At 45.8% G+C, this 121,896-nt stretch overlaps 1 protein-coding gene and 1 pseudogene across 2 annotated transcripts; both read left to right on the top strand.

Moving 5' to 3' along the window:
- The first annotated feature begins 3,928 nt into the window (after window positions 1-3,928).
- Window positions 3,929-61,534, top strand: LOC120926656 (acyl-coenzyme A amino acid N-acyltransferase 1-like). Of its 2 annotated transcripts, none has more exons than XM_040336790.1 (5): window positions 3,929-4,049; window positions 48,555-48,672; window positions 49,367-49,846; window positions 53,340-53,542; window positions 60,910-61,534. In XM_040336790.1, the coding sequence occupies exons 2-5, from the start codon at window positions 48,579-48,581 to the stop codon at window positions 61,504-61,506; spliced, it is 1,374 nt and encodes a 457-aa protein (XP_040192724.1). In that variant the 5' UTR covers window positions 3,929-4,049; window positions 48,555-48,578; the 3' UTR covers window positions 61,507-61,534. The 2 variants fall into 2 exon arrangements, with proteins under 2 accessions (XP_040192724.1, XP_040192716.1); XM_040336782.1 differs by lacking the exon at window positions 3,929-4,049 and adding an exon at window positions 19,970-20,056.
- A 45,254-nt stretch (window positions 61,535-106,788) lies between these two features.
- Window positions 106,789-119,378, top strand: LOC120926647 (annotated as a pseudogene).
- Window positions 119,379-121,896: the final 2,518 nt, after the last annotated feature.

Below are 121,896 nucleotides of genomic sequence, written 5' to 3'. Positions count from 1 at the left end.
TTAAACTGTGCAATACAGTAGACTGTTGGCTTCCCAGCCAGTAGTCCTGTGGTAGGTTGCGTTTCTTTCCCTCAAGGAATGTATAAAATACATTCGCATATTAATACAGAGGAGTCGGAGTCGGAGTCGGAAGTACATAAAACTGAGGAGTCGGAGTCGGAACATTTATCTACCGACTCCACAGCCCTGCCCCCGCCCGGCACTTACCTTTCTGGGGGTCAGCCATCCTCCTTCCACGTCCCTCGATGTCTTCTCCCGCCCTCGATGACGCTTCAGCCGATCAGGTTACCTGTAACCAGAACCAGTGAACCTCTCAGAATGTGGGAACCCAGTTGATCACTGGGGCCCCTCCATAGCTTCAGTTGTCCCGGACCATGAGGGCCCAGAACCGAGAACTCCGCGTAGCACGTGCGCCCGGCCTGGTAGGCCATATCGCCGGGGCCCGTGATGTGCGCACACCCTGAAGGTGGGTGCAGCACCCGGAACCAGGAACAGAGCCCCAATCCAATGGCGTCCGCTCTAGAAGTACCCTCCCCCAGCATGCCCCGCGAGGGAGAAACTCCTCTGATTGGCTGCTGGCAAGAAGCGCTTCAAAACTGAACTCCACTGCTGCCCCCTGTCGCCCAGAGATGGAAAGGTATCTCTGGAACACAAAATGAACTGGCAGTACAGCCCAGCTAGAGTAGAGGCCTAATTTACATGAATTAGTTGGATGAGAGCTAAATAACTCTCTCATCCCCCTCTAAATTTAAGATAGCACCTGGACTGAAAGTACACAGGCGCTACATATATTACAGTGTGGTGTTGCTGTAGATCTCTTTACCATTGGGTCCCATATTTATACTGCTATACAGTTGTGCCAAGGGGGGTTCGAGACAATTTTCTGGGGTTGACAGGTAGAGTGCAGATCCAATCAATTCTCAGCAGCTCCTACGGGGTAGTGCTACACACGCATGCTTGGAAATGAAAGAATACATTACCATACAATACAACACATTACATCACTACCAAAGTTGTATTCTGTTGTACAAGAATTTTCATAACTTTAGTAACCTACTAGCTGAATACCCGGCGTTGCCCGGTCTTCCTATCTTAACCTTTTGGGGAGGAAAATCATAGTAATATAAATATACCCATCTTTTATATAAGGGTGTAGGTAAGGGTTAATTTAACTGTCATATATTTTTATTTGGCATATAAGTAATATGTGTACCAGGTATTATTGAAATATCTCCAGGCGTACAGAAGTTATGTGGGAACATACATTTCCCATTGATTTGCATGGGACTTTAAACAAAAACCCCGACCCTCACAAATGGGGGTAGTTAAATTAACTATCCTATAGTTTAAGTGGACATATAAGTAACATGTGACCAAGTGTTATCGAAATATCTACAGCCGTTTGGAAGTTATGAAGTAACATGTATTTCCCATAGAGTTGAATGGGACTTTAAAGAAAAACCCCGACCATGGCAAATGGGGGTGGGTAAGGGTTAAACCACCTATCCTATGTTTATTGCTGACATATAAGTAACATGTGTGCCAAGTTTCATGTTAATATCTTTAGCCGTTTGGACGTGATGCTGGAACATACATACATACATACACACACACACACACGTTGAGTTTTATATATATAGATTGGTTTTCAATATAGCCTCACTCTCATGCCTGTATTTATGGAGGAGCAGCATTGTTAATGCCGCGTACACACCATCACTTTATGTGATGAAAAAAAACGTCATTTTCTGTGAAGTAAAAAACAACGTTTTTGAAACTTCAATTTTCAAAGACGAAGTTGCCTACACACCATCGTTTTTTCACAATGCTCTAGCAAAGCGAGGTTACGTTCACCACGTTTTTCCATTGAAGCTCGTTTCATAACTAGCTTCTGGGCATGCGCGGGTGTAAAAACGTAGTTTTAAGCGTTGTTTTTTGCTACACACGGTCAATTTCTGTGAAGTAAAAAACAAAGTTTTGAAAAACGACACATAAAATTGAAGCATACTTCCATTTTTTTTTGTCGTTTTTCACAAGACATAAAACAATGTTTTCCCCCACACACGGTCATTTAAAGTGACGTTTTTAAAAACGTTGTTTTTTTTCATCACATAAAGTGATGGTGTGTACGCGGCATCACTCTAGGCTGCTTGCTTCTGTTTTGAACAGAACTCCTATCCCTCTCCTAATTTCCATCACATTGGGGTTAATTTCAGCGCAGCACCGACAAACACCAGGGGCCAGATTCAGATAGAGATACGACGGCGTATCTCCTGATACGCCATCGTATCTCTGAGTTCCGTCCGTCGTATCTATGCGACTGATTCATAGAATCAGTTACGCATAGATCTCCCTAAGATCCGCCAGGTGTAAGTGACTTACACCGTCGGATCTTAGGCTGCAATCTCCCGCCGGCCGCTAGGTGTCGCCTCGGTCTTTTACACGTCGGATATGCAAATGAGGAGAACCGCCGATTCAGAAACGAACGCCCGCCCGTCACTTTTTTTTTACGTCGTTTGCGTTCGGCTTTTTCCGGCGGATAGTTACCCCTGCTATATGAGGGGTAGCTAATGTTAAGTATGGCCGTCGTTCCTGCGCCGAGTTTCAAATTTTTACGTCGTTTGCGTAAGTCGGTCTGGAATACAGATGGCCGCAATTGACGTTGCCGCCGAAAACAATGACGTCCTAGCGACGTCATTTGGAGCATGCGCACTGGGAAATTTCGCCGGCGGCGCATGCGCAGTTAAATCGGCGCGGGAACGCGCCTGATTTAAATTGTACACTCCCCCTAGCCGCGGAATTTGAATTCCGCCGGGGGAGTTACGATCCGCCGGTGCAAGTTTCGAGGTAAGTGCTTTGTGAATACTGCACTCGCCCCGCAAAAGTGCACCGGCGGATCGTAAATCACATAGATTACGCGGATCTAAAGATCCGCTAATCTATGTGAATCTAGCCCCAGGGGCCAGATTCAGATAGAGATACGATGGCGTATCTCCTGATACGCCATCGTATCTCTGAGTTCCGTCCGTCGTATCTATGCGACTGATTCATAGAATCAGGTTACGCATAGATCTCCCTAAGATCCGCCAGGTGTAAGTGACTTACACCGTCGGATCTTAGGCTGCAATCTCACGCTGGCCGCTAGGTGGCGCTTCCGTTTGTATACGTGAGGAATATGCAAATGAGGAGTTACGCCGATTCAGAAACGACTGACCGCCCGGCGCTTTTTTTTTACGTTGTTTGTGTTTGGCTTTTTCCGGCGTACAGTTACCCCTGCTATATGAGGGGTAGCTAATGTTAAGTATGGCCGTCGTTCCCGTGCCGAGTTTTGAATTTTTTACGTTGTTTGCGTAAGTCGTTGGCGAATACGGATGGACGTAGTTTACGTTCACGTCGAAAACCAATGACGTCCTAGTGACGTCATTTTGAGCAATGCACGCTGGGAAATTTAGCGGACGGCGCATGCGTAGTTCGTTCGCCTGATTTAAATTTTTCACGTCCTCTAGCCGCGGAATTTGAATTCCGCCGGGGGATTTACGATACGCCGCCGCAACTTTACAGGCAAGTGCTTTCTGAATTAAGCACTTGCCTCAAAAACTTGCGGCGTCGTAACGTAAATCAGATAGGTTACGCGGATCTAAAGATCCGCTAACCTATCTGAATCTTGCCCCAGAAGTTACAAGCTCTCTGGATTTCTGGCAGGATCAACAGGTACTTATTTAACTGATACAACATAAAGCTTTTACTGTATATTCAACAGATAAAAAGGGAGCATGAGCAGTTCATTGTTGGGGTTTACATCCACTCTAGACTATTTTCCTTTCATACTTTGAGTGGCACAATTTTGCAGAATAGTCTCTTTAAATTTATTTGAGCGTGCTATGTTCAGTTTTGATAAACCTACTATAAAAAAAAAAAAAAAAAAAAAAAAAGCCTAGAGCACTCACTGGAGACTTTCCAAGGAGCTACTCGCACCTCCCAAATGTATAATCCTGTTCCAAAGGTAAAGCATAGAAAGAACAAAGCTACTCAGGACGGAGGACGCACAGGTGAGTCTGTATATTTCCGCACTGAGCTAACAGATTTAGTGATATATAGAATGATCTTGTGTTAGGAGGGGTTGGTTTTAATGAATCTGAATAACCTGTATGTCTGATAAAGCTGCATCGTTTTATAGGAAGGGGATCAGGAATGTCTGACAAGTGTCTGAAGTCCGTGGGCCAGATTCATGTAGATCAGCGGATCTTTAGATCCGCTCGATCTACGTGTTTTACGATCCGCCGGTGCAATTTAGCGAGGCTAGTGCAGTATTCATCAAGCACTTACCTCGAAAATTGCACCGTCGGATCGTAACTCCCCCGGCGGAATGCAAATTCCGCGGCTAGGGGGAGTGTACAATTTAAATCAGGCGCGTTCCCGCGCCGATTTAACTGCGCATGCGCCGCCGGCGAAATTTCCCAGTGCGCATGCTCCAAATGACGTCGCTAGGACGTCATTGTTTGCGGCGGCTACGTCAATTGCGGCCGTCCGTATTCCCGATCGACTTACGAAAACGACGTAAAAATTTGAATCTCGGCGCGGGAACGACGGCCATACTTAACATTAGCTACCCCTCATATAGCAGGGGTAGCTATCCGCCGGAAAAAGCCGAACGCAAACAACGTTAAAAAAAAGCGACGGGCGGGCGTACGGACTTGAATCGGCGGTTCTCCTCATTTGCATATCCGACGCGTAAAAAAAAGCAACGACACCTAGCGGCCGGCGGTAGATTGCAGCCTAAGATTCGACTGGTGTAAGTCGCTTACACCAGTCGGATCTAAGGGAGATCTATGTGGAGTCTGATTCTATGAATCAGCCTCATAGATCCGACCGGCTGGACTCAGAGGTACGACGGCGGATCAGGAGATCCGCCGTCGTATCTCTTTGATGAATCTGCCCCCATATCTGTATTCTTGTTAGCAATTAAAAAAATTGATGCAATGAGGCCAGCATGACAGCCAGGCAACCAGCATTAGGAAATCTCAGAACAAGAGCCTCTATGCATCTCCCATAATATAATATATATATATATATATATATATATATATATATATATATATATATACAGTGCCTTAAAAAAGTATTCATACCCTTTGTAATTTTCCACATTTTGTCATGTTACAACTAAAAACGTAAATGTGGGAGCGGCATGGGATAGGACGCTAGCTAGCTGAGCTCCGCCGGCCGTTTATCCTATCTACCCTATCCTACGTATATTTACGAGACCTTACTAGCCAGAACGGTCCAGCAGACCCCGGACTACCCAGCGGTTATGGCCCCACCGAAATCGGCAGGCCCGAAAATTGATCAATATCTCCGGCAGGAGAAGGATCCCACGGCGCAAGATGGCGGAGCCGCGAGGACGGAGGAAGCAGCGGTCGGCGCGGACATAGCCAAGGTACTGCTGGCTATCACCTCATGCCGGGAAGCTGTGGCAGCCTGCCAGACTACCCTCACAGCAAAGATAGAGGAGGTGAAGGTGGACATCTCACTGGTACGCCAGGACATGCAGAAATTGCGGGAACGAGTGTCTGAAGCAGAGGTGAGGCTGGGCAACGTGGAGGACTCCCTCCCCCCCATTCAACAATCCACTGAGGCCATGCAGCTACAGATTGACCAGCTTCTGCAAAAGCAAGACGACCTCGAGAACAGAAGCCGCAGATGTAATTTAAGGTTTGTCGGCCTGCCCGAGGGGGTGGAAGGGAGAGACCCGCAAGACTTCCTGGAAAAGCTACTCCGAGACACCTATGGCAGAGAGGCCTTCTCCCCCATGTTCGCGGTGGAGCGTGCTCACCGCATGTCAGGCAGACCGCCGCCACCCGGAGCACCCCCTCGCACATTCATAGCAAAATTCCTCAACTACAGGGACAGAGACGCTATCCTACGGCTGAGCAGGGAGAGGGGAAACATCCCGTACAACAATAAGATGGTGGCGGCCTTTCCTGACTTCTCGGCAGAGGTACAGCGCAGAAGGAAGACCTTCATGGAGGCCAAACGGCATCTGCGGATCAAGAACATGAAATACGCCATGCTATTCCCGGCCCGTTTGCGCGTGGAGGGAGAAGACAGGGCTCACTTCTTTGAAGACCCGGAGGAGGTGCTGGCCTGGCTGGAGCGCCAAGAAAGAATCAGATAAGTACCATGTCTCCTCCAGCTCGGTTATTGTCCCTGATGCCCCAGCCCCAAATGCCCACTTTGATTCTCCTTGCGGGGGTGCTGGGCCCAGGCCGCCTTCTTTGCCCTGGGAGTCTCCCCTAGTCTCTCCCCCTGCTGCACCCATATAGGGTGCCTTCACCTGACAGCTCACATCCCCCTGACCCCCACTGGTCGAATGCTCAGCCCCCCCCCTTAGTGCGGTGTCGAGGGCTCCGGACTGCATCCTGAACATTGCTCTCTGTCACCCGGAGCCCCGGGGCATCCAGAACGCCTATGCAGGGAGTGACCCCCCCCCTCGGGGGGCTACGGTATGCAGGGAATCGAGACTCAATACCCCCCACATAGACAGGTCCTCTGCTGGGGCTGCTCATTAATACGTCTGGGGGGGATGTGTACCTGGGAGGGGGGGCTCCCCCTCTGGGGCTTATTCTCTATTCTGATCTTTGGCCGCGCTGTCCCTCGTTGGGAGATGTTGTCCCACCTTCCCCTTTTAAAAAAAAAAAAAAAAAAATTTCTCTTTTTTTTTTCTCTTCTTTTTCTAGCTCTGTTACTCTAACCCTAGTCATGCTGGACCCTCCTGGCTGGGGGTCTAACCCGCATACAACAATGAACAATCACCCCCCTTCTTTTACTAGTACTGATCTAATTGATGCTTAGTCATTTCTAATTTGTAATTCCTCCTCTCCGGCGGAGGGAGGAACGCTACTAAAGGGCTCGCAACGGACAGCGGGCAGAGTCCTACACTGTGCGTATGCACGCAGCGGAATTCCGCCCTACAGGCAGCAACCCACTCTCGAGCCTGGGAGGCCACTGCCGCATGGTCACACATTGAGCAACCTAGCTGGACGCTATCCGGAAACGTGCTGGTGGCCTCCCTATGTATATCCTTGGTATCTGTATTTTTTCACGCTATACATAGGGTGCTGCTCCTGCCCCGTTGGCAGTTAAGGGTTCAAGCCCGCACCAGTTGGGGACAGTGCAGGGCAGGGTGGGGGGAGGGAGGGATGCACAAGTTATGGGTTACTGTTCCTTTTTATTTATTTTCTGTTTTATTTGAGCAAACCATGTCTGAAGGGTATTTCAAGGAGTCATTGCTAAGGTATAGGGCTATGTTACTGTTAGGACGTGGGAAAATGTGGTATGCAACTGAGAGTAGTCTGAATCCTGGGGTTCTGTACCGTCCCTGGTTTGTCCCATGGCCACGCTAAAGCTTTTGACTTGGAATGTCCGTGGGATGAGGGACCCTATTAAGCGCTCTGCAATATTCGCTATACTTAAAAAATTGAGAGCGGACGTCGTGGTCCTGGTGGAGACGCACGCGGAGGGCTTGGCCCAGCGGGCGCTCATACGCTCATGGGTGGGCTGGGGCTTTCACTCAGTCCACACCTCCCATTCCAGGGGTGTCTCTATATTAATAGCCAAAACGGCGCAATTTGAACTCCAGGATTCAGAGATAGACCCACAGGGCAGGTATGTCTTTTTGAAAGCTAAACTATACGGGGACCTGATCCTTCTTATGGCATTTTACGTCCCACCACCGTTCCAGTCTACTATATTGATTGCAGGGTTTGATTTTATGGCCCTACACCCAGACACACCGGCAGTCTGGCTGGGTGACTTTAATAATGTAATGGACCCCTCCCTGGATAGGTTAGGCGGAGACCAGCCGTCATCGGTAGAGCCACACCCCACAAGGTTCGCGAGACTACTTGCGGATTTCAATCTTGTGGATACCTGGAGATATAGCCACCCCATAGACAGGGCGTACTCATGCTTCTCGGCCTCACACCGCGCAATGTCCCGCATAGACCTCATACTGGTGTCCACGGCCCTTCTCCCTAGAGTGAAGGATGCAGGTTTTTCCCCTCGGTCCCTCTCTGACCATTGTCCGTGCTGGACGACATTGTCCCTGCACCGGGCTCGCCCGCCCCCGTCGTGGCGTTTGAATCCGTTCTGGTTGACCCTGCTCCCGGAGGACGCGGATTTAGCAGGAGAATGGGAACGATATTTCGCAGACAACTCCGGCTCCGCGTCCCCCCGGGCTGTTTGGGAAGCCTTTAAGCTGCATGCACGTATGACACTGTCGTCCCGTATAAACTCTATTAAGGCTACATCTGCGGAGGCATTGGATAGGGCTGTGGAACTAGCCGCGGCAAAGGAGAGGGAGTATGCAGCCAACCCATCAACTGACCTGGCTGCCGAGCTCCGGCTCTGCACCAGGGCGGCCGATCAGCTACACTATGAGAAATCGAAGCGAAAACTCTTTTTTCTTAGGCAGCGGACGTTTGAACATGGAGAGAGGGCGGGGAAGTTACTAGCATATTTGGTACACTGCGAAGAGAGGCCCCCAGTGGTGATATCCCTACGCTCTCCGACTGGGGATTTGGTGACTGACCCGGAAAAGGTGACCACTATGTTCCATGACTTCTTCTCCTCTCTATATGACACGATGGCCCCTGACTCTGACTCCCTGGCAGAGGACTTTCTGGTGGACCTGCCGATCCCCCGACTGACTGCACAGCAGACCCGAACACTGGAGGAACCACTGAAGGCGGAGGAAATCTCCGCCGCTCTGGCTGGTCTCCCGAAATCCAAGGCACCGGGGTCGGATGGCTTACCAGCCGAATTCTACTCCACATACGCTGCAACATTAGTCCCCAGGCTTCTCGCCCTCTATAACTCCATTTTCGATGGCTCAGAGCTCCCGCCCTCGATGAGGGAAGCCACCATAGTGCTAATCCCTAAGCCAGGAAAGGACCCACATCTGCCGGAGTCGTACCGCCCTATTTCCCTTTTACAAGTAGACATCAAGATTCTAGCCAAAGTGCTATCGGCGCGCCTTAACACCGTAGTCCTTTCTCTGGTACATGCTGACCAGGCAGGCTTTATGCCAGGCCGGAACACCTCCTTTAACCTCAGGAGGTTGTTCATTAACCTACAGGCCAACCATGACAATCCAGGGTCCTGGATAGTAGTAGCCTTAGATACTGCCAAGGCATTTGACTCGGTGGAGTGGCGATACTTGTGGACATGCCTTGCCAAATTCGGGATAGGTCCCAAATTCATACAATGAGTGAAGCTCCTATATCAGGCCCCCGTGGCCAGAGTACTGGCCAACGGGTGGCCCTCAGATCAGTTCCCTCTGCGGCGTGGCACGAGGCAGGGCTGCCCCCTGTCGCCGCTGCTGTATGCTCTGGCAGCAGAACCATTGGCAATTGCCATACGCACTCACCCAGGGATAACGGGCCTCCGGAGGGGGGACGTCGAGGAGAGGATAAGCACATATGCGGATGACACACTTCTATACCTGGATGACTCCACTGACTCTCTCTCCCTGGCGCTGGCCCTGATAGAGCGTTTCGGCGCTTTCTCGGGACTCAGGATCAACTGGGACAAGTCCCAAATACTTTCTCTAGATAGCTACCCAATGACCAGGGATAGGGCTCTTCTCCCACTACAGAGAGTAGCCGAGATCAAGTACTTGGCCAGACTCCCAGTAGGGGTCATGGGCCGCGTAAATTTAATAAAGATGGTCCTGCTCCCTAAGATTCTATACATGGTGTGGCATTCCCCGGGTGTATTTGGTGCTCAGGTGTTTTAGAATACTGGAAACCCTTCTTAAGTCATTTGTGTGGGGCTCCGCAAGACATAAACTCCCCTGGCATAGACTAAAAAACCCGACCGACCTGGCTGGACTGGCGCTACCCGACTTTAATGCATATTATCTGGCCGCCCAACTGTCACAACTCTTTCACGTGGACAAGATAGATAGGACTAGGTTCCTCCGCCTCCTGTGCCCTGCGTGGACTCAGTCAATAGGCGACCCCATGGTAGTGATAGCAGGGGGGGGAAGTCGGTGGGAGACCGCCACTCATTGCTGCACCATTACAGGAAGGTGTGGAGTGTGGTCTCAGACAGGCTGGGCATCTCACCCTTACACGGATACACCTCCCTGTGGCACAACTCTGCCCTGCCGGAGCTAGAGCGTATCGGGGACACTGAGGTGTGGAGTTCCAGAGGAATCTACTACCTATCCCATGTCACCAGGAACGGAAAACTCAGGCCCTTCGACGCGCTGCAGACTGAATATAACCTGCCCGATCGCATGCTATTCCGCTACGCCCAACTACGACACGCCTTTCAGGCCCAATTCCCCCAAGATGATTTGGCCCTAGCTGACAATCCCCTCATGGCTGCAGTTAAATGCCCGGACCCCAAAAAACTGATCACTCAATTTCACGCTATGATCACACTCCCGGGTGCAACGGTGTCTGCCTATGCCCTAAAGTCCAGGTGGGAGGGGGAGGTGGGCCCACTGGAAGACGACGAATGGAGCGACGCTCTAGACGCTTGTAAACTTGTATCCCCGAAGTTGTCAGATCGCCTTACGCAAACCTTTATTGTGAATAAAGCATACCTTACACCTCTACGGATCTCCAGGTACAAGAGGGACTCCCCCGCTACGTGCCCGATGTGTACTAGAGACACGGGCACCTTCTTCCACTTAATATGGCAGTGCACCAAGGTCCAGGCCTACTGGGAACAGGTGGTAAAATTCCTTCATGATAAAATGGGGTCCCCTATCACTCTGCAGCCCAAGCCATGCCTACTGGGAATCTTTCCGGATGTCAGCATAAATAAATTCCTTACAATATTCCTGCATGAAACGCTATTTATAGCCCGAAAGGTTATAGCACGGGTGTGGATGAGGCCGGAACCCCCAGAACTGTCCCACTGGCTGGCAGAGGTCAATGGTGTACTGCCATACAAGAAACTGGTCTACTCACACAGGGGCTGTCCAGCCAAGTATGAAAAAATCTGGGGGAAGTGGCTGAACTCCTCTGCAACTTGCACTCAGGAGAGATAGGAGGGGAGAGGGAGATTGGGTGGGGCGCAGGTGGTCAGATAGTCAACTCTACTGTAACGTATTTACACTTCGGGGTAACTGGGTTTAAAATGTTGTTGAGCTCCATATCGCCTATGATCAGAATGCCTAACGCTGACACTCCTGTACCTGTATTTTACCTGTAACCTTTGGACATGTGTTGTACCCGTATGCTATCTGTATGCTCTGTACATTGTTATTTTGCTCAAATAAAAGCTCTTTGATTCAAAAAAAAAAAACGTAAATGTATTTTATTGGGATTTTATGTGATAGACCAACACAAAGTGGCACATAATTGTAAAGTGGAAGGAAAATTATAAATGGTTTTCAATTTGTTTTACAAATAAATATGTGAAAAGTGTGGTGTACATTTGTATTCAGCCCCCCGGAGAGTAATGCAAAGTATGGACGTCGGAACAAGCGTATGTTTTTACGTCGTTTAAGTAAGTCGTACGTGAATGGGGCTGTGCGTAGGTTACGTTCACGTCATTGCCATTGAGCCGTCGTATCTTAGGGCGTAGATTCAACGTGATACTGAGCATGCGCGCGCATGCGCCGTTAGTTCGGCGCTTCATTTACATGGGGTCACGATTCATTTCCATTCAACACGCCCACTACCAGCCTACTTTGAATTAGACGGGCTTACGCCGGCCCATTTACGCTACGCCGCCGCAACTTAGGGAGCGCGTGCTTTGTGAATACAGTACTTGGAGGGACCGCAGGAAGAAAGATAGTTTCTAGCAGTGTCCACTTTAAGGTTGTAGGAGGGGCTGTGGGGGAAAAAGAGCAGCGCCGCTTTAAGGGAGAGGAGCAGCCTGGGGGGAAAGGAGGGGCTGGCTAACACTAGCCTGGAGGGAGAAAGTGATGTAGCGTCACTCCTCCATTTTAGCTGAAAGGGGAAGCGTCCCACCCACCCTCCCATGTGGTAGGCGAGCGGAAGGGGGAAGGCGTTGTTTGGGGTTTCTGGAGAGGAAAAAGGCAGGAAGTTTCATTACAAACGGTTGTACCCATAGGTGATATGAGGGATAGGGGTACCTTTCGGTCAATGCGGGTTGACCAGGAAGGAGTTAACGTGTAGGTCACTGTGGACAGGGGTACTGCCTCTGTGTCTGGGGTTTGTGACTGAGGCCATGGAGGGGGGCGTGGTTGAACATGAGTGAGTGAGTGAGTGAGGACGCACGCTGAAGGAGCTCCCGTTCCTCCATTGCATTGCTTTGCCTGCTTCATGCCGTCTCAAACTGAAATAGATATGGTATTTCCGGAGCCTGAGAAGCCTGAAATCTGAAACCTGAAAGCAGTGGCTCCCCTATCTTCGCATTGCCCGCTATCTCACTGAGAATCTCATCAATCCTTATTTAAAAGGGGGTAACCTCTTGCAGGCACGGTATAGTACTGTTTAGTTCTGTTTAGAACTGGCTACCGGGAGCTGTATCAGGGAGCGGGACACAGGTGTAAAGTTTCATCAGTTTCATCTTACAGGGTTCTGCGTGACGCCTGTCTTCCTGTCTGTCTGCTGAAACAGCTGAGCACGACTCAGAGAGTGATCCAAACGATTCAGCCCCATATCCGCAAAGCCGTGCATAGCCGCGCAGCCGGGTTTGTGGTGCACTCCCCCGGAGATCAGCTGTGGACAAGACGCGCTGAAGATCTGCAACAGCTGACACCTCTCCCTCTCCCTCTCTCGTGAAGCTCAACACCACACGCTGCATCTCTAAGGCTGTTTTCTATGACACTCACAGAGGGGACAGAGATCGCGCTACACTGCCCTGACTGGACTGGTAAAATAAAATAAAAATCTTACCTGTTAAATACTTGCTAATATTTGCTCTTACCAGACCTGCCCTGCTTAAAGTGATACTAGCAATGATTTCAGCAATAATAAGAATGATAAGAATAATAACAGAGACATTATAAATCGGCCCTTTCTGTCTTATATTACCTCCTGCTGCCTCCTGTCGTTTTTTGTGCTTTTGTGCTATTGTGCTGCTTTTCTGCCTTGTGCTGCCTTGCTGGTTGCTGGTAGGACTGATCGTGTGCAATTTCTCTTAAAGGGTCACTAAAGGAAAAAATGTTTTTGCCTAAAATTAATGTCTGCAAGGTAGACAGACAGAATAGTGTAATGATTCTGTTAAAAAACGAGTAAATACCTTTTATATTCCTTCATCTATATCACCTCCGGCATTTTAGTTTCTGTTCTCTCATTCACTTCCTGGTTTGCATCGTTTGTTCATGTAAGAACTACATTTCCCAGTATGAATTGCGACACGCCCAGTAATTCACACCTCCTTGAAGTCTCTAACACGTAGAGAGCGTCCTGCCGCACAGATGTAGTTCCCAGGAGGGGCTTGAGCACGTTACTCACCACCGCAGTAAACCCTCCCATCACGGTGGTGAGTAAAATCAGACAAGCAGGAAGTGAACAGAACAGAGAAGAAATAGAGCGACTTCTGAGCAAAAACAAACAATGAGGAAGTGAAAAGAGGAATGTCTGCAGGTAAAGGATGCTTATTATGAAAAAAAAATCCCTTTACAACCCCTTTAAATCTAATTTTGCTGTGGATGCTACATTTGTGAGATCTGCGGGGATAACTTTGTGTTGCAGATTCCGGATAGACGCAGTTGACATCCCCCCCCTGAAAATAACAAGTGGGTAGAGCTGCCCGTTGTTGTCAGTTACTAATGATACATATGACATGTGACATGTGTAAGAGAATGAGAATGTGATCTTTGAAGCCGTAAGACTCTATCTAATTTGCTTATTAATATTGAAGTGTCAGGGAGTCATGGCTAAGTGAGCTCCTGTCCAAAAACTTCCTTATCGGCATAAACAAGTGCACCTAAAAGATACAAAACGAGAGCAGTGACCCGCAGGACTTCTACAGCTAAAAATACTGCCAAAAACACAGCCAAAATTAAAGTGAAAAATACGGGGGAAAAGCAGCGCTTTTTTGACCTTTTTCAGGAGAAGTCAACAGGAGCCAGAGCGACAGTAACGCGAGACCCGGAACGCTCCACAAGTACTATACAACAGAAATCTCAGCCTGCTCAGTTTGCTACAGAGAAAGAGCTGTCAACCAATAGGGCTGTAAGCCACACAGAGCCGCCCGCCCTAGAACAGACTCTGAGCATATCTAGGATGGAAGATTCTCAGCACCCAGAGGCTCCAATGTTAGACAGGGATATAAGGGCAATGTTACAAGCGCTCCCGACTCGATCTGACATTGAATCCCTTATCCTCCATTTGGAAGAGACTCACCATCGTGACATCCAAGAAGTGAGGGGGGAAGTAGCTACACTTGCAGAACGAGTTACGACAGGGGAATCTTCAGCAATCACCCTGGAGGCACGGGTCACAGCCCTGGAAAGCTCAAGAGATCAGTATAAGGATACCGCTATCTCCCTTCAGCTCCACATGGAAGACATCGAGGACAGGAGCCGCCGCCTCAACCTGCGGCTCCGAGGGGTACCCGAGAAATTACCGGCGGAAGACCTAGGGGAACCTGTGAGATCCATTTTTCGAGAGGTCCTGGGAGAACCAGAAGTGGAGATTGAACTCGATAGGGTGCATAGAGTCCCGGGTTTTACATCAACTGATCTGATAAAACCTTGGGATATAATCTGTAGGTTTCATCGCTATATCCAGAAAGAGGTTATACTGAGATGCGCCTGGGATCATCGAGCGGTAGTATTGGGAGATGCAGAGGTAAAGATTCTCCCAAACTTGTCTAGGGCGACGCTCCGTCGTAGAGCACTCCTAAAACCACTTCTGGATTTGACAAGACAGAAGGGAATGACATATAGCTGGGGGTACCCATTTTCTGTTACTTTCCGTAAGGAAGCAGGATCGTTTACCCTTCAAACTACAGCCGACCTTCCGACGTTGTTTGAATTCTTGGAGGTAGATCCGGTACCAGTCCCTGATTGGCTCCAACTGTTCCCTCGTTTGACCGGTAGATTGGGACGCTCAGCACGAAGGGAGCCGAGGTCATCACAGCAATAATTAGGAGTCGAGGGGTACACTATACGTTGCATGAGGAGCCACGTGAGTAGGCTTTTTGGCCTCCCTATCCTTGAATTGTACCATACAGACTAACCTTGCTTAAGCCATATTATCGGGAATAAAGCCTTGGCTGATATGGTGGTAAGAATGGTAGTGGAATTGATGTGGTAATATGGTAACGACCTGGAGGACGTTTAGTCAAGAATAGACATTTTTTGGGGTGTTTTTACCCTTTGCCCTTTTCCCACTACCCCCCCCCCTTCCACCCCCTTTGCTCCGGTACTAGACTTTAGTCCCTGCTCCCCCTTCCCTGCTGCCCTTACCTTGATATGAAGTCCAATACAGGCTCCTATGACAGCTGGAAAACTACCCCGAATGGATATTAAGAAGAAGTTCTGTGGGGACCCGAGTTTGGTGGGAGGTGGGAGGGAGGTTGCTCTTATCCCTGTCCGCTTTTTGCAAAAAGCCAACTTAGACTAGGAGAAATAATTCAGATGTGTTCGAGGACGTTTCATCCTACCCCCCTCCCTGTCCCTCATATTTACTTTCGGGCCCCCAATATTAAGCAAGCTACCAAGAAAATAGTAGGTCCTATTTTTTATTGGGTTTAGGGGGTGATTGAATGTCTGAGGAAAGAGGGGAGGGATTGGGTTCGGGACTGATGTTTGGCGGACGATCCCTATCAGCTCATTGGGACTATACACAACCTTGGTTGATAGTTGGGGGATGAGCCCCGGGCGTATGGAGGGGGGGGTTAATAGGGGTTAACAGAGGGGGAGGGGAGTTCCAGGTCATTATTCATAGGGAAAGGTTTGTTTATGTTGTATATGCTTTATGGTTTATTTTCAATACTGCATTTATTCTGATTTACTGGTATATCCGGACTATGCTATTTTCAGCCTGGCGGTGTTCGCTCTAGACTTTTGAGTCAGGCAGAACGCCAGCTCATTAGCGGAAGGATATAGGTATTCGGTAGAATTATGTGTATAAAGGTAACGGATAGTGACGGCGCGAAACGTGGGAGGATTGGGAGCTTGTCGGTGGGCATTGCCTACCATCCACCCCAAGTAGGACGGTGCTCTATACCCTGGGAACCATTGAGAGTTCCCGGCGAGTACCTCTGCCTTAGAGGCAGTATTAGTTTCTTTGATAGCTGCACATTCTGGTGACAGCTTTTTTTTCACCCTTTTCTTCTTTTTTTTTTCCTCTCTTTGTGGCATCAACGGTAGTGCGACCATGGACTGCCTCAATATTCTTTCATTAAATGTGAAGGGTCTAAACTCACCTGAAGAAAGGAAAATGATGATACAGGATATGGGCCGCGCGAGAGCGGATATAGTTATGTTGCAGGAGACCCATTTTAAAGACCTTAAAATACACCCGCTTAAAAATAAACATTTCCCTTTTGTGTACCACTCGGCGTATGCAGAGTCAAGAGGGATTAGTATTCTTATTTAAGCAAGGGTCCCTTGGAATCTGATTGATGTACAGACAGATAAAGAGGGAAGATTCTTGTTCCTTAAAGGCTGTATTGGGGACATTAAGTTGACCCTCGCTAATTTATATGCCCCTAATACAAATCAAGACACATTTATTAAGGGTCGTATAGAAAAATTAATGCGGTACACAGAAGGCCAGTTGGTAGTAGGGGGAGATCTGAATGTCCCCCTAATACCTTTGGAGGATACATCATTAGGGACAGCCCTCAAAATTTCCACTCGCCTGCTAGCATTTGGCGAGTGGATTTAAGCTGGGGGCGAGTGATGACAGGGCTGCATGACCAATGTCCCTTCAATCTGTGCCTACACTTAGAGCCCCGATGCGATTGGGGGCTGAAGAGGAAAGGTGCATGCTTGAGAAAAGTAGTCTGGTGAGCCGCGCACAGGTGCTCTCCTTACAATTCTCATTAAGCCATGGGACCTAAGAGTATGACCTCTCTGAGCCTGCCCCCCTCCCCCCGACCAATGTAGCTGGAGAGCAGAGAGTAGGGAGCAGGAATTAATGAGTCAGGTGGAGGATTGCGAAAATTACCACTCTGGGTGTCCCAGGTAGGCAGTGCAGCGCTCACTGAAAGTTGCCCTGACATGACAGTGGCAGCCTTCCCGTTTGTACAGTTCTCTTCTCCTTGTGCTCTATGTAGGTGTCCAGCAGTTCAGCCTGAGCACTGCGAGCAGACTGGTCTCAATGTGTGCTGTGCGGTGTCAATGTGTGCTGTGCTATGGTGTCAACGGCTGTGCAGTTGTGTGGATCTCGGCGCTGGATTGTGCTCCCTCCCGCTGTGCTGCAGCTCCTCTCCTCACTGCCAGCCTGAATAAAAGGGGGAAGTAGGGACATGCAAGCGTGGAGCCGCACACACAGGCTCCTGATGATGAGATGAATAGGAGAGGGAGAGAGAGGATGGATGGATGGGAGTTGCAGAGGAGACAGCAAGAGAATGGGGAAGAGATACAGTTGTAGTGCCCTGTCCCTCTGGTCTGCCCCCAGTGCCCTGTCACTCTGGTCTGTCCCCATTGCCCTGTCCCGTTTTGTTAAAGTTGTTTTTGGTAATATTTAATTGTGTAACTTGATTCTGCATAAAACATTTAACAGTGTCATTCCATGAGATAATCTACAAGGGCGTGTTTAGGGACGCAATTAGGCGTGGAGCAGTGTATGAATTAGGTGGGGCAACTGGTGGCGAGTAACTCTTGAGGCCTGGCTAGTAGCTCGGGGCTTGAAATTTTGAGCCCTGATTAGGGACATCCTCTATGTCTTGGGGAGCGGGCAAACGTATTACAGCAGCATTACACTCCGCTCAATTAATTGACGTATGGAGACTTTTCCATCCAGGGGAGCGGGATTATTCTTTTTTTTCCAAACCCCATCAATCGTATTCACGTCTTGATTATTTTTTGGTCCCTCCCAGTCAATTGCAGATGATTAAGAAAACGGCAATTGGATCCATAACATGGTCAGATCACGCCCCGGTGACGATGGCTTATGCCCTGACTGAGTCTCTGTTAGGATAATTCTCCCCCTGTGATCAGTCAAACTTCAAGTGTTCGAGGAGCAAGATGTTTTATTTCAAATGTACCGGTACAGATGGATATGACCTTCATGCTGAGAAGAAAGCAGAAGTCACATACAGACACGAGGTATGTGTCCTTCTTATATGGTCAACAGGAAGTATACTATTGGCTTAAAGACCACCGGTGGCTCATGACGCAAACAGCTTTATTGCCAATCCAGTGCCTCTTTACAATTCGTAAAGAGCTTGATTTAAGGAAGTAAAACAAACAATAGAACTAGACAAGCTAAAGCAACGTGTCTTTTAAAAGCCATTACAGAAACTGGACTCCATTTTACATATTTATAAATAGTCACACAATGCACATAGAAAACTTTTCCAACATTCCCTCCTTTTGTGTGGCTATTTTATCTCAACACATTTCGATGATAGTCCCTGTGTTTTATGCACTTTCGGACTATATGTCATTAAGTTGAACTTCAACGTCCACACAGGTCTCCTCGGAGGTAGGAAGTGCTTGATACATTGTTCTTGAGATTGCAGTTTCGATCACTTTTTGTGAAAGTCCTCGAACACAGGGAATGCAGCAACTTCCGCAAGTGACCAGAACGGCCAAAGCCACAGCAATTGAGATGAAACATGATGCGATAAATCCAGTCCATTTTACCAAACCATCCTTCAAGCCAGTTTGTGAATGGATCATTAATACCTGAATTTTCTGCTAATTCATTCGATAGAGCAGTTAGTCCTTCCAGGGCTTTGGTCACAGTCCCTCCAGGAGCTGTATTATTAGGGATAAAGGTACAACACATGCTACCAAACATTTTGCATACCCCTCCTCTTTCAGCCAAGATCATATCTAAATGCCATTAGAGAGGTGGGGCCCAGCTGTTCTGCTAGACCTTTTACAGCATCCCTGGTATAGTTTACAAATTGTTGTTGGTTTTAGTATATATAGCTAATCCAGTCAACATTTTTATTTATAGTCACCCACCAGAAAAGAGACTCAAACCCAGCCGTTACCTGACTCCCTGGCCTTAAACTCATTCGGCACCCCTCGAGGAACTTTAATCTCATCTATGTAGATCTGGGAGTCAAATGACCCTTTGGGAGAGGTGTCCCTTTGATACCGTTGGTGACTCTTAGTCCACGGGTATTCTGGCAGGATTCTCAGGGGCATAACCAGCTGGATCATAGCACAATCCCCTCGGGCATTGGCCGGGATCCTAGCTCACTGTTTCTTATCCCCACACATCCACCAGACATCAGCTCTCTGAATGTCATGTTCCACCCAGTCACCATGTTTCTTGTTAATCCTCTCCGTACAGCAGTCATCAGGAAGTGACCCAAGATCCACCGTGCTACTGTTCTCCGGGAGTGCAAAACAAGTAAAATTGCCCAGATACGTAGAAAACGCTGGAGATATCTGAGGTCTCTGCACTGGGGGAAACAACAAACTCAATGTGTGACAGGTAGAATTTGTTTCTGGTTTATAACTCTTATTATACAACCGCAGCATACATTTTAAACCTTCTGGATATGTATTGTAATCTAGAGGAAAAGGGACTGTTGCTAAATGTGGTCTAGCTCCAGCACAAACAAAACAGTTTCCTTTTTTTAGAGTTTTAACCGTGTACCTTAACCATTCTAACCACTCATTTTCTTTCTTGGTAACTCGTCTCCAAAGCTATGGCATCTTCTACTGTTAGGTTAGTAAATCTTACAGTGTTACTCAGAACTTCTATCTTACTATGGCCTTCTACATTCTCTTCTGTGTCTACCTTTTCCTGTTTGGTTTTATTGGGTGGTAATACCTTGAGGAACAATGTACCTAAAGGATCTGTTCCCGACACCCATGCTCCCATAGAATATAACCGTTGATCCTTTATTTTTAGGTTCTTTTAATGTTATCAGCAATTGATTGCAATCTCTGCCATGGGTACAGGGAGAATTGGCTGCCTTTGTTATGGTGAGTCTTTCTTTTAAGCCATTTATGCCTAGAATGTTGTACCCCCAATCTTGGTGTGCTGTGGTCCACAGGGCCTGGTTCCATACTGAACAGTCAGTTCCACTTTGAATATAACAAACATATTTATCTGCCCATTGGAGCCTTCTTGCTTCAGTTAAGTCCCCACAGTCCACCATTTGGCAAAAATCAACTAAAATGGTACTAGTTACTCCTTCTATGAAGGTTAAGTTCAAGGCCTTCCCCGTACTTGCCCATTCTAGAGGTTCCTTCTCTTTCCAGTTTCTGCCTCCACGTATAGACGTGACGTCTCACCTAGAGTCACCAGTAGACCCAAGATAATTACTGTCCCTTCCATCCTAACCAGCTACAGAGCCCTGGGGGTAAGGTAATGGAGTTCTTCACCGGTTTGAGATAAGCCCCACCTTGTGCAGAACCTCCCTTTGTAGCCAGACTTTACCAGAGCTCTGCCGCCAACTGACCCTGCTCTGCCTGTAAAACCTTTTTGCAATGGGACTGGTGAGTCCAAGTAGACCTCTCTGCAATCCTTATTCCTTCCACATTTGTCCAATTCAATAAAATCCAATGCATTGAGAACAAAAAGTTTTTGAGTAGTTTGTGAAGCCATAGGCTGTTCATACCTTACTTAACATCTCAGTCATCCCCCTGTTTGACACATGAGTTACTCCATGTGTCAACACTGCTGCATACCTGAATAGGGATTTTGGCAATACCGGTTTTCCTTCAGGTGATGTGTAAATGTTATCTATTTCCAATATTGTTTCTCCCCGTGGGATGCATTCTGCTGCACATCAGTAAGGACTTATGATCTATCTCTATGATTTCCAGTTCTATCATTATTTGATGTGTTTCTTGTGCCGCTATTTTAGCCGCTTCATCTGCTCTTTTATTTCCCTCCAAGATTTAATCCTGTGTCACTACTGCGTATCTGGTTACATTTGTGCCATCTGGATTTTTTCTACTGGAGCCATCAAGAAAAAGTGTCATGTCAGGATTAGATAATAGTACATCTTTCAAATCACTTTGTGACAGTACCTTTTCAGCGATGGCAGCAGTACAGTTATGTTTATGGCCATCAGTAGAGAGTGGTAGTAGTGTGGATGGTGTAATGTTGGGGTTATTTAGCATCTGGGTAGAGCATACCAGTAAGCAGAGTCCACACCAGTTGTGCTTTTTAAGGGTTTGTTGACCCACTTTTATTAAAAGAAAGAAAAACATCCATCCAGAATTTCCCACGCAGGGGGTTTCAAGTTGCTACAGCAATAAAGAAATAGTCAATCGAAAATGCTGAGCCACCTGGCTCTCTTCAGAAATACAGCCCCTTAGGCTTACACTTCAGCCCTTTTGGCCACGTACCAAAGTACCTGTACAAATCACTGTACCTTCTCTCAGCTTCTGTGCTGCTCAGCCCACAGCTCTGGGTCCTCTGTCTATACCATGCAGATATGCATGCTTCTCCCTTGCTTGCCTGGACTCCTCGGGAGGGTGGAGTCCAGAACCCTGGTCTTGACTCTACTATGAGCCCAGGACCCACCTGCTCAATCAACCAGCCAGACTCCTGGCTGTTTCCAAAACCCGGTTCCAGGATTGGAGATTCCTGCCTATTTGAGAGTCCTGGGCGACCATTACCAGGACAGGGAACTGTACTATCACAATGGGTTTAATGTAGTACACCTCTGTATCGTTAAGTGAGGTTGTGTCAAGAGTATTGTCATACAGGAAAGGTGTCGTGCTGGGCTCAAATGTGATATCTTTTGTTGTAAAAGAATAACAGATACTGCATCAGGTACTATAAGTGTCAGCAGGTGATATAGCACTATAGATGCTGAGGCCTTAACTGCTTTGGCTGCAGCTACCACTGCCTGTACACAGGGTGGAAATTCTCTAGTTACACTGTCTAGTTTTGTAGAATAGTAAGCAATTGGCCTCTGGCGCTCACCATGTGACTGTGTAAGTACTGATGTCATGTGACCTTCCCTTAAATCTACTGGCCCAGATTCAAGAAGCACTTGCGCCCGTGCAACCATAGGTTGCGCGGCGCAAGTGCTTACTTGCTCCGGTGTAACGAGTGCTCCTGATTCAGGAACCTCGTTACACCGACTGCAGCCTAGGATATGACAGACATAAGCCTCCTTATGCCTTCATATCTCAGGCTGCATTCTTGCGTTGGCCGCTAGGGGGCGCGGCCATTGTGATCGGCGTATAGTATGCAAATTGCATACTACCACCGATTCACAAAAGTTGCGCGGGCCCTGCGCACGCAAGGTACGGAGTTTCCGTACGGCGACTTTAGCGCAAGGTTGCTCCTGCTGTAGCAGGGGCAACCAATGCTAAAGTATAGCCGCCCTTCCCGCTCGTGAAATTAAAATTTCACGTCGTTTACGTAAGTGATTCGTGAATGGCGCTGGACGCCATTCACGTTCACTTAGAAGCAAATGACGTCCTTGCGACGTCATTTGCCGCAATGCACGTCGGGAAAGTTTCCCGACGGAGCATGCGCTGTTCGCTCGGCGCGGGAGCGCGCCTAATTTAAATGATTCCCGCCCCCGGCGGGATCATTTACATTAGGCAGCCTTACGCCCGGCTATTTAGCATATCGCCCGCGCAATTTACGGAGCTACTGCTCCGTGAATCGCGGGCATTTCAAAATATTTGCGTGGGCGCAGAGCAAACATCGTTGCCCTTTGCCCACGCAAATATTGCACGGATCTACCTGAATCTGGGCCACTGTTTGTTTGAAAAAGGTTTGTCATATTCCGTTAAGGCTAGCACTGATGAACTAGAGAGTACTTGTTTTAGGTCAGTAAAAGCTATCTCTGTTTCCTCACTCCATTTAATAGCATCCTGTGGGGCCATGGGGTTACCATGTAAGGCATGGACCAACGGGGCAGTCTATATTGTATACCCATGGATCCAAACCCTACACAAATTCCTCATGCCCAAAAAATACATCATTTATTTTTTTGGTCTCGACACCTGTAGAAGGATTCGAATTCTCGCTTCATCCAGGTGCCGACCTTCTTTTGAGATATTATACCCTAAGTATTTGACCTGCTGTTGCGACAACTAGAGTTTTAGTGTTATTTACCTTATGCCCTTGATCATGGAGAAAATACAACAGAGCCATTGTATCAGTCCTACAAACCTCCTCTGAGGGAGACGCCACTAGAATGTGTCTTCATAGAGGAGGAGCTGGCCCATCAAGTCCCATCATGCCTCTGACTCTGGGTGTCATGCTTGTGGCTGTCAGAGTCTTGCTATGCCTCATGGGAATTGTAGTTCTGCAACAGCTGGAGGTCCGCTAATTGCATATCCCCGCCCTAGGGGCACAAATTGAGCCAAGTTTGTGGACATTGCCTGTGAAAAGATGGTGGGGGACTCACAATAGCTCTGGGGCAACCTGGTGGAGGTATATCAAAGAGGGGTGTTACAGGAGCTATCAGAACACGGAATAATCACCCCTGTTGTAAAAATGTATCTATTACAGAGGCTATACCCTCCTCTGCTTCCTTCTATGGGACTCCTCTGTTCCCGCCTCGGCGGTGTACTCCTCTACATCCTCATCTCCTTCAACACTTTGCACAAAAACCTTTACTTAAAAAAAAAAAATCCCATTGTTTTCAGATACTTCTTTGAATGTTTAGCATATTGTAAAACATCTAGAGCTGATGCAGTTCGGTAAATAACCATATTTTAAACAATGTAATCTTTATGATCCTGTTTTAATCCATGTACAAAAGAAATTTTTAGCCGTTGCTCATATACACTATTCACATCCTCAGTTTTGGGGATCCCGGAGAACACTTTAAAAACCTCTCGTAGTTTATTTAGGTAGTCACTGACACTCTCCTTGTCTTCTTGTACTGTCATATTTATTTTCTGCCAATCAGTCCTTTGAATCCATCTAAGCTGACATCTATTCATTAATGCAGTCAACCTGTTTCCTAAGTCTGGGCTATCTGGAGGTAATGGATCTCTTCGCCCCTGTCCGTCTGCTAGGCCGCAAGGGTCCCAATCCCCCTTTACGGAAGCCCAATCTGATCCCAGTACTCTCCTCAGGGCTCTCTCTACCTCCACCCTGTTCAACTTGTAACTGTTCCGTAACCCCTCTATGTTTTCAATCAATTCCGCTGGACCTAATTTTGGATGTTTTATGTGTTCTGTAGCCTTTTGTATGTCCTTCTCAGTCCATGGCCTGAAAACAGTCATTGTCAGGGGATGCTGTCCTCCCAACCCGTCAGCCTGTCCTCCCCTGGGGGTTGGGACTTCTATCAAAGGGTATTGTTCACCATCATCTACACCATACCTAATAGGAGGTTTACTTTATCTCTAGGCTATGGCTAGGGTTGCCACCTCATCCCTTTAAAACAGAACACATAGTAATTACACAGGTTCTGGGGCTAATTTAATGCAGATAAGGCACCAAGTGAGTTTGATTACCACCTTAGTCAGCCACAGAACCTGTGTAATTACTATGTGTTCTGTTTTAAAGGGATGAGGTGGCAACCCTAGCTATGGTTAAAGTTTCAAGGATTGATCTGTTCAGCTCCGAGATCATGCTCTTATCTGGAGAGATTAAGGAAGTAAGGTTAGGGTCTTGTTCAGAGGCGGTTCCTCTGACAGGGGTGGATGTCACAGGGACGGTGGTACTCTGGGCAGTGGCTTGCACCTGAGGGGGAGGACCTTTATAAGGAGGTGGTCTCTGGATGCTGCAAATTAAATCATCCTCTTTGTCCACTAGGGGAAGTTGGGCTTGGCATTTTTCTTTTGTTCTTCTAGCATGTTCAAGCCAGCATGCCGCCATTTCTAACTTACACCTTCTCTGATCTTAACAATTTAAGCTTTTTTCACCAAATTCTGACAACCTTTTACAGTTAAATTATTCTAAAAACACATTTTCTTTCCCTTTTAGCACAGTATATCACAATTTTAGGGTCTTTGTTATGCATACATTTCTTATCTCCTTCTAATGGTGCATTAGGAACACAACAGCAGCACACACAATACATCCCTACATTCCCAAAACAGGAAACCTATGCACACAATCTATACCTTCACCCCCCCTTTTTTTTTTTTTTAAAGCACAGTTTGTTTAAAACAAACACAGACAAAAAAACACAAAACAAACAAAAAACAAGAGAGAAAAAAAATGACCTGGTCTAAATTCACACGCGCACACACACACAAAAGAGCAAGTGTACTTAGCAATGTCTGAATGGGGGGGGGGGTGAGCCCAGTGTTTAAACACCAGATTGCAGACACTGCCTTAACAGAAAGGTTCCCTGTCAGCATTAATCGGGCCTTCCAATAACTTGTAAAACACTGGGGTAGCAATCCTTGTAAGAATACAGGGAAAAAAAAAATATCAAAACGCCCCACACTATGGGGAAAATAAAAAAATTGTTAAAACCTGTGTGTGCAGCAGTACTGTTGTTCAAAAAAAAAGTTAGGAAGGCTAACCATTAGAAAGATAGAAGGAGATGGTACTACACCACCTATTACAGAAAAAGTGATCACAAAGAAGAAAGTAGGTTTCGCAATCTGTTTAGATCACTCAGCTACTTTTAGCGCTTAAATTTTCGGGTCCGCAACCTACGACATTCGGTATACCCTTCAAATCTTTTTTTTTTCTGTCCCGGACAGCAGGCGACGTCCATTTTTACCTCAGGCAACGCACCAAATGCCTGTTTTACAGTGGACTATTAAGATGTCATACAATCAGTCTCAATGTCTGTTATCACAACTCATCAGCGGACTATTAAGATGTCATACAATCAGTCCCAATGTCTGTTCTATAACTCATAACCAGAATCAAGCAGAGAAAAAGAGAAAAAACGAATAGACTTAGAGAGAGAAAAAAAATTAAATGTAATTTAAAGTATCTTATCTCCCGAACACACTAGAAGGACTGGATCACGGCAGGTTCGGAACCAGATGGTTGAACCCGGGTCCCGGTAGCAATCGGCCCCTATTTGACCACTAATGTTAAGTGGGGGGACTTATTTTCTCAGTGAGTTTTGAGATCCGATACTCACCGATTTCTGATCGATCAGAACCATTGGACCCAGGCTTCACGCATTGGTTGCGGCTGGAAGGACCAAAATGTTAGGATAATTCTCCCCCTGTGATCAGTCAAACTTCAAGTGTTCGAGGAGCAAGATGTTTTATTTCAAATGTACCTGTACAGATGGATATGACCTTCATGCTGAGAAGAAAGCAGAAGTCACATACAGACACGAGGTATGTGTCCTTCTTATATGGTCAACAGGAAGTATACTATTGGCTTAAAGACCACCGGTGGCTCATGACGCAAACAGCTTTATTGCCAATCCAGTGCCTCTTTACAATTTGTAGCAAAGCTTGATTTAAGGAAGTAAAACAAACAATAGAACTAGACAAGCTAAAGCAACGTGTTTTTTAAAAGCCATTACAGAAACTGGACTCTATTTTACATATTTATAAATAGTCACACAATGCACATAGAAAACTTTTCCAACAGTCTCGAACAAAGCAGCGCCCGGTGTGGAGGCTAAATGATAGCTTGCTTCAAGACCCGGTAGTATTGGCCGAGGTAACTTCTGAAATCGACCATTATTTTTCTATCAACTCAACTGCAGAGTGTGATCCTGGGTTGATCTGGGAGGCCCATAAGGCCGTGATCAGGGGCGTGCTGATCAAACACGGTGCTAGGTTAAAGCGGACGCGGACTGCTCTACTGGACACTCTACTGACTGATTTAAAGACCTTGGAGATGACCCATAAGATTTCGCCAACCAGACAGTTAGAGACGGAATTAAATACGATTAGATCACAAATTACTGACATCTTGCAATTTAAAGCCAAAGCAGCCATACAGATCTGCAGGAGGAAGGGATACGAATGGGGTAACAAATGTGGCAAGCTGTTAGCTCAGTCAATACAGGCCCAACGTGAAGCAACGTACAGTCCGCACGTTAAATCTACATTGGGCAAAAAGATCTCACTACCCCACTTGATTTCACAGGAGTTTAGATCGTTTTATCACTCCCTATATAACCTTCAGGTACCTGCCCTGTCTGATGACTTAACGTTGGAATATCTCAGGCAGTCTCATATGCCGATACTGCCAGAGAATATTCGGAAAGCTTTAGATGAACCAATCACCCTACACAAGCTTCAAACGGCTATCAGAGACTCAAAACTAGGTAAAGCACCAGGTCCGGACGGACTGACAGCCCACTATTACAAAACCCTGTGCCCTATATTAGGCCCATACATGATTAAACTATATAACGTAATGGGTCACGGGAATTCATTTCATAATACCACTTTGCAGGCCCAGATTTCAGTCATCCCTAAAGAGGGCAAAGATTCGTCCCTCTGCGGGAGTTACTGGCCCATTTCTTTACTTAATACCGACTTGAAGCTGTTCACCAAGATTCTAGCTTCTAGAATTCAACAACATTTACCTAATCTGATACATTTGGACCAAGTGGGTTTCGTCCCCACTAGAGAGGCAAGGGACAATACCATCAAAGTCCTCAATTTACTACATATCGTCACTAATGGGAAGATACCGTGCGTCTTTCTCGGAACAGATGCAGAGAAGGCGTTCGATCTGGTAAGCTGGAGGTTTCTGTTCGCGACATTAAAGCATATAGGTCTTGGACCCCAGATGTTACATTGGGTGGAGGCGGCATATTCAGATCCGAAGGCCAGGGTCAGAGTAAATGGAGTACTTTCAGAGTCATTCACGATCACAAATGGGACTAGACAAGAGTGCCCATTGTCACCACTACTTTTTGCTCTGACCCTGGAACCATTCCTATGCCATGTCCGATTGAACTCGGACATCTCGGGAATTACTGTTGGGAATAGGCAGCATAAGATATCGGCTTATGCTGATGATTTAATGTTCACGCTTACAAATTCGCTTACCTCCCTGCAAGCCCTTATGAAAGAGTTTGAGGTCTATGGGCAAATCTCAAATTTAAAGATCAATTTTTTTTTTTTTAAATCCAATTCATTTTTATTTATTTTCTCATTTCATACATAAATATGCCTATTCGGCATCCATTGCATTTCAATTGACATACATTATACTGCATTTTTACATTCTTATAAGATTACAATGTACGTCTCAAATTTACCCTCTGCTTTCCTTTGTTTGTAAGCCAGGTGTTCTCTACCCAACAGGGAGTTGACATATGCAATCCATTGCTTCCCTGTGGGGACCCCCGGGGCCATCCAGTAACGTGCAATGAGTTTTCTTGCCAAATACAGCAGTCTTATTATCATATAGTACTTTCCTTTTGTGTACTCTCCAGGGTCAATGGCCCCTAACAAATATACTAGGGGATCCAATTGGGCACATAGGAGTATCCCTTCTTCCCCAACTATGTAATTGTGGTGCTGTTCTATAAGCCCTGTGTAGGATAAAGAGTTGCGACAGTTTGTGCGACGCAGAAATGGACACCACCGGGACAGATTTAAGTGCCCTCTCCCACTGGTCTCTGTCTATCTCCCCAATATCTTCCACCCACTTCCTACGGCTTCTAAGGGAATCATGATTCTGAATTGTTGCTAACAGTCCCTCGTCTATTTTTGTTATCAGTCCTCTCCGAGCTTCTGCTTGCAAAACCGCCGTCATCAAAGGCGACGGTGAAGTTACCACCAGCGATCGTATTTGTTGTTGTTTCTGTAGGGCATGCCGGAGCTGCAGATACTGATAGAAGCCCCGGGGGGCTAATTGGTATTCCCTGCACAACTGCTGGTAAGTTTTCAGCACCTCACCCTAGTACAGCTGTGAAAAGAACCAAATTCCCCTTTTTTTCCAGGAAGTGAAACCTGCTATATCCTGTAGCTCTTCATATCTTGGGTTATTCCATATCGGAGTGAATGGTAGCACACCCTCTGTCCCCAAAGTTTTCCGTAGTTCCCCCCATACCTTTCTGAGGAGAATTCCTGGGGGTGCTGACTGTGGCATACTGGGCAAGCCCATCTCAAGATGAGAGGCTGCCTTTAATGAGGGAGCCGTACCGGTTACCAAGTTTCTATTCGGATCCTCTCTTTCTTCCCGTCTCCATCCCGCCAGCTGTTGTATCTGGGAGGCCAAAAAATAAGTTTTAGGATGAGGTACCGCCAATCCCCCCCTATCTTTTCCATATTGTAAAGTGGTTTAACTAATCCTAGTTATCTTTTTCTTCCATATCAACTCCCGCATCTGGGTATCAATTCTTTTGAACCATTTATTCAATATCCATATCGGTGAATTATGGAAGATATATAAGAGTTGTGGAGCCCAGACCATTTTAATTAGGTTGGCTCTTCCTACCACTGATAGGGGGAGTTTGCACCAGCTGTTACATTTCTCTCTTTGTTTTACCAGTAGTGGGCCCAGGTTCAGCTGAAGATATTCATCCGTATCCGGAGAAACCACCACACCCAGATAGCAGAAACTACTTGATATAGTAATCTGCTCTGCTCCTTCCGGTAACTGCTCCCCCACCGGATCTATAGGCATTAATATTGATTTGGACCAATTTATACTGAACGCAGAAAAGCCTCCAAATTCTCCTTTTATTCCCATTGCTGTTCGAAGCGATGCTGCCGTATCTCCTAGATATATAAGTATATCATCTGCATACAAGGAGATCTTTTCTTCCCTCTGGCCCCTGCAGAACCCGACCACCTCCGGTGTAGTTCTAAGCCGTATCGCCAAGGGCTCAACTGCCAGGGCGAACAGCAATGGGGATAACGGGCATCCCTGCTGGGTGCCTCTATGTAGATCAAATGGGAGGGAAAGGTTATTGTTGACCCGGAGTCTAGCTCTTGGTTTGGAGTAAAGCACCTTTACCCATGTTATAAACCTATCTCCCAATCCAAACCTAGTTAATATTTCCAGGAGGTAGGGCCACTCCACACTATCGAACGCTTTAGTCGCATCCAGTGACAAAATAGCCCTACCCCCTGGATTATCCACCGGCACCTGCAAGTTCATATATAGTCTTCTTATATTATCGGCCGTTGAACGGTTAGGTATAAAGCCAGACTGATCTCGATGCACCAGCCTGTCTATAACCTTCGATAACCTTTTGGCCAGAATTTTTGCTAAAAGCTTAACATCTGTATTCAGTAAAGAAATTGGACGATATGAGTCTAGGGACAACTTATCTTTGCCTGGTTTAGGAAGTAGTATTATTATTGCCTGGTTTAGGAAGTAGTATTATTATAGCCTCCTGCATACTGTCAGGTAGGGTTCCTGTATCCACTGCTTCAGATAGTGCTTCCAGCAAGGGCTGCAATATAACCTCTCCATATTGAGAATATACCTCCACTGGTAGTCCATCTGGACCTGGGGATTTATGTTGCGCAGCCTCTTCCAAAGCTTCCTTCAATTCTGCCATTGTGATAGGGAGATTTAACATCTCCCTTTCCTCTTCGGCCAGTTGGGGGATGGGGCAGCCTTGGAGAAACGAGACCATCTTCGAATCTGCAGTCTTAGTTCTGGAGGAATATAGCTCCCTGTAAAACTCATGAAAATCATTTAGGATGTCAGAGCTACTAGTGTGCGTCTCCCCGGACTCCACCCTTATCGCCAAAATATTCGAGGAATCCCTTTGCTCCCTGGCTACTAATGCAAGAATGGGTCCCGTGTTTTCCCCTTCCTCGAAGTGGCTCTGTTGGTGAAAGTATCTCCTCTTTTCCGCTGCCGACAACAGTACCGAGTTGTACAAGGCTTGCGCCTCGACCCAGGACTCCTGATTACTCTGAGTGGGGTCTATTACCAGCGCTTGTTCTCTGGTTTTCATTTCATCCCGGACTTTATCCTCCCATTCCCTAGAACGGGCCTTAATGCCCGCCATTTCCCTAATTAGGCACCCCCTCAGAAATGCTTTTAATGTATCCCATACCACCCCTGCGCTAGCAGTACCCCTATTAAGTTGCCAATATTCCTGTAGCAGGCCTACCGTCCCATCTGGAGATGGGAGTAAGGTCAGCCAGAATGGGTTCACTTTCCACAATGGGCATCCCGTTGTAACCGTTGCATCCAGTCTAACCCAGAATGGAGAGTGATCCGACAATAATCTTGGCTCATAGGCCGAGTCCCTTACCCTTTGCATTAGTGCTTCATTTCCCAGGCCCATGTCTATTCGAGAGAGTCCGCCATGCGTGGCCGAGTGACACGAGTAAAATCTCTTGTCACCATGTCTCTCTCTCCACACATCGCGGAGCCCCACTTCTGAAAGCAATAAAGCAAACGTAGTTTTGCCAGCCATCTGTCCTGTCGCCTTAGGTATCAGAGACATTCTATCTAATCCCCGATCCAAGATGTTATTAAAATCCCCCAGTGCTAGCACAGGGATCTCTGGATGTAAAGCCATGAATTGTGCCAGCTTTCTCAGGGGTACCACAGAAAACAGGGGAGGAATATAGATTGCAGCAATGATACATATTAACTTATTAAGTTTGCATAACAAGAAAACGTATCTGCCTTCTTCGTCCACCTGTTGTTGGATACATTCGAACAAAACATTTGTAGACACCATTACACTGACCCCCCTAGAATGGGACGAATATGTGGAATGGTACTGCCTCGCATATTTGCGTGAACTCAACATGTGGATAGAGTCAGGCCGCAGGTGCGTTTCTTGTAAGCATATTATCTGAGGCTGCAGCCTATCAAAGTATCTAAACATTGCATTCCTTTTATCTCTGTCCCCTAATCCCCTAATATTCCATGTCATAAGTAGTACATCCTTCTTTGTTATCTTATTCATTGAGACTTATCAAAACAGGTTATGCTTAGATCTTCTAAAACAACAAAGAAAACAACAAAGGGAAAAAAAAACTTGCAAAATTTTCCTCCACTATGGTATTTAGTAAAGTGCTCTTAACGTGTAAAAACAATAAATCTGACTGTAGTCGTGTTTCTCTATTAATACACATATATCGCCACATTACTGTTTATGATTGTGTTTGTATATTACTATTTACTTGTGATTTATCCTCCCCCCCTTCCTACCCCACCCCCCCTCTGGCCCATCTAGGCCTACACCCGGGGTTGTACCTATGGCCTTACCACTCCTCACACTCCTCCGCTCTTCTCTCACATACCTCCCTATATCACCCACACCCATTCGCTCCTCTACTCCTTTTATACCTTTCCTCCCCCTCCCCCCTTTTTAATTGCTTTTCAATCCTTCTTTGGTGCTTCAGTGTATCTTCGGAGCTTCTTTTTGTGTTTTCAACTAATTTAAAATGCATGCTAAATTGTACAGCTTTTTGCATTCTGTGCACTTTAAGCATTGTTCCTTGTGACAAAAAAACAAAAAAAAAACAAAAAAATCCATACTCTTATATTACTACTACTAAATTGTGCAATTCTGTGAATTCTGTGCATTTTGTGCATTATTAAAAAAAAAGTCTCAAGGCCAGTCCTGTTCTTCACATGGCTTATATCCCCCCCCCCCCAAAAAAGGGTTTAAAGGTCTTTCTTATTTTCCTCCAGCCACCTTTCCACATTTTTTGGGGTATCAAAAAATTTAGTACCGTCCTTCGCCATTACTCGCAGGCACGCGGGATAAAGTAACGCATATTCTAATTTATGTTGCTGAAGAATTCGTTTGACAGGGATAAATTCTCCTCTTCGTCTTGCAGGTCTGGGGAAAAATCTTGATAGAATGAAATTCTTGTCCCATTAAAAAAAATATCTCCCTTTTCTCTGGCCTTCCGAAGCAAAGTCACTTTATCAATGTAATTAAACATTTTAACAAGTAATGGCCTGGGATATTTATTTGCTGGTTGAGGCTTAAAGGGGGTTCAGTGGGCTCGCTCAATACCAAAAAATGGTGAAAAGGATGTAGCCCCAAAAACCTCCCTGAACCATCCCTCCAAGAATGCTATTGCATTGTCTCCCTCACTCTGTTCAGGCATACCTAGTATCCTGACGTTATTTCTACGATTTCTGTTTTCTAAATCGTCGATTCTTGCAGCATGTATATCCATCTTTTTTTTCATATCAGTAATTACTTGGTTCAGGGGGGAAAGCTCATCTTCAACTGTACTAAGTCTTTCCTCCAAGACAGCCATTTTTTCCACCGTCTTACTCACCCTGTCCCCCATTGAGAAGAGCTCGCCCTTAATGCCTTTAAGTTCTGCATCCAGACCAGTTATTGAGTCTCTACAGGCATTAATAGCATGCAACAAATCCCTCAGTGTAGGTTCCTCCTCCCTTTCCGTGGGTACTCCCTCCATATTGGTCTGAATTGTCTTAGCAGGGGATGATACAGCAATTACAGCAGCTACAGTATTGGGTTTTCCTCCCCCTGCCCCTTTAGTACTCACAGTTTTTGCGTTGAGCTTCGCCGCCACGAATGGGCTAGCCAATACCTGGCCCCTGCCCTGGCTTTTCCGATCCACTGCTGTTCCTGCTTGGGTTAGTTGCTGCGGATGGGTCCCCTTTACCGGTGATAGGGTAGTTCGGGCAGCTTTGTCGCCGCTGCTGCAGTTGCCTGATTTTTTGCCGATCGGGTGTTCTTAGTCCCCTCCTGAGGTGGTTGTACTGCCTGGGTAGAGCGAGTACCTTGGGTTCCTTTTTGGGTTAAATAATGCTGGGCAAGTTGCTCCTCTTCTCCACCCTTTTTGGGCATATTAATATCCCTGCTTATTCTTTACAGCCCCTGTGGTGTCCACACTTATTATATCACCATGATATATTACCAGTATTTATTTCTGGTTATTGCCTTACTTTTTCTCCCTTGGCAGCCTCGGTATAAAAAAAAAAATAGGGACAGGGGTAGTTTTCCTTTTTAAACAAACAGACAGGGATGAGTATTGCCTTCTTATCGTAGCCCCCTGTAAGTATTTCCAGCCTCCCTCCTCCTTTCTTTGCTTATCAAAAAAGGATTATAATAGACACTGTTTTTTAATTATAATGGATTAATCCTATTTTATAATTGGCGGCAACAAAAGGAGCAAATCCATAGAGAGATAAGAAAAAATGGGACAAAATAGGAAAGAAAAAGAAAATGATGTGTTATTTTTTTCCAGTTCCTATGTAATGACTGTAGCTGCTATCTCCTTTCAATTTCCCTTCAGTTCTTTATTCCCTGTAGTCTGCTTTTGCCACACTAGGGAGTCAGAAGCCTTGGGGGCAGGGCCAGATTAAGAGCATCATGGGCCTGGGGCTGAGGATTTCGGTGGGCCTTTTTATGGAAATAAATAAAATGAGGATACAAACTATTTTTTGTTAAAACATATTAAAGATTTTAATTACCATTAAAGTGTCAAAACAGAAACATATTGAAAATATGTATTTTTTGTAAACAATAGAAAACTTCTTAATTAAATAAAACGATTATAAATAGAACATTCACAACAACCATTTTTTAAAGAAACGTAAACCATATAAACAATTTAACAATTTAAATATACGTGTATGATGTTTGGCTCATACAAATATGTTCCTTAAAGTATTATTATTAAAGCACCATAATCAATACAGCCTGCTGTTATGATTATGGTGCAGAGAGTAACTCTTGAAATAAATTGCAACCACTAGTAATAAACACACAAACAGATTATTCACTGAACTCTAAACTGCATTTAACCTATAAGAATCAAGTTGGCAGATTAAAATAAAACTACACATGAACTTTTCTTGCTTTTTTACTTGCAAATTCCTCAATTGTAGAGTCAAGATTAAGTGTGTTCAGCAACCCATTTTCAACGCACAACAGAGAAAGTGCATTTAAACGCTCCTGACCCATGGAAGATCTTAGTTCATTTTTTACACGTTTTAATGCTGAAAATGAACGCTCACCACTGCAGTTGCTGACCATTAAACACAAATACATGCGGAGGGTCACATATGTATTCGGAAATGCACTGATTAGGGATTGTGCCATCATAAAATTGTACATTTGAGTTTGTTGGCTACCATGAATGTCTTTATTTGCAGGTGAAGATTGGTACATTTTAAAAAGAGAGGAAAACTGTACAATTTCTTCTGCAAACCGGGGTGCAAGATCTTCAGGGTATATTGTCACGAGTCTACTGGCTCTGGAACGTAGACTATCATCTTGTAGAGTGCATATTTCTGATAGAAATCCAAATCTTTCTTCAATTGTGCTGTATGCTGCTTGCCTGTGCCTCAGTGATTCTGTCAGTTGTTCAATTATAGGATAAAAGGTATGCACTTTAAACCTCTCAGAGGGTGTCATATCAGTATCAGCATCTTCTGCATCACCATAGTCCCACCTCCTATTTCTTTTCACTTTCCTTCCACGTTGTAACTGATACTCCTCGCAGCCAGAAATATTTTTACCCTGCTCTTCAAATTCAGAGAACCTAGATCGGAGGGACTGCACAAAATCTTTCAGAGAGTTCAGCAGGTTTGTTGCTGTATGCAAATCTAATTTTGCATCTTGGAGACACTGACTGGTTTTGTGAAACCTAGGTAAGATGACAGACCATAATTCAACCATTATCCCAGTTTCCAGCTGATCCATGACATTGCTTAGGCCTTTTGCTTGTACACAGATCTCTCCCTTTGTGGCTTCATCACTCAAAATATTTAAAAGGACATCTCTGATGGTACTAAAGCCTTTTTGTAAGGCATTTACAGCATCATGGTGAGCAGACCAACGTGTATCAGCTAACCTTTTTAATGTCGGTATACCACATGGTTTGAAACCATTTGTTAAAAGATTCCACCGATGAGTTGAAGCAGAAAAAAAACAATACAACTGCTGTACGAAATTAAAGAACGAAACTGCAACTGGACAGCTGTTTACGGCATTTTGTCCCACAAGATTAAGTGAATGGGCACAACAAGGAATGTATTCAGCAAGTGTTTTTTTTCCCCGAATTAAGGCCTGCATGCCATTATATTTGCCACTCATATTCGATGCGTTATCATAAGACTGACCCCTGCAGTCTTTGATGGAAATTCCATTTTCATCCATAAATTTAAGAAGAGTGTTTATTAGCTCCATACCAGTGTGTCCATATATTGGAATGAATTTAGTAAAACGCTCCACTGGACCACTAGGTAGTACATAGCGAAATATGATGGTCAGTTGGTCAAAATGTGCTATGTCAGGGGTTGAGTCAACAGAAATTGAAAAATATTTGGCTTTATTTATCTCTTTTACAATATGCTGTAGCACCTGCTCACCAATCAGTTCAATAAACTCATCACATATCGTTGATGATAAGTAGGATATGTGACCTCTTCCCTTGTTGCCATGCTTTTGAATATGCTCAGCAAGAAATGGATCATATTCAGCTAACAGCTCAAGACAGCCCAAATAATTTCCATTATGTACGGATCCAATAATTTCATCACTTCCTCGAAAAGGAAGACCTCTTGATGCAAGTAGTTTTATAACACTCAGGATACGGCGAAGTATTTCATGCCAATATTTTTTCTGCCTCTCAAACTGATTAACAAGACCTTTGTCTATTCGTTGGCCAGCATTTTTTCTCATGATGAGGTTTTCAATTGCTTTTCCATGGCCAGCACTATTTTCATGGCTACTTAAATCTCTTGTGGCATGTCGCCAATCTGAATACCCTTTTGAAGCCAAATGGATTTCCTCTTTTGAAAATAGCTTGCAAAAAACACAAAAAACGTTGCCAGTTTTCGGAGAATAACACAGCCATTCACGCTTAATTTTTTCTCCATTCAACTGTTCTCGGAAAAATAAAGACTTTGTACAGTGTCTTGTAAAAGTTTCACCTGGAAATGTCTTTTCTGAAGCTCTAAAATCACTGTCCATATGTTGACAATCAACTCCTTTTTGGCAAAAATATTCCCTCAAAGCATCACAGATAATCCAGTCTCCAATATCATCTGAATAAATTTCCTCTTGTTGTTCTGAGTCCAACTCAGTGGATCCACTTGCTCCTGCACTAGTTTCACTTTCATCTGATGCATGTGAAACAACCAAACTTGTTGTACTGACATCAGCTGCACTGGTTGAACTTGAAGCTGAAGCAAGTATATCAGTTGTTCCACTTGTTCCAGGTGTGCCTTTTCTACAAAATTCTGTATTTTTTTTGGTGCTAGACAAGAGTTTTTGGATTTGTTTTTCTTCCTCTTTCTTAGCTTTCACTTTCTCCCAACCACTACGTTGTTTTTTCATCCTTGTGTGAAAAAAATAATAATTCAATGACAGTACTTTCTCCAGGAGCTCCTTAAAGTGGTTGTAAACCTTTATTTTTGACTTTTACCTACAGGTAAGCCTATAACAAGGCTTACCTGTAGGTATAAAGAATATCTCCTAAACCTGTACGGTTTAGAAGATATTCCCCTCGCAATGCGGGCGGCGCATGCGCAGGGGGGAATCCACGGCGAAAGATCCGGCAGCCGCCGGACCTTTCCGATTTTAAATCTCCCGCGCGCGGGAGTGACGTCATCGCTTCTCCAGCCAATCACAGCTCTGGAGCGGCGATACCCGGAAGACACGCCGGAGCAAGATGACATCTCGCTCGGCGTGAACCAGGTAAGTGTTGTTCACCTCGTTTTGAGGTAAGTATTTCATAACCAGCTATTATGCGGTGCATACTAGCTGGTTATGCATTTTGCCTTGCAGGTAAAACAAAAAAAAAAAATTATATATGTGGTTTACAACCGCTTTAACACCTCATGCCCATGCAACCATGCAGAAGGCCACATTGATCGATTTGGCATTTGTAAAACCAGCTCCATTTACATATACAGCGGGTAAAATATGTATTGAACACGTCACCATTTTTATTATCACCTGATGCCCTACAAAAAGGTGTCTCATTACCAAGGTGTCACACAAGAAACATCTCATGATGGTTAAAAGTAGGGTTGTCCCGATACCACTTTTTTTAAATGTGTCCCCAAATGCAGCCATGTCCCCCATATGCAGCAATGTCTCCCCATATCCAGCAATGTCTCCCCATATCCAGCAATGTCTCCCCATATCCAGCAATGTCCCCCATATGCAGCAATGTCCCAATATCCAGCAATGTCCCCCATATGCAGCAATTTCCCCATATCCAGCAATGTCCCCCATATGCAGCAATGTCCCCCATATGCAGCAATGTCCCAATATCCAGCAATGTCCCCCATATCCAGCAATGTCCCCCATATCCATCAATGTCCCCCATATGCAGCAATGTCCCAATATCCAGCAATGTCCCCCATATGCAGCAATGTCCCCCATATCCAGCAGTATTCTATTTTGGTATCGGGGGTATTTGCGGGAGTACGGGGGTATTTGCGGAATCGGTCCTGATACCGATACTAGTATCGGTATCGGGACAACCCTAGTTAAAACCCTAGTTAAAAGCAAAGAGCTCTCTCAAGACCTTCACAACTTTATTGTTGCAAAACATACAGATGGCATTGGTTACAGGATTTCTAAACTTCTGTATGTTTCAGTGAGCACTGATGGGGCCATAATTCGGGAGTGGAAATTGATTGGATGGCACTTATAGGTGGCACTGGCATTGATTGGATGGCACTTATAGGTGGCACTGGCATTGATTGGAAGGCACTTATAGGTGGCACTGGCATTGATTGGAAGGCACTTATAGGTGGCACTGAAATTGTTTGGAAGGCACTTATAGGTGGCACTGGCATTGATTGGATGGCACTTATAGGTGGCACTGGCATTGATTGGAAGGCACTTATAGGTGGCACTGGCATTGATTGCATGGCACTCATAGGTGGCACTAATGGGCTCAAAAAATATTCCTCCAAGGGGAGAAAAAACACTGCGCTAACAACAAAGGAACAAATTATGAAGAGGACCACACCTGACTGTGGAAAAAGCTGCCAGTACCAATAACCTAAGATACCCAAGGTAAAGAAAGACAATATAAAAACCAAGGTACAGCGCTGTGCATATGAGTATAAAAAAATAATAAATGAAATTAATAATGAAACATAAATGTGACATGAATGAATCATGTGAGTGGAAAAATAAAAAATGATTGGGTGAAAAAAAGTCCATAAAATGTGAACCACAAATTAATAAAGGTAAAGTTCATAAACAGTGATTTGTGTCACATAAGAGTCGTATGAATGGAATTCCTCCACCGAAAGATCACCAATCGTGTAATGTAGTCTGCTTACCACATATATATGACCGCCGTTACAGCGGTCATATCAGGCGCAGGGATATTTAAAGTCTTCCCAGGCAGACTATCTCCAGACAGGATGTATTGAGGGGACCAACCCAAATAAAATTCGCTCCAAGAAGTATATAGCTGAGTTCATGGAATGACAAAAAGAAGAAATCCTTTTAATTTTCACAACTAGTGCTCCTCTTTAAATAGTAGAGAAATACGCAGACCGCCATTGCTGACCCCCTGATAGTACTAATTGCTTTGCCGTCTAGACTTCTGGATGCATCGACATAGGAGGAGGAGGGGTCACTTCCCAGCGTGGAGGCTCCAAAAAATCTGCACAGTCCCTGGACACTGACCCCAGGAGCTCACACTCCACAACGATCTCCTCTCTGCCTTTGCTCCTGCTGCTACTATTTAAAGAGGAGCACTAGTTGTGAAAATTAAAAGGATTTCTTCTATTTGTCATTCCATGGGAGTTTGAACTCAGCTATATACTTCTTGGAGCGAATTTTATTTGGGTTGGTCCCCTCAATACATCCTGTCTGGAGATAGTCTGCCTGGGAAGACTTTAAATATCCCTGCGCCTGATAAGACCGCTGTAACGGCGGTCATATATATGTGGTAAGCAGACTACATTACACGATTGGTGATTAAGGATGAGCTCCGGCGTGTTCGCATTGAACACGTGCAGAGCCCGCCAGGAAGTCGGCACCCACGCTGCGCTAATCACAGCCAGGCAGACATTTCCCGATCTCTGCAGCCGAGCATCGGACAATGTCTGCCTGGCTGTGATTAGCGCAGCGCGGGTGCCGACTTCCACTTATCTGACACAGATCACTGTTTATGTACTTTACCTTTTATTAATTTGCTGTTCACATTTTATGGACTTTTTTTCACTCAATAATTTTTTATTTTTCCACTCGCATGATTCATTCATGTCACATTTATGTTTTATTATTAATTTAATTTATTATTTTTTTATACTCATATGCACAGCGCTGATATGAGTATAAAAAAATAATAAATTAAATTAATAATAAAACATAAATGTGACATGAATACAGTACCTTGGTTTTTATATTGGCACTAATGGGCTGCCTCCCTGCACTGATATAGCCCCCCCCCCCCCCAAAAAAAAAAAACCTGCTACACGTTTCTGCACAATTATACCGTATTACAGTCAGTCAGACAGTTACAATACTACCCCAGCGCAGCGGGCCAGCGCTCAGTCATGGCTTACTTACTTTCCTCCTTCACCTGGCTAGGCTGGCTGAGGGCTGAGACCGCTGCACACACTCCTCTCACAAGGCCTCATAGGACGCCGGGGACGGCCTCTGGATGACGTCACGCCGCCGGAACGTACTGAAGGGGAGGATCACGCTTAGCCTCGGCGCATGGGCACCGCCCGGTCCGCGCCGCAAGAGGCTGTATTGTGAGACTGTTATGTATGATAGCCGCGGCTCGCGGCCCTTGATTAAATGACGCTGAGCAATATTGGGCCTATGAATAATGCAGCTGCCTGCTGCTTGGACAATGTGGATCGACCATGTATTATATAGCGGCCGTCGGCCGGACACTGTGAGAGACATTTGGGCCTACATTGTGATGGGGGCCTGGAGCTGCAGCTCCATCAGCCCCATTGTTAATCCGGCCCTGCTTGGGGGTGGGGATTTCCAAGACCGATTTGGTGAGGCTCAAGGCTAGCTTTAACCTGAAGTGGAGGAACACAGCCTTAAAATATCTAGGCACGCTAATCCCGTCGTCCCTACCTCAACTTTTTCAATTGAACTTTCCTCCGCTTTTGAAAGAGGTGCAGAGGCTGCTGGATTGTTGGAACAGTGGCTTACACTCTTACACTGGCTAGGACGATGCAACATTTTTAAAAATGTCAATACTGCCTAAATTTATATCTTATGCAAGCCCTTCCAATATGTATTCCCAATATGTATTTAAACAGATACATATGTATTTAAACAGATACATTCAGCCTTTACTCGCTTTCTCTGGGCAGGGAAACATCCACGTATCAGTCGAAATACGCTTTCCAAACCGAAAAAAACATGGCGGTATAGCTCTACCGGAAATACGTACTTATTATCGGGCCATTCACTTGAACAGATTTTTAGATTGGTGTCGCCATGTAGACATTAAACTATGGACTCAGATAGAACAGGGCCAGAGCCTGGTCCCTCTTCGGTGGGCTCCCTGGTGCCAGGCGGACCTACCTTTGGAAATTAGACGTCACCCCATGATCGTCACGACTTTAAATATCTGCGCACAGTTACTAGTTGAGGCACACTTTTCGACCCCACGTTCGTACATTAGACCAGTGATAGGACATCCCGCTTCTCACCGGGTTTGTATGATAAGAAATTTTTAGAATTAAAAGAGGCTGGGCTATACCAGGTATCGCATTTCTATAGTGGGGGCAAATGGAAGGGGCCCGAGGAACTTATGGACCCCTCGGGTCCCTACGGCCTAGATTATATGAGTACCATACAACCGCCAGATGAGACATCTCTACCCCTAACGGCGTTTGAGATTGTAAGTACTGAAGCCAGGATACTTCCCCACGATCTGTCATTAACATATAATATGCTGAATAATCCCTTGGCAGACGGGCAGATTCCTTTTCTCAGTAAATGGGAGAGGGACTTGAACTGCTGTTTTACCAGCAGTATGAGACAACATATACTACTTCTTACCCATAAATCATCTTTCAGTATGCGCACGCAGGAGACGAATTACAAAATATTGACTAGATGGTACAGGACGCCAGCACTCCTACATAAACTATTCCCTACATCATCGTAATTGTGCTGGCGGTGCGAAGCTGAGAGAGGAACTCTTTTACATGTGTTTTGGTCCTGCGACATAATACGGGGTCATTGGCAAGAAGTTCGACGTATTACCCAAATGTTCTCTGACCATCCCTTAGAGGACGACCCGGCTTTTTTTTTGGCTTCACGTAACAGGTGTTTCGACGCGGGTCTACATGAAATCAGTCGTACACCATTTATTAGACGCAGCTAAGGCCTGCATCCCGTTATGTTGGAAATCCCAACACCCTCCAACCATTGCTTAGTGGCTTAGGAAGGTGGACGATACTGGACGTATGGAAGATTTGACTCTCACTAGTCAGCAAAGACAGGAGACATATATAGAGACATGGGGAAAATGTAATATTTTTAAATATTCAGATGAAGGAATAGTCCTTAGGGGAGGGTCACTGGATGCTGCCCGGGATAATCCTTAAGAGTTTTCCTCGTTAATGGTGAATAAGACATAAAATAGATACTGTAGAGAGACGACTCTGCAGAGCCTTATTAGGTTCATGCTCGCACCCGCTTTCCACTCGTGGAGAAAATTCTTTCCCTTTTTTTTTTTTTTGGGGTGAATTGGCTGTATCGGACCCGATTACAAAGGGAAATAAAATAAAGATTACTAGAGAGTTTTATAGTGATAGGGGATAATGACCCACCAGTAAAACCCGGGAAGGGCTCGCTGAAGAACATTGGTAACCCTATATATTATGTTTTTCCTTTTTTTTTCTTTGTCTTTTTTCCCCTTTGGGGTATTTAATGGAAATACATACCAGTTTAGGTAAGCCATATCCATTATAGTATTTTGGTGCAAGGGTCCACGTGGCCTAGTCCTACTTACTTTGAATAAATAAAAAAATAAGGGATATTAGCAATTTGAACAGTCAGGAGGACTGGCTCTTTAATTTTGTTTTGTTTATTTGTTTATGTTTATTTTTTCTTATTTTATTTATAAATATATAATAATTTGGGATGTTTTATGTTTATGTAGTTCTTTATGATATTATGAAAAGCATATGTTTTGTACTTCATTTGACTGTTATGCTGAATCTCAATAAAAATGAAAATATAAAAAAATAAATAAAAAAAATAGGCCGTAAGGCCAACTTTACTCCACACTGGTGTCAGTCGTTAATTTTGGTAATGTGGGAAAGGCTAGCAGTCATAAAAGGGGTGGTTTATAATGGAAAGTCGGTCCTTAACATGTCATGACATGCTTCTTCCAAAGGATAAACTTTGGCAAAGTTTATTTCTGTTTTAATCCTGTTACGTACCTGGGATGTGAGCCTGACGTACAGAGGAAGGCCTCTCATACAACTCTGGCTCGCGGACGACTGGTAGTGATACAGCAGCCACAGGAGCATGGTGGGGTATGAGAGCCTGTGAACAGTTCAATATTCTGTGTAGTAGTGGTGGTCAGCAGGCAGATGTAGACGAGCTAACACGATTGTAGCGCTACCCCCAAAGGAGCCGCTGATTTGTTGTTGGGATCGGCATATTAAGTTACCTTAATGTGGCGTATGGGTGCAGTTGGAGAACAAAGCAGTGAGCGAAGGTCCAGACAGTGAATAAAGGGTTTTCCAATGCTTTATTTCAGGCCAAACACGGCCAACATCAACATTAAGTGGGAAGAGCAGGTTGATGAAGAAAAGGGAGAACCTTGCAGTGTCAGGCCCGGATATAAATTGAGCAGTACTTGCTCAATAGAGTACCAAACTGTTATTCGTCGCCACTCTAGTCGTAGTGGGTAAAGTGCCCCCAGACAGACCCCTCTCACAAGCCTGGCAGCTGAAGTGTCACTTAGGATTTTGCTGTTAGGAACAGATCTCTCTCACAGACCTGGCTCTAGGGCCTCTGCCACAGGCCGATTACTTTAGGTGAGCTAGATGGATAAATGGAGCGAATCCTCCCAGTAGGTTTTTAGCATAGGTCACCAGATGACAGAAAAACGTACCTGTCAACATTCCGGTCACCAGATCTCCGATTGGTTCGTTCAAGCCCTGTTGGACAACCTGCCTCCGCGTTCTCCTCAAGCCGACTCCCCAATCGAACGGCACCCAGCTTGGGATCCTTTCAATAGAACTGGGGATCCAGTAAGTCACTGGAGTCCCTTTTTTTACCTCCGGATGAGGGCTTATGTAGACTGCAATTCTGGCCTGGTGGGCCTCGCTGGCGGGGTCCATGGATGCGCGCACCCTGAAGGTGGATGCCGCACCTGGAACCGGGACCACGCAAACTTTTTTAGCACATGACACCTGTCCCAGATATACCCCTCCCCAGCATGCCTTGCGAGGGAGAAACTTCTCTGATTGGCTGCTGGGAAAAGTTGCTCTGCCAGAACCCCTCTGGTGCCAACTGCTGGCCAGGTATGGTATTGCATCCCTGGAGCACAGACTGACCCAGTTGTTCGTTTCTGGAGTGACAGAAGTCCCAATTTTAGCAAATTTTGAATAGGAGCAAAGTAACTCTCCCATTCCCAACTAACTTTAGCATAGTGCCCATGCTGAAAGCAAGGGGCCGCTACATACTCCCCCCACCTGAAATGACACTGTCCCCAGTGTCCTAAAGCATTCGAGCCCGAATGCTGGCCTGATACCTGCTAACAGACAGAAAAAAAGGAGGAAAAGAAGAAAGGACAGGAATCACACATTGCATTACAATATCTAAGTAGCATAAGACATACAACATACACAACCCTATCTATCTAGCTGCCATTCTCCGCAGTGTTGATAGTAGGTGGGTCCAAAAAACCTGTATAGAAAAAAAAAATAAAGTAGCATACAGATACACAATATAATTTTTTATGTTCTTACAACCTCCAGAGTCAGGATTGAGACTGTGCACTCGAGCCCGAGCACAAAACCTCCTTCCCTCCCAAGGAGTCCTAAGGTGTAAGTGCTGTGAGAGAAATACTCTTTTCTATGCAAGAAATTTAAAACAATAAAACTTTACAGTTTCTCTTTCTTCAAAGTAAAGGTGCAGAACACTGCCCCTAGTGGTCAGCGCGCTGGTACTGCAGCAGTTCAAAAATCAAAGGTGCAGAAGTAGCAGCAAAGGGAAGTGAACAAATATATGGAAACATTTTTATTTTTCCTCGCTGAATTTTCCAGAGCTGCTATAAAGAAGTTTTCAAGTTCCCACTCTAACTGACTGAACCCAAACCCCTCCCAAGAGTTCTTCACATGAAAGTCTATGTGGATCTGGAGGAGCAGGGGGGAAAGGGGAAACTGGGAAGGAAAAAAAAAATCAAACAGAGTGGGGCATACTTGTCCGTAACTTCCCTTTTTGGGTGAGCGCCCAAGCCGGGCAAAACTCACCCGATCACACAAACAGGGCCCGGCAACGGGAACATCGGGTACCCCAGACAGGACGGCATGTCCTAGGTTGGAGGAGCGGCGAGGGAAACAGCAACGGACTCACCAGCTCCTCAGGGTAGGCACGCAGTGCTCGGTCCATAAGGTGCACTCCAGGCAGAGCGCTTCTTCCTCCTCTTCTTTGTAGAGGGCCAGAATCCCCCAAAGCCCTGTTGTTTGGGGAATCATGGCTCAAAGAGGTGATCAGGCAGGTCATCACCATCTACCGTAGAATCACTTGACCAAAATTCAGGATCGGATGAATCCTCCGCTCGAGCAGGGAGGTATCCAAAGGTCCTGGTTGGGGCAGTGGCCAGGTCAGGCCGACGAGATCTCCGCCATGCATCCCAATCAATCGGCCGGGGAGGCCTTCCTCCGGTGGGCACACATTGAATCCCGCGCCAACCGAGACAGCCTCGTGGATGGTCTCGGCCTGTATGCATGCCGCGCGGGCCACGCAGTCACTCAACTCCTCCATCCCGTCCAATGGGCTTACCTTCTGGGGATAAGAGGTCAAGGTAGCCGGTAGCGAAACTTTAGTGGACAGGGCGACGGTGCTTCCATCATCCAGAGCCTCCGGCTTCGCGTTCTCTTCGGAGGGTAAAACTTCCGGCCACAAGGCCTCCACCTCCGCGGCGATTTCTCCCGAGTAACGATTCACCCGTTAATCTCTCGGGGGACCGACGGACGGGGAAATGTCAAATAGAAACGCCCGGCATCCATGACACCGGGTAAAGGGTAGAAGGCGGACAGCCAATTCCTGGCACCGATGGCAGGCCAGGCCCAGCATCTCCTTCCCTTCAAGGGACAATAGCACAAACTGTCCTCTAGTGGTCAGCCGTATGCCCGTGTCTGTCACAGGCATCCCAGTAGGCATGGAGGACACCCCCGGTGTGGTCACAGGGCACCTCAGTGCAGCAGGGGCAGCAGAATCTTCCAAGGTTCCGGACATGTTGTATAGCGATCCGTCCTTTTCAAGGGAAATGGTGCCTCTGCTACCTTGGCGTGAAAATGGGCGTTTCTCCTCCCCATTTGGAGCGAAATCACACTATACGTCTCACGCAGGGGAGGGTGACTCCTCCCACCTGGAAGAACTTGTCCAGGCACGTTGCAGGCGCATGCTAGGCTGCACGTACGCCCAAGCTTAGCGATGTGAGAGGTTAACTCCGTTGTTGCCGGACAGTCCAAACACAGCACTGAACACTCTTCGGTCTTTAGTAAATAGCCACCCATTTTTTTCTTTCTTCCTTGTTGCCAACGGTAACAGCCGAATCCCGGACGAGCCCCCATGTGTAGCGCTACCCCCGAAGGAGCCGCTGATTTGTTGTTGGGATCGGCATATTAAGTTACCTTAATGTAGCGTATGGGTGCAGTTGGAGAACAAAGCAGTGAGCGAAGGTCCAGACAGTGAATAAAGGGTTTTCCAATGCTTTATTCCAGGCCAAACACGGCCAACATCAACATTAAGTGGGAAGAACAGGTTGATGAAGAAAAGGGAGAACCTTGCAGTGTCAGGCCCGGATATTAATTGAGCAGTACTTGCTCAATAGAGTACCAAACTGTTATTCGTCGCCACTCTAGTCGGAGTGGGTAAAGTGCCCCCGGACAGACCCCTCTCACAAGCTTGGCAACCGAAGTGTCACTTAGGATTTTGCTTGGAGGAACAGATCTCTCTCACAGACCTGGCTCTAGGGCCTCTGCCACAGGCCGATTACTTTCGGTGAGCTAGATGGATAAATGGAGCGAATCCTCCATTTTAGCATAGGTCACCAGATGACAGCAAAACGTACCTGTCAACATTCCAGTCACCAGATCCCCGATTGGTTCGTTCAAACCCTGTTGGACAACCTGCCTCCGGGTTCTCCTCAAACCGACTCCCCAATCGAACGGCACCCAGCCTGGGATCCTTTCAATAGGGTTTGAGGGTTTATGTAGACTGCAATTCTAGCCTGGTGGATGCCGCCAGGTGGATGCCGCACCTGGAACCGGGACCCCGGGAACGTTTTTAGCACATGACACCTGTCCCAGATATACCCCTCCCCAGCATGCCTTGCGAGGGAGAAACTTCTCTGATTGGCTGCTGGGGAAAGTTGCTCTGCCAGAACCCCTCTGGTGCCAACTGCTTGGCCAGGGATGGTATTGCATCCCTGGAGCACAGACTGACCCAGTGGACGTTTCTGGAGTGACAGAAGTCCCAATTTTAGCAAATTTTGAATGGGAGCAAAGTAACTCTCCCATTCCCCACTAACTTCAGCATAGTGCCCATGCTGAAAGCAAGGGGGCGCTACACGATGCTTGACTGGTGGCAGGCTGGGATAACCAACACGGAGCAGTACCAGATGCAGGCTTGCAGGGCTGGGAGCTGTAGCAGGCTGGATGAGTAAGATGCAGGGTCAGACAGACCAGGTCGGTAACAATCGAGCAGATCAGGCATAGACGCTAGGCAGAAGGGAGGTCAGGTCACAAGCAGAGTAGTACCGGAAGATCGTCAGACAGATTCGGCAGACGCTGCTCTTTCACTCACTCACTCTTCTGGATAGGCACTCACACAGCCTGACAGCTAGATGCCCCCGATATAGGCCCAATCTCCAGCCTAGCAGCCCGGGGCAGATGACAAACGTTTACCCAGACAGCCGTCCAGGTGGCACAGAACAGCGATCACCTAACCTCACCCGAATATCTCCCAGCAGGCCAAGGGATTAAAAGAAAACCCCTGCCCATTGGCTGGGACACCCACATACCCATAACCTGACCCTAGGTTGCCCTTCTCAGATCTAGTACCACCAAGTACCCGGCCACCTAGTGGTAGAAGAAAAAAATGTGCAACAAGGCCAAGCTTGGGAGAAGTCAATAGATCCCTATCAATCGACCAGGATAACTACTTTTGGCAAGTAAATTTGTGAGGACCTACCTGACTAAACTCCAGGGCGCTACATGTAGATGGCTGGTAAGTATCTCTTCCCATGGGCTCTGTTGATGATTCCTCCCTGGATCACCCCTCCCAGCAGGTTTGCGCTTAGAAGGGGGTCCTGGAGGGTCCCTACTGGGTAGTCTCAGGACTTGAGGGACAGGTTCTGATCATGGCTGTACCCTGCAGGCTCTACCCCAGCATGTTCAAAATCCTGCTTTGCAACAGTTCTGGGCCATGTGGCGCAGATGCAGCCCTAAGCTGATTCAAAAGCTGCTCTAAATCTTCCATTTCTGCTTCCACAGGCAAACGCAGAAGGTTTGCATCTAATGGCTTCCAGGCTCCGGCTGTTACTCTCCCACCCCTTCCTGCAGTCTACTCCCCTACGATTCTCCCCATTACTCCGTATTCTCAACCAATCACGTAAGTAAACCTCACACCTCTCTTTTGAACATGGTAACTCTATGCTGTCTGGTTCCCCTTCCACCTTGTCATGCCAAATATTTTTATTTTAAAAAAAAATTTAATTAAATTTACGTATTTATTTTACACTGAGCACTATTTGTTTGCCCTAAACTGTTTGAGAATGTAACAATAATCCCTCTGTACTCACAATGCTCATTGATCACATAGAGTGCTACATGGTTTACTCAGTGTCCCCTCAGCACTCATGGTGCCCCCTCAGTGCTCAGTATCAAGCAGGCCATCACAGTGGCTCCCCATAGAATAGTGTCACTGCAGCCTTCACATCCTCAAAAAATTCCAGCTGCTCCAGCATCTGTTCTGACAGTCCACGATCGCAGCCTATGGCATCCTCACACCACACACCTGTCACTCCTGCTACCTGGCAGCCCAGCGATCCACTTACAGCGTTCCCCTATGCTGCTCCAGTCACTCCATTCACCACTCCAGTTCCTGTTCCAGAAATTCCTCATTGCAGCTGTATATTTTTATTTTCTTCCATCTAATTTTTGCACGTGGCACCTTTTTTTAAATCTCATTAATATTTAATAGTTCATTTTCACTCTATTGAATGGGTCATAGAATCGTTATTTTCTGTGCGTAATAATTGAGCATTTTTGTTTTTGAGTAATCTGTGTCCATTCTCCTCTTTCAGATACATTGCATTTCGCTATGGTGCATCTCACGGTCACACCGGAGTCGGCCTTAGCAGATGAACCGGTAAAGATCAAAGCTTGGGGCCTTCCTCCACATCAGATTGTTACCATTAGAGCATGGCTGAAAGATGACAAAGGAGAGATGTTTTACTCCAGAGCTTTCTATAGAAGTGATGATGAAGGAAAGGTGGATCTTCAGCAATCCCCAGCCACTGGTGGAGATTTTCATGGTGTTCATCCAATGGGACTTTTCTGGACTTTAAAGCCGGTTACTCCATACTTCAGGTTGATGAAGCGGGATGTCATGGGGAGTTCCTTTGTTATTCACCTGGAACTCTACGGTCATCTGGAACTTAATGCTATGCCAGAATGTTCTCCTGAAGCTACTGCTTGTCTGAGAAGATGGTTTGTGGCTCCTGGGGTCCAAAGATTGCAAGTCCGAGAAGGGCGTCTTCGGGGAGCTCTCTTCATTCCTCCAGGCAAGAACCTCTTGTTTCTGCTGTGTTTTCTCTCAATGCAAATCCGCCTTTTAACCACTTCAGCTCCGGAAGATTTACACCCTTTCTGACCAGGCCATTTTCTGCTAAACGGCACTGCATTACTTTAACTGATAATTGCGTGGTCTTGCGTGGTCTTACGTAAAGTAAGCATGTGAAATAGCGCACGTTTCCCGTACTTAGAACTGTCTCTGCACAAAGTGTCATTTCTGAAGGAAAAAAAGTAATTTAAAACCGGACTCGCGGCTATAATGAATTGTCGGCTCCCGGCAATTCAGAGAGAATTCATAAAAAAAAAAAAAGCGTGGGGTCCCCCCAAATTCAATTACCAGGCCCTTCAGGTCTGGTATGGATATTAAGGGGAACCCCGCCGTCAATTAAAAAAAATGACGTGGGGTTCCCCCCAAATATCCATTCCAGACACTTCAGGTCTGGTGTGGATTTTAAGGGGAACTCCACCCCAAATTTAAAAAAAAATGGCGTGGAGTTCCCCCAAAAATCCACACCAGACCCCTTACCTGAGCTGGCAACCTGGCTGGCTGCAGAAAAGAGGGGGGGGACAAAGAACGCCCCCCCCCTCTCCTGAACCGTACCAGGCCACATGCCCTCAACATGGGGAGGATGTCCCCATGTTGATGGGGACAAGGGCCTCATCCCCACAACCCTGGCCGGTGGGTTGTGGTGATGATCCTGGCCCCCCCATATTTGAATTGGTAATGGGGTACATTGTACCCCTACCATTTCACGAAGGAAGTGTAAATAGTTGTAAAAACACACACACACACACACTGTGGAAAAAAGTCCTTTATTAAAATAAATAAATAAATCCAGCGGTGGTAATCCACTTGGTCCCGTCTCCCCTCTACACCGTTGTCGGTATCCAGCGACAGGTGATCTCCTCTCCGGTCCAGCGATGAGAAGATCGTCCTGGATCCAGAGCGCAGCATCGCCGGCCGCCTGTCTCCACCAGAGACAGCCCGGCGAATGACGCTGCTGAAGCTGTGACATTTCTTATATAGGTGAGGCGGGGCCACGTGACCCCGTCCCCCTCTGACACACACTCTGCTACGTCACTGGGGAAGCCACGGCTTCCCCCTTGCGTCAGAGGGGGCGGGGCCCCGCCTCACCAAAATAAGAAATGTCACAGCTACAGCAGCGTCATTCGCCGGGCTGTCTCCGGCGGTGGAGATAGGCGGCCGGCGATGCTGCGCTCTGGATCCCGGACGATCTTCTCATCGCTGGACCGGAGAGGAAATCACCCGTCGCTGAATACCGACAACGTTGGAGCGGGGAGCCGGGACCGAGTGGATTACCACCGCTGTATTTTTTATTTTTTTATTTTTAATAAAGGACTTTTTTCCACGGTGTGTGTGTGTTTTTTGACAACTATTTACACTTCCTTCGTGAAATTGTAGGGGTACAATGTACCCCATTACCAATTCACATGGGGGGGGGGCAGGATCTGGGGGTCTTCCAGATTCTGATAAGCCCCCCGCCCGCAGACCCCCACAACCACCGGCCAGGGTTGTGGGGATGAGGCCCTTGTCCCCATCAACATGGGGACATCCTCCCCATGTTGAGGGCATGTGGCCTGGTACGGTTCAGGAGAGGGGGGACCGCTCTCTGTCCCCCCCTCTTTTCTGCGTCCGGCCAGGTTACGTGCTCGGATAAGGGGTCTGGTGTGGATTTTTGGGGGAAATCCACACCATTTTTTTTTTTTTTATTTGGGGTGGAGTTCCCCTTAAAATCCACACCAGACCTGAAGGGTCTGAAATGGATATTTGGGGCCGCTGACTACTGATCCTATTTGTGCATCCATTATCATGTCAGAGTCAAAAGTGACTCAGAGGCTTTTGACTTTGGTGCTTGGGGTGATGGTTTGTCCTAAGATGGGCAGTGGCGTCCATGTCGTCCTAGCAAGTCTCTTTCGGTTTGCGTGGAGTAGGAGTTCTGTTTTTGATCCATTGAGTTTAAGGTGACTCTCCGTCATACAGTTGTCTATCAAAGTGAGGCATTGTTCTAGTACGGGGTATTGGTCCTTTTTGTTGCTGATATGAAAGTAAAGTTGAGTGTCGTCAGCGTAGGAATGGTAGAGTAGGTCCTGGTTACTGAAATTTTTGAGGAGTGGGCGGAGATAAATGTAGAATAGTACGGGCGACAGGGGTGATCCTTGAGGGACTCCGCCTGACACGGTACGTGCTTCAGAAGTGAAAGGTCCTAGTCAGGGCCGATCTGCCCTATAGGCTCACTATGCAAGCCCCTTAGGGCCCCGCAAAGCTGCAGAGGGCCCCCAAAATTACTAGAGGTCCCAACAGGTGAGAAGTCATTTTCGCCCCCTCACGCCGCTTCTCAACTCTCGCTGGCTGCATGGAAGAAGAGGTAAGAAGTCAGCACCCCCCCCCCCCCCCCCTGCTTCTCACTTTAATGTAAGATGTCATTTCCGACAGCAGATTCCCACTGTCTGGGATCGATTTTCCAGGAATGATGAGAACCAGGGTAGATCTGAGTCTGCAACTCTAGCTACTTCTGTGAGGCGAGTCAGCCTTTGAGCTCGTGCTCAAATTCCAAAGAGACAGATCGGTGCTCCACTGCTTAGTGTTTAGACCAGGTGCCCTGCGTGGATGTAAACCCACCCTAGATTTTGACAACCTATCTCTAGTGTGGTCACTTGCACTAGGTGGGGAAAGAAACCCCTAGATGGTGTCTTTAATGGCCGGCCACACTGCATAAACTCCTCCAATGGTAGGGAGAAAAAGGTGACAGAGGGTGAGCCCATAGCTTAAAAACGTTTTATTTTACAAAATTTCAGTAAATGTACGTAAGTGCACTCACATGTTCTGGTACCTATAGCCTGGCACCTGGCGTGCTCAGCATGTGTGTATTAAGGAAAATAGCCCGGACGGCATCCACTAGATACTGCTCAGTTGTGGGTTTTGGCTTGGGTTCCTGGATTGACTCCTCGGTCGGATGTGATGTTGCGATGATTCGATCAAACCTTGACGTGTTTCAGCCAATAGGAAAGACCGTCTTCAGGAAGCTCCCACAGCATTTCTGAGTTTCAAAGGGCAGGGGACAGGGATCTGATGTCACGTCCTGCACTGCTCAGAGAGGAGAGCTAAGTGTAATCTGAGACCTGAGTAGAGGAAAAGGATACACCCCCCCCTCTACACAATCTTATAGGGAATCATGCACAGCTGAGGCTGTGTGCTGTCCCTCTTGATCCTTTAGACTCAGCAAAATCTGTCACAAATAACTCAAGCAGATAGCAGAGGAATGAGGCAGCAGGCATAAATCACACTCAGTGCTTTGGATTGAGGCAAGTAAACACAATAGAAATACATGCTTTGTTCATTTTTCAAATCAGAGGTTTACAGCCTTTACTGTAACCATAACTCCCAAAAATGTACTGCTTACCCTATGAGTGATAAATATGATTAGACGCCTATAGAATTAAACTTTTCTTCTCATCATCCAGGTGAGGGGCCATTCCAAGGAGTCATTGATCTATTCGGAGGTTCTGGCGGCCTCGTAGAATTTCGAAGCAGCCTCCTGGCTAGTCGTGGCTTTGCCACACTTGCTTTGGCTTATTTTGCTTATGATGATTTGCCAACGACCTTGGACTATCTGGATCTAAAATATTTTGAAGAAGCTGCTCAGTTTCTAATCAGTCATCCAAAAGTAAGTAAAAACTTTGCATGTAGATAAAAATGTTTATCCTAATGAATAAAAAGAAGAGTTTAGGAAATGTGTGATAATTCCATTGGCAACAAACAAGCAATGGTTACAATACACAAACATCAAAAAGGCAATAAGTACAATATATTGACATCAAATTTAATAGTACATGGAGATGGAGTGTAGATGGTATGATACTGAGCAGTATGTACATTAAATGAGTGTGGAGGGTAAGACAGTGAGCAGTATGTACAGGAGAATAGTGTGGAGGGCATGACAGTGGGCAGTATGTAGAGGAGAGGAGTATGGAGGGTATGACAACAGGCAGTATGTACACAAGAGAGGAATGTGGAGGGTATGAGAGCTAGCAGTATGTACAGGAGAGGAGTGTGAAGGGTATGAGTGAGTGAGTGAGTGACTTGTATAGCGCAGCAAATGCGAACTTAATCGCCTTAAGGCGCTTGGAATCCAGCGTCGTACCGGTCTTTCAGAAGAGGTGGGTCTTTAGTTTTTTCCTAAATGCCCGATGGTTTTCCTCTAAGCGGATGGTGATGGGTAGAGCATTCCAGAGCCGTGGTCCTTGGACTGAAAATCTTCGTTATCCCTTCGATTTGTAGCGGGATTTAGGAATTTGGAGAAGGTTTTGGTTGGTTGACCGGAGCACGTGCTTGGTGACGTACGGCTTTATTTTCTCGCTTAAGTATTGGGGAGCCTTCCCCTGTATACATTTGTGGGCGAGGCAGAGCGTCTTGAATGTCACCCTGTCCTGTACGGACAGCCAGTGGAGGGACCTCAAGACTGGGGAGACTGATTGCCACGACTTTTTACCTGTTACCAGTCTGGCTGCCGTTTTCTGGATGACTTGTAGCCGGCACTATGTACAATAGAGGAGTTTATGAAAGTGGGCAGTATGTACAGGAGAGGAGTGTGGAAGGTATGATACTGAGTAGGAATGAGCCGAACACCCCCCCATTCATTCGCACCATAACCTTCGAACGGACTGAACGTTCGTGTGAACATTAAGAACCCCATTGAAGTCTAAGTATCAATGTAAAAAAAAGTTTTAAAAACTTTTTCTGAAGCAGTGATTTTAATGATGCTTAAAGTGAAAACAAAAATTAAAAAATTCCTTTAAATATCCTACCTGCTGGGTGTCTATAGTATGCCTGTGAAGTGGCATGTGTTTAGAACTGTCCCTGCACAAAATGAGATTACTATAAGAAAAAAGTAATTTAAAACTGCTTGCGGCTTTAACCACTTAAGCCCCGGACCATATTGCTGGTCAAGGACCGGGCCACTTTTTGCGATTCGGCACTGTGTCGCTTTAACTGACAATTGCGCGGTCGTGTGACGTGGCTCCCAAACTAAATAGGCGTCCTTTTTTCACACAAATAGAGCTTTCTTTTGGTGGTATTTGATCACCTCTGCGGTTTTTAGTTTTTGCGCTATAAACAAAAATAGAGCGACAATTTTGAAAAAAAAATAATATTTTTTACTTTTTGCTATAATAAATATCCCCCAAAAATATATAAAAAAAAATATTTTTTTCCTCAGTTTAGGCAGATACGTATTCTTCTACATATTTTTAGTAGAAAAAAATTGCAATAAGTGTTTATTGATTGGTTTGCGCAAAAGTTATAGCGTTTACAACATAGGGGATAGTTTTAAGGCATTTTTATTAATATTTTTTTTTTACTAGTAATGGCGGCGATCAGTGATTTTTATCGGTACTGCGACATTATGGCGGACACTTCGGACACTTTTGACACATTTTTGGGACCATTGGCATTTTTATAGCGATCAGTGCTATAAAAATGCATTGATTACTATAAAAATGACACTGGCAGGGAAGGGGTTAACACTAGAGGGCGAGGAAGGGGTAAATTATGTTCCTTGGGTGTGTTCTAACTGAAGGGGGGGTGGGACTGACATGGGGAAATGACAGATCGCTGTTCATACATTGTATGAACAGACGATAAGTAATTTCTCCCCCTGACAGGACTCTGTAACGAGCGATCGCGGATGCCCGGCGGTGATCGTGCCTGCCGGGCACGCGTGTCGGCATCAGGGGCGCGCGTGCCCCTATTGGCTGAACGCCGAGATGATGTAGATCTACGTGATCTCGCCCAGCAGAGCCGACCTGCCGCCGTATAACTGCGGCGGCTGCTCGGCAAGCAGTTAATGTAATGTCTGGTCCCTGCAATATGGATGAAAATCATTGAGAAAAATAGCATGGGTTTCCTCCCACTCCCCCCAGGTCATTACAAGCCCCTTTGGCCCTATATAATTTGAACAGCAGTATACAAGCAGTGCAGACAAGACAGGCACTGTAGGTTTGTTGTTAAGTAGAATCTGTTTGTAATTGTGAACTGGTACTTTTTTAAAGTGTAGCTCCAGCCATAAAATCTATTTTTAAGCATTTCTGAAAACATAGAGAAGGGTTATCACCCCTGTAACATTTGTTTTGCTGTCTGTGTGCATCTGTTCAAAAGATTTCAATTCACTTTCTGTTCCAATGACAAATGATTTTTTGAAAATTTGGGTCTTTTTGTGAAACAAGGATTGGTGATAAAGCACCAGTGGACAGGAGACACCTCTTATAGAAGAGAATTTCCCTTCCTAGGGGTAGATTTCCTCTCACTTCCTGTTGTCTCCTTCCGTTTGCAAGTAGTAGTCGTTTGTAAATTGGTTGTTTGAAAGCAGGGGCCTGCCGTATATACTCTGTATAAATTTGGGCCCTAGGTGTTGGTGTTGCCACAACACTGTAAGCCCTCACGCTCTGCTGTGTAAACTCTTATATCTAGAATTGTAATTACATGCCATTGTTGAACAGTGGTAGAAAAATTGGGCCTTTGGTGCTGACGCTGGTGCCACAACACTGTAAGTCCTCACAGTTACTCTTGGTGGGCGCAGGAATGGGCCCTGCTGGGAAATATTAGATCAAGAATTGTAATTACATGCCCCTGTTGAACAGGGGCAGAAAAATTGGGCCTTATGCCGCGTACACACGGTCGTTTTCTGTGATGAAATAAAACGACGTTTTTAAAAACGTCATTTAAAATGAGCGTGTGTGGGCTTCACATTGTTTTTTGTCTTCAAAAAAATGACCAAAAAAAAATTCGAACATGCTTCAAGTTTTTGTGTCATAAAAAATGATCGTGTTTGGGCTAATACGACGTTTTAGACAACGTTTTAAACCCGCGCATGCTCAGAAGCAAGTTATGAGACGGGAGCTTGAATGGAACAGAGTGCCGTCGTACGTGTTGTACGCGCTTTGCTAGAGCATTTTCAGAAAACGATGGTGTGTGGGCAACGTCGTTTTTTATGATGAAGTTAGAAAAACGTCGTTTTTTTCATGATGAAAAAACATTGTTTTATTTCATCACAAAAAACGACCGTGTGTACGCGGCATTAGGCACTGGTGCTGGTGCCACAACACTGCAACCCCTCACAGATACTCTTGGTGGGCGCAAGAATGGGCCCTGCTGTGAAATATTAGATCAAGAATTGTAATTACATGCCCCTGTTGAACAGGGACAGAAAAATTGGGCCTTTGTTGGTGGTGGTGCTGGTGCCACAACACTGCAACCCCTGCATCAAAATTTGTAATTACACGCCCCTGTTAAACAGGGGCAGAAAAGTTGGGCCTTAGGAACTGGTGCTAGTGCCACAACACTGCAACCCCTCACATATACTCTAGTTGGAGCGCAGAAATGAGCCCGCTGCAAAGTATTGCATCAAAAATTGTAATTACACAGCCCTGAGGCAGAAAAATTGGGCCTTAGACACTGGTGACACACCTAACTCTACACCTTCAGTCCTATCAGTGCAGGCTTCAGAGAGGACTGAGGGTATAGTGGGGTTGGAGATCCCAGCTGATGAGGAGCATGGAGAGGTCCGCTTTGTTCTTTGGTGTGGGTCTTTGAGGTACGCTTGCCAACGAACTGCATGGCAGGTCAACATATGTCTGGTCAAGCATGTGGTGCCCATCGGTTGATGTTTTGGCCACGCGAGATACGCTTGAGACATATGTTGCAAATAGCAGCGGTGCGATCTGATGCACTCGTCTCAAAAAAGGCCCATACCAAAGAACTTTTGGAATAACGCTGAGACACAGCTGCGCCCTGCACAGGCGTAGCTCTGCGTCGTGATGCAGTCGGTGTGCTGCCCTTAAGCTGGTCCCTGGAGGGCATCCTGCGTATCCTCCTGCAGCATGTACCCAACACTGTGGTCAAACAGTTCGGGGGACTCCTCAGGAGGACATGGTGGGGCAAGGGATGGAGTGACTGATTGAGCAGAGGGAAGAGGCCGCATTGGCAGCTGCTTTGCCAGACAAAGTACCCTGAGCCTGGATGAGAGAGGATGAGGACGGCTTGGTCATCCACTCTACCAAGTCTTCGGCATGTTGCGTCTCAACACGGGCAGCTGACGAAAAAAAGGACGAGCGTGTCCCACGGCCACGTGCTGATGAGGATGCACCGTGTCCACGACCAGCACTGTTGCCTCTAGACGCAGAGCCTGCTTGCCCTCTTTTATCGGCTCGTGACTCTCTGCCTCTCCTTGTTGTCCTTCCAGACATACTAATGGCCTGCAGAGGACACAGACAGTACACACACCACGTAGCTTTAGGTGCACACTGCAGAGGACACAGACAGTACACCACGTGAAAGTACTTGCAGCAATATACCCTGCCTGTAGTATTAATATGAGCAGATCCCTGCTTCTAGGAGTAAATATGAGAAACACCAGCTTTACGTTAGGTGCACAATGTGCAGAGGACACGAACAGTACACACACCACGCAGCTTTAGGTGCACACTGCAGAGGACACAGACAGTACACACACTATGTAGCTTTAGGTGCACACTGCAGAGGACACAGACAGTACACACACCACGTAACTTTAGGTGCACACTGCAGAGGACACGTGAAAGTACTTGCAGCAATATACCCTGCCTGTAGTATTAATATGAGAAGATCTCTGCTTCTAGGAGTAAATATGAGAAACACCAGCTTTACGTTAGGTGCACAATGTGCAGAGGACACAGAGAGTACACACACCACGTAGCTTTAGGTGCACACTGCAGAGGAAACAGACAGTACACCACGTGAGAATACTGCAGCTAGCACAATCACCTGCCTGCCTGTCAGTAAATTAGGAAGAGCGGATCTAGCTAAACTATACAGTGTATAAATATATATACAACACCTGGGATGCATATATATCCTCTACACACTGTAACTCTAACTGACTAGCCTGCCTGGCTGCCTACTCTATATACCTGCAATAAATTACACTCTCTCTCTGTCTTCTCTTAACCACTGCAACACACTACACAAGGCCGACCTGCAGGCGGCCTTTTATATTGTGGGGCGTGTACTAAACCCCCTGAGCCATAATTGGCCAAAGCCACCGTGGCTTTGGCCAATTATGGCTCTCCATTTTTTTGCAAGCTGTGATTGGCCAAGCATCCTGAAAGTGCACTTGGAAATTCAGTCGCTATAAATCTGAGGGGAAGATCTGAAATGAGGGTAAGCTCTGCTGATTTTATCATCCAATCATCTGCAAACTAAAATGCTGTTTTTTATTTTCCTTTATTTTCCTATCCCCCTCGGATCTACATCAACTGCACTTCCAAGTGCACTTTCATGTGCATGTTGCACTTGTAGTTTGCACTTATGGTGCAAAGTGACTTTGCCTTTCATAAATAACCCCCATTGTTTGCCAGTACCGATGTTGAAAAACAGCCGCACACCATGATGTTCCAACCTCCAAACTTCTCTGTTGTTATGGGGGTGTTTTTGGGGTGATGTGCAGTGCCATGTGACCTCCAAACATGATGTGAATTATGGCATTCAAAGAGTTACATTTTGGTCTCATCTGACCAGATTATATTCTCCCAGTATTTCACAGGCTTGTCTAAATGCAGCAAACTTAAACAAGCTTCAACATGCTTTTTCTTCAGCGATGGAGTCTTGCGTGGTGAGCGTGCATACGGGTCATGGTGGTACTTATTTGAAACAATTGTACCTGGTAATTCCAGGTCTTTCTGAAGCACTCCACAAGTGGTCCTTGGCTCTTAGGCCCCGTACACACGACCGGATCTATCCGCTGGAACTGGTCCGACGGACCAGTTCCAGCGGACAGATCCGGTCGTGTGTAGGCCTGAGCGGACAATTGTCCGGCGGATCGGACAGTTTCCAGCGGATAAAAATTTCTTAGCATGCTAAGAAATCTGTCCGCTGGAAACCTGTCCGTCAGACAAATCCGGTCGTCTGTACAGACTCACCGGACTTGTCCGACCGACCGCCATCCCTCGCATGCGTCAAAGTGATTCGACGCATGCGTGGAAGTATTTACCGCTTTCATCGGATAATCCGGTCGTGTGTACAGGGCCTTAGACAACTCTTCTGATAATGATTTTCAATCCTCTGTCAGAAATCTTGCACCTGGTCGTGGCCGGTTTATGATGAAACTTCCCACTTCCGGATTATGGCCCCAACAGTGCTTACTGGAACATTTAGAAGTTTAGAAATACTTCTGTAACCAATGCCATCAGTATTTTTTGCAACAATAAAGTTTGCGAAGGGCTTGAGAGAGCTCTTTGCTTTTACCCATCATGAGATGTTTCTTGTGTGACAACTCAGTACTGAGACACCTTTTTAAGGGTCATCAGTTGAGACTGAACCAGCTGATTTTAATATGCACGGAGAAAGGACAGAATTGCTTTCTAATTACTGATAAATTTAAGCTGGTGTCTTGGCTTTCCATGCCTTTTTGCACCTCCATTTGTAGTATTTGTGTTCAATACTTTTTTCCCTGTGTCATTCCATTTTATTACACATTTCTTAATTTCTGAACAAATTTGTTCGGGTTTCTTTGTATGTTTGAATTGCATGGGTTGTTCCCAACATGTGGCAAAAATTTCATGTCACTAGCAACTTTAGAAATATATTTACCTAGAAAATGCCCGAGGACACTTTGGCTGACCTCGGCAAACCTCGGAAAGACTTAGTTCCCGAGATTGCTGCGATCGGCTCTGCTCAGCTGTGGCGCCCCCCACCTCAGGCCAAACGCGGTACTGCACACCGCTTTGCCCAGAATCGTGCTCGTGATGCGAGACAACACTCGCAAACCGAGTTACGATTTTTAAAAATACAGTGCTCGTATTGCGAAACGCTCGCTAACCGCGTTACTCGCAATCCGAGGTTCCACTGTATACACACACACACACACACACACACACACACACACACACAAATTATATATTTTTATACACAAATTATATATTTATAGTTCTTGTGTATTTAGTGGTTTGTCCAGAGCTGAACCTTAACAGACATTAACCTTTGTTACTAAATGTCATTCAGGTGTGCGGAAGTGGAGTTGGAGTCATAGGTGTGAGCAAAGGAGCTGAGATGGCTCTAGCCATGGCGTCTTATTTACCACAGATTGCTGCTACAATCTGCATCAATGGAACCGTGGTGATTACCAGCAATGCTGTCAGTTATGGGGATCTTATCCTGCCTGGAATTCCCTGGCAAAAGGAGAGGATGCTTTTTACATATACTGAAGTTTATGAAATGTTTTGCATACAAGAAGACCCAACAAAACCAGAAATCCAGGACTGTGTACTTCCAGTGGAAAATGCCAAAGGTCCCATCCTCTTCCTGGTGGGAGAAAAGGATAAGAGCTATGACAGCTTACATTTTGCTAGGGCATCATTAGCCAGAGCAAAAAAGTGCGGCAAGATGGATGTGTACATAGAGAGTTATGCCGGAGCTGGACACCTCATAGAACCTCCGTGTTCTCCTTTCTGCCCTGTATCAAGAATACGTATGTTTCCAGTTCCTGTACTGTGGGGAGGGGAGCTTGTGCCACACTGCCAGGCTCAGGAAATCAGCTGGCCATTAATACAGGACTTCTTGCGCAAAAATATTCCATGTTCTGAGAAGAATAAATTGTAAGAAATAATTGGTCAAAAAGAATAAATAAAAAAACTTTGCATGTTTTTTATACTTTCCTCACAGGGATTGATGAGCAGCTGTAAAATATAAAATAGCGCCTGCAAAGCTCCCTAAAACAGCTGCTCCATTCACTCCAGTGTGAAAAGCCGAGGGCTTTCAAACTTGAGCGGTGCGCTGGCAGGGCGTCAGAAAATGTCCTGCCAGCAGCTTCTTTGGAGCGTATTAGGAGTACCGCCGTACCACTGTCAAAACGCCGTTGCAGGTGGTTTTAACCCTTTTTCGGCCACTAGCGGGGTTTAAAAGTGCCCCGTTAGCGGCCGAAAAGCAACGCAATTCCGACGGTAAAGCGCAGCTAAAATAGCAGCGTTTTGAAAGGGGTCTTAATTAGGGCCGAAACAACTAATCGATTAATCGACAACTAATCGATTATGAAATTAATCGATTACAATTTTCATAATCGATTAATCGGCCAGAAACATAATGGGAGTTAAAAAAACTAAAATTATCCTTTTATAGTACAAAAAAGCAAATCGCTACTGTAAATATTACTTTCACTGTCCCACAGAAAGGCTCCATGCACACTGAAGCTGATAAAAGCTATAAAAAAACACCAATAGCTTTGCAGGGAGCCTTTCAACGTTTAGCGTTTTTGCAATAGCTTTAATCAGCGTTTTTCAGTGTAGCTTTTTTTTTTTCTTTCTTTACTTTTTTTTTTTATGGATTAAAAACGCAAACAAACGCTGGCACCGGCGTTTTTAAACGTTTTTAAGCATTTTTCTGCGTTTTTCTGCGTTTTTCAGCGTTTTTTTACGCCAAAAAACGGCACTTTGAATGCAAATTTCGGGGCGTTCAGAAAAAAGCCAATAAACTCCAAAGCTCATTAACACTAAAAAACGCCCAGGTGTGCATAGGCACATAGGCTAACATAGAGTTCAGTTTATGGGCTTTAAAAAAAAAAAAGCCAAAACGCCAACAAACTGCAGTTTATCAGCTTCAGTGTGCATGGAGCCTAAAAAAATGAACCCCTTACAGTAGCGATTATTTGCTCTTTTTGTACTCATTTTTGTTTTTTTAACCTCATTATGTTACCAAACATCTCAGGCCTGGGTTCACACCTCTGTTTTTTGGTGCTTTTTGCAGAAACACACTACAGTTCGCTTACATGTTTTCCTATTTTCAGCTGCTGCGTATTTGGAAAGTGCAAGGACTTTTTAACGCAAAACAGTGCTATTTTTATTTATTTTTTTGTTCAATATACTTCAATGGAGAAGCTGCAGAAAAGCATGTAATGTGTTTTTGTGGCAATTTGTGTTTTGTAATCTGCCCAACAACAAATTGGGCAAAAAAAACTAATTTAAAAAATGTGTGTTTTTTTTTTAAGGCTATTATCCAATTAATCGATTAATCGAAACAATAATCGGCCAACTAATCGATTATGAAAATAATCGTTAGTTGCAGCCCTAGTCTTAATGAATAAACGCTATTGCTGATGTTTTCAGTTTGGGTCATCCAGGGAAATTATGCTTTTGGACAAGGAGCAAGTAGTGTAAAGGCATTTAAAAAGTGAGTGACTATAATTTTATTTTTAACACTAACACAATAGAACCTGTTAAATGTTTTTAGGATGTACAGGAAATTTTAATGTGTAAAAATATTGGAGGGTTTAATGCCTTCACTGCCAGAGCATGTTTCAAATTTTTTTGTACAGGTTTTAAAAAATTATTTCAGGCATAAAGTAAACTTAAAATCCAAAACATTATACAGTGACATGGAAAGTTTGGCTGTACACAGAGCGCACAGCATTTCTCCAATCTCCTGTGCTAATAATAAGCACACATTTCGTCTAATGATATAATGTATCTTACCAATCATTCAACCTCCTGTTCATCCCCAGTAAACAGACACGGCCATACCTTCGTCCTCATCTCAGCATCACTCCTCCTGGCAGCAGTAAACTTGGCTCTTTTATTGGTAAAAGACAAAAGATTTCACAAACAGGAAGTGATGACTCCAGCAGCCAATCACTTCCTCCATGGGAAGTGACATCACAGGATGTCAACCAATAAACACAGTTCCTGACGATGAGAGCTTATCTGCAGGTGTACACTCATGGCACCACAAATAGGTTGATCAGGAATACGGAGGTGACAAGAGTGCATCACACAGGGGCCCTTTCACCGGCAGACATATCCTCACTCCGCAAACACCTTTCTCCAACCTCAGGAAGTTTATCTCAAACAGTGTCAGTCTGCCACAGTCAGCTCTTTAGAGCGGGTTGTGGGAGAACTAACACTGGGAGACACTATCACAATGCATATTAAATACATCTTAATAACATTTCCACAACATACAGTATAGTTTCTTCAAGCAGACACCCTAGCCCTAGGCGGTTGCACCGTAGACAATGGCGCAGGCGCACTTTAGAAACGGCGCTCATGCCCTTTCTAAAGGAGGTCATGCCGTGACTGGAGGCATGCGCGGGAGTGGTGTCATCGGGGCTCCGGCCAATCACAGCGCCGGAGCCGCGATACCCGGAAGTAAACCCTGGGGAAGAGATGTCCGCCGCTGGAGCTGTGTACAAGGATGGCTGCAGGGGGCTTCGATCCCAGGTGAATATTACATAATGAACTAGTATAATATGCATACTAGCTCATTATGCCTTTGTCTTGCAGGTGTTATTTTTTATTTTATTTTTGAAAAGTGGGTTTACAACCACTTTAACATTGAATAATGGGCCTTGGATTATTGATCTCACTCCAGCATGTATGACAATATGTAACATGTGTGGTGCAAAGTTTTTGAAATCTAGGTGCCACAACGTGTGTATTTACATTGTACTTTAGTGTATGTGGGGGTGGGGAGGGCTCAATTTTTTTTAATAACATCTCACATCACCCCTTTCTTATCTATGTATTTGGCACTGAACAGACATTTTACACACAGTGGGGCAGATCCACAAAGAAATTACGCCGGCGTATCTATTGATACGCCGCGTAATTTCAAAGTTCCCGCGTCGTATCTTTGTTTTGTATCCACAAAACAAGATAAGACGGAATGAAGGATCGATCCGACAGGCGTACGTCTTAGTACGCCGTCGGATCGTAGGTGCATTTTTCCGCCGGTCACTAGGTGGCGTTTCCGTCGAATTCCGCGTTGAGTATGCAAATTAGCTAGATACGGCGGTCCACAAACGTACGTCCGGCCGACGCTTTTTTTTACGACGTTTGCGTTCGGCTTTTTCCGGCGTATAGTTATAGCTGTTATAATGAAGCGTACTCAATGTTAAGTATGTCCGTCGTTCCTGCGTCCAATTTTGAATTTTTTACGTTGTTTGCGTAATTCGTTCGCGAATAGGGATTTGCGTAGAATGACGTCACCGTCGTAAGCATTGGCTTGTTCCGGTTTAATTTCGAGCATGCGCACTGGGATACCCCCAGGGACGGCGCATGCGCAGTTAAAAAAAAACGTTGTTTACGTCGGGTCACAATGTATTTACATAAAACACGCCCCATCACAACGATTTGAATTACGCACCCTTACGCCGCCAAAGATACACTACACCGCCGTAACTTACGGTGCGGATTCTTTGAGGATTCGAAAATAAAAAAGTAAGTTACGGCAGCGTAGTGTATCTTAGATACGCTACGCCCGGCGGAATAATGCAGCGCTGTACGTGGATCTGCCCCAGTGATTGCATCCTGTGTATCTGTTCCTGCAGCTGCAGTATTAGCTTCTGTTTTTAGAGTCCCAATCAGAAATAATTCCATAACAGTTTTGGCGAGCCAGCCAGGAGTTTTGCAGAGTCTCCAGAAGGTATTGCGCTTTGATTGGGATCATTGGGAACGTAGACCTCTACATGCCGACTAGGTAAGCTGTCCTTAAGCTTGCGATATTTCTGCCTTTCCCATGTATGCTATCTGTCAGTTCTCAAGGAAACCAGACCACTCTCAGACCTTTCTTGTTGAGTAATGTGTGTGTGAATGTGTTTGTGTCCCCCCTTCACAGGTTGGACTGTGTGTTGATAGGGAGAATCCTCTGCAGTTCCCTGTGTTGACTCCTTGTGGGCGACCTGGGTCAGAGGCGCATGTTGGGTCAGATAAAACCCACAGAGAAGAGACAGGGGGGTCTCTTAATGAGTGTTTTGTCTATTGTCATAAACCCCTTCTATCCACGTAGATAAGTGGAGACTATTCTTGTAAATCTGCAGATTTGCTGTACTATTTGTTTTAGAGGCAAGAAGGTATAGGTACAACTAGAGAACACTGGCCAGTCATTATGGGCCTTAAATTAAATAAGGGAATGAAGGGTGAGAGGTCTTCAGATAATGCCCAGTGCAAGATGAGCGCTAGAGAATATATGAACCAAAGGTACAGATCCGCCTATACTGAGCCCCTAGATAAATGGTTAGAATGGACAAAAGGAACAACTAAACCTTTAAAATCTGAAGGGACTTTTGATTAGGCAAATCTTTCTGCACGTTTATGGCCCACTACTGTGCAGTAAAGGAACGTGGAGAATAGCTTGCACATGGGAGACAGAAGCTAAAGTAGCAAATCAAACTGGCTTGACGGACATTTTTAAAAAAAACACTGCCCAAATTTACTACATTTGGCCAGAAGACTCTGTAGAGGAGGACCCCCCACCTTATATGGCTGCCAGTTTGGCTTTAAGGGGTCCATCCACAAAACCACAATAATTAGATTACATGAAACACACAAAAGATGAGCTGGGCAATATAGTAGAGAGCAGAGGTTTAACAGCCCCAAACCAACCTACAAAGAGGGATTTGGCTCGTATCCTACAGACAGATGATTGACATAAATCAAAAGGCACATATGAAAAACGAAATCTCTCTGAACTTAAGGCTTTGGCCAGAGAAAGAGAGATAGAGTCTGAACTTCCGGAGCAAACCATAAATTTCCAAATTGTGGCAGCAAGATGAAGAGAGTAGCAAGGGAGACATCACCCCTTCTGCCCCTGTCACAGAGCAATCTGATGCAGTTTATCCTGTCAGAACCCAAAGGGACCGGCCCCTTACAAGGATCTGTGATCCACGAGTCTCAGTGACTCGGTGATCACAGCGCGCGCCGCGTGCGCTCTGCAGGGGGCACGCGTTGTGCGTGCAAAGGGGAGGACGTCTATTCACGTCCTCCCGGATTTTCAGGCCTGCGATGTAGCTGTCATTTGACTATAGTGTGGGCCTCTAGTGGGTATAGAATGTGATGTAGATGTCAAAAATCTAAATAAGATGGCTAGTGGACAGGATCTTTGTGAAAATTTTAAGGAAAAATTAACCCAAATATATGGAAAAAACAGACATGCTGAATTTATGAATGCTAAGCAAGGGAAATAAGAAGTCGCAAGTGCTTATTGGAGGTGGTTAAGCGATATGGCTGATGAAGCAGGCTTTAAAATAGAGGAAGGGAAGATGGGAGAAACAGCAAGTCCATCTACACAACTGGTGAAACAAAGGTTTCTTGATGGTTTAATACCCCAAATCGAAAGAAAAGTTGTTCACATCAAGGCCTGAGGCAGGCAATATGTCTATTCGAGATCTCCTGGGAAAGCAGAGAGGAAGAGGCAAAGGCAATTTCAGAAAGCATGGCAACCGGGGACCAATTATTTGCTACAATTGTAATGGGCAAGGCCAAATTCTGCCATCTTCCTGACCGTAGACTGGAAAGGAGCTTAGAGGCACCTCATGCTGATCCCAGTTCTTTGCCAAAAGCACTGGATCAGGCATAGGAAAATGGCATGCCAGTATCAATCATGTTAAATAGGTGAGACAATGGTGCCAAAGCCAGAGTAAAAGAACTCTCCTACCTGTTTAATAGATACTGGTGCAAGCCGAAGTGTTTTTAATATAGAGGACTTACCTCCAGGATTATTATCTACAAATGTTATCTCTGGTGTTGGCCTAACCAAAACCTCTACTGATTTGGTTGAGTCCAAGCCACTTAAACTCAGGCTAGGACAGCAAACAGAAATTGTCACTAAAATGTTAGTTTCAGACACAGTTCCTATCAATCTTTTGGGATCTGATATTTTGAACCAAATTTTAGCAAACATAGACTACACTCCTACAGGAGTCCAAGAGGTCAGTAGTCTGTGAGGAGAAGTTTTAAATTCTGCTTGTGGAGTATTTTTAATCCAAGACTTCACTCCACCATTTCCACCAGAATTGGAAGTGATTCCCGCTGATTTATGGGCCACCAGCAAATATGATGTAGGTCTGCTGGACTGCACCCCAGTCAGTGGCAGTGCGTCCATAGAGGCGCAGGAGCGGCGCCTCCTCTCGCTCCTGCACCGCCACTGAAAAACATTGCATGAATCTATGTATTGTCGCCGCTGTCGCTGCCGCCCACTATTCAGATGGCCGGCCCCCTGGCGAGCGCTGGCCATCTGAATAACGGCAGCTGGTTGGCTGTGGAAGTGTCTATTACACAGTGCTTTCCGATTACAGCCTGAGGGCTGTAATTGGCTTCCAAATAGTTAACCAGGGGACGCATAGAGGGTGCGTTCCTTGGTTAACACTAGGGTTGTCCCGATACCACTTTTTTAAGACCGAGTACAAATACAAATACCAATACTCGCCGAAACCGAATACTGATACGTTTTTTAATGTCATGTGACAATTTGAATAATGGGCACTGACAGGGGGCACTGACGGATGGATGGCGCTGACAGGGGGCACTGACATATGGATGGCACTGACACGGGGCACTGACAGAGGGATCGCACTAACAGGGTGCACTGATGGATGGCACTGACAGGGGGCACTTACGGATGGATGGCACTGACAGGGGGCACTGATGGATGGATGGCACTGACAGGGGGCACTGACGGATGGATGGCACTGACAGATGGATGGCACTGACAGGGGGCAATGACGGATAGATGGCACTGACAGGGGGCACTGACGGATGGATGGCACTAACAGGGGGCACTGATGGATGGATGGCACTGACAGGGGGCACTGACGAATGGATGGCACTGACAGGGGGCACTGACGAATGGATGGCACTAGTGACCACTGCTCTGTCCACTACACTACACTCGCACAAATGCTTCCGATGCCTTTGCCGATACCTGGGATGGGAGAAAGGCGATGTTTAACAGGAAGTCAGCGGGCGGAGTCAGCGAGCGGAGGGCGGAGTGGGGCGGAGAGCGAGTTCTCAGGCGGGTAAGCTTACAGGGTGCAGCCGCATCATCCATCGGCGACCAGAGCCGCCACATACGGTAACGGAAGTGAAGCTCCGTATTGCTGTTACACCGTCAGTGCTTTAAAATCCCGATTCCCATCGTGGTACACCCCGCACTCAGCCACAGTCTGTGTGTCATATATACACATGTAAGGGGGGCTGAGAGTACAGGTGTGTGGGGGGCTGTGAGCGTACAAGTGTAAGTGGGGCTGTGAGTGTACAGGTGTGAGGGGGGCTTAGAGCTTACAGGGGTGAGGGGGGCTTAGAGCATACAGGTGTAAAGGGGGCTGAGAGCATACAGGTGTGAGGGGGGCTGAGAGCTTGCAGCTGCTGGATTGGGATGTCTCTTTTGGGCAAAATATAATTTCCTACTGTTAAACCTTGAAAGCATGAATGACTTAATACACTGTGCATTTTGATATATGAGGTTGTATGAGTGTTAAAATAAAAGTGTGTGCACTGAAGGACTTGGTGGGATAGCTAGTGCGCGAATTCGATGGGACGGCCAGTGGGCGGGCCCTGGGAAATGTTGATGGTCAGGCCTCGGTGGGCCCAGGCCTCAAGCTGTCTAAGGGGCCCCACAATTTCTGATGGCTGCCCTGCCTATGAGTACGCCCTAGTGTGTGTTGACATGTTTTCAGGTTGGCTTAAGTGCTGACCGGTAGCTAACGCAAATGCAAAAACAACAGCAAAGAAAATTTTGAATTTTCGCTCTCCCCTATGGGATTTTCTTCCGTCCGCAAATGCGGATCTTTGCGGAGGCGGACAATTACGGGTGTCAGCGAATGGTCATCCGCTTACACCCGTAATCACATAGGGACCCATGTATGTCCCGTTTTCATCCGCAACGGACGGATGAAAATGCGGACATACGGTCCGTACGTGTGAAAGGGCCCTTACAAGCAGGGCCCTCTGATCCCTCCTGTATTGATTTGTATTGTGACTGTACTGTCTTCCCTGATGTAAAGCGCTGCGCAAACTGTTGGCGCTATATAAATCCTGTATAATAGTAATAAATAATAATAGTCCTGTGCTGTGTCCCAATATCTCAGTGTAAAGTGCTGCTACTAATGCTGCCCAGCTCTGCCCTATTGTTGTGTACAGATGACTCACCTGTAGACCCTGGGTTTACATGAAAATAACTGTCATTCATATGCAAATAAAGGGAGCATTGATATGTAAATAAAGGCAGCATTCATAAGTATATCATGCCCCTCTGCAGTGAGAAGATGATGTGCTGTAACCTCTAGCAACTAATCAGTGAGCCATAATGTGTGCTGTAACCTCTAGCAACCAATCAGTAAGTGGTAATGATATGCTGTAACCTCTGGCAACCAATCGTTGCCTCATCTGAAACAGTAAACTGATTTTAAGTCTATCTGATATTTATTGTATGTCTCAGAGCACGTGGAGAATGAAATTGCATGGGGGGGCCAAGAATTTTTTTGCCCAGGGTCCAATCAATAGTAAAGACGGTTTGCAATTAATGATTGTGAGGGGGGGGCTTGCAATGAGGGGCTTATAATGATGAAGGGGGAGGTTTGCAATGATCGTGAGGGGCTTGCAATGGTGAGGGGGGCTTGAAAAGATGGCTTGAATTTGAAATGGTGGTGAGGGGGGGGGGGGGCTTGCAATGATGGCTTGAAATGACGGTATGGTGGGCTTGCAATGATGGCTTGAAATGACGGTGAGGGTGGGCTCAAAATAACATATGTGCAGTGTTCATAGGAAATTGTTCATAGGTTTTTTTTTTATAGTCCGGCCCTCTAACGGTCTGAGGGACAGTGAACCGGCCCCCTGTTTAAAAAGTTTGAGGACCCCTGCCATAGTGTGTAGGACGTGTGTTCTCAGTGGGCACGCTATTCTCTTCTGCACAGTAATCTGCTATTGCAGGAAAGAGTAATGCCCCGTACACATGACCGGTTTTCCCGTCGGGAAAAGTCCAATGAGAGCTTTTGGCTGGGAATCCTGATCGTGTGTATGCTCCATCTGACTTTTTCCAACAGGAAAACTGCCGGGGAAAAAAAGAGAGCAGGATCTCTTTTTTTCCTGTCAGGAAATAATCCTAACGGGAAAACCATTCGTCAGTATGCAATTTCAACGCGCAAAAAAACACGCATGCTCAGAGGCATAGAACTTAATTTTCTCTGCTCATTGTAGTCTTTTACGTCACCGCATTCTTGGCAGTCAAAAGTTCACTGAACTTGTGTGACCGTTTGTATGCAAGGAAGGCTTGAGAGGAATTCCATTGGAAAAAACATGGAGGGTAGATTCTGCTCTCTCCAGGCAGGGTCAATCATAAGGCAGTACAGCCAGCCCTCCTGTACCGGGCCCGAGCTCATGAGTTCAAAGGGGGGCCCAGGAACCTGCCGAGCAGGAGAACCAGCTGTACTCCCTTATTGCTGACACCTCTTCTGGCCTTCCCAGCTTCTCCTCCCCCTCTATGGCTGCCCTTCCACTTCTCTGATCATCCCCATCCCCCTGCTGTTCAGGCCTCCTTGTGAGTCCCCGTTTCACCTGCTGTCTGGGTCCCTCTTTGTCGGCTTCCCTCATATTCTTTCCCTTCCACTGGCAGCTGTTGAGGGCACACAGGGGGGTCATTTCAGGATGGACACCTCATTCACACACAGACTTTTTTTTTATAATTCAATTTTAGCACAAATATAATTTGATATTTTCAGGGTGAAGGGGGGGCCCTGTTGGTAAGGCTGTACAGGGCCCCATGATTTTTAAGAGCAGCCCTGTATCCAGGTCCCTGCTCCTTCTGAGGCAGCTGGAGAACAGTGCGGCCACAAGCTCCCAATGTGCCCCTCTCTTCTACATGGCACCCTGGACATGTTCCCCTTCTGCCCTCCCCATCCGTCACCCAGCTCAGCATTGCACCAAGATGCAACACTCCGATTGCTGCCACAGCACTGAAGTGTACTAGCTCAGGGGTCTCCAACCCCCGGTCCGCGGCCCACTACCGGGCCGCAGCCTGTTTGCTGGTGGGCCGCGAAGCCTGCGCTATCTGAGGTGCGGCGGTGGCGGGCGAGCAGAGAGATCGCCGCCATCAACGCACTTCCGCCCACACAGCCCTGCCGCACTTCCGCCCACACAGTTAGGGGTGAAGCAGGCGAGCAGAGAGATGACATTTTTTCCACTGCTCACCCGCATCACCGCTGTTCAGCCCGGCACCCCCCGCCCCTCCGCGAGTAAAGCCAGGCAGCAGCGGCAGCGCTCGGACAGCAGCAGCGCTCGGCTGTGACATCCAGGGCAGGGAGAGCGAGAGGTGAGCTGGGGGGGGGGGGGATCTGCATCTAGTGGCATGTGGTTGCCAATCTGCATCTGGTGGCATGTGGCTGCCAATCTGCATCTGGTGGCATGTGGCTGCCAATCTGCATCTGGTGGCATGTGGCTGCCAATCTGCATCTGGTGACAGACTCTGCATTATGGTGAGTTTAACTATTTAATTTTTTATATTACAATATAATAATAAAAATAATGTGCTTCAATCATCCTGATTAACCATGGTGTTGTGATGATTGAAGTGCTAACACCAGCCATTTCCTGTCATATTGGCCGCGAAAAACCGAATCGCCGGCCCGCATCATCGGGCCTTGGCACAATTTTCATCTACAATGCCGGTCCCCGGTGCTAAAAAGGTTGGGGACCACTGCTAGCTGACTCGCCACCACTGAACCAATATGCATTACCCCACTCTTAACCGCCATTCTGTAAGCACATGACCACTGCAGTAATCGCACTGCCCCACTCACCAAAATTGTACAGGTATTCACTACCCAACTCTTCACCACTTTACCTGTATTGCCACTGATGCAACCTGCATAACCTCACTCACCATCCATGCACCAATGTGCACTACCCCACTTATCACCCCTGCACCAAATGTGCACATTTGCTAGACCTGGATCAGGGAGATTCATGTTACGCTCCAATGCATATTGCTGGACTGTTGAACATTCTCTCTATTATATGGAGGTCAGGCAAAAGAAAGGAATGTAATGATCTGGTGTCCTGAAAAAACTTTTTTCCAACTCTTAATTTCTTGCACTTTGTTCTCATTTAGTTCAATCGAAAGTACTTTGCCCACATGACTTTGGCTGGCTCTTCTCTGAATGGGCAGAGTACAGGTTTGTCTTACGTAGGTGTTTACTTGAAACCTTTTTATGTGTCCCACTGCTGCCAAAAGCCCTGTGTGGACTTGGATCCCATTGTACTGTACATTGTATAGTGGGGGGTGTAAAACAACAGAATAGGCGATGAAAGAAAATCTCTCAAGGGGTCAAAACCAAAAAAAAAAAAAAACATTTTGAATAGAGTGAGAAAGGGTTAGAATGTCTGAAACCAATTGTTTTTCTATCTGCGCCCTCCTGTTCCGTTACGACAACTCCCCACAATATTTTGTATGATGACCACAGGGACAGGAAGTGAGGGGAAGTCACCACAATGGAGTCACAGTCGGACATAAAAACTAGGGCCCAGATTCACAAAGAACTTACGCCGGCGTATCTCGAGATGAGCGGCGTAAGTGTATATATTTGCCGCCGTACCTATGCGCCGTACCCACAGAACCAGATACGCCTGAAAATAGGCTTCTTCCGACCGACGTAACTTTCCTACGCCGGCGTAGCGTGGGCGCATATTTACGCTGGACGCATTTGGCGCTCCCATTGATTTTGTATTCAAATATGCAAATGAGGGAGATACGGCGATTCACGACCGTACGTGCGCCCGACGCAGGCTACACGCGATGCGCGTAAGCTGTACGTCTGGCCTAAAGTTACCCCTCATAAAGCAGGGGTAACTATGCACCAGACGTGCACAGGTCAGCTGCAGAGCAGCTGCAGCAGCACCGTTACGGACGAGCTGAGCAACCACACTTGCAGGACAACACATCCGTATGCTAACATGCCAGGGGCAGGCATGGTCATAGCACTACTAGTGTGTTTAGAGGCGCGTAGGAGGAGGGCACAGGAGAGGATATTCCGACCGCGCATAAACGTCTTTGGCATGGGGGATTCGGAGGTGTATAGCATCTTCAGATTCAGCACTGCTGCCATCCTGGAACTAGCCACAACCCTGCATGATGACATCACCAGCAAGACACATCGCGCACATGCTGGTCAAGGTACTGGCAACACTGAATTTCCTCGCCAGTGGATCATTCCAGCGTACAAGTGGAGTCGTGTCTGGGATGTCACAATCCACCATGAGTAGATGTGTGCACCAGGTTGTCCTTGCAATCCTCACACGCATGTCCCACCAATCATTAGACCCACCCATGAGCATCTGTGGCAGAAGGCAAGGCATGATTTTGTCAGAATTGCCGGATTCCCACGGACCATTGATTGCACCCATGTGGCACTACGGCCCCCCCCCCCCCGTGCCACAGAGCACATATACCGCAATCGTAAGCACTGGCATTCCATCAACGTACAGGTGATAGCCGATGCCCAATGCCTCATATGGCACGTCCATGCCAAACACCCAGGGGCCAGCCACGACAGCTACATATACCGTCAAAGTAACATCCCAACAGAATTCGAACAGAACATGTATGGGGACAGCTGGCTGGTTGGTGAGTGACATGGGAGTCAGGCATGACTGTCCGACCCCATGATGCAGACATCACGAGGGGCACATGCACGGCTAACATGCTCCTGTCTTTTCCCTTCCAGGTGACTCTGCATATGTACTTGGGCCCCATCTCATGACTCCATACCAGAATCCCCAAACCAGAGGTGAGAGAAACTACAATGCTGCACACATACGTACCCGTGCAGTGGTGGAACGCACATTTGGCATCCTGAAGTCCCGTTTCCGATGCCTGGATAAGTCCGGGGGGACCCTGTTGTATTCCCCAAACTTTGTGTGCCAGATCATCGGTGCATGTTGCATGCTGCACAACTTCCCCATGAGAAAGGGCCTGGAGATTGACAAACGTGATGACCTGACCCCCGAACCAGACAGTCCCCCCCCTGCCCAAGGCTACCCCGTCTGCTGAGGGAACAGCAGTCAGGAGTTGCCTCGTGGAATGCATCTTTGCACGTTAAACACACACATTCATCATGGCAAGAGGAGAATGCACGCATGCACACCACTGTGGTCCCTAGCTCACACACACCACATCCACTTCACATTGGATTAGCCCAAGTCCACCATGCAGGACTTGAGAGCAGCAACGCCACGCCGAGGCCCCAATTATGTCGCTGTCCATTCATACCACATTCACATGGTCGTGGGGATAACTTCTCCCCGACGACCCAGGGTGACACCCCTTTGCTGGCAGGAGTGTCACCCCCACATTCACACACCAGTCACACTATAGTCTGCACGCCTCACCGTGTGCAGTAATTAATAATTAAAAAAACTCATGACCTGAGCAAACATAAAATAAAAGCGCTCATCACCTGAGCAAATAGAAAAAAAAACGCTCATGACCTGAGCAAATATAAGGGGAAAAAAAAATCAATTGCCCTGTCGTGGTACAAGCCTGGTGCCACGGCCACGGCCCCTTAATTGTCTGGTGGGAGCCTCGAGTGGGGGGGTGGGGCATCAGGTGGAGGAGCATCCCCTGGTCTCTCCCTCGCTGGCTGTCTGCCCTCCAAAGCCACGGCAATGCGGGTGAGTACCGCATTTGTCCCCGCCTGCAACAGCCTCGTCTGCCTCCCCTCAGCCTCAATAGCAGCTGTATTGCCCTGTACGGCCACTGCCAGGGACTTTACCTCTGCCACGAGGTTTGCCGTTGTGGCCTGCAGCTCCCCAAGGCAGGTGACCATCGCTGCACTGTTGCCACTAACATCCAGGAGAGTGTCATTTATGTGGCCCGAGGAGGCCAGGCTGTCTGCCACACGACGCATCTCCACGGCAACAGCACCCATATGGCGGGTCTGGCGGTCCTGTTCCCTCGCTAAATGTTCCGGGAGGAATTCAGGAACCCCCTTGTCTTTTTGGTAGCTTTCCTGGGGCCAGGAGAGGCTTGGGCCCTTCTATACGGGGAGGCCCTTGAGGGACTGGATCTGATGGGGTTGGACCCTGAGGGGCTGGATCTGATGGGGTTGGACCATGAGGGGCTGGATCTGATGGGGTTGGACCCTAAAGGGCTTGACGAGATGGGGGTGGATGTGTGAGAGGGCCCGGCCAAAAGGGAAGAATCCTCCAAATAGAGGCAAACCTCCTGATCCATATGGACCAACTCCTCCTCAACCACCTCTTGAGTTGAGGTCTGGGCACTCCCCTCCACCAATGACTCTTGGCTTCCCAGGGGGTCAGGCTCAGGATGTTCCGGGGATGATGGTGTGGGACGGCCACAGGCAGCAGATGGCCCCGCTCCCTTCTGCACATCTGTGGATGACACAAAACATTCACATGTTGGTGGACCCACACACTTGTCACATGTTCTCTTCCACCCCCTCACATGCTACACACCAGATAGGAGATAAAACACACTTACCTGTCCTCAAGGCCTGTTCAAAGGAGTCATAGCCCTCCACTCCCTCCACTTGCTCCCTCTGAAGACACCGGGCAACCACCTGCTCTTCAGGAGACAGCCTAATAGCAGTGGCTGGTCCACCTCCAGTGCCCCTGGCATGCTTCCTCATTGTGGCCAGCTTCTCTCTGACCACACGACGCAGGTCATTGATCTTTTTTAAAATGTCCTTGAGGGTCCTTACCTCATTACCAAGGGCATTGACCTGTGTGGTGATCTTCAGCAGGATCTCATCCCTCTTGGCCTTACTGGTTGTGCCAGTCTCTGCCCCATGGAGGCGCCTTCTCCTCTGGGGAGAAGTTCTTCTTCCTCTTATCCTTCCTAGACGCTGGAGAAGGCATGGCACAAAGCAAAAGTACTTACACCACAAACAAACAAACAAACTTTTCAAAAATAAATAAACTCATATCCTGAGTTTAAACAAATAAAAATAAAACTCATCACCTGAGTATAAAAGAAAAAGAAAAAAATGCTTGTGTACTTTTGCACTCGACGGGTGCATGTCTGGGCGTATTTATGCCCTGGGCGTAGGTGGTGGGCCGGCGTATCTCAGGGGTTACGCCGGGCGTAGTTGTGAGCATGCGCTGAGGGGAGCCGGACATACGTCCACGTCACGGCGCATGCGCCGTTCGTTCGGCCCTTCATTTGCATGGGGTCACGCTTCATTTAAATGGATCACGCCCACTTCCTTCCTACTTTGAATTACGCCAGCTTACGCCAACGATTTTACGTTACACCAGCGCAAGGTTGGGAGCATTTGCTCTGAGAATACGGTGCTTGCCTCTCTAAGTTACGTCGGCGTAGCGCATATGAGATGCGCTACGCCGGCATAAAGATGCGCCGATCTACGTGAATCTGGGCCCAGATGTATACAATTTTGTGTAGCGCAACAATTTTCTGCCCTGCCTGTCTATTGGGTACTTGCACACAGTACTGATGTATGAGCATCAGATTCCTGGTAGAAAATTCCTGAAAATGTGAGAATGGGTTGTATAGTAAATGCGCATAAAATTATTTTAGCTTTTCTTTAGGTGCATCATATGCATGTACATATACATAAAATACTGTCCAGCAATGCAGATATTTGTATTTTTAACCCCTTGGCACCAGCCATACGCAAATATGTGGCATCTCAACACCTGGTCCTTAGCGCAGAGGGGCCACATATTTGCATTAATTGCTGCCAATGCACTTGTGCTGAGTTTTCAGACCACGTGACCGCCGGTCACATTATCACATAGGGGACATGTATCAATGCATTCATAAAAAAATCATAAAAAATAAAAAAAAGCGTGGGGGTTCCCCCCAAATTCAATTACCAGGCCCTTCAGGTCTGGTATGGATATTAAGGGGAACCCCGCGTCAAATTTAAAAAAAACAATAACGTGGGGGTCCCCCCCAAATATCCATTCTAGACCCTTCAGGTGGAACGCCATCCCAAATTTTTTTAAAAAAATGGTGTGAGTTCCCCCAAAAATCCACACCAGACCCCTTATCCGAGTACGCAACCTGGCAGGCCGCAGGAAAAGAGGGGGGGGGACGAGAGAGTGGCCCCCCTCCTGAACCGTACCAGGCCACATGCCCTCAACATTGGGAGGATGCTTTGGGGGACTGTGACCCCTCAAAGCACCATGTCCCCATGTTGATGGGGACAAGGGCCTCATCCCCACAACCCTTGCCCAGTGGTTGTGGGGGTCTGTGGGCTTATCGGAATCTGGAAGACCCCTTTTAACAAAGATCCCGATCCCCCCATGTGAATTGGTAATGGGGTACATTGTACCTCTATCATTTCACTAAGGAAGTGTAAAGAATTGTAAAAAAAAAAAAAAAACACACATAAAAAAGTACAATCCATTCATTTTCTTTTATACTTTTATACTTTGAATGCCACAATTTTGCAGAATAGTCTCTTTAAATGTATTTGAGTGTGCTATGTTAAGTTTAATAAACCTACAATAAAAAAAAAAAGCCCAGAACACTCACTGGAGAGTTTCCAAAGAGCTACTCCCAGACGAATAATTTTGTTCCAAAGGTAGAGCATAGAAACAACCAAGCTACTCAGGAGGACGCACTGGTGAGTCTGTATATTTCTGCACTAAGATAAACAACTAGATTTAGTGAAATATAGAATGAGCTTGTGTTAGGAAGGGTTGGTTTTAATGAATCTGAAAAACATGCATGTCTGATAAAGCTGCAGTTTTATCGGAAGGGGATCAGAATGTCGAAAAAATGACTAAAGTCCATATCTGTATTCCTGTTAGCAATTAAACATATTGATGCAGAATGGGAAGTAATGGGCATAGAGAAACCCGGGGAATGGGAGAAACAGGGTATAAATCGCTTAACATACCTGTTCGAGGGTAATACTATGAAAATATTTTCAGATTTAAGAAGGGAATATAACATATCAAACACAAAGTTTTATAAGTATCTTCAGGTTCACCATGCCATCCAAGCACAATTTAGTTCATAAATAGTTGTTTTGACCCAGATACCCGCCCTTCTCAAAGTAATTATGGTAAGAACACCTAAAGGCTTAATTTCAGAAATGTACACCACTCTGGGGGTTAGAGCAATAAGTAGAGCGGGTCCCTCCAAGAGCAGAGAAGGGTGGGAAAGGGATGTGGGGACAGTAACTCCTGAACAGTGGGACAAGATTATAGAATGAGGAGCATTATTTTCAATTGCCCCAGCGCAGAAATTGTCCCATCTGTTCTTATTACATAGAGCAGCCCTCAAAATTTTATACTCGCCTGCTCGCATTTTGCGAGTGCACTTTGAGGGCTGGCGAGTGTGAGCTCCCTGGGAGCAGGGGAGGGGGCGAGCAAGGAGTGAATATAGGGGAAGAGAGAGGAGAGGAGAGTTGTCGATGCCGCCGCCGCCACCACCTGGTTGTTCAGAGCGCGGGGAACATAACAGCTTTCATCTCAATAGCTGTGTGTTCCCCGCAGCGCACCGTCATATACAGCCCCTCCCCCTTGTCCGGGCACTTTGATAGACAGATCACCCATCCCAGGATTGGACGAGTGATCTGTCTATCAAAGTTTCCGGGACAAGGGGGGGGGGCTGTATATGACGCTCGCGGCGGGGAACACAGATATTGAATTGAAAGCCGTTATGTTCCCCGCGCTTTGAACAACCTGGCGGCGGCTCCGGCTCCTCTCCTCTCTTACCCAGCACAGGTAGGCTCCACTGGGGACACGTGGCTGCATTGGGGACACGTGGCTGCACTGGGGACAAGTGCTGCATTGGTAGACATGGGCAGGCTGCATTTTTGGGCACGGATAAAGTTGTTGTTAATATAAATTTTTATAACTTAATTCTGCATAAAACATTGAAGTGTAATTTCATGAGATAATTTATGAGGGCGTGTCTAGGGGGGGACATGGTAGGGGTTGGGCGGGGCAACTGGTGGCGAGTAACCCTTGAGGCCTGGCTAGTAGCTCAGGACTTGAAATTTTGAGCCCTGAGGCAAAACGATGAATGGCCGAGGTGTAAGGCAACAGGGGATTTTCTACACATGGTTTGGAAGTGTCCGAAGCTCTTCAGATACTGGGTGGAGATAATAGACAGGGTTAATACATTTTTTAGATCTTCCCTTGAACCGGTGGCTATAACTTGCCTTCTAGGGTGTATGGAGGAAAATAGAGTTCCATCAGGTAATCTGGAAGCTGTATTGAGATGCCTATTTCAGTCACGCAAGATAATTGCCCAGAAATGGCAGGCACACATCCCTCCGTCAGTAGAAAATTGAGTTGCGACCATTAACTCAACAACTTCCAGCGAAAGAGTGGGGTTTACTAGACAGGGCAACTATGGAAAATTTGTGAGAATGTGGGGACCTTGGTTGGGGGCTGTGGGGTGCTTTCTGTAGGGGGGCCGATGATGTTATCTGCCCTGGTCCTCCAAGGCCCTTTCCCCCTCTCTTCTCTTGTTCTCCCTTGGTCCATTTGTCCCGTTTTTCTTCTCTCTTTTTCCTCTTTCTTGTTCTTTATTTACACCACCTCTAGACCTTGGAAGGTCCCCTCTTCTTATAACTTAAGGCTACACTGAGTTTTCTTGGGTGGTCTATCTTCCTCTGCTAGGCAACCAAAATGAAAGTACACTTATTAAGGATGGTGTAGGGAGGGTGAAAGGGGGGTATGAGTGGATAGCCTTAAGGGAAAATAGTAGCAAGATGATATCCCCTGTTGTGTTAAAATATTTGTACATTTTTATTTTTCTGCGACTATGTCATTTGCATTTATTAATTGTTGAGTAAAGAAACCTAAATAAATATTAAAGTATTAAAAGAAAAAAAAATATTGATGCAATGAGGATAGCATGACAGCCAGGCAATTAGCATTAGGAAATCTCAGAACAAGAGCCTCTATGCATCCCACATTATATACAGTATACATACATGTCATACACACACACCTTTCGTTCAAGAAAGGGTGGGTTGGTTGGATGACATCAGGGCCCTTCCTCTTCCCCCATCAGTGTTTTTTAATAATAGTAGTAATAGTAATAATTAGTAGTAGTATTATTAGTAGTATTATTAGTATTAGTCCAGGCTAGTCATAATCAGTGGCGGCTGGTGCTCAAAATATTCTGGGGGTGGGTGCAAACAAACGGAAAACATTTTGAAAAAAAAAACATCAAACGCTGCCACTGTGTCCATCAAACGCTGCCACTGTGTCCATCAAACGCTGCCACTGTGTCCATCAAACGCTGCCACTGTGTCCATCAAACGCTGCCACTGTGTCCATCAAATGCTGCCACTGGGGCTGATTTACCAAGCCTTTACTCCATGACTCATGGAGTAAAAGCAGGAGTAGCAGCCGTTTTGCCATTTACTAAAGAAATACGCTGCTAGTGCAGTGTATTTCCCTAGTTACTAATGTGCTCCGTGCGCCCAGGAGAGGGTGCATTGTGCACCAGTACAGACCTGGCGCACGGCACATTAAACTGTAAATTGCGGGGGTTTGGGCGGGAGTTTATTGGGGGGGGGGGGGGGGGGATGCAGGGGAAGTGAAGTGACATGTGTTTTGAAGTGTTTGGCGGGCCGAATTGAAAGGGAAAGTGTTTTTTGAAAACAGATCCCCGTACGCTTGCACAGTGCGCCTGAACCTCGGGAGGTTCATTTGCATACTGGGCATGCGCAGAGAGAAAAGTCAGGGATTCCCGTGCGCCTTGTCAGTACGCCGTGAAAATCTTGGTAAATACCAAGCGGCGTACCCGTGATTGCGCTGCGTGACGCGGCGCACGGGAATCTCCGAGCTGTTTTCAGCCCTGAAGGGGAACTCGGCGCCAAATTTCAAACTTGAAATCGGCGCGGGTCCCCCTTCAGGGCTACATTAGGCTCTTAGGCTTGGTCCGGAACGTGAGGGGTTAAACCCGCGCCGATTCGGCGCTGGGGTCCCCCCCAGATCCAAACCAAGCCCTCATCCCAAGCATGCAGTCTGGCCCGGACAGGAATGGGGGAGGGGACGAGCGAGCGGCCCCCCCCCCTCCTGAGCCGTACCAGACCGCATGCCCTCAACATGGGGGAGTGTGTGCTGTGGGGGAGGGGGGCACTGCCCCCCCACCCCACAGCACTCTTGCCCCCATGTCGATAGGGACAAGAGCCTCTTCCCGACAACCCTTGCCATTGGTTGTCGGGGTATGCGGGCGGGGCTAATCGGAATCTGCGAGCTCCCTTTAATAAGGGGGCCCCCAGATGCCGGCCCCCCACCCTATGTGAATGAGTATGGGGTACATCGTACCTCTACCCATTCACATGGGGGAAATGTAAAGTAAAAAAAACACACCACACAGAATAAAATATTTTATTAATCTGCTCCGGAGCCCCCCCTTTCTTCTTTAGCTCTCTTAGAAGGGGGGGTTTCTTCTCTCCCGATCTTCTGCCGGGACCCTGGGCTTCGGTGATTTCTGCCGGGGGAGGGCGCCATCCCTCGGTCCTCTCCGGAGCCTTCCGCCGGATGCCCCCACCCCATTTAAGCTCTTTTTCATTAGGGAGGGGCATCCGGACTTCGGGGTCTTCTGCCGGGGGATGGCGCCTATCCCCCGGTCTTTCCGGTGCCTTCCGCCAGGGTTCCGGTCTTCCTGGTCTTCTGCCGGGGGTGCGCCAACTCCCAGGTCTTTTCTCTTCTGTCTTCTCTGCTCCCTCTTCTGCCTGGCTCCCCCGCGGAGCCAGGGCTTTCTTCCCTCTTCTTTCTTCTCTCTTCCTTCTTCTGCCTGTCTCCTCCGGGAGCCCAGGGCTTGTCTCCGCTGTCTTCTTGCTTCTCTTCCATTGGATGTTGACACGACGAGGAATGCGCTGGAATGCCGTCTGAGCAGTGGGCATGGACTTATATAGGGCAATGCCACCATGTGACCTCAACCCATGTGACATCACATTCCCATCATGCCCAGGGAATGTGATGTCACATGGGTTGAGGTCACATGGTGGCATTACCCTATATTTATTTTTCCCCTTTTTTTCTTTCTTTTTTCTTTCTTCCTTCTTTTTTCTTTTTTCTTTTATTTCTTTCTTTTCTTTCTTTTCTCTGTTTCTTGTATCCTTAAACTCCAATAGGACACCGTGTGTTTGGGATCAGTCGGAGCCATCCCTCCCCTTTCTCTTCTTTTTTTACTCATGGGACCCCATAAGTCGGCTCTGGGGACATCCTAAACCGAAAACTTGAGGGTCAATTTTCAAACCTTTGTTTACCACAAACGGTATGTTGATCATATACATCACATTAGAGGTTTCTCTAACAACAATTGTAAAAAAAATGGATTTATATACACCTGATGATATGACATAATATAATGATGTGTGTTTTACTTTTAGAGAGAAAAAAAGTTTGTAACCATACACTCCTGTGGCCCCTGATGAAGGTCTGTTGCTCCATCAATAGACCAGAAACGCGTCGGGCATTTCTCCACTGCTCTCTACAGAGTGTTTTTTTAATCTATTTGTATTGTGTTGTCACGAGGTTTAATTTTATTATTATCTTTTTGTTTTTTGTTCCTCCTGGGTTCACACACGGGACGTGTGCCCCAGGTGTCACTTCATCACTATTCCTTTATATGTTTTTTATTCTTATTATATATATTTTTTGACTGTTCCAGAAGATTTCTGTAATTTAACATCCAGAATTATTCTGTAAACAAGTGTCTACCCATTTTGGTGAAAACATCTAATAAATTAAATTTTACATACTTATTGGAGTCTGGCCTTAAAAGTCCCGTCTGGGGGTAATCGTTTTCTTTTTGTCTAAACTACCAGGGATGTGGCCACTCCCCAAGTTCAGGAATATATGAACCCCTCTTCTTCTTTATATATTTGTATATATATCGGGTAGTAAATACCCAACCCCCGCCTCATTTTTAGGGTTCATAGCACCTGTTTTTTCGCCCCTTAAGGAGATCTACCTGTGCAGATAAACTGGAAATACTCCTCAGGTGATTGCACAGAAACTTTTTTCTATTTGACTATTGGGCAACCTAATATGGGATTAAACACTTGATGAGGAATCTATATAATACATTTGGAATAAGCACGATTCTGATACACCCAAATAACCTTGTGTTTAGAACGTTTTCTTCTTACCTTTTTTTCTGTCTATAACACTGCACACAGCATTAAGCACAACATTTGATCAATATTGTCTAATAAACGAAACTAGGAGGGCAACCATGTTCAGAGGAAAAGAATTTGATACCCTGATGAGCCAATACAGAGATCATGGTGCCAAAGAGGCAAAAGGATCAGAAATGACTGCACTCTTTTCCCAACTAAAAATACTAGTGGAGAAGAAGGTAGCCATGTTCTGGCAGGTTGAAAACTTCGAGCATTATATCAGAGAAGAAATCAACCCATTAGGATTGAGGGTGCAAATATTCCCCACTTTTGAGGATATGGACAATATCTTTAAAAAACGGTGGGAGAATAATTTACAACAGTGCACAAAAATAATGATGAAGCTCCTAATCGAGGAATATCAAAAAAGAATACTAACCTCGGAAAAAGAGATTGACGAGCTATACAGTCAATTAGAACCGTTCAAGGAAATGGATACCTACAAAGATCAGGAACAAAAGATAAAGGGACACATAGACACCACTGTCAAGGATCTCATCACCAAAAAAGAACAACATTTCTGGAGAGACAAAATGGCGTTCAAAGAGGGCAAGGCCTATCGGTGGCAAATACGGAAAAATCAAAATCGCCCTCAAAGGAGAACCAACCTGAAAAAAACAAAGGGTTGGAAAAATGATCTAGGGTCAAATTCCTCACTAAATTCCTTATCATCTGCCCGCTCACAGCCGACAACTCAGGGCAGTAGGAAACAAAAATGGACATCCCCTGAGAGGGGAAATGACAATAAGAGATACATCAGTGACAATGGCCCAACAGCACAACCCACACCAACGGAACCTAAAGGACCTCCTTTGGGGAGAGGAAAACATCCCACAACTACTGAAGACATCCACCAAGGGGGCAACATTAATGATACAAAATGACTGAAGGAAATATGCGGAAGGAATAATGACTCCTTCAGCATCATAAACCTGTCCCAATACCCGCTATCCCAAGATGAAACTAATATTCTACAGAAGGGCCTAAGTTTTTGCCCTTCAAAAGATGTGGACACTTTTGATCTAATAAAGGATTTGCATTTATTTGCGAGAAAACTTATCCTTAAAAGCCTCTATGAAAAACCAGTTCCGACCAATGGACCAACTGCCAGAGAGGAACAGGCCATGAACGATTTGATCGCCCTGTTGGACGAACAGACAAATAGAGACCTCATAGATAGAATAGATCTAAAAACATTTCTGGAAGAACAGGTGACACCAACCGAAGGAGGCCTTTCTAAGAAATCCTTGTTGAAGAAGAAATCCAACAAATTTCCACCTTTAACTTTGAATTCGAATCTCAATGCTTTCATAGCAATGACAACAAGGGATCTAATGAACCTGAAGAAAGGCCACAGCCCCAATAATGTATCACATCAGGAACAAAAGGCTCTAAAACTCCTAGCCAATCAAAAACAACTGACGATAAAACCCTCGGACAAAGGGGGGAACATCGTGATAATGAGCAATGAGTTTTACCAGACAATGTGTCGAAATATACTATCTAATGCTGAGTGGTATAGACTTATACCCAGATCCATTATTGAAAGATATGACTCGGAATTTTTCAAACTAGTGGACGAAGCATATGTGGAAAATGTGATCACACAACAGACGTGGGAGTTCATAAGAACGGATCATGCCAAAATTCCAACTTTTTATAGCCTGCCAAAAGTACATAAAGACCAATCAAATCCCCCTGGAAGACCTATCATATCGGGACGTGGATGCATTACAGAACGCTTAAGCCAATTCCTGGACGAGCAGCTCCGGCCTTTGGTGATGAATCTACCCTCCTACATCAGGGATACCACACATCTGTTACAGAATCTTGAGAATCTGGTGGTCCCTAATAAAGCGCTCCTGGTAACCGTGGACGTAGAGGCTCTTTATAGCTCTATACCTCACCAGAAGGGGCTACAGGTGATAGAACATTTTATCAGTCAATCACATCGTGACGATAAACCATTACATAAGTTCATTGTTCAAGCTCTGGACTTTATCCTTCATCATAATGCCTTCACCTTCGATGGCTCCCACTTCCTCCAGATACAGGGGGTAGCGATGGGGACTTGTTGTGCCCCATCGTATGCCAACCTGTATCTGGGGGAGTGGGAGAACCTCTTCTTAACCCCTGATGGAGCTAGACCGCATGTAGCAAACATTCTAATTTGGCATAGGTTTATCGATGATATTTTTATGGTCTGGGATGGAACAAAGAATGACCTCGAGCTCTGTATGAAAGACATGGGCGCGAATGATTTCAATCTAAAATTCACAAAAGTGTGTAGTGAAACCACAATCACCTTTTTAGATGTCACCATTTCAAAAACAGAGGATGGACGCCTATCGAGTAATCTTTTCCGCAAAGAAACTGCTGGAAACACCATACTACAAGCAGATAGTTTCCACCCAATACCACTAATTCGGTCGATACCATATTCGCAATACCTCCGTTTAAGGAGAAATTGCTCGGAAGAAACAGCTTTCCTAGGGGAGGCAGAAAAACTGAAAGAGAGGCTTCTACAACGAGGTTATTCTCTAACATGCCTCAAGAAGGCGTTTAAAAGAGCCAAAAGCCAATCCAGAGCGAACATTCTCTTTCGCAAAAAAGAGGTATCACATGACCAAAAGAACTCAAGGACGCCAATAAGGATAATTACAACATATAATAAACAGCACAAATCAATTAAGAAAATAATTGAAAAAAACTGGCATATCCTTCAAATTGACCCTATTATGGGTCAATTTGTCTCTGATCGTCCACTTATCACGTACAGGAGAACTAGGTCTGTAAAAGACATACTGGTCACGAGTGAATATACAGGGGCCTTTAGGGGGGATCCTTGCAAGCGTTGGGGCACTTTCACTTGTGGCGGATGCCCGCAATGCCAATACTTAAATATCAGCAAGACTGTACACCTCCCAAACGGTCAATCATACAAACCAAAACATTTTGCAAATTGCAGTACCGCTGGAATTGTATACCTTATGACCTGTTCATGCGGGTGTTTCTATGTGGGAAAAACGAAACTGGAATGGAAAAAAAGAATAAGCAGGCATGTGCATAGTATGAAAATTGCCAATCCTGACCTCCCTCTCGGAAGACATACAAGAGATGTGCACCAGGGGGTTTTCCCTAAAATCACCTTTTTGGCACTTGATAGAATTCACCCGAACCCAAGAGGTGGGGATTGGGACAAATTACTACTGCAGCGAGAAACCCGCTGGATAGTGGCCTTGAATGCCACCTCTCCCCCGGGTTTGAACAACAACATCAGCTACAGACCTTTCCTTGAGGGATACAAATCGGGTGTATGGGAGGGGGAGGGCTAACCAACATACTAACCTCTCTACCTCTACCCGAACCTATGGGATATAAAACGCCAATTGCCCCGTTTCCCTCCTCTGCTCCCACTATCCTATCTTATTCTACTCTAGCATGAACCATTTATCATGATGTACTAAATGTCTGATTATTGCCTAATTTAATCAATGTTGTGCTCTCTGACTATATCGATATAAATGTGGATAAGGATATTTTATATATACTGGTCCATCAGGATATTTCCTGCATTGATCCATTATTATGCCTATTGTTCAGCTGATCTACCTCGATAGACCCGAAAAATGTAATCCTTTCTATATTTACTTGTATATTATCTATAATTCTTTTTTTTAAAAAAACTCTATGATCAACAGACCTTTATTTGTTAACTTCTAATTGTGGCTAAGATTTGGGTGTTGTGGCTCCTCCTGCTTACCCTGCATCTCGATTTCCTCTGTTCCCCTTCTGTCTATCCATTATTCTTTTTTATTTTTCCTTTTCCATACATATTTCCATCTATCTTTATCTCTATTATTACCTCCTATATATTTCTTCTCTTCTTTTTCTTTTTCTTTGTCCTCTTCTTCACTTTATTTTTCAACTTATTTCATTTCATTTTCATCTCACCCCCGGCCGCCCACATCTAACTCTTTACTCCCGCTGTGGGGTGCCATGCGTTCTTTCTGCCACTTGGCACTTGGTTCACCATGATAATGGTGGACAGTGTGTCCATGCGAGGAACCGGGGCAATGTCACTAGCACTGTTTTCCCCGCCGTGCCTAATTTGTTGCGACACGCCGGGCGTGACGTCTCCAACAGGGGGATGTGGCCACGCTCGTCAGAGGGCTTCCCTGCTTCATGCGATGTGACGCGGCTTTGCCGGGTCACGTGGCCTTGGCATCAGCGTCATCACCATGGTGACGCGGCCGGGCTCGCCAGAGGGTTTCCCCGCTGTTCATGGTGTGACGCGAGGCGCAGGGTCACATGGCCCGTGACGCCAGCGTCATCACCATAGCGATATGAGAATGCCGAGAAGAAGGCACTTCTCCCCATCTAGGGGCGTATTACCTCGCCCACTAGCTTTGTCCCGCCCCCCCAGCATAACGAGTGCACACAGCAGATGGCCATTCCATCTGATCAATGCCCCTGGGAGGTGCCGAGTTACACGGCCCTCCCAGGTCCTGTCCACCCTACAAATAGAGCCACTCCATGACCAGTTCCCTCAGCACCCTGTGAGCTGAAGGGAGTAACGCTGGTATTATAATACCCCAACCACGGTGAGTGCCATTTTCACCTCACACCCATACATTCCTTTTTGCAATTAACCTGACTTCACTCTAGCATGTACCTCTCCTCTACTATGCATACCTTATCCTTAATCTATATATGTCTGCTCTCCAGGCATTTGGCATCAGGTTCCTCTTCATACACCCAGCTCGGGATTCCCCCGAGCAACGATAAGAGGATCGTCCGCATTGGACTCAGTGAACCCCCTGACCTGCTGCACTCTTGCCCTATTAAGCCCCATACTTGGGTAATTATTATTTCTCTATTTTCTATCATGAATACGAGCAGTATGACCAGGCATTTATGCACTAGATCAGTTATCATGCTTTTTCTTTTTCTCTTTTTCCTTTTTTCTTTTTCCCCTTTTTTTCTTTCTTTTTTCTTTCTTCCTTCTTTTTTCTTTTTTCTTTTATTTCTTTCTTTTCTTTCTTTTCTCTGTTTCTTGTATCCTTAAACTCCAATAGGACACCGTGTGTTTGGGATCAGTCGGAGCCATCCCTCCCCTTTCTCTTCTTTTTTTACTCATGGGACCCCATAAGTCGGCTCTGGGGACATCCTAAACCGAAAACTTGAGGGTCAATTTTCAAACCTTTGTTTACCACAAACGGTATGTTGATCATATACATCACATTAGAGGTTTCTCTAACAACAATTGTAAAAAAATGGATTTATATACACCTGATGATATGACATAATATAATGATGTGTGTTTTACTTTTAGAGAGAAAAAAAGTTTGTAACCATACACTCCTGTGGCCCCTGATGAAGGTCTGTTGCTCCATCAATAGACCAGAAACGCGTCGGGCATTTCTCCACTGCTCTCTACAGAGTGTTTTTTAATCTATTTGTATTGTGTTGTCACGAGGTTTAATTTTATTATTATCTTTTTGTTTTTTGTTCCTCCTGGGTTCACACACGGGACGTGTGCCCCAGGTGTCACTTCATCACTATTCCTTTATATGTTTTTTATTCTTATTATATATATTTTTTGACTGTTCCAGAAGATTTCTGTAATTTAACATCCAGAATTATTCTGTAAACAAGTGTCTACCCATTTTGGTGAAAACATCTAATAAATTAAATTTTACATACTTATTGGAGTCTGGCCTTAAAAGTCCCGTCTGGGGGTAATCGTTTTCTTTTTGTCCTCATTACCCTATATAAGTCCATGCCCGTCGCTGACACGGCATGTCAGCGCGGAACCTCGTCGTGTCAACATCGAATGGAAGAGAAGGAAGAAGACAGCGGAGACAAGCCCTGTGCTCCGCGGAGGAGACAGGCAGAAGAAGGAAGAGAGAAGAAAGAAGACGGAAGAAAGCCCTGGCTCCGCGGGGGAGCCAGGCAGAAGAGGGAGCAGAGAAGACAGAAGAGAAAAGACCGGGGAGTTGGCGCACCCCCGGCAGAAGACCAGGAAGACCGGAACCCTGGCGGAAGGCACCGGAAAGACCGGGGGATAGGCGCCATCCCCCGGCAGAAGACCCCGAAGTCCGGATGCCCCTCCCTAATGAAAAAGAGCTTAAATGGGGTGGGGGCATCCGGCGGAAGGCTCCGGAGAGGACCGAGGGATGGCGCCCTCCCCCGGCAGAAATCACCAAAGCCCAGGGTCCCGGCGGAAGATCGGGAGAGAAGAAACCCCCCCTTCTAAGAGAGCTAAAGAAGAAAGGGGGGGCTCCGGAGCAGATTAATAAAATATTTTATTCTGTGTGGTGTGTTTTTTTTACTTTACATTTCCCCCATGTGAATGGGTAGAGGTACGATGTACCCCATACTCATTCACATAGGGTGGGGGGCCGGAATCTGGGGACCCCTTTATTAAAGGGGTCTCTCAGATTCTGATAAGCTCTCCGCCCGCATACCCCGACAACCAACGGCCAGGGTTGTCGGGAAGAGGCTCTTGTCCCTATCGACATGGGGGCAAGAGTGCTTTGGGGTGGGGGGGCAGTGCCCCCCTCCCCCACAGCACACACTCCCCCATGTTGAGGGCATGTGGTCTGGTATGGCTCAGGAGGGAGGGGGGCGCTCGCTCGTCCCCACCCCCATTCCTGTCTGACCAGACTGCGTGCCTGGGATAAGGGCTTGGTTTGGATCTTGGGGGGGACCCCACGCTATTTTTTTTGCGCGGGTTTAACCCCTTATGTTCCAGACCAAGCCTAAGAGCCTGGTATGCACCTGGAGGGAACCCACCTTATTTTTTTTTTGGGGGGTCTGGAGTTCCCCTTCATGAACAGCGATCTGTCATTTACACATGTCAGTCCCCCCCCCTACAGTTAGAACACACCCAGGGAACATATTTAACCCCTCCCTCGCACCTAGTGTTAACCCCTTCCCTGCCAGTGGCATTTTTTGAGTAAGCAATGCATTTTTTACAGCACTGATCGCTAGAAAAATGCCAATGGTTCCAAAAAAGTGTTCGATGTGTCCGCCATAATGTCGCAGTACCGATAAAAATCGCTGATCGCCCCAATAACTAGTTAAAACAACAAAAAAAAAAAATTTGTAGACGCTATAACTTTTGCAAAAACCAAACGCTATTTGCGATTTTTTGGAACCAAAAAGATGTAGAATACGTATCGGCCTAAACTGAGGGGTTTTTTAGTTTTTTGAATATATATTTTTGGGGATATTTATTATAGCAAAAAGTAAAAATAATTTTTACATATGTGGGCGGGACTTACGCAAGTCCCGCCCACATATATAAACATCGTTCAAACCACACATGTGAGGTATTGACGCGTGCGTTAGAGCGAGAGCAATACTTTTACCACTAGACCTTCTTTATAACTATAAACTGGTAACCTGGAAAAAAAAGAAAAAGGTCGCCTATGGGGATATTCACGGAATTCATTTTGGCCCCATTGCAGGAGTGTTTCCAATAGTAAAGCGTGACATGTAAGGTATCTATTTACTCAGTGTAACATCATCTTTCACATTATCCCCAAAAATTGGGCTCACTTTTGTGTTTTGATAATTTTTAACCACTTGAGCCCGGACCATATTTCTGGTCAATGACCGGGCAAGTTTTTGTGATTCGGCACGGCGTCGCTTTAACTGACAATTGCGCAGTCGTGCGACGTGGCTCCCAAACAAAATTGGCAACCTTTTTTTTCACACAAATAGATTATTAAATGTGCGTGTTTACTTCTGTCTTTAACACCTCCCCTTCAGGCTGGAAAGCATCAGATCAGGGGAAACAAAAAAAAAAAAGCTCTCATTCCATTGCAGCTTGGTTCCTACATGTGTGATGAACTGAGCATGCTCAAACACTTAGAAAAAAAATATCCTTTCTTTTTAAAAGGTGAAAAACACTCATTGGATGCTCATAGAGCGTGGTTTGGATTAATTGCAGGTGTGCCCAATTACAAGCTCACCCAAACTAGAGACTGCAATTTGTTCATGTGATTTCAATTGCTTCATTACTAGCACTGTTATAAAAAGCTTGGATCGATCAGTCCTCAGCTGCCCTCAGAAGGGGCAGGCTGGCAGAAATGCTGTTGCTAAACACAAATGTGGTTTGTTGCATGGGTTTTGTTTTATTTTGCCAATGGTTTTGGTTTATTTTTAAATGATGTTCACTTTGATGTATTTGTCTATGTGGCCTTATTTTATGAAAAATGTGTAAAGCTATGGTTATTTAGAATTTTGAAATGTATTTTTGTTTGTTTGTCTTTTTTTGCTTTCCTTGTTTTGTTGACCAATAAAAATTACTTTAAAATTGTTAAGTTTGTCTTTTGTTACTTTTTCATGCTACATATGTTGACAGCTGCAGCTGAACTAGGTTTGGGCCTAACAAATTATGTGTGATTTTTGTCTAAGCTTCTTTCCTGGTGTGTAATCATGAAATGTTTGCCATGTTTATTCTCCATGACTTTAAAGACAAAAACTGGTAAGTATTTTATTTATTCTGCAGTGGTCCTCAGCCCTCAAGTACCCCCGACAGGACATGTTTTGGGGTTTTCTCTTATCAAGAATTGCTGTCCAGACTGTATTTTAAAGCACATGTGCAAGATGAAGGAAAACCTGCAAACATGGCCTGTGGGGGGGGTTTGCTATTGGTGGACAGGCTTGACGTGCTGATTTACAGCACTGTGCTTAAATCTAGCGCAAGGCAATCCTATTCAAATTGTGGGTGTTTGAGGGAAGCCAAGTGAGTGTTAGAACCCCTGCTTTGTGTTTTTTTATTTTTGTGTTGAGCTTTGTGTCCCTTTTCTTAAAATTGGCTTCACTTCCTGTCACACAGCTGAACAGGAAGTGAGGTTAAAACCCTACCAGTGTCATTTCTTGGGGACACAGGTCAATCTAACTAGTGTCCCCATTAAGCAAATTGCACTCCAGCACTGCTGTGTACACCCCAAATCATGGGTCTTCAAACTACGGCCCTCCAGTTGTTCAGGAACTACAATTCCCATCATGCCTAGTCATGTCTGTGAATGTCAGTGCGTTACAAGGCCTCATGGGATGTGTAGTTCTAAAACAGCTGGAGGGCCGTAGTTTGAGGATCCCTGCCCCAAATGATTATTTAGTTTGGGGTTTAGTAAAGGCAAAGCCACTCTGCAGTACAAGCATAGTTGCTGAAAATCAGAGGAAGCACTGATGGTTTTAACATCCAATCCTGCTTTGCACTTATAGTGCAAAGTGGATTTGCCTTTAGTCAATGGACCCCAAAGTCCAAGATCCCTAATAATTTGGGGTGTACACAGCAAAATGCTAGAGTGCAATTTACATAATGGGAAACTATTTAGATTGATCTCTGTGTCCCCAAGAAAAGATATTAGTAAGGTTTTACCCTCACTTCCTGTTTGGCTATGTGACAGGAAGTGAATGAATTAGAAAGGGTGAAGACACCTCACAAATGTTGTCACTATCAGGGGTGCAGACATCCCCAAAAAATGAGCAGATAATACTTATTTGCTAATTAATAATTTTTTAGTTAACATTGGGTGGGGTGCTCTAACGCACACATTCCTACATATTAGCAACGCTCTATCCTGGCCTGGTTATATTTTCTTAGGGCTCTCAATAAAACTCTATGAAATTTGTGCTTAAACTAGAACCAGGGGCGGACTGACAACTCATGGGGCCCCTGGGCAATAGAAGATTATGGGGCCCCTCTGGCTTACAGATGACCACCACGCCAGGAGGTAGTGCAGAGGCGGGCAGCTAAAATCTTGGGATATTCACATTAAAAGCATGTCATTTTCGGACATATCAGGGCCAGATGTAAAAAAAACACAGATTTTTACATACTGTCCCTGGTTTTACTGAGCCTGGCAACCCGGATGGGGCCCCCTAGTGGCATGGGGCCCTCGGGCAGTGCCCGAGTGACTCAATGGTCAGTCCGCCCCTGACAAGAACTATAATCAACAAGTTTTATTTTCTTTAATTTTGGATAGAGTGAGGGAGGGTTATAGGCCCTGTCAGTTTATTTTGTATTATCTGTGTCCAATTGGGGAGATTTGCCTTCACTTCCTGCCCCATAGCCAAACAGGAAGTGAGAGAAAAACTATGCAAATTAACCACTTCCCGCCCAGCCTATGGCCGATTTACGTCCGGGAAGTGGTTACACAATCCTGACAGGACGTCCTGCAGGATTTCATGCCGCACGCGCCTGTGGGGGCACGCAGCGCGGCGATCGGTGATGCGGGGTGTCAGTCTGACACCCTGCATCTCTGATCTCGGTAAAGAGTCTCTCACGGAGACGGAGACTCTTTACCACGTGATCAGCCGTGTCCAATCACGGCTGATCACGATGTAAACAGGAAGAGCCATCGATGGCTCTTCCTCACTCGCGTCTGACAGACGCGAGTATAGGAGAGCCGATCGGCGGCTCTCCTGACAGGGGGCGTTCGCGCTGATTGTTTATCAGCGCAGCCCCCCCTCGGATCACCACACTGGACCACCAGGGATGCCCACCCTGGACCACCAGGGTGTGCAAAAACAAAAAAAATATAGAACAAAAAAACAAAAAGCAATAAAAAATAAGAAAAAAGATGCCAATCAGTGCCCACAAATGGGCACTGACTGGGAAAATCAGTGCCACCCCACAGTGTCCATCAGTGCCACCCCACAGTGCCCATCCATGCACAGTGCCCACCTATCAGTGCCCACCTGTGCCACCCATAAGTGCCGCCCATCTGTGCCGCCCATGAGTGCCCATCAGTGCCGCCTATGAGTGCCCATCAGTGCCGCATAGCAGCGCCGCCAATCAATGCCACCTCATCTGTGCTCGTCAGTACTACCTCATCGATGTCCATCAGTGCCATCTCATCGGTGCCCATCAGTGCCGCCATATCAGTGCCCGTAATTGAAAGAGAAAAACTTATTTACAAAAAAATTAACCTAAAAAAATAAAAACGTTTTTTTGTTTCAAAATTTGCAGTCTTTTTTTAGTTGTTGCGCAAAAAAAAAAAACGCAGAGGTGATCAAATAACAACAAAAGAAAGCTCTATTTGTGGGGAAAAAAGGACGCCAATTTTGTTTGGGTACAGTGTTGTATGACCGCGCAATTGCCATTCAAAGTGCGACAGTGTTGAAAGCTGAAAATTGGCTTGGGCGGGAAGGTGCGTAAGTGCCTGGTATGGAAGTGGTTAAGGGAATCCAGTGCCCCCCCAGAACTAGTGTGTGGGTCCCCTGAAAATTACTGGGCGGGGTTATACAAAAACAGGGTGTGACCTTGACAGGAAGGGGTGGGTCATTTTTCTATTAGGAGGTGCAGATATGTAGTCAGGCCTAGGGCAGAACCAAACCTAAATATACTACTGCATATTAGGGCTTATTTAGACCGGAACCGATTTACAGCGTGTTTTTATATTGTGGGAGGAAACCCACGCAGGCACAGGGAGAACATGCAAACTCTATGCAGATGCTGTCACGGGCGGGATTCGAACCAACGACTCTTTTGCTGCTAGGTCAAAGTGCTATACACTACACCACTGTGGTGAACGAACATGATTGCAGCTGAAAGCATGAGATCTTTTATTTTTTTTTTCAATACCATGCTTTCCAGCCTTATTGACCCCGCCTCTCTCCATAAAGAGGACCTGTCACACACTAGTCCTATTACAAGGGATGTTTACATTCCTTGTAATAGGAAGAAAACTGATCATTTTTTTTTTTTTTTTTAATTTCAGTGTAAAAAATTATAAAACTAAATAAAAATAAATAAGAAAACCCCAAAAAAAAAATTTTAAGCGCCCCGTCCCGACGAGCTCGCGCACAGAAGCAAACACATACGCGAGTAGCGCCCGCATATGAAAACGGTATTCAAACCACACAAGTGAGGTATCGCCGCGATCGTTAGAGTGAGAGCAATAATTCTAGCCCTAGACCTACTCTGCAACTCAAAAAATGCAACCTGTAGAATTTTTTAAACGTCGCCTATCGAGATTTTTAAAGGGTAAAAGTTTGACGCCATGCCACGAGCGGGCGCAATTTTTAAGCGTGACATGTTGGGTATCATTTTACTCGGCGTAACATTATCTTTCACAATATATAAAAAAATTGGGCAAAATGTATTGTTGTCTTATTTTTTAATTCAAAAAAGTGATTTTTATCCAAAAAAAGTGCGCTTGTAAGACCGCTGCGCAAATACGGTGTGACAAAAAGTATTGCAATGACTGCCATTTTATTCCCTAGGATGTCTGCTAAAAAAAAATATATAATGTTTGGGGGTTCTGATTAATTTTCTAGCAAATAAATTGTGATTTTCACATGAAGGAGAGAAGTGCCAGAATTAACCCGGTGGGCAAGTGGTTAAAGTACTCATGGCTATAAAGAATAGAGTCATTGCTCATTAAAAAAAAAAAAAAAAAAAAAAAGGGGGTCCCTCCAAATTAAATTACCAGGCCCTTCAGGTCTGGAATGGATATTAAGGGGAACCCCGCCGTAAAAAACCCCCCAAAAAATGGCGTGGGGTCCCCCCAAATATCCATACCAGACCCTTCAGGTCTGGTGTGGATTTTAAGGGGAACTCCACCCCAAATTGAAAAAAAAAATGGCGTGGAGTCCCCCTAAAAATCCACACCAGACCCTTATCCGAGCACGTTGACCTGGCCGGCCGCAGAAAAGAGGGGGGGACAGAGTGCGGCCCCCCCCCTCTCCTGAACCGCACCAGGCCACATGCCCTCAACATGGGGAGGATGTCCCCATGTTGATGGGGACAAGGGTCTCATCCCCACAACCCTTGCCCGGTGGTTGTGGGGGTATGCGGGCGGGGGGCTTATCAGAATCTGGAAGACCCCTTTAACAAAGGGGAACCCCAGATCCTGGCCCCCCCCCTATGTGAAATGGTAATGGGGTACATTGTACCTCTACCATTTCACCCCAAAAAAAATGTCAAAGTGTTAAAAATGACAGTAGCCGGTTTTTGACAAATCTTTTAATAAAATCTTCTTTTCTTCTTTCCTTCGGGTTTCTTCCGCTGCTTCTTTCTTCTCGTCCACATCTTGCCCGACGTGTTCTTCTATCTTCTCCGTCCGTCCTTCAGCCTTCTGGTCACGCATCTTGCCCGTTGTCTTGTCCTGTCTTCTTCTCCGTCCTTCCGCCTCCTCGTCCGCATCTTGGGTCTTCTCCGGTCTTCTTCTCGGTCCGCCAGCCTTCTCGTCCCCGGACCCAGCGTTTGAATTTGATTTGGCCGCCGTTTTCCCGCTCCTGGGACCCGCCCCCCTCTGACGCCACAAGTAAACTCCTTAGAAGGTCATGTGCGTCAGAGGGGGGCGGGGTCACATGAGTGTGACACGGCGGGAACTTCTTCTCCGGGCGGCGCGATTGAAATTGAATTCCCCCGCTGTGTGACGCTCTGTGACCCCGCCCCCCTCTGACGCACATGACCTTCTAAGGAGTTTACTTGTGGCGTCAGAGGGGGGCGGGTCCCAGGAGCGGGAACACGGCGGCCAATTACAATTCAAACGCTGGGTACGGAGAAGACACAAGATGCGGACGAGAAGGCTGGCGGACCGAGAAGAAGACCGCAGAAGACCCAAGATGCGGACGAGGAGGCGGACGCACGGAGAAGAAGACAGGACAAGACAACGGGCAAGATGCGGGACCAGAAGGCTGAAGGACGGACGGAGAAGATAGAAGAACACGTCGGGCAAGATGTGGACGAGAAGAAAGAAGCAGCGGAAGAAACCCGAAGGAAAGAAGAAAAGAAGATTTTATTAAAAGATTTGTCAAAAACCGGCTACTGTCATTTTTAACACTTTGACATTTTTTTTGGGGTGAAATGGTAGAGGTACAATGTACCCCATTACCATTTCACACAGGGGGGGGTCAGGATCTGGGGATCCCCTTTGTTAAAGGGGTCTTCCAGATTCTGATAAACCTCCCGCCCGCATACCCCCACAACCACCGGGCAAGGGTTGTGGGGATGAGGCCCTTGTCCCCATCAACATGGGGACATCCCCCCCATGTTGAGGGCATGTGGCCTGGTGCGGTTCAGGAGAGGGGGGGGGGCCGCACTCTGTCCCCCCCTCTTTTCTGCGGCCGGCCAGGTCAACGTGCTCGGATAAGGGTCTGGTGTGGATTTTTAGGGGGACTCCACGCCATTTTTTTTTTCAATTTGGGGTGGAGTTCCCCTTAAAATCCACACCAGACCTGAAGGGCCTGGAATGGATATTTGCCGGGAACCGCACGTCTTTTTTTTGGGGGTTTTTACGGCGGGGTTCCCCTTAATATCCATTCCAGACCTGAAGGGCCTGGTAATTTAATTTGGGGGAACCCCTACACATTTTTTTGTTTGTTTTATGAATGAATCCCTTTAGAATTGTCAGAGCCGACAATTCATTATAGCCGCGTGTGAATTTTTAAATGACTTTTTTCCTTCTGAATGTCACTTTGTGCAGGGGGAGTTCTAAGTGCGGGAAAAATGCGCTATTTCACATGCTGACATTACACCCCCCCTAGGTACGAAATTTAAAGGAATATTTCACTTTTATTGTTTCACTTTAAGAATTATTAATTTCACTGCTCCCGAAAAAACGGCCGTTTTCAAAAATAAAAAAAGCATTGATACATGTTCCCTGGGGCAGGACTGAGGTCCCCAAACACTTTTTAGGACAAAACTTGCAGATTAGCCTTTAAAATGAACACTTTTGATTTCTCCCATAGACTTCTATAGGGAGTTTGGCGCGGCTTTACATATTAGTTTCAATGCGCCGGCTGCTACGCTGGTTCATGCGCCCAATTAAGCCTCCACCCGGAGTACTAATTAACGCATGAACCAGCGCAGCGCACAGAGCATAGTAAATCAGGCCCAGGGTGTCGCAACACAAAGATCACTAACTATTGATGACTTAAAAAGTGTGGCAACTGATATTAAAGACGCCCTGGCAGCCGCCATTTCGGAATTGCGGTTAGACCTCCGCTCCTTCACAGACAGAGTATCGCAAACGGAGACTGTTATAGAAGACCATGAATCTGCCCTCAGGCGATGTACTAGGAAGGTGGATGATCACACCCTTCAAATGAGGGATATGAATAGACACATGGAGGACCTCGACAATAGAGGACGACGCCAGAACTTAAGGGTGCGGGGGTTACCCGAATCGGTTGAGGGGGACCTCATCTCTCAATCAGTGGTGGGCCTGTTTAATTCTATTCTTGACAGACCCCCTCAGACTGACATAGATCTCGTCAGAATTCATCGCGCATTGTGCCCTAAAGGTAAAGAAGCAGACCCCCCAAGGGATGTTATCTGTTGCCTAGCTGATTTTAGAATTAAAGAAGATATTCTAAGAAAAGCGCGGGGTAAGCAATTATCCTGTCAGGGAGCACCAATTCAACTTTTCCAAGATCTATCGGGCATCACATTAAAACACCGCAGAGATCTTAGACCCCTCTTGAATGTATTACGTGACAGAAACATAAGCTATAAATGGAAGTTTCCATTTTGCTTATCAGCATCTCATCAGGGTCGCACTGTTCTGTTGAAAGTTCCTGAGGATTTGCCACATTTCTGCGACACTTTGGGGATCCCCTTAATTGCTGTACCGGATTGGTACGCGATGTACCGTCAATCAGTTAACAGATGGCCACCTCAACGTACAGAACCAATGGAGACTCAGTCTACCAACTATCGTCGTCGGCGCTCTCCATCGGAATCTGAACTGCCACCTGACGACAGGGCACCCGGCTCTCAGAGCATAGGATCCACCAGACCAGCTGCTAGAAGAGCTCGAAGAGACCACTGAGACATTTCAGTCATCAAGCCCCGTTGGCGGTTTCCCCTGTTTATCTGTTCTTCGCAATGAAACTTTGACACAAGTTTTGAGAGGTATTCAAAAGTTAATGTATATAGCTCTCATCTAATTGGAATTGTGGGTTCGCTGTCAATGTCATTCTTGGGTTAGAGATGAGGGCTGGTAAGGCTTCTGTTTGAGAATGAAAACTGGAATCCCACATCCCTCTTGGCTTACAGCTCATTGAAACCTATTGAACCAGATGACTTCACTCATACTTCTATAGTGGTGAAGACATTATATTTTTCAGCTATGCCATGTTAAACACTTACTGACAAGGCACAATTATATTTCATTACCCTGAGGGTTTCAAGGGTCCCTCATACATATGGTATAGGACCAAAGTACCTTGTATGCTAGGAGTGAATGACAGTATAAAATGAAAATTGTTAAACTATTGTGGTTTAGGAAGTTTTCTTCAAACACAGAATACTGTGTAACGGTGCTTGGTGACATGACTAGTACCAGATCTCCACCTGGAGACTTTAGCACGGGGCTTCAGGTATTCCACATCTCTGGATGCTTTTATGCCTTGGAGGACCAATGCCATTTATCTATACACGATCCTTCCGGATTTAGCATATTAACTCTGGAATTCCATGATGAACCTAGGAAGAGCACTTAGGATATATTGCCTTACAAAACAGATGGTGGTTGTCCTACTAATGGATAAATCCATAGGACCACATGGATGCACTGCTAAAGGAGCCTCTTTGAGTACAGACTTGGCAATGTCTAAGATTTTACCCTTCTTCATTCTCCTTATGGAAGATATTTGCAGTTTCTACACTTGGAATTACATCCTGGCAGACTTGGTCATTCATGAGTCAACTGAACGCGACCTCTCTTACTCCAATGTAACATTTTAGCCTCAACATTAATAGTTTGTGAGGATGTCTTTTCCATTAAGTTTTGATCTTGCTTTATAGATATGATTTAGTGGGGAGGGATGGCTTAGTTACCTCAAATGTTACCCCTATATGATATTGGCTCAAATAACATGGTGTATACGATATTAATTCTTCGGGTACCACTGGGAAGATGTGAGAGGGTTAGGATGCTTCCTATAGCTCCTATTGGGCAGGGAGTCATCATCTCTAACAAAGCCAAGGGGGGTGGAGATGCTGCCCTACCAGGGGGATTGGGTATTCTCACTTTGATAATAGGTGGGGGGCTCTTTCCCTTACTATACATTACTAGATCCATTGCTGGGGGGATTGAGTTCCATCCTCCCTAGCAATATCTATATTCCCTGGGTTACGTTATTCGCCAATAGTTTTAAGATTGGCTGGTTTAGGTTAATTTATGCTAGGGGTTGTCCTGGGGTGGCATGGGTTATTCTAGTTATTAATAGTTTACTGTTGATATTACTGATTATACTTTTCGAGTCAATACATTCTGCCTTCGGACTCGGTCCGGCTGACCCCCACACGGTGGGGCCTGGTTGCTCCTATACCCGCTGGTTGCGGTATACCTGATTTGGGTGCACCGCACCCTTTGCCGTTCGGCCTTTTATTTGTTCGGTTGCTTACTGAATCCTGTACTATTGTACAATCCTCCACTCCGCGGGTTCTGCAATATTACTCGCTTAATTAGACCTCTTTTCTCATCTTCCTCTACCTTTCCTTTCCACTCCTGCTTCTTTCTTACCTACACTCCTAACCAATAGGGAGAAGATGGTTGACAGAAATAACATAACCCTACGATCCATTGATCAAGACACTACTAATATGAATTTGAAACTATACTCTCTGAATACAAGAGGCTTAAACACACCAGAGAAGCGATCCTTATTACTTTCCTCTTTATGGAAGGAAAGGCCTCACATAGTTTTTTTGCAAGAAACCCATTTCAGGTCAGATAGCATTCCCATATTACGGAGCGTCCATTTCCCGAACGCGTATCACGCCACTAACGGGGTATCAAAGTCGAGAGGAGTATCCATTTTATTGTCTAAACATTGCCCACTTCAGGTAGAGAGCGTTGAACAAGACCCGGATGGGAGGTTTCTTTTCATCAAGGGCAAGATATATAACTCCCCGATGACCATTGCCAATATCTACGCACCGAATACACAACAAGTTAGCTTTTTTAGAGATATTGTTCAAAGACTAACGGTGTTTCAATCTGGGATACTGATCTTAGGAGGAGATTTCAATGTCCCCCTGAATCCCCTTCTTGACACATCCAATGGATCTTCCTGTTTGACTTACCGAGCCCTCCGGGCCATTAAAACCCAACTAGACTTGCTGACCTTACATGACACATGGCGTACGCTCAATCCCACGACTAAAGACTACACTTATTATTCACCACTACATACTAAATACTCGAGAATTGATTTTTTTTTTGTAACACAGGAAGACCTGGTCCGACTCTCTGACACGTCAATTGAGCCTATGGTGCTTTCGGATCACCACCCAATCACGATGACGCTATCTTGGAGAGGTCACTCTCCGGGTAGACCAGTGTGGAGGATGGATGATTCCATTTTGCTTGACCCCAGCTGTGCAACTGAAATTTCGGAATGCATAGCCCGTTACTTCACCGATAATTCCACAAATGAGGTAGCTCCGGCATCAGTTTGGGCAGCACACAAATGCGTCCTCCGGGGAAAAATTATCTCTATTATGGCCAGACGGCGCAGGCTCAGAACTGCCAGACTTAACGAGCTTTTATCTAAAATAAAGACTTTGGAAGCTGCTCACAAACGCTCTGTAGTGGCGGGTTCCCTAGAGGCCCTATTGGAGGCCAGAAAAGACCTTCAATCTGAACTCCACAAAAGGCTACAATACAAGTTTAACCTAACTCATAAACTTTACTACGAATTTGGCAATAAGTCTGGCAGGTTATTAGCACATGCACTACAAAAGAAAAAAGAAGCCAACACAATCCACTCCATCACCACCCCTACAGGAGAAATTCTCCATAGGTCAGACTTGATCGCTAAACAATTTACAGATTTTCTTTCTTCATTATATGACTTACCTTCTCAGTCTGGGTTAGGGATGCCGACGCCCCGGGAAAAACTTTTGGATGACTTTCTCTCTGGGTATGGTCTACCGGCTTCTCAGATTCCTGACCTGTCACATTTAGACGAGCCGGTGTCTATGGACGAAGCATTAAATGCTTTGAAACAGTTGAAGCCGGGTAAGAGTCCTGGCCCAGACGGTTTGACGTCAGGATATTACAAGACATATGCTACGCTACTACTCCCCCATTTCATTAAAGCTTTCAATGACATTCCTTTTTCCCTATCCACTGGATCTGACTTACTTGAAGCACACATAGCTTTGATCCCGAAGCCTGGGAAGGACCATACATTAGTTACTAATTACCGTCCCATTTCATTATTGAATGTGGACCTAAAACTCTTCGCTAAGATATTGGCCAATAGATTACTTCCCCTCCTTCAGACTTTTATATCCACTGATCAAGTTGGATTTGTTCCGGGTAGAGAGGCAAGGGACAATACAACAAAGGCAATAAATATTCATCGATGGTTGTCCACTTCCAAGATTAGGGGTTTCTTTTTGTCCCTTGACGCCGAGAAGGCGTTCGATAGAGTGGCCTGGGATTATATGGAAGCAGCGCTTTGTAAGCTTGGTCTACCGCATCGCTTTATGCGGATGGTTATGGCGCTGTATTCAACTCCCACGGCCCGGGTCAGAGTGAATGGCCGGCTATCGGACGCCTTCTCGGTGCATAATGGCACGAGACAGGGTTGCCCTCTCTCACCCCTCATTTTTATTCTAACTTTAGAACCCTTTTTGAGAAGGTTGCGCGACAACCCGGATGTGCGGGGAGTTGATGTCAAAGGGAAACAATATAAGGTGGCTGCATACGCGGATGACGTCCTTCTATTTCTGACGAATCCTCTGATCTCCATTCCAAATTTACTCAAAGATTTCAAATTATTCCAAATACTCTCTAACTTTAAAATCAATTTTAGCAAATCAATCGCTTTGAACGTGTCGCTTCCTCAGGATGTCGTGACCCTTTGCAAACACAATTTCCCCTTTAAGTGGGACCAAAATGACATAACCTATCTGGGGATCAAATTGCCCACTAAGCTTTCTGATTTATATTTACGTAACTTCGTACCAGCCTTGCAGTCTATCAAGACCGATCTAGAGGCTTGGACTAAGGGAACAATCTCATGGTTCGGGAGGGCGGCGGTTTTAAAGATGAATGTCCTTCCCAGGCTTCTTTACCTTTTCCAAGCAATACCCATTAAACTCCCTGCCTCCTTTCTGGCCTCATTCAAACTCATTTGTAGACGTTTTCTTTGGGCTGGACGTCCAGCTCGATTGAATTGGGATAGAATGACCATGCCCAAGATGAGGGGTGGACTGGGAGTACCAGATCTCTCTAAATATCACAAAGCTTGCTTACTAACAAGAATAGTCGATTGGCATGTACATAAAGAAGAAAAGGATTGGGTTAAGTTGGAAGAGGCTTTCGTTGGTTTTAGGATTTCACATCTCCCATGGATAGACAAAAAATTTACTCCCAGGTCCTGTACTTCCCACCCCGTAATTGGCCCAACCCTTGCTTGCCTTAGAAAGACAAGTGGGGACTCACACATGGCATCTCACCCAGGTCCTATGACCCCACTCAATCTAAACCCCGGATTTTCAGAAGGTATTAATACTATAAATCCTGGGGGGTCCGAGACAGCCCCCACACTGAGAGCACATCAGTTTTTTGATAAGGGCAAACTTCTATCCCACTCAGCCATGGTTCGGAGATTTCCGGATTTCCAAATCCCATGTTTTAAATACTTTCACATTAGAAATTTTTTTCTAAACTCACAAACATCCGATCTATGGTGCAGGGATCTTTCACACCTTGAAAAGCTGTGCGAATCCTCTGCCCCTCAACGTCACCTTATTTCGGGGATCTATTTGTGGCTTACCCCTCAAGAGACCGCGATGTCCACTATCCATACGAAATGGGAGGCTGATCTTCAGGTATCATTGTCAGATGGTGACTGGAGCTCAATATGGAACCACATTCACAAGGGCTCTATTAATGTATCTGCCCAGGAAAATAGATACAAAATCTATTCCAGGTGGTACAGAACCCCAAGCAAGTTACACAAATTTTACCCGACAGTGTCACGGACTTGTTGGAGGTGTGGTGGAGAAGTGGGTACTCTCCTACATATCTGGTGGAGCTGTTCGAAACTACAGCCCTTTTGGCAGGAGGTACATTCGCATATTGCCAAGATTACCTCCTATACACCTGACTTTACCCCAGGGCAGTATCTTCTTCATCACACCTCTCTGCCACAATCAATCTATCGGAAATCACTTGTATTACACTTAATCAATGCGGCTACTCAATGTATCCCGATACGGTGGAAGGACCCCATTCCGCCTACACTGTTGGATTGGCAGGTGAGGGTGGATAAAATAGAGATGATGGAAAGGTTGATTCATCAGGCTAATGACAACTCTGAAAAATTTAGACACATTTGGAGATGTTGGACATTATATAGGACCCCCACTACTCATAACTCAACATAGGTTCCCGCCTAATGATTCGAATTCCTTTTATAGCTAGATCTTTTTTCTTTTTCTCTGACCGAGGTCTTTCTGGTAAAAAAGCTATAGACATACTTTTTATCTTGCACTGCTCTGTCTTTCAACTCCTTTCATATTCTTTTAACCCCCTTGGTAGTGCACGAATGCGTGCACCTGCGGAGTGTGAAATAAAATCATAATTTCATTGGGAGGATTTGAAGCCTCTGGGAAAAGAATTTCTTAATTATAGGTAGGCCCGAGGTTTCTATTACCTGGGACTCGTTTTTGAGCAGAAGGTTAAAAACATTTAGGTTTTTGACCAGATGTTTGCGTTATTGAACTTCTCCTTGTTCCTATCCCCCCTCTCCAGTATTCAGCTAATGTTTCTGAAGGGGGTATACGGGACGGGGAATTGCTCCTCATAGTCTCTGTTTATTTAGTTAAATGTCTGCAACTAGGATATATGTGTAAGGATAGAGCGATGAGAGCTATTTTATCATGTAAACGTTATATTCACTAGTTTACTTTATTAGGATGGGTATTAGATAAATGAGACCCTTATTGGTGTTCCTTCTTTATATGCAAATATACCTTCGGTACAGAAGACATGTGTTGGGGACGGGTTACGATCTGTTGTTCTTCATTTGGCCTTTGTACACATGTAAGGTTTATATGATATTCTTTGCCAACTTTATTTGTGTCATATTAACCACTTACTTATGTAATGCATATCTGAATGTATTGACATTAACTTTCAATAAAAACTTTTCTGGGAAAAAAAAAAAACTTATCTAGATTTGAGTCAGTGAATATTCCTAATAGGCATTGCTTAGGGTGTAATGTTAATAGGGAGCCCATGGTGTCATGAAGGAACTTGACAACCTATGTCCAGAAACGCTACATGATTGAACAACTCCAGACTAAGTGGTAGAAGGCACCAGTATTACAGTTACACATCAGACATCGAGTACTTTGCTCACTTTTGTAACGGGACAATCTAAGAGGAGTAAGATAGGAGTGATGTAGTATATATAATTGGGTAATGCAGTCTGATAACTTGGGCGACACTCTGACACTCTGACAGGTGTCCAGAGCATCCCTCCATTCTTCATCCTCTGTACCCATGTCTTTCTCCCACCTTGTCTTAGGCCTAGTACACACGAGAGGATTTATCCGCGGATACGGTCCAGCGGACCGTTTCCGAGGATAAATCCTCTCGAGGATTTCAGCGGATTTGGATCCGATGGAGTGTACTCACCATAGGATCGAAATCCGCGCCGAAATCCCCTCGCGATGACGTGTCGCGCCGTCGCAGCGATGATGACGCGGCGACGAGCGCGACGCTGTCATATAAGGAATTCCACGCATGCGTCGAATCATTACGACGCATGCGGGGGATCCCTTCGGACGGATTGATCCGGTGAGTCTGTACAGACCAGCGGATCAATCCGTTGGGATGGATTCAAGCGGATAGATTTGAAAGCATGTCTTCAAATTTATATCCGCTTGAAATCCATCCCAGGGGATAAAAATCCGCGGAAACAGATCCGCTGGATTGTACACACCATAGAATCTATCCGCTGAAACCGATCCGCTGAGATTTTTCAGCGGATGGATTCTATGGTGTGTACGGGGCCTTAGTCCCGTAACCTATTTGGGATGAGGAGGGAAGGAAAAAGATACCATAAAAATTAGAGGTAAAATTATGGGGTTCTGTCCTTTTCTCCACTTCTATTAATGGAAGTGACTGTGGGAATTCTGATGAAAACTGTGTTTTCATGGCATGGTAAACCTGTAAAAACCTGAAGAACATATAATTAGGTAGTATGAAGTCCTCCCTGAGTCTTAAAATATTTATTTTTAATGTACTTACAGCTACTTTTTGAGCCTGGCAACTTTGATATCCCAAATGTATTAACACTTTTTTTCTCTATTAAATAGGTAATCGAAGCGTTATTCCTTGTACCTCATAATTGAGCTTTTTTGTTTTAGTTTTTAGCAATCTGTGTCCATTCTCTTCTTTAAAATCCACTGCATTTCGCTATGGTGCATCTCACGGTCACACCGGAGTCAGCCTTAGCAGATGAATCGGTGAAGATCAAAGCTTGGGGCCTTCCTCCACATCAGATTGTTACCATTAGAGCATGGCTGAAAGATGACAGAGGAGAAATGTTTTACTCCAGAGCTTTCTATAGAAGTGATGATGAAGGAAAGGTGGATCTTCAGCAATCCCCAGCCACTGGTGGAGACTATCATGGAGTTCATCCAATGGGACTTTTCTGGTCTCTGAAGCCGGTCACTCCATACTTCAGGTTGATCAAGCGGGATGTGATGGGGAGTCCCTTTGAGATTCACCTGGAACTCTACGGTCAGCTGGAACTTGACGCTATGCCAGAATGTTCTCCTAATGCTACTGCGTGTCTGAGAAGATGGTATGTGGCTCCTGGGGTCCAAAGATTGCAAGTCCGAGAAGGGCGACTTCGAGGAGCTCTCTTCATTCCTCCAGGCAAGAACATTTTTCTTTCAATACAAATCTGCAATTTAAAGTGGAGGTTCACCCGGAAATGACAATTTTTAAGATTAGATTGATGCTCATTTTGTCGGGTAGTTTTTTTTAAATCGAAGCTGTACTTACCGTTTTAGAGATACATCTTCTCCGCCGCTTCCGGGTATGGGCTGCAGGACTGGGCGTTCCTTCTTGATTGACAGTCTTCCGACAGGCTTCCGACGGTCGCATCTATCGCGTCACAATTTTCCGAAAGTAGTCGAACGTCGGTGCGCAGGCGCCGTATAGAGCCGCACCAACGTTCGGCTTCTTTCGGCTACTCGTGACGCGATAGATGCGACCGTCGGAAGCCTTTCGGAAGACTGTCAATCAAGAAGGAGCGCCCAGTCCCGAAGACCATACCCGGAAGCGGCGGAGAAGATCGCTCTCTAAGACGGTAAGTACTGCTTCGTTTTTTAAAAAAATAGCAGATTCCCCTAGACAAAATGAGCATGAATCTAATGTTAAAAAAAAAATTTCGGGTGAACTCCTGCTTTAATACTAAAAATTCACTTGCTATTTTATAAAAATTATAAATCGTTTTGCATCAGAAACGTGGAAAACTTTTGCGTCTGAACCCATTTTTTTTTGCTTCTGGAAAAACGAGGTTAAACGTAACTGCCTAAAAACTGCAAAAAACTAGACTGTGTGCATGGACACATAGGATAACTTTGAATGTGTTTAGGGGCAGTTGAAAAAAGTGTCCAACTGCCTCTGAACACGCGTTTACCAGTGTCTCGTGTGCATGGGGCCTAATAATTATATTTGTGTATTTTCAGTGAAAATATTGTTTTGATATTTTTAGGAAGGGGGACCCTCTCAGGTGGGTTGTATGGGGCCCTGTGAATTATAATGGAAGCCCTGATAGAAATACAAATGCTTTGGCACATAAGACCGCTACCATATATGTATTGCAACTGTACAAAATATAGTTTTCCAGATTGACCTTAGCCATAATTCCCTATAATGTACACTGCTTAACCTGTGGGTAATATACCTGATCTCTGGAAGCCTATAAAATTTTACTTTCTGCTCTCCATCCAGGTGAGGGCCCATTCCAATGAGTCATTGATATATTCGGGGGTTCTGGTGGCCTCATAGAGTTTCGAAGCAGCCTCCTGGCTAGTCGTGGCTTTGCCACACTTGCTTTGGCTTATTTTGCTTATAAGGATTTGCCAAAGACCCTCGACTATCTGGATCTAAAATACTTTGAAGAAGCTGTTCAGTTTCTAAGCAGTCATCCAAAAGTAAGTCAAAACATTACTAGTTGATAAAATTGTTGCTTTAACCACTTGCTTACTGGGCACATATACCCCCCTCCTGCCCAGGTGAAATTTCAGCTTTCGGCACTGCATCGCTTTAACTAACAATTGCGCGGTCGTGCGACGTGGCTCCCAAACAAAATTGACGTCCTTTTTTCCCCACAAGTAGAGCTTTCTTTTGGTGGTATTTGATCGCCTGTGCGGTTTTTATTTTTTGCGCTATAAACAAAAAAGTGAGACAATTTTGAAAAAAATACAATATTTTTTACTTCTTGCTATAATAAATATCCCAATTTAAAAAAAAAAAAAAAAATTTTTTTTCTCAGTTTAGGCCGATACGTATTCTTCTACATATTTTTGGTAAAAAAAAAAAAAAAAATCGCAATAAGCGACTGGTTTGCGCAAAAGTTATAGCGCTTACAAAATAGGGGACAGAATTATTTTTTTTTTATTATTTTTTTTACTAGAAATGGCGGCGATCTGCGATTTTTAATGGACTGCGACGTTATGGCGGACACATCGGACACATTTTTGGCGCCATTCACATTTATACTGCGATCAGTGCTATAAATATGCACTAATTACAGTATAAATGTGACTGGCATTGAAGGGGTTAACACTAGGGGGTGAGGAAGGGGTTAAATGTATCCCTGCTTAGTGTTCTAACTGTAGGTGGAGGGGGGGTGACTGGGGGGGTGACCGATCTGTGTCTCTATGTACAAGAGACACAGATCCGTCTCCTCTCCAGAGACAGCACCGCTGTCTCTGTGTAAAACGGCAATGAGAGATGATCTCATATGTTTACATATGAGATCCTCTCTCATTGGCCGCACAGATCGCCTCGCGAACGGCCACTCTGATTGGCCGTTCGCGGCGATCTGTAATTGGCTGTGTCCGAGGGACACGGCCAACACAGATTTTCCCCGCAGCGCGCTCTGGAGCGCGCGCGGGGACCGCCCTAAGGGGCGGCCGTCAATTGACGGCGGTTTGGAAATTGGGATCCGCACTGTAGCCGTCAATTGACGGCAGGCGGATCCCAAGTGGTTAAATGTATGTCCATATCGAACCCCATGAATAGAAATTAGAGGTTAGGAAATGTGAAACTCCTGATCATTCCACTGACAATCTATAAGCAACAAACGAGCAGTTGTTACAATACACAAGCAACAAACAAGCAATAATTACAATACATGGCAACAAATGGGCCACACATACTCAGTAGGATGATAGTACATATCTCATGCCCATACCGCCTTCAGATCTCTCCTCTCCAATGCCGACTCAACACTCCAGACCCTGGCTAACTGGAGTATATAAAAACTCATGTCCCTTCAGCAGTCAATTATTCAGTGCTGACACAGGGACCTGGACACCCAGTAATCAAAGTGGTAGTGTCTCCAACTAAAATCCAGAGATTTCATTGCAAAAATTGTGATAAGTGAAGCTGTATTGTGCCAAATGTAAGTCAGAAATCCTTATAATGCGGGCAAATGCCCCTCTGATCCAAAAACAAAGGTATGGGGTTTTTTTTTGTTTGTTTTTTTCAGTTTGCTACCTGCCACCAAGAAACCAAATTGCTCTTTGTTTAATTGTGCAAAATATTGAAAATATGCGCTGGAAGCTTCTTGGATACATCAAACGTCATTACTTTTATGGAGGATAAGCAATGCATGTCTTACAGCATTAGAAACATGAACATGAACAGGAACAAAGAGCATACAACTACATGCACTGAGACAGACAATACATCCTATTATATAATAGAAAACATGAACTATACACTTTAATACTACAGTGCCACTTGCTGCATAGATAGGTATGATGCATACAGTATTGTCAGTTTGATCAGAAAAAAACGTTTATTGAGCATAAAAATAAAGGATACATACACAAGTTCCAAGTGAAACAGGCACTAAACAGGATACCACATTTGACAAGACCTACAGATAAATGATGCATATGTCATATTGCAGTGATTAAGACATGCTTGAGAACCCGGCTGCCGGACCCAGTTGGGCCCGTGCGGAGGGAAAACACATATTTCTGACCCAAGTAGGCATAAACTGTTTTTTTTTTAATCCAACAAAGTTTAGGCATAAACTGTTTAAGAGGCATATACCACAGTACCCAAGGATACGAATAAGCTCCAGGTGAGAGGCAATGAGCGGATGCTTGAACCGCACGTCAAACGGGGCTCGTTAGTCAGCCGAGCACGTGGATGGCTCATCCAGCCGCCTGTCCCAAATTTTGTTATACTTGGTTGGGCAACCTCTATGTAGGTACAGCACCTTTTTATAGGGAAGGGTAGCGTTCACTGCCCTAATCCATTGCTGGATGGTGGGGGGGGGGGTGTGTGTCTTTGATCCAGGCGCAAGCTATTTGCAATCTCGCAAGGAACAGAGTTTCTTGTAGAAAAAAAGTAAGATACTTATCCTCTTCAGAAACAGAAAGGATGCCGAGTAAACATTTACGGGGGCATGGAGATAGGGGAGAGCCCATGCGATCATGGAGAAACCAGACCACCTGTGACCAAAAGGCCTGGAGTCATAGGCAAGCCCATAGCAGGTGGTAAAATGTGCCCCTGGATTCCCCGCATTTGGGACAGGCCGGGCTGTAATGGGGTCTGAATCTGGAGAGACGAGTCGGGGTGAGGTAGGACCTATGCAGGATATAGAGATGTGAGAGGCGATCCAACAAATTGGGGGATACTGTCTTGGAGGCAGTCAGTGCGTCCTCCCAATCTCCATCCTCCACAGCCCCCAGATCCACCTCCCATTTAGACTTCAGCCGGTACGCCTGTGAGGTGTCCGCGGGCAGCATGAGATGGTTGTAAAAAGAGGAGATCAGCCCCTTAGGGTCATGACCGTGAACCATATCTACCAGGATACAGTATTATCAGTTTATTAAGAACTTTACATTACATGCTGTTTTTTTCCCAACACCACTTCTCAACAGCATGTGCTTTGTCAAATTATATTCAGCTCCTTCTGGGAATAACTGACGTTCCTTCAACAAAGGCTTGGTAGGTGCATCGGCAGTCATCTCCTCTGACGGGTAGTATTAAATGTCAATAACACGTTGCTCCTGATTGTCCCTTAGTAGGTGATACTTGACATCGATGTGTTTGGTCTTAGGATTGACCCTTTCTCATTGTGTAAGCTTTATACATCCCTGGTTGTCTTCAAAAATGGGACTTGGTTTTGACATATCCATCCCAATGTCCACAAACATGCGTGTGCTGCTGCACTGTACTCTGCTTCAATTGAAGATAAAGCAACAGTTGTTTGCTTTTGACTATACCAACTTATGGTTCCTTCGCCATACTGGAAGATGAATCCCCTTGTGGATTTGCGGTCTGTACAGTCCCCGACCCAATCAGCATCCACATATATGACCAGTTTTTAAATGGATGTTGCTTCATCTGAATTGTTCCTTTTGAGATTTTGCATCACTTTTTTGATTGCATTCCGGTCACGCTGACAGGGAGCTGAAACTTTCCTGCATAGTATACCCACTGCTACTGCTATGTTTGGTCTTGCCACAGTGGCCACATATAGCAGCTTACCGATTGCTCTGCGATACATATCATTGATGGGTAGCAAGTTTTCCCGCTTCATTGCTCTTTTGATAGCCTGGTTCCATAGGAGTTTTCACTTATTTTGCATCTTGCATATGGAATTGTTCCAAGATTTCTGAGATTTTCTGAGATTGGTCAAGAAGATCATTTCCATCTACTTCTCTCTATATTTGGATTCCCAGATAGTAGCTAATGATCCCAAGTTCTTTGATTTTAACATTTTCTTTCAGCTCTGATTAAAATCCCCTTCTTATTCAAAACAGGTTATGTCATCAACATAGATGTATATCCATCTGTCTTCTTGATTCTTGGAGTAAGGACAGGGGTCTGCTTTACTTCATGAGACTTCCTCTCTGGTAAGTTCTTCATTCACTTTCTCATTCCACATCCTTGAAGATTGTTTAAGACCATAGATGCTCTTCTGAAGTTTACACACAAGGTTGTCTACTTGCTCAAACCCTGGTGGTTGTAGAGGTCTTCCTTAGGCTGCATTTACAACTGAGCTTGATACACCTGAGAGTACTATTCCTGGTCTCTTCAGCTATGAGACCACTGCCGCTCTGGCACTTTAAGGCTCTGTTCACACCTAGGCGTATATACGCCTGAAGCACGACACCGCAGCAGCCCCTAAGATGCTGGAGGGATGATTTTACATTGCCCTCTATGGAGATGGTTCACATCTCCACGCCGAACGCCGTACGCCTGCCGCCTGAAAACAAGTCCCGGACCTTTTTTTCAGGTGGCTTTCGGCATTCGGCATAGGAGATGTGGACCTGGGGGTAAGCTGCATTCACAATCGCGGCGTTTTGTCGCCGCAAATCGCGGTACAAAACGCTGCAATTTGTTGCCGCAATTCGCGGGACAAAACCCTGCGATTAGGTATGCCAAGGTGTGAACGCAGCCTTAAGGTGCTACTCCATGATGTGTCTTTAGTTTCCTTTGTGATTGCTTTGACTTTTTTTTTTTTTATAGATAGCTCTAGCTTTCGCTGCTCGGCTTTCCAGATAGAACAGTCAGTTTTTATATTACCAGTCCTTTTACAGCGAAAACAGGCTCTGCTTTTTTTTTTGTACATCTTAAGAGCTTTGTCATCATGGTACGTATTTTCTTCCCTATGTCATATTCTTCAACAATTTGACTTTGGCATATTCTAGTGTCAGCTCCTGCTTGGGTCTGGTTTCTAAAGCATTAATGAGAGCGGTATATATTTCTAGAAGGCTGCAGAGGAGCAGGGCAACAATATGGTTATCTTTGATGTCCTCTCTGATGGCGCGTAGTTGCTCTATGATCTCTAACATAGCTTTCACATGGTCACACATTTGCTGGCCTTCTTCTAGTCTCAACTTATATAGCTTCCTTAGCAGAAATAACTTGCTGTTTATACTTTACGCTATTGCAGTTTCTGTAATGAAGTCCATATACCTTTGCCCGTTTTCTCTGTTATTATGTGGATAAGCTGGTCATCTTGCACTAGTAAGCTTATAGGTGCTTTTTGTCAGGGCTGGGCTCAGCCCTTCCTTCTCTGTGATGGCAGCTCAGCTGTCAGCTAATTGACAGCTCCCATCTCTCCACAGTGATCCACCTGTTGATGATCCTGCTGGTCAGTTCTGCCTACTTAAAGCCTTCTAGTTCATTTGCTCTCTGCCTTCGCCTGTGTTAACATCACAAGAGACTTTCTCCTGTGTTCCTGTTGAAGACCTGCTTAACTGACGTTCCCTCTGGCTACAGATCCTTCTTGCTGTACTACTGCCTTTATCGCTGGGTCTTAGACATTGGTTTGGGCGACTACCCGATCCGGTTTCTGAACTCTGGCTATGTTTTGACTATGCTTACTCTGTTTACTTTTTTATTTTTATTATTAAAAAAGTGTGATTTAACTATACTTCTGTCTCGGTCTGATTCATGGTTTCTGACACTTTTGCCTGCCTATCTTTCTTATCCCAGTCCTCCATCTCTTCGTCTGTGGGTCTGCCTGTATTCAGCACTTGCCACAAGTCATCCTTGACTAGAATCATTTCTAGTTTAAACTTCCACAGCTGGTAATTGGCATTGTTCAGTTTTGCAATTGCAAACTTCACATCTGAACCACTTGCCATCTTTCAGCAGTTTGCATACAGTATTCACAAACTCACTGTCTTGCAGAATTCTCCACTTTTTTTCAGTGCCTGGGATGCTGCTGGATTTGCTTCTGGGTTTGCTGCTGCATATAGTATCCTCTCCAATGCCTGGATGTGCTTAGATGTGCCTGGGCCCATAACCTATTGTGCAGAGAATTGAAATTGTGCGGTGGAAGCTTCTTAGATACAGCAAATGGCTTTACTTTTATGGAGGCTTAGCAATGCATGTCTTACAGCATTAGAAATATGAACAGGAATAAGGAGCATAAAGCTACATGCACTGAGATAGACAATACAGCCTGGTATAGAAAACGTGAAATATACCCTAAAATAACAGCACCACCTGCTGCATAGATAGGTATAATGCATACAGTATTTTTAGTTTATTAACAACTTTACATGTTGTTGTTTTTCCAACATGTTTAGGATCCCCACTTATCTCTCTTCATCTGAGAGTCCAACTTTTGCAATCCCAACCAATAGCTGCCACATGCATACAACAATCCCATTGCTGATATGATTTGCCAACTATCTGTACAATGTAGACACTTTCATTGGCGATCAGCTTGGCATTAACATGTCAGGTCATAGGACATTAGCAGGGGATACATGTCCCTGCCAGCTGCTCATCGGTGATTTCAGTTCCCTGCAAATTCTTTACGAAGCTGATGCATTACAAGTAAACACACTTACTCTATTATCCATGGCACCATCGTGAGGTTTGCTTTCCACACCCTGTGAAGTATGAGCAGACCAGGTTCTACTGCTTTCCACAGTGCAGTATTGCTGTGAACATGCTTGTAGGATGGGTGGGACAGGTTTGACCTCATAAGTTTGCTGCTGCTATTTTTCTCTCCAATCAGCAGGCTTGGGAGGGAAGAGGTGATTTAAAGTGTAGAAAAGCTCTGCTCTCCCTGACTTGGCAACTGCTGAGATTTTCCCACTTCTTCATCGACCCCGGCTGGTGAGAAGTCTGCTCTGGTACTGTCCTCAGCTTACTCACAGTGGTCTCTGGTAACAAGGTGGTTGGCCCCTTAGTGGCGACAGCTTCCCCTCTACCTCTGACCACAACTGGTTCTCCGGCCGGCAGAACCGCTGCTTCTGGTTGGACTACAAGCCCTCAGTCCCAACCCTGCGCTGCTTCTCCAAAGAATACTTGCTACAGTGCAATAATGTATGTTCTGATTCAAGCACTGCTTTAGCCAGAATGGTCACGTGCTGAACAAGCACCCTCCACAGATCAGGGGAGGATCCAGAGTCTAGTCTCGGGAGGGGCACTGCCAGAGAATAAGGTGTTGCTTTACAGAACTGAATTTAACGTATCATACAGTGAACAGAGGTCAGTAGTATGCACGGCGGCGTACAGAGGACAGTAATATGCAGGGCGGCTTATAGAGTTCAGTAGTATGTATAGAAATGTACATAGGTCAGTAGTATGTAGAGCGGTGTAGAGAGGTCAGTAGTTTATAGGGTAGTGTACAGTGGCCAGTAGTTTGTAGGGTGGTGGGCACCTGAATAAAAGCGCTTGGGTATTTTGGAGCCATAGGCTCTAATAGGCATCCAAAACGGTGATCAGCGGGAGCCATGCTGGGCACTCGCTGTTCCCTCAGCTGTGTGTTAGAAAAGCTAATGAATCAATTTCCTAACACTGAACCGCCTCTTAGCCAATCGGGTGCTCGGGTCCGTGTTACCTGTCACCTGATTGGCTGAGGACGGGAAGAGAGGGCGGGAGAAGAGATCGAGGCGCATGGAGGACACAGCCCCCATAAAATGATGCCCCACTGAGACAAGGTAAGTGCCGGGCAGGTGGGGGATACGCACTGGCGGCAGTGGATGGGCACACTGGCGGCAGTGGATGGGCACACTGGCGGCAGTGGATGGGCTCACTGGCGGCAGATAATGGGCACACTGGTAACAATTGATGGGCACAGTGTCGGCAATTGATGGGCATAGTGTCAGCAATTGATGGGCACAGTATCTGCGCTTGATGGCACAGTGTCAGCAATTATTGGGCACAGTGGCGGCAATTATTGGGCACAGTGGCGGCAATTATTGGGCACAGTGGCGGCAATTATTGGGCACAGTGGCTGCGTTTGATGGGCACAATGTTTGTTATTTTTACATTTTTTTGGTGAGGTATCAGGGATCTTATATCCTCAATGTCTCTCTTTTTTGAGACAGAGAAAGAGTGGTTAGACCCTTTCTCTGCAGCCTCAGCTGCACTGCAAATGAATGAATAGAAGCACTAAAAATGCTCCTATTCATTCACAAACTGAAACACAGTAGACACAGTTTACTGTGCTTCAATGAGGAATGAATATAGTAGCGATCTGTACCGATCACTCAATGTGTACATTCAGGAAGGGGCCAGCCCACTCTACATCCCAAACACTGCAATAATCTCCGGCTCCAGCTGCAGGAGGAGGGAGGGCAGCCAAAAGCGTTGGGGGTTGGAAGGAGAGGCACACGGCAGAGGATCAGTGCTGCTGGAGACTCAAGTACAAGAAGGGGGGTTTGAACAGCAGTGGGGGATTTTATTTACGGAGTTTGATGCTGTTGTGGCTCCCCTGCAGCAGCTGTAGGCGGCGTGAGGGGATAGGAGGAGAAGTTTTGGCAGAAGATCCACAAGGGGATAGGTGCTGGGGATGGTATATCAGAGCTGGGGGGGGGGGGAGTGAAGAGCGGCGGAGGTGAGATGTTGGAGAGGGCCAGGAGAGATGCAAGAAGAGGCAGAGTGGCAGGATGGTGTATCAGCTGGGAGTTAGAGCAGACATGGTTTCTGCTATGGACAGGGCCATCGCAGGACAGTGTACTAAAAAGCGGGACTATCCTGGCAACCTCTGGGCCCTTTAATAATAATAAAATATATATATATATATATATATATATATATATATATATATATATATATACATATAAATATATATATAGAAAAAATATATAAAAAAATGTAAAATTCATTTTTATAAAAAAAGGGGGGGGGTGTAACGGCTACCCAAGTAGTGAGAGGGTATCAGCCGTTGGAGACGTCCTTTTCCCTGGCAAGTTGCTGTATGCGAGTGAAGCCGGTATATCCCATCCACGAGATCCAGAGAGAGAGAGTCAGGGGCAGCTGTAAAAAGAGCAGAATAATAGTCCCATAGAATGCCCTTTCAAGAACGAGACGGGGCTACGTTTTGAAGGGTCAAGTAGACTCTTTATTTTCAAGTACACAGCACACTTTTATACAGAATTTGGAACATCCCACCACCTTGCCATCAGAATAATTAACATGAGCCAATTATCTATCATTTAGCCTGACGAGGTGACTAGGCGTCTCGTCTGCAATTCCCCACACATATAATGAACTTCAATCACATTCTAAAAGTCATTTAGTGGAGGTAATTATCTCCTAGAGACGTCCCGTCTCTGACAACAGCTATTAACCTGCAGAACACAATAACAAGGTATTTCACAAGCCGGCTCCACTTAGCATTTCAATAGCCTGAGCTAAGCATTGAAGGGTCATTGTCCTATTGACCTAGTCAGGACAAAATAAACCACTTGTAATGTGTCCAGTACCTTCTGCAATGAACTGTCAGTAATGTCCCATCTTCTGAAATACATAGTTCCGTTACAGGGGGGTTGCCATCTGGGTCCCTGGGGACCTCTGGGCCCTTTAATAAATAAAAAAAAGGGGGGGTTGCCATCCGGGGCCCTGGGGACCTCTGGGCCCTTTAATAAAAATATATATACATAAAAATTATATTATTTTTTATATAAAAAATGGGGGGTTGCCATCCTGGGCCCTTACAGGTGTACTGCCTGTACCCCCCTGGTGGCGGCCCTGCTGAAAGACCATACCTTGCTACAGCAAGGAACTAGAGGAAGAGTTTGCAGGAGCCTGACATTGCACCCACAATCCACTGATTTTATCCAATCCACTGCAAAAACTTTGCCTTCATCTTCCACGCTGACTCAGAAGAATAGCTGGACAGAATCAGAAGTCATTTGGCAGATAGGACAGCTCATATATGTATAGTTCATGTGCATTTAGCTGTTGGTTCAGCTTTAGCAGACATTAACCTTTGTTACTAAATGTCATTCAGGTGTGCGGAAGTGGAGTTGGAGTCATAGGTGTGAGCAAAGGAGCTGAGATGGCTCTAGCCATGGCGTCTTATATACCACAGATTGCTGCTACAGTCTTCATCAATGGAACCGTGGCAATTACCGGCAGCAGCGTCAGTTACGGGGACCTTATCCTGCCTGGAATTCCATACCAAAGAGAGAGGACACTTATAACACCCTCTGAAGCTTCTATTGTATCTCCCTTATTCGGAGACCCGACAAAACCAGAAAACCAGGCCAGTGTACTTCCAGTGGAAAAGGCCAAAGGTCCCATCCTCTTCCTGGTGGGAGAAAATGATAAGAGCTGTGAAAGCTTATATTTTGCTAGATTGTCATTGGCCAGAGCAAAAAAGTGGGGCAAGATGGACGTGTACATGGAGAGTTATCCTGGAGCCGGACACCTCCTAGAACCTCCGTGTTCTCCTTTCTGTCCCGTATCAAGAATATCTTCATCACCAAGTCTGATAATGTGGGGAGGGGAGCTTGTCCCGCACTGCCAGGCTCAGGAAACCAGCTGGCCAATAATACAGGACTTCTTACGTAAAAATATTCCATGTTCTAAGAAGAATAAATTGTAAGAAACGATTGGTCACAAAAATAAAAAATAAATAAAAACTTTGCATATTTTTATACTTTCCGTAACCGGGATTGATTGTAAGCTGTGGGTGATTGGACCAACTGAAATATAATGCTGGGCATGCATGTGTTGTATCTTAATGAACATATGGGGCCAGATCCACGTAGCGCGGCGCTTTTTTAGGCAGGCGTAGCGTATCGTAGTTACGCTACGCCGCCGCTACTTTGAGAGGCAAGTGCTGTATTCACAAAGCACTTGCCTCTAAAGTTACGGCGGCGTATTGTAAATCTCCTGGCGTAAGGGCGCAGAATTCAAATGATGAACGGGGGGCGTGTTTTATGTAAAACAAGCTTGACCCCGCGTCAATGAAGCATTTTTCGTACGGCGCATTTGCGCGCATGCTCAGTATCACGTCGGAATTTCAAATTAAATTACGCCCGCTCAATGCCTAGACGACGTGAACGTAATTTATGCAAAGCCCTATTCGCGAACGTTTTACGCAAACGACGTACACGACGGAAAATTCGACGCTGGCCCGACGTCCATACAGTGCGTACGCCTCATAGAGCAGGGGTAACATTACACCGAAAAAAGCCTTGCGTAAACAACGTAAAAAAGAAGCGCCGGGCGGACGTACGTTTGTGGATTCGCGTATCTAGCTAATTTGCATACTCGACGCGGAATTCGACGGAATCGCCAACTAGCGGCCAGCATAAATATGCACCTTAGATCCGACGGCGTACTAAGACGTACGCCAGTCGGATCTAGCCCAGCTTCAGGCGTATCTTGTTTTGTGGATACAAAACAAAGATACGCCAGAGCAAAATAGAAGTTACGCGGCGTATCAATAGATACGCCGTCGTAACTTCTTTGTGGATCTGCCCCACGGTATCAGTGATTTTTTCAGTGTGTGCCCTCCCAACCGGAAGTTTGGGGAAATGGAACTTTTGGACTAAGAGCAAGCAGCTTAACGGCATTGAAAAGGTAAGTGACTGAAGTATTTTTAACACACAAAAAAAACATTAGCCCTTATGCACACTAGAAAGCTAAAAACTGCTGTAAAAACGACAGATACAAAAACGTGAATGTTTTAGTGTTTTTTTGTCAGCATTTAGCAGTGCTTAGGCTAGTGTGTAAGCTATGTTTTGTAGCTGCAGCATTAAGGAGCAGGGTTGCCGGCATCCTTAACCGATTGCCGACCGCTGCACGACTATTAACGTTGGCAACATGGCACGGCTGCGTATATGGACGTACCTGTACGTCCCCTTTAAGACTCGTGGTTGCAGGCACACGAGCCGCCGCAGGCTCTGTGAGTGTGACTGCGGGTCCGGTGGATTTGATGTCAGCCGGTGTCCCGGCGGAGGGTATGAATACTTTTTCATGGCACTGTACCAACAAATTATTATACACTAATTGGGATTTTTTGGGACATGTAGCAGAATACATTTTGACCTAAATGTATAAAGAAATTGGATTAGATTGGATATGTTTTATAACAGTTAAAATATATTTTTTTCAAAATCTTTGGTATTTTTCTTTTATATGGCAAAAAATTAAAAACTCAGTGGTGATCAGTAGAGATCAAATACCAGTAAAGGAAAGCCTGTGCAAAAAAAAAAAATATATATATATATATAAATATAATTTGGATAGTGTGTCATGACTGCGCAATTGGCAGTTAAAATAACACAGTATAGCAAAAAATGGCCTGGTCATGAAGGAGGTAAAAAAAATAAGTACCTATCAGTGCCACCCATGAGTGCCCATCAGTGCCGCCAAAGAGTGCCCAGTGCCGCCTATGAGTGCCCATCAGTGCCGCCTATGAGTGCCCATCAATGCAGCATACCAGCGCCGTTTATCAGTGCCCATCAGTGCCGCCTATTGTTACCCATCAGTGCCCATAATTGAAGAAGAAAACTTACTTATTTACAGAAAAAATTAACAGAAAAAATTAAAAAACTTAATTTTTTTCAAAAATTTTGGTCGTTTTTTAGTTGTTGCGCAAAAAAAAAAATCACAGAGGTGATCAAATACGACCAAAAGAAAGCTCTATTTGTGATAACAAAATGATAAAAATTTCATTTGGGTACAGTGTAGCATGACCGCGCAATTGCCATTCAAAGTGCGACAGTGCTGAAAGCTGAAAATTGGCTTGGGCGGGAAGGTGCGTAAGTGCCTGGTATGGAAGTGGTTAAATTTATTTGAGCGTGCTATGTTTAGTTTTGATAAACCTGTAATTAAAAAATAAATAGCCCAGAGCACTCTCTGGATTGCTCCAAAGGTTACAATAATGCTCCAAAGGTAGAGCATAGAAACAACAAAGCTACACAGGAGGACGCACTGGTGAGTCTGTATATTTCCGTACTGCGCTAAACAATTTAGTGATCTATAGAATCATCTTGTGTTAGGAGGGGTTGGTTTTAATGAATCTGAACAACCTGCATGTCTGATAAAGCTGCATTGTTTTATATGAAGGAGATCAGAATGTCGAAAAAGTGACTAAAGTCCATATCTGTATTCTAGTTA

Source organism: Rana temporaria, chromosome 1, assembly GCF_905171775.1.
Source record: "Rana temporaria chromosome 1, aRanTem1.1, whole genome shotgun sequence".
In the NCBI taxonomy this organism is placed as follows: Eukaryota; Metazoa; Chordata; class Amphibia; order Anura; family Ranidae; genus Rana; species Rana temporaria.
This window is presented reverse-complemented; position numbering and strand designations above follow the sequence as displayed.

Coding starts and splice junctions, on each gene's coding strand:
- LOC120926656 (XM_040336782.1), top strand. Junction 48,673..49,366: donor CCGTATTCTCAACCAATCAC/GTAAGTAAACCT, acceptor CTCCTCTTTCAG/ATACATTGCATTTCGCTATG. Junction 53,543..60,909: donor TTCTAATCAGTCATCCAAAA/GTAAGTAAAAAC, acceptor AATGTCATTCAG/GTGTGCGGAAGTGGAGTTGG.